Source organism: Pseudocercospora fijiensis (genome assembly GCF_000340215.1).
Source record: "Pseudocercospora fijiensis CIRAD86 unplaced genomic scaffold MYCFIscaffold_2, whole genome shotgun sequence".
In the NCBI taxonomy this organism is placed as follows: domain Eukaryota; kingdom Fungi; phylum Ascomycota; class Dothideomycetes; order Mycosphaerellales; family Mycosphaerellaceae; genus Pseudocercospora; species Pseudocercospora fijiensis.
The window spans coordinates 2,749,451-2,891,638 of NW_006921533.1; the positions used below are offsets into that span (position 1 = coordinate 2,749,451).

At 45.2% G+C, this 142,188-nt stretch overlaps 20 protein-coding genes across 20 annotated transcripts in view; 11 read left to right on the plus strand and 9 right to left on the minus strand.

Moving 5' to 3' along the window:
- Positions 1-455: 455 nt before the first annotated feature.
- Positions 456-2,290, minus strand: MYCFIDRAFT_186315 (uncharacterized protein; the record flags this gene model as incomplete). The annotated part of the gene is made up of 4 exons (XM_007925149.1): positions 456-1,285; positions 1,341-1,556; positions 1,854-2,214; positions 2,267-2,290. The coding sequence occupies 4 exons, from the start codon at positions 2,288-2,290 to the stop codon at positions 456-458; spliced, it is 1,431 nt and encodes a 476-aa protein (XP_007923340.1).
- A 34,711-nt stretch (positions 2,291-37,001) lies between these two features.
- MYCFIDRAFT_186316 (glycoside hydrolase family 5 protein) lies at positions 37,002-38,834 on the plus strand (the record flags this gene model as incomplete). The annotated part of the gene is made up of 8 exons (XM_007925150.1): positions 37,002-37,378; positions 37,429-37,495; positions 37,554-37,644; positions 37,799-38,093; positions 38,167-38,267; positions 38,322-38,470; positions 38,654-38,700; positions 38,759-38,834. The coding sequence occupies 8 exons, from the start codon at positions 37,002-37,004 to the stop codon at positions 38,832-38,834; spliced, it is 1,203 nt and encodes a 400-aa protein (XP_007923341.1).
- A 5,076-nt stretch (positions 38,835-43,910) lies between these two features.
- On the plus strand, positions 43,911-45,776 carry MYCFIDRAFT_81836 (uncharacterized protein; the record flags this gene model as incomplete). Its single annotated transcript, XM_007924606.1, has 6 exons — positions 43,911-44,067; positions 44,137-44,251; positions 44,304-44,349; positions 44,414-44,750; positions 44,804-45,095; positions 45,146-45,776. 6 exons carry the CDS (start codon positions 43,911-43,913, stop codon positions 45,774-45,776), a joined length of 1,578 nt encoding a protein of 525 aa, XP_007922797.1.
- A 2,112-nt stretch (positions 45,777-47,888) lies between these two features.
- MYCFIDRAFT_210346 (uncharacterized protein) lies at positions 47,889-49,811 on the minus strand. The gene has a single exon (XM_007925151.1). It carries the CDS (start codon positions 49,705-49,707, stop codon positions 48,139-48,141), a length of 1,569 nt encoding a protein of 522 aa, XP_007923342.1. The 5' UTR covers positions 49,708-49,811; the 3' UTR covers positions 47,889-48,138.
- Positions 49,812-54,733: 4,922 nt separating this feature from the next.
- On the minus strand, positions 54,734-59,449 carry MYCFIDRAFT_81838 (uncharacterized protein; the record flags this gene model as incomplete). The annotated part of the gene is made up of 7 exons (XM_007924607.1): positions 54,734-55,558; positions 56,117-57,147; positions 57,201-57,245; positions 57,642-57,860; positions 57,939-58,000; positions 58,122-58,257; positions 59,275-59,449. The coding sequence occupies 7 exons, from the start codon at positions 59,447-59,449 to the stop codon at positions 54,734-54,736; spliced, it is 2,493 nt and encodes an 830-aa protein (XP_007922798.1).
- Positions 59,450-59,596: 147 nt separating this feature from the next.
- Positions 59,597-61,327, minus strand: MYCFIDRAFT_88198 (uncharacterized protein). The gene is made up of 2 exons (XM_007925152.1): positions 59,910-61,327; positions 59,597-59,855 (listed from the first exon to the last, which is right to left on the minus strand). Exons 1-2 carry the CDS (start codon positions 61,190-61,192, stop codon positions 59,750-59,752), a joined length of 1,389 nt encoding a protein of 462 aa, XP_007923343.1. The 5' UTR covers positions 61,193-61,327; the 3' UTR covers positions 59,597-59,749.
- On the plus strand, positions 60,556-61,631 carry MYCFIDRAFT_206644 (uncharacterized protein; the record flags this gene model as incomplete). The annotated part of the gene is made up of 4 exons (XM_007925153.1): positions 60,556-61,340; positions 61,372-61,388; positions 61,420-61,572; positions 61,603-61,631. Exons 1-4 carry the CDS (start codon positions 61,267-61,269, stop codon positions 61,629-61,631), a joined length of 273 nt encoding a protein of 90 aa, XP_007923344.1. The 5' UTR covers positions 60,556-61,266.
- Positions 61,632-61,674: 43 nt separating this feature from the next.
- Positions 61,675-63,152, minus strand: MYCFIDRAFT_81840 (glycoside hydrolase family 61 protein; the record flags this gene model as incomplete). The annotated part of the gene is made up of 4 exons (XM_007924608.1): positions 61,675-61,782; positions 61,834-62,047; positions 62,252-62,977; positions 63,031-63,152. The coding sequence occupies 4 exons, from the start codon at positions 63,150-63,152 to the stop codon at positions 61,675-61,677; spliced, it is 1,170 nt and encodes a 389-aa protein (XP_007922799.1).
- Positions 63,153-63,930: 778 nt separating this feature from the next.
- Positions 63,931-66,567, minus strand: MYCFIDRAFT_88199 (uncharacterized protein; the record flags this gene model as incomplete). Its single annotated transcript, XM_007925154.1, has 2 exons — positions 63,931-64,190; positions 64,246-66,567. The coding sequence occupies 2 exons, from the start codon at positions 66,565-66,567 to the stop codon at positions 64,116-64,118; spliced, it is 2,397 nt and encodes a 798-aa protein (XP_007923345.1). The 3' UTR covers positions 63,931-64,115.
- Positions 66,568-71,964: 5,397 nt separating this feature from the next.
- Positions 71,965-75,807, minus strand: MYCFIDRAFT_81842 (uncharacterized protein; the record flags this gene model as incomplete). The annotated part of the gene is made up of 1 exon (XM_007924609.1): positions 71,965-75,807. The coding sequence occupies one exon, from the start codon at positions 75,805-75,807 to the stop codon at positions 71,965-71,967; it is 3,843 nt and encodes a 1,280-aa protein (XP_007922800.1).
- A 15,281-nt stretch (positions 75,808-91,088) lies between these two features.
- On the plus strand, positions 91,089-94,883 carry MYCFIDRAFT_81843 (Rap/ran-GTPase-activating protein; the record flags this gene model as incomplete). Its single annotated transcript, XM_007924610.1, has 2 exons — positions 91,089-91,110; positions 91,279-94,883. 2 exons carry the CDS (start codon positions 91,089-91,091, stop codon positions 94,881-94,883), a joined length of 3,627 nt encoding a protein of 1,208 aa, XP_007922801.1.
- Positions 94,884-124,689: 29,806 nt separating this feature from the next.
- MYCFIDRAFT_171731 (uncharacterized protein) lies at positions 124,690-126,337 on the minus strand (the record flags this gene model as incomplete). The annotated part of the gene is made up of 10 exons (XM_007925155.1): positions 124,690-124,722; positions 124,760-124,802; positions 124,834-124,857; positions 124,893-125,035; positions 125,066-125,311; positions 125,338-125,454; positions 125,494-125,753; positions 125,787-126,064; positions 126,110-126,115; positions 126,150-126,337. The coding sequence occupies 10 exons, from the start codon at positions 126,335-126,337 to the stop codon at positions 124,690-124,692; spliced, it is 1,338 nt and encodes a 445-aa protein (XP_007923346.1).
- A 237-nt stretch (positions 126,338-126,574) lies between these two features.
- On the plus strand, positions 126,575-129,992 carry MYCFIDRAFT_88201 (uncharacterized protein; the record flags this gene model as incomplete). Its single annotated transcript, XM_007925156.1, has 4 exons — positions 126,575-126,689; positions 127,180-127,424; positions 127,625-127,823; positions 127,875-129,992. 4 exons carry the CDS (start codon positions 126,575-126,577, stop codon positions 129,602-129,604), a joined length of 2,289 nt encoding a protein of 762 aa, XP_007923347.1. The 3' UTR covers positions 129,605-129,992.
- A 317-nt stretch (positions 129,993-130,309) lies between these two features.
- On the plus strand, positions 130,310-130,878 carry MYCFIDRAFT_194082 (uncharacterized protein; the record flags this gene model as incomplete). The annotated part of the gene is made up of 3 exons (XM_007925157.1): positions 130,310-130,482; positions 130,549-130,632; positions 130,776-130,878. The coding sequence occupies 3 exons, from the start codon at positions 130,310-130,312 to the stop codon at positions 130,876-130,878; spliced, it is 360 nt and encodes a 119-aa protein (XP_007923348.1).
- A 901-nt stretch (positions 130,879-131,779) lies between these two features.
- MYCFIDRAFT_206647 (uncharacterized protein) lies at positions 131,780-135,384 on the minus strand (the record flags this gene model as incomplete). Its single annotated transcript, XM_007925158.1, has 7 exons — positions 131,780-134,113; positions 134,137-134,880; positions 134,910-134,921; positions 134,948-135,107; positions 135,170-135,229; positions 135,256-135,328; positions 135,360-135,384. 7 exons carry the CDS (start codon positions 135,382-135,384, stop codon positions 132,113-132,115), a joined length of 3,075 nt encoding a protein of 1,024 aa, XP_007923349.1. The 3' UTR covers positions 131,780-132,112.
- A 185-nt stretch (positions 135,385-135,569) lies between these two features.
- Positions 135,570-136,464, plus strand: MYCFIDRAFT_210348 (uncharacterized protein). Its single transcript, XM_007925159.1, has one exon. It carries the CDS (start codon positions 135,836-135,838, stop codon positions 136,343-136,345), a length of 510 nt encoding a protein of 169 aa, XP_007923350.1. The 5' UTR covers positions 135,570-135,835; the 3' UTR covers positions 136,346-136,464.
- Positions 136,465-136,835: 371 nt separating this feature from the next.
- On the plus strand, positions 136,836-137,816 carry MYCFIDRAFT_210349 (uncharacterized protein). Its single transcript, XM_007925160.1, has one exon. It carries the CDS (start codon positions 136,983-136,985, stop codon positions 137,562-137,564), a length of 582 nt encoding a protein of 193 aa, XP_007923351.1. The 5' UTR covers positions 136,836-136,982; the 3' UTR covers positions 137,565-137,816.
- Positions 137,817-138,977: 1,161 nt separating this feature from the next.
- MYCFIDRAFT_194085 (uncharacterized protein) lies at positions 138,978-139,622 on the plus strand (the record flags this gene model as incomplete). The annotated part of the gene is made up of 2 exons (XM_007925161.1): positions 138,978-139,026; positions 139,081-139,622. The coding sequence occupies 2 exons, from the start codon at positions 138,978-138,980 to the stop codon at positions 139,620-139,622; spliced, it is 591 nt and encodes a 196-aa protein (XP_007923352.1).
- A 377-nt stretch (positions 139,623-139,999) lies between these two features.
- MYCFIDRAFT_194086 (uncharacterized protein) lies at positions 140,000-140,950 on the plus strand (the record flags this gene model as incomplete). The annotated part of the gene is made up of 1 exon (XM_007925162.1): positions 140,000-140,950. The coding sequence occupies one exon, from the start codon at positions 140,000-140,002 to the stop codon at positions 140,948-140,950; it is 951 nt and encodes a 316-aa protein (XP_007923353.1).
- Positions 140,951-141,468: 518 nt separating this feature from the next.
- The window catches only part of MYCFIDRAFT_52348 (uncharacterized protein), a 1,491-nt gene continuing 771 nt past the window's right edge, over positions 141,469-142,188 (plus strand). Inside the window, exon 1 of the mRNA XM_007924359.1 lies at positions 141,469-142,188. This exon is cut by the window's right edge and continues 553 nt beyond it. Within this exon, the coding sequence (XP_007922550.1) occupies positions 141,560-142,188 (629 nt within the window). The 5' untranslated portion in view covers positions 141,469-141,559.

Sequence of the window (142,188 nt, forward strand, 5' to 3'; positions counted from 1 at the left end):
CGACGAAACGGTTCGGACGTGATGTTTATCAGTGCTTCGGCGAGCACATCCTCGTCACGGGGCTTGCCACGGTGTCTCCCTTGAAAAGACAACACTGCCTGCCTTTGCATGAAAATGTGCACTGAGCAAAACATCCCGAAAGCCTCGTAGTATTACATTAGATGGCTTTGCACCGATCCAGCGAAACTCGACCTTGTAAGAAAAAGATGGCTTGGGTCGGAATTTTGGAAGCTACTAAAAAGTCGGACACTGCTACCTATGGCGAGGCAAGTGCCAGGATTTGTACGGCGAATGCCCTTTGAATGAAATTGTAGTCAGCGTTGATGAGAAGCTGCTGCCGAATCGGCAGCTGGTTCGGGCGCGGCGCTATAACGAGGTCTGGAGCCCTTCTTGGATCGTCCTTCGAAGGAGCCCTCGCAGCTAAAGCCATATGCGTACATAATTGTGCTGGCTCATCACAATTTCGAAAGCTCGCCAAAGCTAAACAGATTCCTCCCCTCTGGCCCTGCTTTCACTCTACCCCTTCTATTGATAGGCTCGACTTCCCAGCTACACAGCTGGCGTAGAGTCTCGTCGTCAGCATGATTCGCCAGAAATCTGTGGCCATTCTTTAATCTTCCAACAATATGTCCTCTCAATGGACTACCGTCTCTGTTGTACTCAACGGTATATGTCTCAACAACAGCATCTCCTTCGGGCTGCTCTGCGATTGGAGGTATCTGGACATCGGTGACCACTTTCGGCAATGGAGCTTCATCCGGGTATGGCAGACCGTCGCTCCTTGGGCTGCTGGAAAGAATGATCGCGTGCTCATAGGATACCCAGCCACCATTGGCAAGCACGAGGCCGGTCTTGCCCTTGCCTGCTCGCAATTGACGCACCATCTCCGAGATCGCGTGCATTGAGTAATTGTTGCCAGCTCCGCCAAAGCTGGTCAAGCCGCCGAGTAGTGTAATGGGCTTAGGCGAGCCGACTATTGGCAAATCCAGGTGCTCACATGCTAGCTTGGGCACTATCGGGAAACAGGAGTAGAAGTCGTAGAGGTCGATGTCGGATTTATCGATTGCAGAAACATCAAGAGCGGTGTCTAGAGAACGGGATATCGATGGACTCCACCAGTATGCTGGCCTTTTCCAAAAGTCGGAGCTGTCAGCAGTTCCTGCTCCGCCAAGTGGATACACCCATTTGTGAGATGGGATGCCAAGCTCCCTCGCGTAGTCAGTGCTAGTCACGATTGCAGCCGCAGATAGGTTCACAGTGTTGAAAGCATTCATGAGGAGAGGATCTAAAACATATCAGCTTTCGGTTAGATGTCCTCGAGGCGGCCATTCTGAACGCACATGGAAAGCATATCATCCGATTCTTCTTCGATACGGTCTTGATGTCTTCCTCGGTCGGAGCCGGAGCCGGGTAATTCCAGGCATATTCGGTTTTATCTGCGACTTTCGCAAACTCTGCGTACATTTTCGCTGACTCGACGTGGTTGTCACGTAAGGTCTGATTCCGGCGTGCACGGAAAGCGTTCTCGTACAACGGATAAATCTGAATCGGATTGCCTGCGCGAGGACATATTCAGTGAGTAGGATTGAAGGACGACTTCATGCGAGAGGAGCACGAACCGATCTTGTGTCTTGCACCATAAGCTAAATTATTGTCAATGATCACACAGTGAGAAATTGAAGTTGGTTGCCCACTTACTCTCCTTCAATTCCCTGGTTGTCGGGGAGAATACAGAGCGTACTTCTTTGCTCGGAGTGGTCCAACCAGGAGGGGGCATCTTATTCGCCGCAGCACACGCCGTTACTGATCGGAGACTTCAGCAATTCATCGACGATGACCTCGAGCGGACTCACATGATGCCAATGCCTCGCCACCGGTGACAACTGCTACTCTATTCTCGCCCATGGACACTCGGCGGGCGGCTTCATCTAGCAGATGTGCGGGCTCATTGCCGCCATGATCGCTAATGTGAGCATGCAAAGGTTTGACAGCAAGTCGCTCTGCAATCAGACGGGGATAGTCACAGGGCCACGTCCAGCATGCAACCACGTCTATACTATCGATGGCGGATTGCAGAGTTGCCAGGGATGATGCAGCCAACTCGGTGTCTTTGATGGCATTCTGAATGGCCATGATCATCAGCTGCAATGGCTCTATCGCACCTTCGATTCTTTTCGATCTGTTCACCACATCTCCGACGCCAATGATGACGGGCTGTAGGTCGTATCAGCCTCGAAGAAGATGCGGTCAGTTCAGCTTTCCATACAGTTTTCCGGGAGGATCGTGTCATGGCTGTTCCCTTTTGTGAGAGCTCAAGATCTCTCTGTCTACCAGGTCACACCAGTGTATCTTCGACTGCTGTCGTCGGTGGTGGTGGTGGACAGGTCACAAGTGGCTGTTCATGCTGCTGGCCTCGACCGATGCGGTCCGATGTGGAGTGATGCTTTCCCTCGGCTGTTGCTAGCCGAATCCTTGCCGAGCTGTTACGGAACAAGGAAGTAACGGTCTAGGGGTTGGCTGACTAATGGAGCAACGGCTCTACCTGTAATTAGCCTTCCTTAACTCTATATAACTATTATCAATCTCAACTTTATAACAATTAGTAGCTTCGCTTATACTAAACCCTTACGCTACTAGGAGTTATTTAAGATACTACTAGGACGAGGTAACTAGATCGGGCTAATCCGACTAAGAGCCTAACTACTTCCCCTTACCACTTTATTACGACCGTATATACGGGGTAACGCATGTCTATATAAACCCTATAGACAACGACTACGCTTTCGCTATATATATATAAACTAACTAGATTACTAATATAGAGGTTAGGTCTTATCTAGGACGCTTTCTATAGGACTTCTAGGCGATAGAGACCTATCCCCCTAAGTAGCTCGACTTACCGGTATACCGACAACCTATATAGAACTCGTTCCTATAGTTCTATAAAAGAAGATATAGGCTAAATTTACTATCTACGACTACTATAGCAAGCAGATCCGGAAGGCACTTACCCGTAAAGGGGAAGTTACTTTCTAAGTTAAGGGCAGCTGCTTCTAGATCGCTATAGCAGTTATAACAGCCTCTACGGCAATCGCCTAAGACTATAATAATAATAATAGCAACTTTTACTATAAGTATATAACCTTCGACTACGTCGACGGCTTAACCTATAATAGCTACTATATAGGTAACGAGCGTCTAGCCTCCTACTATAGCGGAACAAGGGGACGCTATCTCGGCGGAAATAATAGCCGCTATTTAGGCGGCAGTTGCCTAGGCACTAGTAGGCTAGGCCTAGGCTCCGGCGGTAGGTAATAGAAATAGGAATAGAACGCCTATCTTTAATAAGGCTAGCAACCTAGACTAAATGCGGGACTAGGAAATTAGTTTCTTCTAACTAGACCTACTAAAGAGAGAGGACGACCCGATAGTCGTAGGATCCGATATCTTCTTCTAAGATATTAATATCTTTATTAAACGACTAAAGAATGTTATAGCGTATTATAGCAACGATCGAGTTAAGTCTAGAATCCCTATACTACTACGAGGTACGGCCTTAACCTAGTATACTAATATGCTTAATAACCTAGCAAAATAAGGCCTTCGCTATATACTAGGTCTAGACTATTAGTTTATAACGCTACGAGAGAACTTCTAGACGCTACTATCTAAGCCGCTAAACGAGCTAACGCGGCTTAAATATACGTTATTAGACGTAGGCAACTATTATACGAGGGACGATTAGTAAGTTAGCTATAGTATAGTATTAGGGTAAGTATCTACGGTTCTACGGAAAGTATATACCGGGCTTAGCTAGCGTACTGTCCCTGCTGTAATAGCACCCCTGTCCGACAGAACGAAGGCTAGCGTACTATATTAGCTAAACCCCTTCTTATATACTCCTTCCGCTTTTGCTCGTTTTCCTTACCGCTTGTATTCGTATTATACGTTCGTATTATGCTTTCTTGTCGTCTCGAGTATATCCTCCTCTCCTTAGTCTAAGTCTACTAGTTTAGCGCGCGTCTTCTTAGTAGCGGACTTTAGCGTAGCCTTAGTATCGGAGCTAGTTATAAAGTTTGCGTATTAGCGTCGTCTCTTTTAGTTAGATGTCTCGCTAGTGCTAGTACTAGCTCGCTTATGCTTTGTTCCGCTATTCTTGTCTTATGTCTTATATACGCCGACGTACTAGACTTACTTTAGCGTTTTAGGTATAGGTATCGAGGCAGGTACCGAGGCTAGTAGGGATAAGGCGCGATCGAAGGGTTAGCGCTTCTAGATTTTCGGTAGCTTGTTTTTATCCTTGCCTTTTAGTAGGGGGAAGGCCTTGCCCTTGCTCTTAGAGGCTAGGGCGAGAGTACTAGCGTCGGCGGCGCCGTATCGCGACTTAGTCTTACGCTTCTCTAATAGTTGCAGCGTAGCTAGCGCTTCTTCGTTAGTAGCTACGGTGCTAACGAGAGTCTTAGACTTAATAGCTATAGCGAGCTCGTCCGGTAGGTAGAGGTATAGGTCGGCGCGTTGCTCGTCGGTAAGCGACTAGTATCGTCCTATAATACCTATATACCCTAGTCCGCGGTACAACTTTACTAGATCTGCGTCCTCTATAGCGTAATCGTACTTAATGTCTTTTAGTAGTAGGCCCTTCTTATTGCGAGTAGTAACCTAATCGCGGTCTACGCTCGGCGTATAGCCTAATTGCAGCTAGAGATGTGCTATACGTAGGAAATAGTCGAGCGCGACATCCGTTAGTATACTGTCTTCGTTAGTTGTATTATAGGCCTATATGTTCGTAAGGGCGTAGTCTAGGATTGCCTCGACATCGATCTCTATTAGCTACTCTACTATAGCGGCCTTAAAGGTAAGATAGGACAGGGAAATAATTTAGAGCTACTTCTTATATAGGTCGTAGTTTAGGTCCTTATAGTACTTCCGCTAGCGCGCCTACTATTAGCGTAAAGAGGTAACTAGCTTAGTTTCGCCCTCGATATCTAGCGATATTATAGTCGTAATTATCGCCTAGTTGCTTATATTATCGATATACGTCTAGGTAACCTAATCTAGGGCCTTATAGCGGAAGGTGCCGCTGCCTATAAGTATAGTATAATAGGCAATAGCGGCAATCTTATGTGTTTCGTTAGGATGCTACTTATAGTATAGGTACGGCGGGCTAATTAGCTTACGCTTAGAGCGTAGATATCCCTATGCCTCGACGGAGCACGTATACTACTTTCCGAGATCCTTTAAGCCGATAGTAGTGTCGTCGACCTTACGGTATATTATTCCTAATTTAAAGTCGGATAAGCAGGTGCCTATCGGTAGTATATAATCTATTGTCTTAAATCCTAGCGTATTATATATTAGTACTACTATATTAGCTTAATACTGCGACTCTAACTAGTCTTCTATACTAGTATACTGCATGCTAGAGCGCTAGAAGTTCTTATCCTTATCTATATTAACCGCTCTATAGCGTACCTTCTTCTTATCTATAATAGCCCGGCTGTCTTCCTAATCGTCGTCCTTATCCGCCTTACCCTTATTTATCTTAGCTACTTTAGCCGCTCTACGGCGCTACTTCTCCTCCTTTACGTCTATTAGGGCGTCCTCCTTATCGTCGTCCTCCTTTTATCTCTTAGGCGTATCTATTACGTCGTCGATAGCAGATACGTCGCTAGCGTTATCGGTATAGTCCTCGGCTTATATAAGGTCCTAAACGTTAGCGTCCTCGGCATCGGCTTACGTAGAGTCCTAATTGTCCTTAGTGTCGTTAGTAGGCTTATCGTAGGTAATAGGATCGGCGCTATCGGTAGGCTCGGCGTAATCGGTAGGCTCGTCCGATATCTCGTTTTTATAGTTAGCGGCTAGAGGGTTAGCGTCGTGCTCTACTGCCGTACGCGTCTATAGTAGCGTATAGAGTAATAGAGTCGGTCCTAAGACTAGCGGGCCTCTATAGTATCCCTAGACGCGGTCGAATATAGCTTAGAGCCTACTACGTAGGTTTATACTAGGTACCGGAGTAGGGTAAAAGTCGCTAATAAATTCTTTAAAGTACTCGTTTATGTAAGTAGTCTTATATACCGAGCTAAGGAATTAGTATTCGTATACTAGTTAGAGCGTAATTTGTCCTATATAGGCTAACTTGTCTATTATTATAACACGCTCGATAATATTATTGTCCTCTTTTATAGCGACCTTAACGGCGTTTACTGTTGTTATATAGAAGAGGGCGGCTATGCGCTAGCAGGCGCCTAATACCTTTATAGCGTCTTAAATATCTCTATTTATATTAACGCTGTCTAGGATTAGATATTACGGTCGCTTACCGTCGTTCTAATCGCCGTACTATAAGTCGTCGCTATTGTTAGCGTTTTAGCGTACTAGAGAGTCGCCGTCGTCGTAAGCGTCGTCGCGTACTAGAGAGTCGTCGCCGCCGTTAGGGTTCTTACGTACTAGAGAGTTATAGTCGATAGAGGCTAGGGTATCGTTATACTCGGTCTCCTCGTCGTATATTTATACGAGCGTTTCTACCTTAGGGTCGTTCGCTATAACGTACTATTCTAGATTATACTCGTTATTAAAGTAAGTAGTTTCTATTACGCGAATCCTCGCCCCTAACCTATCTTTCGAGGTTAGAATAAACGCGTCGCCTACTTCGGTAAGGCTTATGCCGACGTTAGCTTCTAGTAACTCCTACGCGAACTTAGCGTCTAGTATAGTCTTTATATTTAGGAACGCGATAGGGACGGCCTCGGTTAGCTATACTGCCGTTATAGGCTCTATTACGTAGACTAAAATTGCCTCTATTGCTACCTCCTAGAGCTCTTTATTGCGTTCTTACACCTCTATAGGGTCCTATATCTCGGTGTCCTATCCTAGAGCCTTACTTCCTACTACGGTCGATAATGTAGCGACTAGACCTATCTTCTTCTTATAGTCGGCGTCCTTAGGTATGTCCTTCGGCGACTTATTAGTAGCGGCGTCCTCTACGTTGCTAACGTCCTTTAGTAGTCGTAGCTACTTAGTAGCCTTTTGCGGTTATCGCTCGTTAATAGTCTTTAGCTAGTATAGGCGATCTCGTAATAGCTTAGCATCCGCCTAGGGAAGCTTACCTACCGCCTTTTTATATACTACTTAGCTATATAAGGTAAGCACCTATTCGCTGTCTACTATAATTACTATACTGTTCTCGTCTTCTATCTATCTACTAAGCTCCTTGTCGATAGAACGCGCTATTATCGTATATCTAAGGAGGGTCTAGACGTTCTTATAGATAGCGTTAAGCGTTATCTTTCGTAGGAAAACATTCGCAAGTACCGCCTAGATTAGCGTCGGCTAGTGCTTCCGTAGAGAGTCCTTAAGGTAACGGCCCTTAGGTAGCGGTAGATTAGCTTCGGTATTCGCTATAACGTCCTACTTCTTAGTATCTTTTATTAGGATCGTCGTACTAGACGTCGTAGGCTGTAGCTCGATAGTATCTTGCTTATCTTGCGTCGCGTTCGTGCCTAGCGCGTCTTGCTTGTTATTTGCTATAGTCTCGCTTAGCTCGGCGCCTTGCTTATATCGTAGGGCTTTCTTATTTAGATTTAAGCCTTTGTCGCCCTAGTAGCTATATAGCGTATTATAATAATCCTTCTACTCTCTAATCGTCTTACGCTTCTATACGATAGTATCTTAGTTATAGACGACTGTAAGCGTACGCTTAGGCTAGTACTAGCATTCGGTTTAAAAGTCTGCCGTTAACGCGATCTACGTAGGGTATTATAGTAGCGCGGTCGTTTCGCCGGTAATAGGGTCCGCTAGCTCTACGGCTAGAATCTTTTCTTGTGCCTTTACGTGCATCGCTACCGTTTGCTAGTTACGTATCCGCTCGGCCGTAAGTGTCTAGTCTAAGGGGTACTAACCTAGCAGGTCGTCGCGATTTAGGTACTACTCTATATCGTCGTAGCCCGCAATCTAAGCGATCTAGTCGCAGACTGCGACAAGGTTAACGTTAGTATTGTCCTATCTAGGCATGTCTTTAAGTACCTCGTATAGAGTGCTAATTGCGTTAGAATAGAAACCGTACTTTACTAGTATATAGAATAGCGGCGCCGCCGCCTAGACGTAGTTTCTATTATATAGCGCTCCTATCTCCTAGTAATTAGTTATACTAATATTAAGTCGTAATAGCGTTCGGATAGCGTAATAGATATTATAGTTCCGTATATATATAGGGATGTCGTCTAGGTCGTAGAAAAGCTTCGTATACTAGGGGTTAGGGAGCGTAACAACCGCGCCTTCGTCGCTAGCGTCGGATGCGTTAGGCGCCTAATCGAGGAACTAGCAGAATTCTAGTACGCTAAAGAAACGGGCCTACTCGGAGCGGTCGTCCTTATCGTACCTACAAAGGCTCGTATTTTCCTAGAGTATAATCTTAATGCGTCGTAATAAGTTGCAGTCCGTTACGCTAGGCTCTAGGTCGAGTAGTAGTAAGGCGAAGTCCGTAGCTTCTATATAGTCCTACGCGCGGATGCGCGTAATAAAGGCGCGATAGGAGCTGTGCTTATATAGGAAAAAATCCGCGATCGTAATTAGGTAGATCTTAGTAGCGCGTCTATAAAGGAGAACTCGTAGGATCGGCGTATTATAGATTCGCGTCTAGATCTTAGTACTTATAAACTCGCCGACGTAGTCGCGTAGCAGCTAGTCTAGTTCGCGGTATACTAGTGCTAGTACCTACTCTACTAGGATACTATAATTAAGTCTCTACGCTACTTCTGTCGGCGTAGTAGCGTAGTCGTCGTATAGCTCGAATTTAGGCTCTTAGGAGGCGAAGAATAGTAGGGACTTATAGCGGCGTTCCTTTAGCTAGATCTAGCTAGGGTCGGACAATTCGTCCTAGTAGTATATATATAAGGCGATAGGCGGCGGGCTGTAGTCGTTATTCTAAGGGCAGTAGCGCACTATTGCGGTAATATCGCTAGGCGTACCGGCGTCGCTCGATATAATAGGGTTGCCGACGGGGTAGCGGTATGTTACTAGAGGGCGTACGCAGTCGTAGGTTCGCTAGAGTAGGGGGAGGTTAATGTCGTATTAAGTTTAATATATGCGTAGCAGCTAAAAATTTTTAGGGCGTTACTAGAGCGTTCCGCTTTATTATAACGCAAACTTTACCTCGCCTACGCTACGCCGTTTATATATGCGGTACGGCCCGTCGGATTAGAGTAACAGTAGAGGAAAGACAATAAAGTAAACTATTTGCGTTTCAAAAATAAAGTAAAGTAAGGTGCGATTTAAAATAAGGTAAAGTAGAGTACGATTTAATTATAGACAATAATGCTATAACGTAGCATACCGCGATAGAGATGCCTATTGTTGCGTATAGTGCTGCTTAGTTAACCTTCTATATAGCCGTTCTTTAGGAGTTACGCAAGCTAGGCCTCCGAGAAGGCCGAGCCTATAGTTCTTCTACTATCGACTACGGCGCGCTTAGGGACGGCGCTATCGGTGCCTACTATTATAGCGCTTACTAACGTGCCGCCTACTAACGTAACGCTTATTATAGGTAGAGGCGATCGTATTCCTAGACAAGTTCCGCTAAGTCGCGGAGGTTATCGATATCGTACTAAACGTTATACGTGTAACTATAGCTACGCTACTTAACTAGGTACTATGTTTTGCCTCTTAAGATCCTACGTCCGAGGAGCTTTTCGACCTCGTAATATAGCGCTTTTAAGTATAGATAGTCGTCGTCGAAGGGTACTTCGTCTACTAGGCCTAGCTTTAGCATCTCTCGGTCGTATAGGTTATAGCCGTTAGGGTATAGTTCTAGCTACGAAACTGAGATTATAGGATAGATACGCATTACTAGGGGGAGGTCGAGCTTGTACGCGAGGTTACTAACTAGGCGTAGTACCTTAAATAGTCTAGTACGCTATACCGAGAGCTTACGATTAGGGTTCCCTAGCAGGCGGTATCCCTTATATAATTTAAGTAGTACCTTCTAGCCTATTTTAAAGGAAATAGGGCGATGCTTGCGGTCGTATCGGTCCTTTATTATCGCTGCCGCCTACGTAAGAGAGTCTACTGCCTAGTCGCGTGCCTCCTGTCTTAATGCTAAGTAGTCCTTAGTAGGGAGCTCGGTAAGGGGGTTTAGCGCGTCTAGGTTCGTCTTAAATCCTTAAATTAGAACATTAGGTACCTCTCTAGTCGAGGCATTTCTAGCGTTATTAAGCTCGGCCTAGATATACGGAAGTGCGTCCGTCTAATTAGCGTTCGGATAATTAGAGGTAAAGAATCGTAGTGCGATTTCTACGGTCTAATTAGTTCGCTTAGACTAGCCGTCCGACTAAGGGTAGTACGCCGTCGTTGCGAAGAACCTCGTACCTAACTTCTTAAAGGCTGCTTTTATAAAGTTACTAAGCTAAATAGGGTCCCGGTCGCCGATTATAATAGCCGGAAGGTTGCGCTCTATTTCGATATGTCCTTAGATCTAATCGCTGCCGTACTACTACGCCGTCTACGTTAATTTACACTTGCGTAGTATAACGCGCTTAGAGTACTTACACGTCTTAGTAAGGAAACTATTGTAGCTGTCTTTGTTAGGTAGCAGGCCGTAAACCTAGTCCGTAGTAACAGCATACTATAGAATAGGCTAGCATTTAATCGGTTGCAATTTACTATATAGAGGATAGCGTAGTATCTAGTTTAGGATGCACTCGGAGTAATAAGCGATATACTTAGAGACCTCGCGCCCGAGCCGGCGTATATAGAAGCTAGCGTATAGGCGAGCGTAAGTGCGGTAGTAACCTACGTAGTAATAGTAATTATAGGCTATTTAGAAGACTTCCTTATATAGGGAGCGGGGGATATATAGCCTCTCTCTGCCGTCGGTGTCGTCCTTAAAATAGATAAGGTCGTCGCGTAGGAAAAAACAAAGTCCTAATAGGCTCGACTCGGCCTCGCCTATAATGTCCGCTTCCTCTTAATCGGGGTTGTCGTTAGCGTCTAGGGTCCTCTTAGCGGCGGCTTATAGGCAGCGTTCTTTTATAGCGTTTAGCTAAGCTAGGATTGCGGACTAATACGGGTCCTTAGTATATCCTGCTTTTAAGTCGTCCTTGAATTCGGTAGCGAGTTCTACGAGTATAAAGTAGAAAACTATAGGCTCGTTAGAGGTGTACGTTCGGCCGGAGTGCTCGTCGATTAAGGTAGTATAAAAGTAAATCGCACCCTCGCTTTCGCATAGGTATATATAGTACGCGTCGATTATATTATTTGCAGGCGCCGGATTGTCGTACGCTAGGGGATCTAGTATATCGTATACTTAATCTACTACTCGGTCGAGATCCGCTACGAGTCTGCTTAAGGCGTCCGGTATTCTATAAAGGCGTCCTAGGCGGTAGTATACCTTAAGCTTAGGGTACTAAGAGAGGTACTAACTAGCTCGTACTAGACGGAGGTTAAGCTTGTCCGTAGACGTAGTCGTCGCTAGGCTCGCTGCTATAGTAATACCTAGGGCCGCAATATAGTCGGAAAAAACATATACCGGCTTACGTACCGCCTATAGGATTATTCGTGCCTTCCGCGCTGTCTAGACTAGTCCGCTAACCTTAAGCTCGGTAGCTAGGTACCGCTTTTCGACGTCCGTAAGGGCTTTGCTAAGGTATATAATAACTTGTACCTAATCTGCCGGGAAGCGTACGGCCTTGCTATTCTCGATAGTCGGCTCTAGATCTCCCTTAACGTAGTATACTACCGCTGCGAATCCTCCTATATAGGCATCTAGGTTAATATATATAGGGCGATTAGGGTCCGCGTAATAGGAGAACTTAACATTACGGTATATCTATCTAAGGATGTCGAAGGCCTTATACTCGGTTTCTAGCGATTTATCGGAGTCGAAAGCTAGGATCCTTATAGCGTAGCGTTTGCGCTTATTTCCTTTATTAGCTAGGCTAAAGCGTAAGAGCTCCTTCTTGCGATTCTCAAATAGTATCGTAATCGTAGAGTAGTATAGAATATGCTAGCGTTGCTAGCTAGTTAGTCCTAAATAAAATTCGATGTCCTTTAGCGTCGTAGGGAATTTTAAGTCTAGGATAGCCTAGACCTTTTCCTTATAAGTAGTGTATCCTAGTCCTAACACTCGTTAGCCTAAAAGCTTCGTAGATAGATACGCGAGGAATGACTTATACGGTGCGATACTAATGTTCTTGCCTACTAGGCACTCGAATACGGCGTTTAGATACTATAGGTGCTCGTCGAAGGTATAGGAGTAGATAACAATATCGTCGATATAAGTACGGTAGTAGGATTTATATCGCTTAAGGATCTTGTTAAGCTAGCGCTAGACATGTTGTACGCTATTCGAGAAACCTATAATAGCTATATGCATCTATTCCTAGCCGCGGTAGCTATTAATCGCGAATTTGCTACGGTCCTTTTCGGCTACTACCTATTAATAGAAAAACGCGACGGCGTCTACTGTTATAATGTAGGTAGAGCCGCGTAGTGCCTTAATAATGTTCTCTTGTCTAGGGAGCGGATAAGAATCCTTAACTGTGATTTTGTTTAGGCCTCTAATATCTACGACTATACGTCCTTTACGAACTAGCTTGCCGTCTACTATCGTTGTTTTCTAGACTACGAAGACTAGGAACCTAAATTAGGTAGGCTTAGTAGTAAAGGACATCTTTCCTTATGCGTATAGCGGGTCGAACGTCTTATTTACGACTTCTTTATCGGGGGTGTAGAGTAGGTACGCTACTATAGGAACTTTATCGTTCTTATAGCCTAGCTTTAGCGTAACTTCTAGGTAGTCAGACTTAGGAATGTCTACCGTAGTGCCCTTGTCCTTCTATAGGTCCTCGTGCTTCTTTACTACGGCCTCGATAAGTTGTACCTACTCTTTAGTACCGTAGGCCGTTACGCTATTAAAAAGCTAGGTCTCTTTTATAGGGTTCGGCAGGTCCGGTAGCAGAAGGCCGGCTGCGCCGTAATCTTTAGGCGCGATATAGTAGCAGCCGTAGTAGTTACACTCGCGTATATACCCTATCTTTGTATATCGTAGTAGAGTCTATAGCTAATCCGTATCGTTACGGACCTATACGAAATTTACTACGGCGTCTATAACGGCGGCATAGCATAGTTAGGGCTTTGTTCTTAAGTTCCTAGTTTTGCGGGTAGAAGGCTACGTCTCGATCTGTAGGAAGGTCTATACTAAACTAGACAGGTACCGAAGTTACTGTCTGCGGTACTAGAACGACGTTCTTATCGCCGGAGTATATAACCGTACGGAACTTAACGTAATCTTTGCGGCCTACTAGTAGGGGAATCTTCGCTTTTTTATAAGAATTAATCGTCGCGGTACGGTATAGTATATCGATTTTAATACCCTCCGGGCCGATAATGTCTATCGCTATAAGGAACTTAGCGCTAAGCTCCTTAACGACGTGTACCTTATAACGCATATAGGCGATAATCTTAGAGCCCTTAACGATTCCCGGTACCTAAAAATCGAGATCTACGTACTCGCTAATGTCCGTCGAACCTACGCCCTTAACTTTTAGTAGAGCTACTAAGCGCTTGCGCTCGATATCCGGGCGTATTTAGCGTAGGAAGGCCTTATCGATAAGTAATACTATCGCGCCTATATCTAGGTAGACCGCGTATTCGGTGCCGTCCTTCTATAGGCGCACGACCGTACGTAAATAATAATAGCCTCGGAACGCGTATCCTCCCTTAACCTTTAGCAATATAGCGGACTTAATAACCCTAGCGTCCTCCTCTACGCTATCCTTCTTAGGCGTTAGTTCCGTTGCGTACTTAGTACGCCTATAGTCTTATAAGAGATTGTTACTATCGAACTTCGCGCTACAATTTAAGTATAAGAACTTTAAAGGCCGTATCGTAGCGAAGGGTTCTATAGCTAGAGGAAGGTGCTTGCCGACGTATAGGGAAAAGGGGGATAGTAGCGGCACTTTGCTATAGTATACTAATACGGAGTCCTATAAAGAGGCGTTATTATCTACGTCGTCTAATCTATAGTAGATGTCTACCTAGTCGTTAAAGTACGCCGGTACGGAGTGCGGGCTTACTAGCCTCGCCGAGTAGCGTAAGCTAGATCGTAGGCGTAAGTATAAACGCGGCTATAGGATAGATATAGGCTCTTCGACTAGAGGCTCCGGTGCCTACTTATTAGCGTAATAGTTACGCAGGGCCTTATTGCCTTAGCGGCCGCGTTCCTACTAACCCTAGGTATCGCGTACGTCGTTTCGCGTACTCCTATCTTATCGTCGTCTACGATTAGCATTCTTGCTACCGCGTGCGTCGTAGTCCCGATTATTATTACGTAGCTCTACCCGATTGTTACGGTTAGAAACGTACTCTTTTTAGCGTCCCTCCTCCGCTAGGGCTTGCCTATCGTTTCCTTAATCCCGGCGCTAATACTAGTTTTAATTAGTATAGCTACTATTTCTAGGGCGCTTATTACCGTAGCCGCCGGCGTAACCGCGACCTAAATTGTCGCGATATCTACGTGCTACTACGGCGTACCGATCGTCGAATCTACTAGCGTAACTACGACTAGAAGTATTGCGATACGCGCCCGAAGAATCGGCGTACCGGTCGCTATTGCGAGCGTTTCGGTATTGTAACTTACTATTATATCTATTACGGCCTCGTACTATACTGTAGCTATCGGACTGTATATATCTGCGGTACTATGCTTTATACTTGTCTTTAACGGCTCGTATAAAAGTGTGAATCGTATCGCTTAGTAAAGGCTTGTTAAGCTTGTCCTATAAGCGGGGCTCGAATCGTAACTATACCTAGTAGAGAAGGGCGTATAGTCTGTTAGGGTCTGTCTCGAGACCTACCTTACGTACGTAGCGGATACAGTTTATAATAAATTGCTAGGGTACTCTACGGTTACGTACGTCCTATACCGTATAGGATTCGGCGTATAGCTTGTCCTAGGCCTCGACGATAGATCTGCTAAACTTGTCCCTTAGTGCCTTATACTAGCGCTTAATGCCCTCTCCTCCGCGGATAGTGTCGCGGTTATTGCTCGTTAGCTCGTAGATAAACTATTGCTATACGGCTCTACGTAGGCACTTCGTAAGCTAAGTACGCACTATACGGGCGTAATTGACCGCCGCGTAGTCGCAAGCTGCGTCTAAGAACAGGTATACTAAGGTAAATGTAACCTTGTTGCCGTACGTATAGATGTCCTAGCTATCTAAGTCTACGTATAGGGCGTCGGGGTAGAAGTACCCGATGTCTATCGGGTCGAACCTCTCTAAGCGCTAAGAACGCTATAGGCTGTAATAGGGTAAGCGGCTAAACTAAAAGTTGTCGACATAGTGCGGGTTAAAGCGGTAACCTCGAGGGCTAAAGTTCCCGCCTTAGGTACTAGAATTACCTAGGCTCGGGCTTAGAGGCCCTCCGCTAGCCGTACCGCCTTAGCTATAGCGGCGTTGTCTAGCCTCGGCGTTGCGTATTACGTTACGGCGTAACTAATAAGGCTAGGCCTCGACTAGGTTAGGTAGTAGGGCTAATAGAACTTGTTTATACGGAACCTATTTATTTAAACCTATACGCGCGAGGCGCTTAGCTCTTCTAGTATCTAGCCTATCTTGTGCTAAGCTCGAAGGGATGCTCTAGCGTAACTAGTCGATCTCGTCCCTAATTTTATCCCTAAGTTGCTATATTTAGATAACTTATTAATTTAACAGTTGTCTAAATAGCTAGCGTATCTTATTATATAGAACGGCTAGGTTAGCGGCGTTTAGGATTTCGCCGTTAGCGTCTTTAGCGGCCGCGTTAGCGCTAGCGGCGTTCTAGTTCTCGCGTGCTAGAACTTCGCGTAGCGCGCCTTCTCGTAGGCGTTAAGGCTAGGGATTGTCGTAAGCTAGCTGCTTGCCGTTTCGCTAGTTTTAGGAGGATAGTCCCGCGCTAGCATTGCGTATACGCTAGCAGTCCGCGACTAGACGCCTAGCCTCCGTGCCTAGGAAAGCGTCGACTAACCTATTATAGCGCTATGTCTACTATCGAGAAGGTAGGTCTCGCTCGATACTAGGTTCTATATATACTAAGTCCGTACGCTAGAATTCTAGGTCTATATTTTAGGATATGTCGGCTGTGTCTTTAGTAGAAGCGGGTAGGATTAACGGCTCTTATTATCGGGGTCCTTACTGCTATATCTCGGGACCTCGATACTAAAGCTTAGGACCTAATAGAGAGGACTCTTAGTAAGGCTTAGTACCTAATAAAAGGGACTCTAGACTGCTCGTAGCCGGAAGCTCCTACTGCTCGGGCTTAGGGCTCTATTGCTCCGGAGCTTACTAATTAGGACTCTGCTACTCCGTATCCTAGTGCTCGGGCTTAGGACTGTATTGCTTAGGACCCTACTATTTAGGACTCTGCTACTTAGGGCCGACTAAAACCGGCGAGGACAGATTAGGACTACTCGGGACCGACAGCTCTAAGGTACTAAGTTCTCGTAGGCCTAGGGGGAACACAATCGGTAAGAACCTATAACGTATATACGTAACTCGTCGTATACTAGCTGCTAAAATGGTCCGACGGCGACGTAGCTATAGGCTAGTATCCGGACTTAGACTTGTAGGCACTACTGTATCTAGTAAGGGTAGTACTAGTTCCGGAGTGGGAGCCGCTAAGTCGTTAGGTCCTATCGTATCTAAAACTGCAAGTTCGTTACGGAGAGCAAGCAGCGTCTTCGCTACTACCGTAACTAAAGAGCGGTTAACTGCCTAATCCTAAGGGAAACCGAGGGTAGTACCGCCTCTAGTATCCGAGAGTTTTCGTAGTATATATTCTTCTAGGGGCTAATAATACGTAGTAATTTTCGTAACGATTGCTATAAGCGGGTCTCTTTGCTTCTAGTGCACTAACTTAGCGTAACCGGCGTTAGCTAAGAACTCCTTAAAGCAAAAAGCGATGTTAACGAGTAGGCGTCTAAATCGGGGCGTGCGGAAGCTAGCGTATTTATAGAATAAGCGTAGGCTCGGTAATCTTGTAAAAATATAGGATAAGTATAGAGTTAAGGAACTAGACTAAAGTCGGGAAACTGTTAGGGTACTTATAGGCTCTTGCCTCGACCGGTGCCCGCTTCGGCAGGTGCTAGTATAGAGTAAACAAACCTAGATAAGGAAGGCGGGCCGCCTAGTCTAGCGATTAGAGGGCTATAGGGCGCCGTCGATTAGAGGGCTATCGGTATGTAGCTATATGTATACGGAAGATAATATACGGAATTTAGAGGACTGTCGTAATCGTATCTATATCGAGCGTAGGTAGTTGTTATAGTTAGGTAGGTAGGTCGGTGCCGCTAGTACGGGACCTCGTAGTCGCGTTTCTTAGTTTTTTAAGGTGCCCGTTCGTCTAGTACTCGGGTACTGTTTAAACAGATCTAGATCCAACTAAAGCGAAGCTACTAATTGTTACGCGAGGGACGATTAGTAGGTTAGCTATAGTATAGTATTAGGGTAAGTATCTACAGTTCTACGGAAAGTATATACCGGGCTTAGCTAGCGTACCGTCCCTACCGTAATAGCAACCGACGTAGTATAGATACCTACCTTAGCGAGGTAATACGCTATATACGTAACGCCGGCCTAGTTAATAAGAGCTAGTAGCTAACGTATATATAGAATAGCATCGACGTAGAGCTACGACGTAGTATTCGGCTACCGAGAGAAGAGGATACGATCGTATTATTTAGATAGAGGCTTAAGAAGGAGCAACTAGCGTAGGTTAAACTAGTACGACGACTAAACCGCTGCAATATAACTACTATTACCGGTTCTTTATTAAGACTATTCTCTACCCGCTTAGTAGGTAAGTAACTATAGCGTAATCGAGACTAGGACTTCCGACCGAGCCGTTAATAGACAGATCGATAGGAAGGCTCTAGGAAGCCTTAGACTAATACTATACGTTTCTTATAGCCGCTGCCTCGCCGCGACTAAGGTCGAAGCAACTAACGTTATCGGAAGCCTTAAGACCGTTACGAATTAGCAAGCGATAAGTCGTAGTTAAAGGGCGCTAAGAAGACCTTCGATAAGGCTAAGCCGTAGCCTATAAAGCCCTTCGCTTAGCGTAAGAAGCAAGACTCTTACTAGGTAGACGACGAGCTAGAATAATCGGAGGGCGAGGAATAGAATACTAACTACGTCGACTCTAACGAGTACTTATCTAATAAAGAAGGCGACGACGATACTAATATAGACGCTAACGTAGTAGATATCTTCGATATAGGACACCTAAGTCTAGAACCTAAGTATACCTATACTATGTACTATTAGGAGTTTAAGACGTCTAACCGGCTCTATTCGCATTTACGGACAGAATACTATAAAGGATAGAGACAAAAATCCTAGCGGCTACTAGATCCGATAAGCAAACGGGCACAACTACTAGACACGTAACTGTATTAGCTTAGATAAACAATATAGCAATAGAAATATGCCTAGATAGTAGTAACCTAATTACTCTTATAGATCGAATATTAGCCTAGTAGCGGTACCCTAATAGAGTTCCTTTAAAGGTAACGCGCCTACGACGGATCCGAGGAGTAGGCAATAAGATTACAAGCCTATCTAATAAGATGCCTATTAATATAGTTTTTAATAATAGGGTTACGATATCGATAAGAGTATACTTAATTAATAGCCTACCGGCTAGCGTGCTATTAGGAACGCGCTTAATAGAAAAGGAGAAGTTAGTCTTGTCTTTTACTAATAAGGAAATGTAATTCCTAAATAGTACCGTAGTAACGATAAATATCGCTTAGAAAGGACGAGCTCGAGTATTACTATGCTTTATAGTAATAACCGAACGAGAAGAAGACGACGAGTCGCTACCGCTAGCGCAACTAGGAGCAAAAGAAAAGCTAGGCCTAATAGGCGCTATACTATATAGCGATAACGAAACGAGGGCTAAATACAACGCCTTACTAGAAAAATACAAGCAACTATTTGTTAATAACGGCTGTTTTACGAAGGTTCCTAAAGAGGACTAGATAACTATTCCTTTAGTTAGCGACTAGAAGGCTACTAGCGCTAAATTAGCGCATAAGGTGTATCTTATAGGCCTAAAGGAACGAGAGATTATCGACGGCGTTTACGATAAGCTATACAACTAAGGATAGATATCCTAGACGAAGGAACTAATATCCTTTAGGTTCCCTACGTTCGTAGTCTAGAAGGAATTAAAGAACGGCCGTAAAGGTAGAGCGGTTGTCGATATCCGTAGACTTAACCGTATTACGATAACAGACGCCTACCTAATACCGCTATAGGGCGACGTTTTAGCCGCTATCTAAGGCGCTAAATTTATCTCGACGATCGATATAAAGTCGTTTTTCTACTAATAGTTAGTAAAAGCAGAAGACCGATATAAGCTCTTAGTAGTCTCCTATAGAGGCTAGGAAATGTATAATATCGCCGTAATAGGCTATAAGAACGCGCCGCCCTACGTATAGCGACAGATCGATAGGATCCTATAAATAGAAGGACTTAATAGGTTCGCTAAGGCTTTTATTAACAATATCGTTATCTATAGCAAGATACTAGAGGAACATCTATACTATCTCGATAAGGTATTCGATGCCTTAAACCGATACTAGCTAACTATAGTACCTAAGAAGGCTTTTATTAGGTACCTATCGATCTAGCTATTAGGGTAACGAGTCGACGCCTTAGGTATAGCGACACTAGCCGACAAATTAGCGGCTATTGCTAAGCTTAAGTTCCTACGAACGCTAAAGGACCTAGAGCACTATCTTAGGCTAACTAGGTAGCTAAGAACGTATATTAAGTACTATACTTAACTAGCGGAACCGCTCTAGAAGATAAAGACAAAGAGGCTTAAGGGAGCGCCTACTACTAGCTAGGTACGTCGACATTATATAGCAACGATACTAATCGAGGAAATAGAGGAACAACTAGCTACGTTTTAAGCCCTATAAGAGGCCTTTACTAATATTGGCTAGTAACCGGCCCTATATACCTAGGCTAAGTCCCTATATACCTAGGCTAAGTTTTAAGCCTATATAAGAGGCCTCCTTCTGCATTGTAGATAGAGCACTAACCTCGTATAGCATATTATTTATATTATACTTCTATAATGCCTATATTGTAGGGCTCTAGTTATTAGCCTAAGCAACCGTCTTATTATCCTATTATGCTAAACATAGCTGCCTATATTGCTATAGGTTATGTTACCCTCGGTAGCCTATACTATTACTATAGGTAGTAGTAGTAGTATTAGTTTCCGTCCTTTATTAGAGCCGAAGGTAGGGCTATCTCTTTATATCTAATAGGTTCGGGTATATTAAAGGTAGTCTCTAGGTACGAATAGCTATAACCGAAGCGAGGGCACGATAAGAGCCTATAATACGGACGATACTAAAGTATCTTAAGGGGCTATTACGACAAGCAGAGAAACCTCTTAATAAGGGCATCGCTTTAACCCCGAAAAGCTGCAAACCCTTAGGACTGTTATAGCTTAGGGCCTAGTCTATAGCTATAGCTAGCTTCTAAGGACTCGGCTCCGGGTCGAAGACCTATTTAGTACCGCTTACTCGAGATAAGCCCCGCCTAAGGGGGAGATAGACTAATTACCTATCGGCCTTGCTTAGTTTACTAAAACTATCAAATTAATAGCAAATACGGCTTGCAGGTCGGATAGCCGGGGAGTCCCCTATTAATCGGGTAGGGCGTTCCTAGATTCGCAGCCTCGCTTAGATAGTACTTAGCCTTCTACTAGAAAAAGAAGGCTACCGCCCCCCCGCCTAGCTAAAGGAGATACAAGCTAGTTTCTAGGATCTAGGTGTAAATAGAGATTGTAGTCTCTCCCTCCGAGCGGCTTTCGTCTAATACTAAACTTAGCTCCTAGAGGTAGTTAGGCGACCCCTAGGAGGCTAAATCCTAATGCTACCCTAGGGGTAATACTAGGAGAAACAGCCTAATATACTATTCTCTCGCATAGCAACATTATAACAAACTAAACAAACTAAAGACACTAAAAACACGTTTATATAGCATTTCATTACGACTTTCCTATAGCGTTTTATTTCAATTATTTTATAACAATCGAATAAGCTCTAATAGAAGCGAACATTACGAATTAGTAGAATCTTCGGAATCCGAAAACGCCCCTAATCCTATTAACGAAGAAATTAGGCAGCGACTAGTTAATATAAGTAAGCCTCCTACGCCTTCTACGCTAGAGGCGCTCTACAATGTTATTATAAAGATAATCGAGAAGCAAACTGAACTTCTCCGTTAAAACAAGCGTCGCCCGCTAGAACTAGGGAGCACTACAAACCCCTTATTCGAAGGGTAGAACGCTATAGCATATATTAAGCGCTTTAAGGAAGGCTTAGTTAATTACGAGCTCGATAGAGAATCCGACTAGTACAAGATTCGGTCCTTTACGAGGACTACCTCCTCTAAGCTTTACTAAACCCTTAAAACCCTAGTTAGCTACCTAGAAAAGGACGACAAGTCTAATGCTAACTAGGAGACCTTTAAGGTAGCCTTTATAAGGGAATATCGGGAGCGCGATAGCCGTCGTATTAAAGGCAGTCGTACGTAGCTCGAGTCCCTCTGCTTAGTAAGGCGCACTAAGGATAACGACCTAAAGGGGTATATTCGCGAGTTTGTCGAGTTAGCGGACGGCATCGAACAGAGTGACCTCGAAAACTCTTAGAGAACGAGGCTACTCCTCTAGGGATTGCCGTAGCCTATAGCTTAGCGTATCTTCCGTCGCTATAAGCTTAGCGAGTCCGATCCTAAGAGTTTTAGGAAATACAAAGAGGTCCTAGTATATATTAAGGCCGATATTAATAGTATAGCCAATACGAGGAAGTTTATCTACGGCGAAGACCGGAATAACCTAGCGCAGGTTAGGAAAGAAGCCTTAGGAAATAAGGGACCTAAGTTCCTTCCTAAATCGCAAAGTAGTCCTAAGACCGTAACTCCTACTATTACTAAGCACTCTTAAGACGTCGCGGATTTGGCTAAATCCCTAGCCTAGCTAAACCTAAATACGAAAGCATTATAGCGAGTTAGGGAGGTTATTAATGCTACTATACTAGGCGATATACTACTAGTCTACTAGGTTTCAGATCCTAACTACCCTAAAGCCCCTTTAGTAGATGTTTACGCTATACGGAAGATCCATTCTAACTTAGATAGCAAGTGCTAGATGTATAGCGGGTTTAAACATATCTAATCGTCCTACCCTGTCTAGAAAGAGCTTCTTAAAAGGAAGCTTATTATGCAAGTAAATAGCCGATTCTACTATATAGACACCGGTAACAAGATTAATTTCGAATAGGATCGGAGAGCCCCGAAGCTGCCCTAGCTAAAGACCCTTCTAGAAAAGAAGTATAGCGGCAAGATCGAGTTTAAGGACACTAGGAATAGTACCCTCGCCGCTATTACTAAACGTAAAACTTAGAAGGTTAGGGCAAAGCAGGTTAAGGAGCGGAGTAGTAATAGTACTACTAAGCCTATTAAGGTTAACTTTGTTTCTTAGGACCCGGACGTAGTTACTAATATTTACGCGGTTACTAAGAACAGTATAGATGTCTACGCTGCTATACGGTCTTAGACCTAGTCCTAAAGTAAGGGCAAGAGCCCTTAGAACCCTACTCGCCCTAGTACGGCAGCCCCTACTAGGGTACTAAAGAACAAGGCGGCCGACAAGGCTAAGCAATAGCGAGAGTTAACCGCTAAAACTAAGACTCTCTAGATAGCTATAGACCGTGCTGCCCGATCTAGCACCGCACCTAGCACCGTACCTAGTACCCTACCTATAGAGAGCCTAGTCGTCCTAGAGACTCTAGAGGTCGATATAGAGGATGTTACTACCGACATTAGTAGTACCCTAGGCCTAGCTAACCTACCTGCCTATAAACGGAAGTTATCCGACCTAAAGAGCTTTCGCTTTAATAGGTATATAAAAAAGTATAGTACTAGCCTAGCTAACTCCTTAGACACAAAGGCAAACGCTCTCTTCTAGGCTTTATAGTTCCTAGACCTTAAGTCTAATATATCTATAGGAGAGCTACTAGTATACGGTTTGCCTACTAACCTATTCTAGAGCTAAATCCCTAACGATGCTACCTTTATAAAAGACCTCGCTACCCTTCGAAGGAAATAGGGACGAGAAGACTATATCGACGTCTCTTCCCTATAGTTCCTTCCTAAATTTTTAGGTGCCTAAGAGTTAGTAGAAGGCGAATCGGTAACCTACGAGAACTAAGATACTATCGATAATACTAACGAAGAGGGGGTTAAGGAGATAGGCCGAAGAGATAGTAATAATCCCGACCCTACTCTAGTTTTAGTCTCTATTAAGGCTGTCCGGTTTACTAGCTAACAAATCGGTCGAGTAGGACCTCCTCGACCTAAGGAACTTTATTCTATCCCTAATAATATAGACCTTTCCGTAGTTACCCGTTCCTTCGCTGTCGTTCCCGCTATCTATATTTAAGTTACTATCGGGAGCTATAGTTAATAGATGCTAGTAATGCTTAATAATAGTTCGGAGTTACTTATTACTAGTAAGCGTTAGGCTAAACAACTTAGGCTACTAATAAACAGAGACATTTCCCTCGGTATATAGGGAGTAAATAGGGAGGTTGCGCTAGTAGGTACTTGCTATAATGTTATAGTAGACGCCTTCGGCATATGCTTTTCCTTTACCTTCTAGATTGCCGCCGACCTAAATACGCTAATTATCCTAGGTCGACTATAGTCTCGCATAACTCGAGGTATCTAGCGCAACTACGACGATAGTTCCTAGGAGGGAACTATCGCTAACTAGAAGGGCAACCGAGTCGTATTTACTAGTTATGTCGGCAACACTAGCTACAAGTCCTACGAGGATATCCTTGCTACTTCTAGACGGTCTTCGGGAAACGCTATAGCGCGGTTATAAGACCGGCAATCTGCGCTATAAGTTAGTATAGCTTAAATAGGTTATTTCTAGAAGTACGCCGATCCGTACGTTAAGGCAAGTTTCTAGGTTCTATACTAAGAAGACGAGTGCTCGAAGCGATAGCGAGTATAATACAACGACTACCTATACCTACTATACAAGTTAAGGTAATAATGCTATCTTATACGTCGTCGCCGGAGGCATTACTACCGGACGCGGGTCTACCCGAACTAACTAATTAGAGCGCGAGTCTAATGCTACCCCGGGGATATTATTACGAATCTAACGTTTTCGCCGGCGTTATAAATTAGGACTACTAGCTGTATACCTATCGACTTAAGGAAACTTCTAAAGAAGTTTACGCGCTGTTTTGTTACGCTAATCTCTAAGCCTAGCGACAAAGAGAGCGAGCTCGGGTTCGATAATCGATTAGTATATATACCCTATATAAGAGGGTAGCTAATAAGATTAAGCTCGTAAAGGGTAGCGTATACATTACCGATAGGTCTAATCCTAGCGGAAATCCTAACTAGCGACAAAAGTGCCTTAATTAGGAGGCGATACTACTACCTAGGGATAGTCCGTACGATTAGAAGTACATTACTAAAAAGTTTTCTACTATCCCTAGGGGGTTAAGGCTAATAGAGGAGAGGCTTGCGAAAATCAAACCTAGTATCGAGCTTTCGGATCGTAAACTAGATTTACTATACGAGCTTCTATATAATCGCGAGGCCGTGTTAGTATATAACTTTATTTACCTAGGTAGGATAAATCCGGAGGTTGCCCCTCCGTAGAGGATCCGAACGATCGAATATAAGCCTTAGGCCTACCTAGGTTTTAAGTTAAACCTAAGCCTACGAGGTATAGTTAAGGATATAATACGACAGCGTATAAAGGCTAGCACACTTAAGCCTTCCTATGCCTCGTATCGTAATCTATACTTCCTAGTTTAAAAGAAAACAGCTCCTAGGGAACTAAAGAAGTACCGTCTAATTAACGCTATATAAAAGTTTAACGTAGTTACGATTAGAGATGCTAACCTCCCTCCGGAGACTAATAGGTTCTCGGAAGCTTTTGCTAACTATATTATAGCCTTACTAGTTAATGTTTTCTCGGGCTACGACTAGATCCCTCTCTATCCTAATAGCCGCGACCTTACTAGTTTCGAGACACCTCTTAGGCTATATAGACAAACAACCCTTCCCTAAGGGGCAACTAACTCCGTAGCCTAGTTCGTTCGTATTATAAACTAAGTCCTCGCGGCCTATATCTCCTATATAGCGATGCCTTTCCTCGACGACATCGGTATTAAGGGCCCTAAAACTAGATACGATAATAAGGAAGTAGAGCCTAGTATCCGTAGGTTCTTTCTCGAACACATTTAGAACCTCGATAGTGTCCTCTACGACCTAGAGCGAGCTAACCTAACGGTATATAGGGAGAAGCTTTAGCTCCTATGCAAACGAATAAACATTATCGGGTTTGTAACTAATAAGAACGGCCGCTATCCTAATAATATACGGGTCCTAAAGATAGTGTCCTAGCCGGATCCTACCTATTAGAAGGATGTCCGAACCTAGCTTAGAGTAGTCTCCTACTTCCGCATCTAGGTCGAGAACTTTATATTAGTATATAAGCCCTTATACGCCTTACTTAAGAAGGATGCTAAATTCGAATAGACCTCCGTTTACTAAGCGGCTAAGGACACGGTAACTAAGGCGCTCGTTAGCGCACCTATACTAACATCTATTAACTGCTTAGAGGGTGCGGGTTTAATAATTGTTACTATCGACTCAAGCGGGGAAGGCTATAGCGAGATACTAATGCAGTATAACTATAAGGAGCTATCCTTACGTTATCCTATTAGGTACGACTCTAGACTATAGAAACCGATCGAGGCCCGATACGATGCTAGTAAGCGAGAATGCCTTAGAGTCTGCAAGGCTCTAAAGAAGTTCCGATTATAGCTCTTTAGTATATTCTTTTACTTAGAAATCGATGCTTAGACGCTAGTCTATTAGCTTAACCGTACAGCCTCCGACCTACTAAACTCTATAATAGCTCGGTAGGTTGCCTAGATCTATTTGTTTAATTTCGACGTCTTCTACGTTCCTAGCAAGAAGCATACTAGACTAGATAGCCTTTCTAGAAGGCCCGCTATAGAAGAGGACATCGCCGAGATAATAGAAGAAGAGGATATCGATATAGTAATTAACCGCACTTTCTTCGCTACCTTCTATATTAATGCTATACTAGCGATTACTAGGCCTACTACCGATAACTAACCTAGCGACTAACCTAGTAACTAGCCCGACAAGAGCCCTACTACTAACGATAACGACTAGGCTAAAGATAAGGCGGATAAACTAGAGAGGGATAATATCCTTAATAGGGTCTACTCCGACGACTCCTATTATATCGCCTACTTCCTAACCTATACGAAGAAAGCGCCTAGCCTATTAAAGAGTTAATACTGTCGGGTTATTCGCTATTCTCGCCGATTCCTAGTTAAAGATCGAATCCTTTAGCGATAAGCGATAGTTAATACACCTCTCTAGCGTATTATTAACGACCTAGCGGCCCGATAAGAGATCCTTCGTTCCGTTTACGATAAGCTCGGCTACCGGGCGGCGGAGGGCACTTTCGATATCCTTCGTCGGCAGTACTAGTAGGATAGCGTATAGGCTAATATCTCTCGCTACTATAAGAGCTGTCCTAAGTGCAATTTTAGGAATAGCTACCGTCGGCTAGGCGAGCTGCGTATCCCCGCTACCTAATTAGTTAGTAAGCGATAGTATAGTAATAGGGTTTATCTAAGCCGGAATAATAGCCTCTATATTATTCGGGAAGGTCTTTCTCGATAGCCTAAAGCCTATTATTTCTATAAGGGCTACGGCGCTATTAATGCTCGTAATATAGCCACCTTCCTGTTTAAAGATCTGTTTTGCTACTAGGGAACACCCTACGAGATTATCTTAGACAACGCTACGAACAATATAGCTAAAGAAGTTTAAGTACTACTTGTTTCGTACGGGGCGAAGAACGTTCGTATCTCCCCGTACTATCCCTAGTCGAATACTATTATTAAGCGTAGCTATCGGTCTTTAATTGATGCCCTATCTAAGATAACTAATAGAGGGGACAGGTCCGTTCCTATCTCTACCCGCGTTCCGGTCCTTCTCTAGGCGGATCGAACTACTATTGTCGATACGACTAGACTTACGCTAGCAGAGCTTATAATTAGGAGGGACGCTGTTCTTCCTATTAAGTTGTCCTATCGTACGTATAGCGTTTACGACTAAGGGTCTATTCGTACGAGGGCAGATCTTCTTACCCTATAGGCTTAGGCTCTTAAGGATATAACTACGACTTCTTAAGAGGGTCTTGCTCGACAACGGCGCCTTCGTAAAGAGGCCAAGCAGTATTTTAATAACTATAATGCTATTAATTAGGAGCCTCTAAAGGTTAGCGATATAGTTCTCCTATACCGGTCGGAGCTAGAATATAGTTACTCCTATAAGCTAGCCTTTAAATAGAAAGGGCCTTATAGAGTGTAGGAAGTCCTTTACGATAGTTCTACGTACCGTCTTTAGGAGCTTAATAGTACTACCTTGAAGTACTCGCACCCCCGGGCTAACCTAAAAAAGATCGTCGAATTAAGGGAGCCTACCCGCCCTCCCCTAACCGAGGAGGAAGTTAATGCCTCTATAGACCCTCTACCGACCTTAGATGCCTATCGAGAGGAGGATCCTACCGCGATTATAGATCCTATTCTACCTAACAACTATGCGTATCCCTAGATCCGTCTTAGTAAGCTATTAGGAATAACTTATAAATAAAGGGAGGGTTATATACGTATTAATTACGCGTAGAGCATTTCCGATATTAATTCCGATAGTGAACTAGACTTCTAGCTATCTAACTCTAACTCCGAGGAGGAACTCGACTAGTCTAGCGACGAAGACCGCCTAGAATTATAGGTATTAAACGACCCCGACCCCGAGACTAAATAATTACTTGCTCTTCCTTACCTCTATCTGCCTCTACTACGTTGCTTCCTCGCTCTTATTAATTGTTTTCCGCGCTATTAATGCAGTGCCGCCCTATACCTTTAGTCCTTACCTATTAACTGTTCCTACTAATGTTTATGCTCTCGTTTGTTACTTTTAGTTTATCTTATTGTTGTCCTTTACTTTGCCTTTACTTCGATTAATGTTGCTATAACTTCATTCCTTTGCTCTTGTTTTTCCTTAGATAGAACTATACGAGGCGTATTTTTCCTAATAATACCCCGGGGATAGTATTAGGAAGATAGCCGAACCTAACCCTCTACCCTCTAGGACTACTTCCCTCTAGCTTCCTAGACTCTAGCGACTACCCTTAAGATATTAACTATAATAAGATACTCTACTAGAGGATGTTCCTACCCTAATTAGCACTAGTTACGTAGGATACTAAGAAAGGGAGGATCCCTCTCCCTTCCTAGCTCTTAGATAGATATAGTAACCTAGGCCGATAGCCTCTAAGAATAGGGACCTTAGGCTATTAAGCTTAGCGTTTAGAAGAAGGAAGAAGGTAAACGCACAGACTACCTTTACGTACTTACTAATATAAAAGGTAATGCTATATCTATAACGGTAGTGCTATAGGCTAACGTACTAACGAATTAGCTACGCTAGGCCTAGGCGACTTGCTCCTCGTTACCGAGCATCTCTAGAGAAAAGCTAATACTACCCCGGGGATATTATTAGTCCCGCTAGCTTCACTACTATAGATTTCTACTAAGGACTCGAACTAACTAGTTACATTTCGAGTACGCGAGAATCTACGATAGCTAAAGGTTAATAAAGGCGTATAGTCGCTACTAGCAATTAGCTAGATCGATTGTTAAACTTTAGCCTACCCTAACAATAAAGAGGTCTCGTATATAGCTTTACTTTTATATGCAGCCGTTATCCGTTTGCTTTACTAGCGCGGAATATATAGACTACGTTACCTTCGTACTATATTTAAAGCGAGCCTCCTAAGCTCCTTCTTCTACTCGATTACTAACTAACTCGCTACCGTCTAACTATCCCCCTTCTATTTAAAACCCTTTAATTATTATTATTAAGCAACGAATACACTTGCGAACTCGTTTACAATCTACCTCCGCTTCGGTCGACTATGTCTTCCGGCGCCCTAAATCCGCTAGGCGCTAGTAGTAGCACTATTAACCTAAGCCTAGCCGCTCTAGTTCCGATCGAAGCCCTATCCGACAGCGCCTTAGCTGCTATAACTAGCCTCGAGTACTGCTTCTAGATCGTTACCGCCCTTAAAGACCCTTAAGAGAAGATCTAGAACGCTCGTACCCTACTACGCGTTATCGATAGGAATATTAAGAAGGCCGCTATCTTAGTTGCGTACGGTATAAATAACTTGCGTTAGTCTATCGGTAAGCGTATCTTTAAGCGCGAGGTTCTTAACGATATAGATATCGAACAAGCCTTTCCTATCGTCTATAGCCTCGAGACGGCTAGTACCTAGATTCGTTTACGCTTTAAGATCCTCGACTAGGCCTTCGAACATTAGGGAGGACTAAGCAGTCTTCCTAAGAGCCTTATTAACTTCGCCTACGGTAGATAAGAGCGTACTAAGTAGGTCTCTTCGTTCGTTAATAAGTATAAGGTCTGTCGTTAAGGCGCCGAGTATCTTTCCTATACTATAATCTATCGTATGTCTACCGCTAGCAAGAAGGTAGGCAAGCAGTTACTTAACTTATCCTTTACGCTTAACGACTTTACGACAGCCTACTAGAAGAAGCACTACAATGCGATTGTCTAGGTCGATCTTAACGTATAGATAACTAAGGATCTACTAAAAGAGAAGGGCTATCGTATTAATAGTATAGGCTTTATTATTAAGGGTTAAGAGGCTCCTATCGTTAATGTCCTTAAACGTAAGGCTCTTTGCCTAGAAACCGAGGCCGATACGGCTGCTAGTCTTACGCTCGCTATAGAAATATAGGCTAAAGATCGTCGCTCGACCCGTAACCGTAAGGTCCCTTAAGAAGTTTAAGACGAGCGCGCTAAGGCCGAAGTAGCGCGCAAGAAGGTATTATATGCTCGCTAGGCCCTCCGTAAGGCTACTAAGAAATACAGCACTCCTTCTAGTACCGACTATAGTACTAACTATAGTACTAACTATAGTAACTCGGATATTAATATACTAGATACACTACTAGAAGATGTCTCCTCCGAAGGCTCCTTTAGCGAGCGTAGAGATAGAGGCCTCTCGCCGATCCTATTAACTAAGAATATCTGTAGTTCTTATAAGGGCGACTCTATTACGTACCTTATTACTAACATCGATATAGTTCCTAAAGCCGATATAGGCAAAGCTCCTACTACCCTGTCTATCTATTAATAGCTCGACGACCTTAGTAAGCTAGGTAAAGAGCGGTTTACTATATATACTAACTATGTTAAGAAGGCCGCTAAGGTCTATAGTCTCTATACTAGTGCTAAGGCGAGTGTCCTCGTCGGTCGCCTATTAAAGATTAGTCGCGAGGTTACTAATTAGGATGCCTTTACTACCCTTAAGACTAGTTATACTAACTAGTTTCCTAGACGTCCTGCTACCGCCCCGACCTCCCTAGGACTCTACGCATTTAACCCTACTAGTACTATTACTCGCGATCTTACGCTAACTAAGCGTCGCTATAAGTTAATTACTAGTATTCTCGGACAAGGCACCTCCTTCGACCGCTTTCGTTAGACTAGCAATGCTATCTTCCCTCGAGTCTTCGGTTAGATATAGTCGCCTCGTAGAGCGTACCTTCCTCTTATCGTCGACCTAATATAGGAGGAGTTTCGCATATTCTTTTAGCATATACGTAAACTGCCTAAGTCTAAGTAGGAAGGCCGTAATGCCCTTTAAACCTATAGAGTAAGCAACTAAATCGTCCGTTAGCATCCCGCCTTATAGCTCTTAGCTATTGCCCTTCGACCTAATTACGTATACGAGCTTATCTCCGTCCCTAAGCCTACTAAGTACTTTAAGGTAGGTAATAGCGGTTATAAGAACTGCCCTACTAAGGAGACTTCTCGTCTCGGATAGGATATAGTTAAGCTCGTAGCTAGTAAGGGTGCTAGCTATCTACGTATTAAGGTTTCTCTTATATCTAAAAACGAGACCGCCTGTTTAACTATTATCGAGGGTATATACGAACTAGAGGTCTTCGAGAACTAGGTTAAGAAGCTTAATACCCGTAGCCTAGTTCTACTAAACAAGATTAGCAAGCTTACTAACAAGCACCTTACTAACGACGACCTCGGCTATATATTCGATAGTTAGCCTAACGAAGGCGAGGCAGCTTAGTAGATCCTTAACCCTCTAAAGGAATGCGAAGTCTCTATTTAGATACTATACCTTCCGTATAGTAACCTAAAGCCTAAGAGCGACTATATATTAATCGACCTAGGCTACTCTCGTATTATCGATAGTACTAAGATTAAGGGCTACGATAACTTAACCGTCGCTAAGGTTGCTAAGGCGCACTGTAATCTAACCGCCCTTCTAGGTTCTAACACCTTCGTACCGTTCGCCTTCCCTACCGCTATCTTAGTCGAAGGCCTTAGTTACATTTCCGATGCCCTAGTCGGTAGAATTCCTTAGTTAAGTTACGTTGTTTAGAACGAAGTTAAACAAGTCCTCTAGTTTAGTAAGGAGGAGCTTAAGGACTATCTACGCGAGTAGGAGAAGGCTATATAGGACAAGGCTACTAACCTCCTCGTTAATTAAGCTTACTTCGAGGTAGAGTACTTTAGCGCTAATAGCTTTAATACCTACGGAAGAGTTTAGGAGAATCGACTAGCTAATAAGGTTATTACTAGTAAGGATTACGGTACATTAAAGCAGCAGTAAGTTAGCGTAGTAGATTAGATGCTTAGGAAGTTGTTTTTGTATATTAATAGAATCTAGGAACAATGCTACCCCGGGGGTGTTATTACGGAGTTCTAAAAATGGCCTTAGCTAAGATGCCTAAGGTTACTATATAACTGTTTGTTTTAAGCGTACAATGTAAAGCGTGTCTAGTTAGATACGAAGAAAGGGAGGGATATTAGCTAGTAACCGGCCCTATATACCTAGGCTAAGTCCCTATATACCTAGGCTAAGTTTTGAGCCTATATAAGAGGCCTCTTTCTATATTATAGATAGAGCACTAACCTCGTATAGTACATTGTTTATGTTACACTTCTATAATGCCTATATTGCAGGGCTCTAGTTATTAGCCTAAGTAACCGTCTTGTTATCCTATTATGCTAAATATAGCTGCCTATATTGCTATAGGTTATATTACCCTCGGTAGCCTATACTATTACTATAGGTAGTAGTAGTAGTATTAGTTTCCGTCCTTTACTAAGCTAACGATACTATATTATTTCGCGAGATACCGGCCGCTATATATCTATATCGACGCGTCTAAGAAACGAGGCTTTAGCGTAATAGTAGCCTACGTCGAGGGCGACGCTATTACTAAAAATCCTAGTAGGACAAAGACGTAACTAATTTTGTTTTTGTTAAAAACTCTTTCTAGTACGGAGCGACAGTACTAGCCGACCGAATTAGAGGTCGCCTACCTAGTATAGACGATTAAACGCGTACGACAGATAGTCGAGGCATGCGAGTTAGTAGTAATAGTACTTACAGATTACGCGGTAACGCTAGGGATCGTAAGCTAGACTGCCTTAACTTCGTTATTAGTTAATAAGCTTAATAACCGACTAACGAGATTGTTGCAATATCTTTCCCTTTTCCTACTAAAGGTAGTCTATAAGCTAGGGCGAGAACATATCGTACTAGACGCCTTATCGCGCCTAGAAACAATAGACGATTATCTTTTAGAGAGCGACGTATTCGACGAACTAGTTTGCGGAGTAATAATGCTAGAAATAGACGACGTATTTAAGTAATAGCTTATCGAAGCATACGAAGAAGATAAATACTAGAGTAATATTAAAGTAATAGTATAGAACGCGGAACTAGGCTCTACTAGCTTCTTAGTCGACGACGAAGGCCTAGTATAGCTCGATAAGCCCTATTTAGGCGACTAACGATTATGCATCCTAAAGGCATTAGAGGGTAACATTTTTAGTAGTATATACGATAACTAATACTATATCGGCTTTTATCGTGCCTATATCTATATAAATAACTAGTACTACATCCGGAAACTAGCTAAGAGACTAAAAAAGTATCTAAGTTACTATTAGGACTGCTTAGAGTTGTAGACTAAGCGACACAAGCCGTATAGGTCCTTAAATCCTATACTATCCCTACTAGTACCCTTCTATACAATTACGATTAACTTTATAGTATCCCTTTCCGCTTAGGAAACTAACGCTATACTTATAGTAACGGATAAGTATACGAAATAGGTACTCCTAATTACTAGTAACGATGCGTACTTAGCGGAGGCTTAGGCTAACCGCTTACTCGACGAGCTATTCTAATACAATTAGGGCCTACCGACCGTAATTATCTCCGATAGAGACCCGAAGTTTACGTCCGAGATATAGAAGGCTATTTTTAAGCGGATAAACGTTAAGCTTCTAATAACGACTGCCTATTACCTATAGGCTAATAGCTAGTCTAAGAGAACGAACTAGACCGTCGAGATTGCCCTACGATACTTCCTTACCTAACATCCTAATAGAGATCTAGAATTAGAATACATAACGCCGCATATGCAGCTAGTTCTTAATAATTTAGTTAACGCCTTAACTAGTATGTTACCGAACTAGGTGTTAATAGGTTTCAACCCTAGGGAACTAGCCTAAATAGTAACGACGGGCGAGACGGATTTAGTAAAGGAACGGGATATCTACTAAGCTAAGGCAGAGAACAATATCGCCTATATATAGGCCGCTATAAAGCAACGGTACGACTCTTAGCATGTTGCCTAGAAGCTAGTAGTAGGCGATATAGTCTATTTATAGCTTAAGAATTACGCTATCCTAGGAGTTAGTAACCGAAAGCTTACGCCTCTAAGGATCGGACTATATAAGGTAACGAAGGTTATAAGCACCGGACTAGCCTACTAGATTAACCTGCCGAAAACATAGAAGATATACCTAGTAGTCTCTATTACGGAACTCGAGCCTTATTCTAATACTAAAGACCCGTATAAGCGAGCAACGAGGCAACTCTTAAGGATACGTATCGAATAGGGAGACGCCCTACTAGAAATAGAAGCGCTAAGAGACCGACGAGTCCGACGAGTCGGTCGGTATAGGAAAGAGGTAGTAGAATATCTAGTTAGATAGAAGAACGCAGAAGCTAGAGCGGACGAATAGATACGAGTAGAAGGCATTCTACTAACGATAGTAAAGGCCTACGATCGTCGCTACCGATAGAATAGCAACGGAGCATTACATAATAGACTTACCGTACGTACATTTCCTCTAATAACGGGTCGCGTAGCTTCTACGTAGTTTACTTTACTTCTATAATAGGTAGGAGCGTATATACTAGGCGCGTGCGTATACTAAGTTTACTTTATTTTAATAACAACTTCGCTATAGCAACTTTACTATAATAATAACTTTCGCGAACATATTACTATCGCTAATACGAGAGCTTGCTTATAACATTCGATACTGTTTCTAGTAGCGCAAAGCAATAGAATACGATAGGAAATAGGAAACGCTACCGCTACCGCGCGATACGTCTAATATACGCGATATAGCTCTACCTAACGACCTCCTTACGCATACCGCCGAGGCTAATAGCGAAATAGCCGCTACTAACGATACTACCTTAGGCAACGTCGCTAACGCTAACTTCGGTAACGCTAGCGACTATACCTTCGACAACCTTTTAGATATAAGCTTCGACGCCTATCGATATAGCGAAAACAATAATAGCGATATTACTAACTATCTTAACGAGCCTAACAACGACAGCGATACGAGGGACCTAGTTACTAGATTCCGAAGTATAGTAGCAGTATTAATAGAGCCTGTCCTAGATAACGAGCCTGTCGCCGATATAGAACCTATCTTAATCTTAGATAACAAGAATAAGGGAAATAACGAGACTATCTCCGACCTAGAACCTATCTTATAGAATAAGGTACCGGTTCTATCGTTTATACTAGTTAACGCCTATCTATCGTTTACGCTATTTAACGCTAACGAGGAGACGCTATCGAAATCTAGTACTAAGAAGAGAAAGAATAAGGGTAAGGGCTAACTTGTCGATAAAGACGAGGTAACTCTAACTCCTCGGCTAACGAAGAAGGCTAAGAAGGCGATACCCGTTACTCTAAAGGAATCGCCTATAATAGAGACGACGTCGTTAGATAAGAAGAGAGCCCTAGCTAGAGCCCTAACGGCTTAGCCTACTAAGGATCGGACTTCGAGGGTAGAGCTAGCTAAACTATCGCCTAAGAAAAAGAATAAACGTAATAAGATACTTAGAGAGTAGAGAGATATAATACGAGACATTAAGGTTAATATACTCTATCTAGCGCCGAATAAGACACTTAATATCGACCTAGTTATATAGAGAAACATAGCTAACGACGGCACCGAGCGAGCACCTAAGAAGGTTAAGAACTTAACGAAGAAGCTATAGTCTAAGTATAACTAGCTATTATAGGAACTTATCTAGCGACAGTTTATAGTACGTTACGACCCTAAGGCCGTACGAGTTGCGTTCGTTAGGCGATAGTACGAGGTAAGGTAAATAGTCGCTAACGACGAACACTCCGTAGACCCTATAGACTCTAGAGTATTATTAGCTAACTTCGAGGCACTCGAAAATAGAGATAACGGCCGCGCGAGGGCTGCTACCGATAATAGAGATAATACAAGCCCGCCTAAATAGAAGTCTAGAGAGGGAGGTTTGTTAGTAGTAACGACTAAGGCTACCTAGCTTACGGACGACCTTAGCGCTAAATTCGGAAGTAACTAAGGATAGGTACTCTACCGCTATATAGGAGTATAGACCGATATAACCGACCTGTCCGTAGAACGATATACTAACCGATAGATAGTAGCTAAGAAGGAAACGCAATAAGCGTAAGTCTAGGCCTAGTTAGAATGTAAGGAGGCGGCAATAGAGGCTAAGGCTAATAAGAAGCAAGCGGAGTTCGCGGAAAGGAAGGCTAAGGCGTTAGTATGCCTTTAAACGAGTAGATATATAATATACCTAAGTAGTAGATAGCCTACTAGATAACGAGTATCTAGGTAAGGAAAATTTCTAATAATAGTATAAGGGCGTGCCTTTTCTTTTGTTTAGGGCAGACTATTACGAAATAAGGAAGTGACAGTCTAGGGGTTAGCTAACTAATAGAGCAACGGCTCTACCTATAATTAGCCTTCCTTAACTCTATATAACTATTATTAATCTTAACTTTATAACACGAGCTAGTGTCGCCCTCACCGCGGCTGCACTACTTTCTTTTACTAGAAAGTTATGTCATGTTTATTATTATTCCGTGGTGGAAGGTGGGGCTGAAAGCTCTTGAGCCTCTCTCGAAGGTACGCGTATGCGGCTGCCACGCTGAGGCAATAATGCTTGGAAACTCGCCATGCCGCCCTGAATCCAGCTCCCAGTCGGCAACTTCGGTTTCGGGATCACCAGATTTCCTGACGCGGATCATGCAGAACGCTAGCTGTAAATTTCAGAATGTCTGTGCATTGTAATTGGTATCCACTGTAGTAATAACGACGGCGTCATTGCTCAGCCATCAATATCGACTCGGTCTCATTCAGTCTTCCACGTCGGCAGACACACTGCCCTTCGCACATCTCTGCCATTCAGGCTGAACACAACAACTACCTTGCTGATGACCAGGTTGTGCTTGTCCATGGCGAAGTATACCGTTCACGGCGCGGACGAGAGCCTCCACTGTACAAAAGAGGGCGAGATCGTGAGAATGCCTTGGGGCTCTTCGCAGTACCTAATCTTTGCGAGCCCACTGGACTGAGATTCCATACTTGCCACTAGCCATGGCCTCATGGACTCTCTTCTCGCTCATCGCGTCAGCTATGGCGGCAATTGCTGCGACTATGCCGCCAAAGCCTCACACTTTTGTCTGCACCAAGGGCACCAAATTTCAGCTCAATGGCGAAGACTTTTATTTCGCTGGCAGCAATGCTTATTACTTTTCGTTCAGCCAGAATCGGAGCGACATAGAAGTCGGCTTTCGAGCAGCAAAGGAGGCAGGTCTCAAGGTCATCCGTACATGGGGCTTCAACGACAAGAACAGCACTTACCAGCCAAATGGCTTTCCGAAGTATGGCGGAGAGGGCGCAGGAGAAACCGAAATCGTGTTCCAACGGTGGCAAGGCGGCAAGAGCGTGATCGATCTCCAGCCGTTTGACGACGTCGTGAGCGCAGCTCTTGCGAACGACATCAAGCTAATTGTCGCCCTGACGAACAACTGGTACGCGAATCGGCTTTTGACTTGTGCCATTAAGGCTGACTTGGCTCCAGGGCTGACTATGGCGGCATGGACGTGTACACTGTGAATCTGGGAGGACCAGATCCGTATCATGACGATGTAGGCTTTGTGTCGGATACGCATATTGTTCGTTTGTCGAAACGCTCACTATGACCAGTTCTACCGCGTGCCAGCGATCAAAGACGCCTTCAAGCGATACATCAAAGCTATGGTCTCTCGATACAAGAACTCGCCTGCGATTATGGCGTGTAAGTATACCTTTGTGTACAAGGCACGACTCCAGCGGAGTGTGTGCGACTGAGGCAGTCGTGTCAGAAATGATGATGCCAGCACTGTCTCACCACTGTGCTTCAGAGCAAGCATTGTCAGAAACATTGCTAACCATTATACCCGTTGTTTTAGGGGAGCTTGCAAATGAGCCCAGATGTGGCGGAGATCCCACTCGCAATCTACCACGCAGTCCTGCAAATGATACCAACACAGGTGGTTGCACACCAGGTTTGCTAACTGCGTGGAAGGATGAAATGAGCACTTACATCAAGTCTCTTGACCCCAATCATCTTGTTACGACCGGCTCTGAAGGGCAGTATACCAGATTCGACCCTGACGATGTCTTCTATAACGGCACAGACGGCGGCGACTTCTTGGCTGAGCTCTCATTACCCAATGTCGACTTTGGTACTTTCCACTCGTATCCGTACGTCCATCCACCGTCGTAGGCTGTTCGTTTAGAACCACGTTTGCTGACGAGTTGCGTTGCTTGCTTGAAGAGACTGGTGGAGTAAGTCCGTTGAGTGGACCGTGCAATGGATCAAAAATCATGCAGAGACTGGCGAAACAGCACAGAAACCTGTTGTCCACGAAGAATATGGTAATGTATCCAGAAGGAGATATGCAACGCGACATGGATCTGACCTATAGATAGGGTGGCTCAACGCTGCCGATCGTCTTAAAATCTTCAAGAAGACTACTGCGGCGAACGAGACTCGCTTGGCAGTGATGAAGCTGTGGCAGGCAACGACGCTTGAACTGAAGGTGTCGGACATGTATTGGCAATTCGGCTACTCGAATTATGTGAGTTCCATCTACAGATCGCATACCCCATCTTCCTCACATGGTGGGCACCGTTTATATGCTTTCATTGGCGCCGGAGCTCGTCGATCGACAATCGGGTGATTGCAAGCCCTGCACAAATTGCAATCGGCACTGGGATCTCTTTCGTTCCGTGAGAATATCGCTGACTCAAGAGATTGGTAGTCATATGGCCGCAATCACGACGATGGCTTCACGATATACTTGGATGAGTACGCCACATCCGCCACATCTACTCCATGGGATCGGGAAATGCTGATTGAGGTATAGTGCCGAAGCTCAGGATTTGGTTTTCCAGCATGCAGCCCAGGTCAATGCTTTGAATGCCGGCTATAATAAGCAGTGAGAATTGCATCGGTAGTACATAGAAGAAGGTGGATGCTGTCAATCAGAATACAGTCGCATTTGCGCTTCTGCTTCGCTCCTACTTAGATGCGCAACAAACTCTTTTGTGGCCCCAATAGAAACAAAATCATTTCCTTACTGATTAACAGCTGACTGCGGAATGCGAGTCGCAGATGTCGACACCTGGTCCTCTGGATTTGTGGCTTTTGGCTTGCGAACGCCTCAATTCTGATGATAGGCATGACTGACATTCACCTACATGTATCGCTGGCGGCCCATATGTAGAAGAAAAGTCAAAAAGCCTCGAACTCTGGGGACCCCGCACACGTTGCCAGCACGTGGTTGTCGCCAGATCCTCGGATATCGGAGGCGAATATAATACCGCATGCGTATGTAGTCCGTGCGCACGGTGTCGGTGAATAGTTGAAGGTCCGCCCGACTTCCGCCTAGCTTCTCCTACGCGCGACGCGTACTATTGTTTTATTAACACTCTTCCGTATTTATAGACCTAGCTCTTTTATCGTTTCTATTACTAAGATTGCTAGTATTTATCGATATTGCCCCCTTTTCGTACGATATAGCTTCTATTCGATCGAATTTACTAGCGCCGGCGGCGGAGGTTATAGCGGAGACTATCTAAAGCGATTTCGCGCTCGAAAGCGACGAGGATATAGCGGACGCGCCTAGAAAGGAAGAAAGCGACGATTTTAGTAAGGAAACTAGTAATAACTCCTCTAATAAACGCCCTCGGCGTAGTACGAAGTCCTAGATATTAAAACCGCTCGAGGGTACTATATTCGTATATCTCCCTTACGTCGACGACCTTAAATACTAGCGCTAGCGGTATATCCTATGCGACGCGTTAGACTCGTTCGTTCTATTAGCAAAAGATTAGTATACGCTTAAACTATACGTCGATAATATCTAGGTCGTCGATAAGGCGTAGTATTTTAAACGCGATAGTATCGAGATAACGCGCTATACTTATCGCTTCTGCAAAAAGCAGGGTTAGAAGGCTAATAAGTCGAAGAGTCGGCACTTTAATAAGAATAAGAAGAAGATAGAGCCGGCGCGTAGTTGTCTTATAATAATAAAAGTTATTAGTATCTATAGTTAGAATAAGAAGACGGGCGAGGAAGAGGTAGTATTATATCGCATTTAACGCGTTAGTCGCAAAGAACACTACTAAGATTACTAACTAGATAACTTTAATAATTTCCGATAGTGCGGCGCGCTCTTAAGTATAGCTAGATATAAGATCTGCTATAGATACCGCCCTTCGTAGGTATACTATTATTTAAAGGCATAATACGACCTAATCGCGTACTAGCGCTTTAAGGACGCCGGTAGCTTATTCTTACGGAAATACGATATACTTAATTCCGGAAGGAACTTCCTTACTACGTATAAGTCTAGCAAACTCGGCGGCGCGTTACTCGTATAACAAACTTAGCAAAGAGACGTATTATAGTAGTATAAATAGTGTAAGTTAAATTTATATTATTATCTCGACTATAGAGTAAGGTTAGAATTCTGCTTAGCGGACCGTCGCGCCTACGTATCCGGACTCCGATTAACTAATAGATCGATACGTAATCGCGTCTAACTTATTAAATCGATAGCAATCGATAGAGGAAGATATTAGACTTAGTTGCCTACGAATTCTTTACGAAAAGCTAGAATCTTAGGACTTTAAAGTTCTTCGCTTAAAGCGGCAGCGCCGTAGAGCCTTAGCTTCGAGCTAATAAGATAATTTAGAAGCTCCGGTAACAGCTCGGTCCGGCTTCTAGCGCGTCTTAGTAGGCCGAATACTAAACTTTAGATTCTTTTGTTTTGATTTTAGTTTTCTATTATAACAATTACTAATTTAACGCGATAGTTAGTTACAAATGCGAGATAGCATTAGTTAAAAGACAGATCGATAGCGAGATTACGTATAGCATCGTGTTTGCGTCTAAAACTAGCCTAGAACTGCTCCGATAGCACTAAGTTATCGCTTTTATAGATGCTATATATAAGACTAATTCCCTAGGTTAGTATCTTTATACTATCTATATTAAGGACAAATATAGCATAATACGCGCAGTAGCTTATATGCTATCTCCTACTAATAATAGCGATATTGTCGCTACCTTCCTTCGTATAATAAGGTACTAGTATAGGTAGTCTCTAATCTATATACTAATAGACGACTCGGCTACTAAGCGACGAGCTATTCGAATAGCGTTTCCTACTACTAAACACCTCCTTTGCTACGTCTACGTCTAGCGCACTATTAACCGTTACTTTAGTAGTAAAATCTACGCTAAGACGCGTCGCTATATCAAAGCCGCGGTTATCTATCGTCGGTCGCTCGAAGGCGCGAAAGAGTTACTATAAGCCGCTATTTCGAGCCTTCCTCGAAACGCCGACTACGAGAAGAACAAGCTGTATTTAGAAGTAGAAATAGGCAAGGATATCGCGTTATAAGCAAACTACTTTCGTATATTTAATATACTACCGATTGTCGAGTAAAACAAAAACACTAATATAAACGAGAGCTTCTACGCGTGCCTTAAATTAGAAGAGAAGTCGCCTATAGCGGCGGACTATTTACTAGTTAGCGTTATAATATACGTATTCTAAGAAGTCGCTAACAAAGACCTCCGCTCTTTCCTTATCGAGCGCCGCTAGACTATTAATATATATCCTTTTACTCGCGAAGACGACGACGAGCTTAGAGAATACCTTCTACGCCTACTATAGCCTATATAGCGTAAGGTTAGCGCTAAGATTAATCGCGCTAACGATTCTACGGTATTCTACGATCCTATCGCCCTTGCCGAGTGCGACGCGTCTAGTCTACTAACCTGCGACTATCGCTTCTTTAGGCAATAGCGTATCTTTTGCTCCTACCTTTAGTTTTATTATATTTAGCTCTACCGTATCCTTATTAAAGAGCGTTACTAGCATTACTAGATTAGTATGTTTAAAGGGCGTAGACTCGAGATCTACGAGACTCTAATAAAGGCCGACAACCTTACTTTATAAGCCGATATAACCGCGACAGCGACGGCGACAGCGGCTATTATTAACGATAGCTATTATCTCGAGATCCGTAAAACAATAAACGACTATTACGAGATAATCTTTAAATTAGAGCGTAAGTGCGACGAAGAAGGCCTTAATAACGACGACATTAAGCGCGCTACTATAATACGAGACGCCGTCTGCATCTTCTATAAAGTAGGTAATAATATAAGGCGCTAGTTTACTAAGTTATTTATACGCGCTTTTAATAAACAACGACCTAACCGCGAGGTTGCGCTATTTTCTACGAAGCTAGCGCTATTACAAGCGCTATTACCTAACAATATAATATCGCAATATTATTACCCTCTTAATCTACTGCCGGTAGACGCGATATAGAGTAAGAGCTAGAAGCGTAAGAGGTCCGAGAAAGAGGTAGAACTGTTATAGGTACTATTAGGAACACTATAAGCGACAAATACGCGTATTTTTAGTCCTAAGCCGCGGCCGGCGGTTCTAGTTAGTACTAACGCGTGTTCCGCGCCGCTTACTACTACTAGCGCGGTAGTAAGTGGTACGGATACTACCGCGGTAGTAACTTATAGTCCTTATATACCTCTACCGATACTACCGGCGACAAATAGGTAGCAATACGCGCCTCCGAGCGCGATAATAGTCTATAGCGGCATGCCTTATATACCGCCGCCCTCTAATATATATTAACGCTATTAAAATAGCTATAATCGCTAACTATACCTCGAATTTTGCTATACCGCTATTTTGCTAATAAACTTTAGCTTTATTTTTAGTAATATAATTAGTATCTATTAGTAGAGATAGCGGGGTCGTTAAATTCCATTAAAATAGTGCGAAATCTATTAAATTGCGACTATACTACCTCTCGCTATCGATAGTTAGTATGCTAGCGGAAATCGCACTACTACTATCCCTCTTATACCGTCGACCTAGTAATAGCGACGCGCGCCGACGACGAGATCACGTTTTCTATAGTCACGTATACTACGGCGCGGACTTCTATATCTCACCGAGTCCGTTGCAGAAGGCCCGCGCTATATAGGCCTATACCGTGCATGCGGTATTATATCCGGGGTTGCGTTAGCCTACTTTACCCCTCGCTCTAGCTCGGGGATTTAAGCTATACGTAAAATCGCACTTTCCTAGTAGGCTATACGTAAAACTCGACGACAGCAATGTTATAGAGTATATATAATAGGAAACTAAACATAAGCACTATAAGAGGTAGGAATAGTAGATTTCCGGCATATTAGTAACTAAATTGCGACCGTAGGACCTTAATCTAGCCTCAATTCGTAGTATCTCGAAACGACGCGATCTACTACCCTCTCTGCCCTCTCTGCCTCGGTTAACCGCTCGGCTCGTACCCTCTTTACGTTTTTGCCCTTATTATACGCTATACCGAGTTTTGTATACGATCCGTATAGTAGAACATAAGAAATAGGAGGAGCACGAGGAATATACGCTTTAGAATAAGGTAGACGCGCCTGCTAAGGATTACATAAGAAATAGCGATAGTAAGGTCCTATAGCTACTATATACTCGGATAAACTAGCTAATATAATATTTGGACTCGCGGTTCAATACTATATGCACCTATATATCTATATAGGACTGGAACCTACCACCATATCGAGTTTTACGTGTAGCCTACTAGGAAAAGGCGATTTTACGTATGGCCGGAAACCCCGCGAACAGCGGGGAGGAGTGTGTGACGGAACCCCGGATATTCGGTCCCCGGATATCACTGCTCGAAACCTGGGGAGAGCTGTATGGCTTGGGTGAAGTTCCAGATCTTTTGTACAGAATCCTACGAGGCGTCGCGGCTCTTCGTCTCATGGAGCACATTGCATGGGAATAAGCAGCTAGGGTCGCGGCAATGGATATCCTTGACCATGCTTGCCCGTGATTCGAATGAAGGAATATCGAGCGGAGTAGGAGTATAAAATTGACACCCTCTTGCCAGGTTCCACAGAGCCCTTGTAGGTCTTCTTTAGCTCCTCTTCATTGCCATCCATTCAGCTCGCAAGCGATGGGTGTCCTTACAGATCTTTTGTTTGCAGGTGGCGACGGCACCCAAGGTCATGGAAAAAAGCGACTCAATGGGTATAACTTGTGGATGATCCTATTCGTCTCGATCGGTTCGCTGTGCTATGGCTATGCTGCCAACGTCATTAGTGCAACGCTGGGTGAGTGGTCAAAGTTCGGAAACATACATGTATATACAGGAGCAAGACGACACTGATAGTTTTGAACAGCCCAGCCAACGTTCATCACTTATTTTGAGCTTGACACTCGATCAAATGCGACTGCTCTGCTTTCCGCGACGAACGGCATCTTCCAGACCGGTGGTGTGATTGGAACACTTACTTTGTTAGTCCTTGAGTGTCTTGCGACCAATTCCTAGATGCTGATGATACGTTAGGGCATACTGGAGCGACAAGTTTGGCAGAAGAGGAGGCCTTGCAATCGTAAGTTGCATGCTGCAAATTCCTCTATTTGATTCGATTCGATGATCACGCTAACTTCGACCAGAGCGCGCTCCTAATCCTTCTCTCGGGAGCTATCCTCGCAGGCAGTGTTCACATCGGCATGTTTCTCGCCTTCCGATTCTTCGCCGGTGCTGGTACCTTCATGATTCTGGCCGCCGTGCCAATCTGGATGCCAGAAGTATGCCCACCGTATCTTCGAGGAGCGCTCGTCCAGCTCCACGCAGTAGTTCTCGTGCTTGGATATATGGCTGCCTCATATCTAGGCTACGGTTTGTTCCACTGGAAGGCTGGCGGAAACATGGTCTGGCGAATCCCATTCATCGTTCAATGCTTTTGGCCATTGTGCCTGCTGCTGGGGTTGTATTGGTGTCCTGAGAGTCGTAAGTCATACATTCCAAACGAATCGCTTTCCTACTAACATCATTGCTTTCAGCTCGATGGCTTATCCTCCAGGGCCGACTCGATGAAGCCAGGCAGATTCTCCTACGTCTCCATGATGATCCTAGTGATCCAACCCACAACTTCGCTCAGACTGAGTTTCTCCAAATCAAGAGGCAACTTGAGGTCGACAAAAGCTTGCCTACTAGCTGGCTCCACATCTTGCAGAAGCCTTCGCACAGGACGCGTGCTCTCGTCACGATTGGTACGACTGGCTTCATCCAGTGCTCGGGAATTCTTGTCATCAACAATTACGGCCCTCTGCTCTACAAGCAGCTTGGATTTGAGTAAGCTTTGTATCAAAATCCGATGTAGTCCGTTCGCTAACGCACAACAGTACGGCCACTCAACTCCTCTATGGTGCCGCATGGTTGACTTTGGCCTTGGGTCTCGATCTCGTCGCTTGCTTCCTCAACGACCACTACCCGCGGAACAAATTCATGGCCATCGGTGTCTTTGGCTGCATGGTCGTCCTCGCAACTGAAGCTGGCATTGTGGCAACATACCTCGGAGGCACAAACAAGGCTGCTTTGCGCGCCGGAGTTGCTGTCCTCTTCACTATAGAGCTACCCTATGATTTTTTCCTTAATGGAATGCAATTCATCTACATCAGTGAGGTGTGGCCGATGCACCTTAGAGCGAAGGGGATGTCTTTGGGCGTTGCCATGATCTCGTTGATGAACATCGTCTGGCTGCAGTCTGCACCTACCGCGCTGGCCAACATCGGCTGGTACTACTACCTTGCATTTATCATTCCTGGGACCATTGGCTCGGTCATCATGTGGTTCTACTTTCCAGATACTCTTGGCAAGCCGCTTGAGGAGACAGCTGCACTATTCGGCGACAAAGATGAGGTTGTCGCGTACATGCGAGATATCGCAATTGATGAGGACGATGCGAGTGGCTCGCATAGCCCGGGAAGAGATGAAAAGGAGAATACTGCTATCGAAGTCGAGAAGGTAGCTTGAGCAGCGTGATATGATATTGTGCGTGTCAAAACACTGTGTAGTCTGAACTCCGGCCGCCCCGGATTTTCCTATCTCCACTTAGACTAGTAACAAAGGGTTGTTAGTATATCTGTATAACAACTCAGCTTAGCCACTATAAGCCACTATAGAAATAAACTCCCGCACAGACTATACAACACCCTTTGTTACTAGTCTAATCCGCTTCTATCGGGATTTAGTACGCGTATATAGATAAAGCGACCTAAATTTTTTTCGGAGAAAGAATACGTAATACCTAGACCGAAATTCGAAAATCTGCTATAGTAGCGACCTAGATAAATACTTTATATATACTAATTACTATTTTTTATTTCTTAGATAATAGCCCTAGTTTAGGAAAATCGAATATAATTAAAAAACCGAATACGCTCGGCTATATAGAAGGCTACTCTGTACTACGACGACTGCGACGATAACTTTTACTATCGACGACCTCGAATATATATTCGATAGTTAGCCTAACGAAGGCGAGGTAGCTTAGTAGATCCTTAACCCTCTAAAGGAATACGAAGTCTCTATTTAGATACTATACCTTCTATATAGTAATCTAAAGGCTAAGAGCGACCGTATATTAATCGACCTAGGCTACTCTCGCGTTATTAATAGCACTAAGATTAAGAGCTCCGAGAACTTAACCGTCTCTAAGGTTGCTAAGGCGTACCGTAATCTAACCGCTCTTCTAGGTTTAAATACCTTCGTGCTATTCGCTTTCCCTACGGCTATCTTAGTCGAAGGCCTTAGCTATATTTCCGAAGCCCTAGTTAGTAGAATTCCTTAGTTAAGTTACGTTATTTAGAATAAAGTTAAACAAATCCTCTAGTTTAGTAAGGAGGAGCTTAAGGAATATCTACGCGATTAGGAGAAAGCTATATAGGAGAAGGCTACTAACCTCCTTATTAATTAAGCTTACTACGAGGAGTAGTACTTTAGTACTAATAGCTTTAATAGATTTCGAGAACCGACTACTAGCTAATATAGTTATTACTAGTAAGGATTATAGTATATTAAAGCAATAGTAAGTTAGGCTATTTAGGAAATTGTTTTTGTATATTAATAGAATCTAGGAACAATTCTACCCTAGGGGTATTATTACGGAGTTTCTAAAAATAGCCTTAGCTAAGAACGCTAAGGTAACGCATAATATATTACTGTTTGTTTGTTTTAAGCGCGCGATATAAAACGTGTCTAGTTAGATACGAAGAAAGGGAGGGATATTAGCTAGTACTAACTAGCCCTATACCTATAGGCTAGGGTTTGAGCCTATAAAAGAGGCCTCCTTCTATATAGTAGATAGATTATTAACGTCGTATAGTATACTATTTATATTACACTTCTATAGTGCCTATATTATAGGGCTCTAGTTACTAGCCTAAGCGACTTGTTTGTTATCCTATCTTACTAAATATAGCTGCCTATATTATTATAGGTTATATTACCCTCGGTTGCCTATACTATTACTACTAGTAATAGTAGTAGTATTAGTTTCTGTCCTTTACTAGTATACTATATAGCTCTTACTATCGGATTACGCTCCTTCGCGACTTAAAGGGCTACTTTACCGTCTTTACGACTCTACTTAAGACGATTAGTAAGGGCTCGCTATACGCTCGAAGGGTATAGTTCTAAACTGAACTTATAGTATAATTTACTATATATCTCTTCTAAATATATCTCTAGCTAGTCTTAGAGGTATTCTAGTAGCTACTCGTCTATAATCTTTATTATCTTCTTTATTCGACGTTTAACCTTTTTCTTCCTTTTCTTACCTAGTTCTAGCTCTTCTAGCGGGTCCGAATCTAGTATATATATCTTACTACTAAATAGCTCGTAGTACTTCTACTATCGATATATTATCGTAGTAATTATACCGGTCTTCGAGATAATAGTTAGAACGTCTAGGTTATTATTAAAATATAATACTACGAGTCTAGTAGTCTTAGAAGGTAGGTAACCTAGTATAGTAGCGTAGTATATAAGGAACGTAAGGAAAGCGTATAATAATGCCGCGGACTATATATTTAATAGCTATACTATTAATATATTATATAATTTAGTATTAGGACAAGAATGCGTAGAAAGAGGACGATTTAGCTAATTTGCTAGTAAAATCTTAGTAGAGCTTCTCGGCCTTGGCATTCTCAACCCAAACGCAAAGAACAGTATCGTTTCCCTCGTTAAAATATTCTAAATGAGAGACGCAATACGAATGTCTTCAAGTCCTTAGCTCCGAGGCCTCTTCCTCATACAACATCCCAACTCAATGCTCATAATTCCCACGATATGCTAATATGGTTCTTGTAGGTAACGCAGACTTACTGTCCGCTCATGGCGCATGCGTAGAACCTGCTCCAACAACGCCATTATGCACGCCAGCAGTAAGATCTGGCTCTGCGATATTGAGACGCTGGACCACATCGTCTGCAGCTCGTGTAGCGCTAAACTCGGATTCCGCTGCTGACGGTACTGCAGAGGGCTGCAACTCTCCAGAGCCATGGCCAATCACTCCATTGTGCACACCGCCCGCTGGAATGCTACCATGTCCATGCACACTCTGTGGTTGTTGTGATGTGCCGACGTCAGGATATGTAGATCCAGGAGTCACATCAGCATTGATTGTTGCAGACGCACCATCAGCACCCCAATTTCCGACCATATTGGTTCTAGCTCCGGAAGCAGGGACAGTGGATTTGATGCCGTCACCAGCAGCAATACCCTCCGCACTCGCTGGTGCCGGAGCGACGTTCTGGAGCAATTCTTTCTCAACTTCACTCTTTTCATGAACAGCTTCTGCATTGCCAGCGGCTTGAAGGCCTGATTGAGCTGTCTGGTGACTGGCAATGACCCGTTCCGGTGCGCCAACGTCGCTGTCTAATGTTCCTCGATCCTTCTCGCGCTGCAAAATCTCGGCCTGGGGAAGAGTCTTCGGAAGATTCTCGCGGCTAGATTCTCCCAGCATGACCTCGTCAGCCACGGCCTGCATAGTCTCTGTACGGTTGTCTGTCGGCAGAGCCGGAACAGTCCCAAGCTGTTCTGAGGCCCGTCGACTGCCACTCTGTAATGTCTCTGATGCATACTGAGCCGCATTCTGGGCAGCCTCTTTTGTGTATTGTGCTCCGGACTGAGTGTTCTCCTTGACAGCCTGGGCCGAAGGCAGCTGGTTGTATGCGTTTTCCGTCGATTTCTGGACAGTCTCCTGGCTTGGCATCTGCTCTGACGCATATTGAGCTCCACTCTGTACAGTTTCTTTTACCGCTTGTGTGGACGGCAGCTGGTCATACGCTGTCCGACCAGCACTTATTGCTGTATCCTGGACCTGTGCTTGGCTTGGCAGCTGATTTGCCACGTACTGAGCATTGTCCTGGACCGTCTCTTTGACGGTTTGAGCAGAAGGAAGCTGGTCGTATGCCGCCTGACCGGCATTTTGTGCAGCTTCTTTGACGTATTCCGCACCTCCTGCAAGCTGCTCCCCGACTGTCAGGTTACCATTTCCTAGACCTGTTGCTCCTGGCATTGAGGCTCCTGCGGACGAGCTACCAACACCTACAGGAGCATCCCTTGCCATCTCACTTTCCAAATCTGCGCCCGGGCGAGCAGCTGCGGTCTCTTCCAAGTTGACGTCTTGTTCGCTTTTTGGCAAAGACTGCAATTCGTCTCCAGAAACACGGCCTAGGGCAGACCCTGCAACTGTTGATGGCTGCATATCGTCGTCGAGGTTATACTTCTTCTCTTGTCGTTCTCCAATCACCGATTCATCGATACCTGCTTGGGCCGAGACAGGTAGACTGCCAGAAACAGCCGAGGTAGAGCCAGATGGTCCCGGTCGTGCTATTTGAGTCCCTTCAAGATTCGCGTCCTGTACCCGCTGCGGTTCGGCTTGAGACTCTGACTGCATGTTTCTCTGCTGCAGGCTTGACTGAGTTGCTTCTGCCGGAGTTGATGCTGGGACAGGGCCCTCAGTGTCGTCGAAACCGCCTGGGACATGGAGATCTTCTGGATCTTGTGGCTTCTCTCCAGTGCTCGTCTCTGGCGCAGTGGCATTGGTGGCCATATTAATAAGATTTCCTAGACCAGTGGCCAGGGAACTGACGCCTTGCTTCACAGTCTCTGTGACATCATGGGCCGAAGGTAGCTGCTGTGCCACTGACTCGGCAGCGTCTGGCTTGTTTGCTTGCACGAACGGTGCAGTTTGCTCCTTCTGGTTGCCAGAAGACATTATGATTATGCTTGAGAGCTGGTCGACACGGTACTGTAGTCTGTACGCCTTACCTGCAAGATGTTGAGCAAGAGAGGTGTGGAATGTAGAAAAGCAGATGAGGCAATGAGACTCTTTTCTTCTGAGGTTTCGTCACATTGGCGGTGGGGAATATTATGCTATGCAATAAGTCGCGCCATGCTGTCGGAGGGATGGAAATTAGCGCGTATCAGTGTCTTTGCCGAGTATCTACCGCACTATACAAATTAGGTGTAGAATGCGATCCGGTGCGAAAGCCTTTCTTACTTCTATCCATTTACGACCTCTTAGTAAGCCTTAAGGTTAGGAGCTAGGCATTTTAGCACTCTCTCGTCTATTCTATTGCTACGCTAGTATACTAAGAGCCTCGAAGCGACTATATAAGCTTACTACGAAGAAGAAGGAAGTCCTCGAAGCCGCCGCTACTAAGAAACAACGACGTAAAGAGCTACTACTATTAAGTAATAGTCCGGAAGAGCTAAATACTAACAACGAGTTGCTAGATTTAGAGACTTCTTAGCGCTAAGACTCTATAGAAGTAGATATCGATAAAGACTACGGCTTAGAAGAAGATAAAGACGACGAGAACGAGCGAGAGGTATTCGAATATACTATATAGTAGAACCTATATACGGACAAGTAGAAGGAAGCCTTACTAAGTAAGTACTATCCGAGTAAGCTAAGCTACGAGTCGCCTTATAAGGCCGTAGACTACTAGTTTAACGACTAGCGCAACAAGGCTAATAACCGACTTATATTTAGTCTTAAGAGCGCTACTATTATAGCCTCTACGGACAAGGTAAAGGCTAAACACTTCTACCGTAGCTCTAGCATAACAGACCTCAATTTTAAGCGCGTATATACTATGCTAGCTGTCTAGAATAGTTAAGGCAAGAAGGGCCTACGACTTGAGTTTAAACTCGCTATTATAGCTAAGCTAACCGCTATTGCTAAAGAGCCTATAACTTAACAACTACGGCGGACTTAATAGGCTTCTTAGAGGCTACGGAATATAGCGACTTAGCAACAGTTAGCTGCCCTACTAGCTAAAGGGCGCTCGGAAGATAATAAAGCGACTCCTAACGATAATAATAGCGACCTAACTAGCTCTCTAACGGACCTGCGACACGCCCTTGCTTAGCGCTAGCCCTATAAGAATAGATACTGTCTAAACAAGGGTAGATTGTGCTAGTTCAGTAGTCCGGATAGGGCAGAAGACTACTGCAAGATCTATCCGGAAATAGCCGCTAGATAGGTTAAGGGGACTCGAGAGGCTAATCCGGCTAGAAGGCTAACAATCGACGACCCTAGAGCGGCACTAGTATTAAAGATATAGAAGCAACGAGACAAGCAGTTGTCTAATCTATTTAGACAGCAAGGTAGTAGTAGTAGTAGTAGACGTGCTATCGCACTAATAACGCTAACTCTAGTAGTAATCTACAACTATTATAGCTAGTCTAATAGTAGGGGTCGTAGAGGCGCCATTTCTAGTCTACCGGCTTCTAGTCTACTAGTTAGACTGCAATCAAGTCTAGTTAGCGGCTTAATCGCTTCCTATTAATCTTATACCGCCGATATAGAATTAATAGGCTTCTTTAGCTAGTTGCGTAAAGAGTTAACTAGCAGCTAGAGTAAGCGACACGCCGATATAGCTAATATTAAGCGTATCTACGAGGAAGGCGACTTCTTACTTAAACAGCTTAGAAGGGTCAAATTGAGCGATTAGGTCCGCTATAGACTTAAGGAAGGCTAACACGCTCGATTTATCGCCGTAGTAGGGCGATATATTAATAAGGAAGTCCGTAAGCAGCGACTTAGTCGTATTAATAAGTCGGACGATAGCCTATTCGTTAGTTAGCTACAGAAGCGCTGTTTTAGTATAGAAGCGAGCTAGAAGCGAGGATTTCCGGGTATAGGTCGGCGGCTTAATAGCTAATATTTAGTTTAACTAATGTCGCTTCTTATTCCACTAATACTACGTATTTCTATATAGTATAAATTAGAGGAGCATTAGATAGATATAGTCTCGGCTCTCTATACTTATAGTAATAAAAAACAATGCGTTATAGTGTTGCGCTAGTGCCTAGTTAGAGTAGTTAAAATTAGCTTCTTAAGCGTAGACCCGCTAAGCTTAACCGCCGAGCAAAGCCGAGTACTATAGAAGCCGAAATTTCGGTAGTCTCGGCGCAGAGAAAGCGGTAGAAGGTCGCAAATTCCCTAATATATTGCTAACACTATATCTTTACTATATCTGTATATTTTTTAAAACGGACAACGGGAGGTTATTTAGTATAGCTAATAGTATTATTTCCTACCGAGGAGGGCATATAGACGTGTTGTTGTAGTAGTGTAGTGATGCCCTATTAGTCGTTATAGATTCCGGCTTTCTAAGCGGGTTCTCTCCGGACCGCTACTCGATTGCGATACGAATAGCGACCTACTAGCGGCACTAGTTTAAATAATCTCGAGGTAACACTAGCGATAGAAACGGCTTAGAATCTACCGGATTCTAGGCTCTTTGATCGCAATAGCTATCGGTAGCGTATTAGAAGTATGTCGATTAGGTATCGCTATAGGTTTAACTAATTCTTTATAGGTTGCCGATAGTTAAGAAGAAGAGGACCTTATACGAGACGCTACTACTGTATTACCGACTACTGTATTACCGTTAGCTATTAATTTAAGAGGCTCGTTACTATAGCTAACATTGCTAGATCTATAGTATATAGAAGCAATAATAAAAGAGCAAGCTACTAATACTGCGCGTGCTATTATAGATAAAATAAGGAAGGAGATAGACGAGTTAAGAAGCCGTATTGCTAAGCTAGAGATAATAGTTAGTATAAGTAAGACTATAAGGGAGTAACTACAAGGTCGATATTAGCGATAACCTACTCGCTAGAACTACGATCTTGCTATTGTTTGAGTATCTAGTTAGTTAATAGCATACCGTATAAATTTGCCGAAGTCTACGAAGCAATTAGCCTCGTTAACATGCTTCTTAACCTATGCCTTAAGTACGTTAAATAACAACTTAATAGGGTTGAAGTCTAGCGAATACGGAGGCAGGTATCGAAGGTAGATACCTACCGCCGCTACGATATCCTTTATACGCTAAGTGCGGTAGATTAACGCATTATCTATAACAATAAATATACTAGGCTCTATTTAAGGTAGTACTATATGCTATAACTATGCCTCGAAGATCTCCGCGGTAATAGAACCTTAGTAGATAATAGTGCTATTAAGATAACTATTAACTAATATAGCCGGTAGGACACTCTATCGCTTTAACCTTACCGCCGACCCTTCTTTAAAGATAGGGCGGTTAACTGGACCGTATCTGTATTTCCGCTATCTAGTGCGCTCGTTAGAGGCGCTCTTATCGATATATACTACCTTATACGCTAGCATAGCTATTTGCCTTATCTTAAAGTCGTCTCGAAGGTCCTAGTTCTATTCCGCCGCAAACCGTATCGCTTTCTTCCTCGTCTAGCTACGCCTCTTTAGTACTCGCGATACCGTCGACTAGCTAATAATAATATCGTATTCGTCGTATAAATACTATACTACCTCGTCTTAGTAGGCATACGGTCGGTCGTTAAGGAATTCGAAGATACGCTATAGAAACAGGTAGATTAGTTAAACTGCGACTATATACGCTAGGCAATACGATACTACTTATATCCTTAAAGATTAGTAATAGCGACTATAGACGACCTAACCTCGCAAGGTCTTTAATATAGAATATACTAAATAGGCGATAATTGTTATAGATCTTGTCGATACTGCGCCTAGCGACATTTAGTAGGTTAGAGATAGCGATATTAGACAACTCGCCCTCGTCGAATAGGCGTTTAATCTTATTAAGCTAATAGTCTAGTAACCGCGCTATTAACAATACCTTCGAGGGGTGTATACTATAGAAATAGCGACGACGAGGTGTAGTATCATTTTGGAAGAGAAGTGGGAAACCGCTAAGAAGCTAATTCTATGCTAATTATAGTGCAGCCACACTACAGTAAATTCCATGGTCCTCCGAGCGCATGGCGCGACATATTGCATAGCGTAATACACAAACGGCATGCAGCCAATGACGACCACTTGGCGCATGCACAAGATGAAGATGTGGCGAGTCGCGACCAGGTGGACAGCACATCGTCGTCGTCATGCTGCTTTTGTGGGAGCGTCAGGCCCAAGAATGGCAGAGAAGCTGAAATGCAGAGCAGCGACAGGCATTAATTACGTCAGTGTGGCTCCTCGAGCGGACTGCTCTCCGCGCCAATCAAATGTCGATCATCACGTGAGGACGACCTCAGTGCGAGAACACAACTGGAACGGGAGATGCACAGAGAAAGAATGCCCAGAAATGTCATTGGTATATGCCTATATGCAGGAAAGATATACTCGATACGATAGACATTTCTGTATGGTGGCATGTGTCGGCCACATCACCTTGTCGCTTTCCGATGGCTGCTGGGACCTCAGGAGGCTGTCGAACCACCCTATTTTCTTGGGGGAAGCCTGTCCTGTTTATGTGTGGCAAAATGAGAAGGCCATCAAGGCTGTGAGCAACTCACTTCCTCGATGTGCCGACAAAGGAGGTGTTTCGTCTCAGCATGGGCTTTTGCTTGTCGTTTGAGCTTCTTCATTCTCTGCAAGCAGCTCTGTTCTCATGCACGCTTGTCTACTGAGCCGGTGCAAGGCCAGTTCTGGGCTTCGACTGTCGGCCCTTGGCATTGGCGCTCATCTTCTGCGGGTTTCGGGGGTTGATCGCGTTGCCAGTGATGCCGATTCCGGCCATCTTCCGAATGCGAAGCTCCCGCCAATCCTCCATGAACTTGTTCGCCTCTGCCGCGGACACAAAGCCTTCCTTCGCGGTCCAGTCCTTGAGAGAGTTCGAGATACGCTTCGTGATCATGTTGAGCCCGTTCGTACGCTCCTTCGGCTCGAACCCTTCCTGGCATAGGAGGCGATTGACGTAAGCATAGATTTGCTCGTTGGAGAGCTCAAGGGCCACCTTGATGATAGCAGGACCATCAATCTCATGAGATCGTACCCTGACTCTCCTATTTCCACCATTAAGAATCTCAGTGGCGGTGAGCTGATCGAACGCCTCCACCTTGTAGTCGTCCGTGTCTCTGAGATGCCGGGGGTAGCGCTTGGACCCATTCGCTCTGACTCTGCTTGCCTTTTTGCTATGAGACGAGGCGTTTGAGGTGGACCGTCGCGTCGGCTCACCGCGCTCTGTCAGCCGCGTGAGATTGGATGGCTGAGGTGCCAGTGGAGACGATGTGCTCAGTAAGCCAGCCGGAAAGGAGTTAGAACCAGTCAGACTTGCCGGCTGAGGATACAGCGTCGATGGGTGGGTGAATTGCTCTGAGGTAAGTTGGTCGAATGGCAGATCTTGGCCGAATGGTAGTTGTGGGTCGAATGGTAGTTGTGGATTGAATGGCACTTGTGAGAAGAATGCCGCCCATGGATCGACAGGTGCTGGTGCGTTGAAAAACAACTGTACATCGAACGGTGATTGCGCATTGAATGTAGAGCAGCGATAGGCATTAATTACGTCAGTGTGGTTCCTCGAACGGACTGCTCTCCGCGCTAATCAAATATCGAGCATTACGAAAGGAAGAGCTCGGTATGAGAACTTTGTGAACGCCTATATGCGTGAGAGATTTGGTAGTAGAGAATCCATGAAACGTGCCAGGCCCACTCGCTCAGCTTGATGCGATCTCCTAGATATCATCAGGCTGCTGCACCGATGGTCCCTCAGAAGTTAGCTCGGCCTCACGCGCGGGCCCCAGCTCATAGGCCTGACTCTTGAAAGCTATTGGCGCCGACAAGTCAGAGGTGGTAGCCGATTGACTGCCATCAGATCCTGGAGCTGAAGTGTAGGAACTGCACCCATGGCTTGGAGCGACCATGCTCGTGGTATGAAGCTCGAGAGGCTGCAATTGGAGTTCGAAGAAGCCTGCCCGGCATCTGCATCTGCTCATTCATCGGCCAATGCAGCTTTTCCCTTGCCCTTCGCCTGACGAGCCTTTGCATGAGCACTCATCTTTGGTACATTTCTGGGAATCACAGCGTTCCCAGTCTTGCCAATTTTGGCAAACTCCTCGACGCGTAGGTCACGCCAAACCTGGACGAACTCATCCAAGTCTGCCTTCGAAGTGTAACCATCACCCCGCGCGCAGGCCTTGAGCGAGTTGGTAATGCGCTTAGTGGTCGAGCCGTAGGACTGCGCCTCTAATCGTTCTTGGTCTCGTAGACGGTTGATAAAGTAATGTATCTCTTCGTTCGTGAAGCACTCAGCCACTTTGAGGATCACTGGTCCATCAATGTCGTGAGATTGGATCCTAATCCCATCCTTGCCGCCGAGCAGGATCTCAGCCGCGGTGAGCCCACGGAAGGCCTCCACTGAGTAGTCATCCTTGGCCCTACTGTGGCGAGGACCGCTGATCTTGCGCACGCTTACTTGGCTGTTCTGAATGGAAGCTGCCGATGTGGATTGTTGCATTGGCTCACCTTTTCCTCCTCGTCGAGCTTTCCTTGAGGACAGGGCTGGTAGCGAAGGCAGTGAGCGTGGCAAGTTGGCCGAAGGTGAGCTGGTAAGTGAAGAACCTGCGAGAGAGGGATCGAATGGCGGCAAAGGGAGTTGCGCGTTTACATTATATGGAAGGAGAGGCATCGAGGAATTGGTCCACGTTTGGGTGATGGCTTCCGGCCGGAGGGAGTGCTGGCCAAGTTGGGTGCCGAATGGGAAGTTCATGGCAGGTCCCTGAATAGCAGCAGGCTGATCTTGTGTATATGTGATTTCTGACGGCTCTTCGAAATCTTGCTGTGCTTCGAAATGTTGCTGTGCTTCGTAAGTCTTGCTTTCTGCTGCAAATTCCCAGCCAAAGTCGGCCTGAGGCGTTGCTTGTGCCTGCAGCGAGTTGAAAGCTCCAGAGCTCCCCGAAGTGGAGTTCTGCATCGATGCTGATTGCTCTTGCATGGCGCGTGCGAGTTCCGCCCATGGCGACCTTGCTTCTAGGACCGCAAGTTCTGTACGAGTATTGCTGGCATTCTCATCGTCGCTTCGCCAAAGTCCTTGCCGCTCTGCCGTTCACAATTGGCAATTTTTTACAACTACAGATGTGGTGAGCACTAACCTGGATTGGATTGATATTGATCAAGCTCGGCCCAAGATTGGGCAGCTAGATCATCGGTCTGAGTGTGTTGATATTCTCGTGTGTGGCTATTGCGTTGGCTGTAGTCGTCTTGGGTATAATGATAGTCTTGTGGAACCTCAAAGAGAGGTTGCGAGTACGAGTGATGGCCAGCATCGTTAGTGTATTGGACGAAATCTTGCGGCAAGGCCATCGGGAAAGGGCAATTCCTGCGCTCCATATTGAAGAGCGCAAGGCCCTTTGGTATTCGGGGGTTGAGGACAATGATCGTCTTAAGTTGTGGAAGTTGAGCAAGTAAAGAAGAATGCAAACGCTGAACTGGTGTTGACATATCAAAGGTGGGATTACAAAGAGACCAAGGAGTTCGGAATAAATACAGAGCAGGAAGGAGGCTGGAAACGCATGGGCCATGACCGCTCTCACAAGCGTCGGAAGCGCCTCTGCTACTGGTGAACGAGCAGCACTTCCTTCCTAAATAGGCCAGATTCATGCGTTTGCTCCACATGCGACAATGAAGAGCGGTCTTGTGCTTCCTATTGTTGAGAACCGAACAGAAATCAAGAGCATCGGGCGTGAGTGAAAGAGGGAGATTTCGAGTCGCGCGGGGGCAGTTGCGCCGTGTGAGTTCTGATGCCGTCGAGTCTGTGAAAATAGTAGCTAGAGCTGCTCTTCGGGATGTGTAACACATCTCCACCGGAGGCCGATTTGCGAAGCGCTGACATTCTATGGAAGTAGTTTTCGACAGCATTGCATACGATACCCGACAGCGTGTGTAGTGTCCACTGCAGGCCAGAATTCATTCATGCCTCTGTTATATAACTCTTGGCCCACTCGATCCGGGCTCGACGCGCGCTCTGCATATTTCTGTGGCTTATGCAGTACCTCGCCTCGCCTCTCACTCACCGTATGGCGCGCGTCTCATATCTCGTTGCAGCACGCTCGTACTTGATCCCACTTATGTCGAAGAAGTGGGCTTCAAACCAGATGCTGGCTCCTGATCCCATCTCTTGACAGCTCATGAATTGCCGACCAGCATTCGCTACAGCAAACGTGAATTACGGCTGTTTGCGGTCCATTCTTATGATCGGTCGTTGTATATCAAGCCAAAGGAGCTCTTGCAAGCAGGAGTCGCGTCGACCATCGGCAATATCAGTCGCGCGTCCGCTCCTAGTCTGTAGTGTCTCCATGCCTTGACATTACGAGCCGACGGATTTTCGGTTACTAGAAAGAGCGTCATCAAGCAGTAGTGTTGCGCGATGAACGAGAAAATGCGAGTGTGCGAGTTCTTCAATAAGATGCCTGCTTGAAGCACGAGAGGAGGTGCGGTCGGGGCAATCAGCAGTGGCCTACATCTCATCTACGTCCATTGCTTTCTACTCACCTCCATCCTCTCTCGATCATGAATCAACCACCAAACATAACGGAATCGATCCCATGAGCTCGCATTCCATTCCGCACGCTGAAAGCAAGCAATCAGTAGTGTGAACCACCCCCAACTCACTCCAATCTAGAAGCAAGACCAGACTAAACACGAAAAGCACAGTCTAGACACTGCCATCGGAAGGACACAAACGAATGCGTGAGAAAAGGAGACTTCTCGCCTCTGTGCCTTCTCCCCCATGGCACACATTCAAAATATGCAAGAACGAACTGTGGGAGCATTGTAAGCTTGCTTGATGCGGAAGTATAACAAGTCTGAGAACTCCTTGAGGCATCTCACGCTCTCTTCTCTGTTTGGCAGCAGCCATCGTGTGCAACTTAGATTGTACTCTGCAAGCTCAGTAAGAAAAAGGATATTGAAAGAACTGGTGGGTGTGTGTGACCAAGGGCGACTGCTCGCTTCCTCGTCTCCCGAGAGTTAGTATACCATCGTCAGATCCTAGCTTCGATACCAATAGCTCGATGATCAAGTCACGCACGGAGAGAAAGTGTCTTCGGTGAGCTGTGGAAGTGCGTTCTCGCGTTCATATCTTCCATATCAGCTGACATCAGCCTTTCCAACGAGCTTCCAGGACTTCGACTTGCTTCTTCAAGCCTTCAATCGTCGACTGCATACCCTGCTGGATTTCGAGAGCGGTCGTGTGGTCCTGTTCGATATCTGATTTCGTGCCGCTGAGATTCTGGTATTCCGAACGTAGAGATGCGATCAAAGAATCCTGCTCTGCGATTCTCTCGCCGTCTTCCGAGAATGACACAATACCATGAGATGTCAATTTCGACGCCAGTAGCATGGTGATCAAGTCAACTATGGAGGGAAGATCTCCAAGGTGAACTCACCCAATAGCTTCAACTCCGCTAATTGTTGATGGGCACAATCCACCAAACCCGACGTGGAGGGTACAGTATAATATATTCTGGGTGAGGCGATGGCGACATTTGTATAATTTATGCATTCGTATTTGTGGGATCATTCTCTTCTAATATGCAGGCAGTTCTCCGTCGCTATGCCAGTAGGCGCACACGCAAAGACCCGACCCCCTCATGCGCATATCTCCAGTAACCAACGCCGAAACCCCTTGCCCAGATCTGCTCTAATTCTCCCAATACTTCTTGTACAGCAGTACTCCCAGACCCACAGCGACACCGGCACGACCAGCCAACGAAACAGCGACAGCGCGACGGACGATGTCGTAGTACCTACCCCGGTTAGTGATCTTGGGAAGCAAAAGCTGCGCAAGAGATTCAACTAACCCTTCAAGCATAGTCGCAACTGCAGACTTCTTGCTTGCGACCTTTCCTGCTCCCATGCCAGTGCCGAGCCCATGCAGACCAGTCTCATCAACGCGCTCGTTCTCCCCTGGTCCCTCCACGAAGACAGTCGACTCGGAAACGTCGGAAATAGGCACCACTTTTCTCATGATACCGCTCTCTGATGCGCCTCCGAAAGATGGCCTCATACCACGGAAGCTGAACTCGGTACCGGACTGCAGCTCAATACGCTTGCGCTCCTTGAAGTTGTAGGTCATCAGCCAGATTGCGAAACGGACGTCGAGCGGTGTGAAGGTCGGATAGGTCCAGAGAGTAAGGGCGTTGTGCGGCGGGAAGAGGTCGAGGAAGTCGCTGACAACGCCGAGAGTGAGGCCCCAGAGCAGCAGTGCGCAGTACTTGCGAGGTAATTGAAGCTGGTTGAAGACGTCCGATTTTGCGATCTTGGTCGCGGTGGAGCAGACTTTGTCGCACATAGTCAGTGATTCGTGGGCATAGTCGACTGGAGTCTCGATGCTGTACAGTGAATCTGTCGGCTCGAGACTGATAGCGGCAAATGACATCTTGCCCAGAATGACGCTGAGCATCCATTTCTTGACTCCGGTCTCTTCATTTGCCATGCGACTCGAGACATCTTCGAAGGCGACAGTACGGTTTGCAGGATCTAGCAGACTGCGTAGTGGCACCCAATGGGTCTCGGCGACTTCGGTGGGCTGCAGTCTGAGTTTGGGGTGACCATGCGTAGTGACGAGAAAGACGTAGGGGCAGAGTACCATCAGAGGCTTCTTTCCCCAGTGCGTAGTGACCATTCGCTGAGGAAGGTTGCCGCACGGGATAGCATACTCGGCTAGATCCAGACCAACTTCTTCCAATGCCTCTCGAACGGCAGTCGCTTGATCATCTGCATCCTCTGGATCTCTCTTTCCGCCAGGGAGCGCGATGTGCGAAGTCCACCGATCGCCTTTTCGTGAAGCGCGCTTGATGAAGAGCACTTCTGGCTCACCATGCTGAACCCAATCGTGACTGAAGAATGAGTCGATGCTGTCTGCTTTCTGAGCTGGGGACTGAGGTGCAGCTGACTCGGGCCAATGCGCATATGACGGCTGAACTCGAATAACCAGTGCGACTGAAGCGCGCTTCTGGGACTCGGGTGATAGCAAGACGGGATATGGCGAATCGGTAAGGTCTTTCAGGATGCGGTGAAGCTGCGGGATAACACTGGTAGACGGAATTGCACTCGCATCGCCAGCATCGCCGAAGCCCGTCATACTGTAGTCCTGAGGGGTGATCGGTGAGGGCGAGAGAGTAAGACGGACTCAGTAGTAACTCGAGGCGCGATAAGATGCGGTTACTGCTGATCAGTCCAACGCGTGCCACACGTCTAATCCTACAGCTCAAGAGAGAGTATGGAAACGAGTGTGTTATTACCTTGGAATGTCTAGTAGAGCGACAGCATAGCCACTAGTTGTCGCATGTGCTTCTGATGTCGATGTAGCGATGTCGATGTTTAGTTTCAATTTGAAAGCTCATGACGACCGAGGCCGAGTCGGCACAGCACGGCACGGCAATTCATCGGCAATTCATCGGCAATTGACCGAGTCCTTCACATGCGCTCAAGCGCTGTGCATTGCCTATATCATACAAGATCGTCATCTATACATCATCAGAAGAAGTGAAGTTCTGCAGAATGTCAAATCCCGCGTATAAGCAGTACACCGGCCACCAACGAGCCTCGTCAATGCTGTGCCATCTATGGGATGTATGGCAGAGCTGGTGGCTCGTATTCGCCATAGATGGCAGCAGTTTCCTCGTCCACAGAGAAGTCTCGGGCGTGATGTCTCTTGCCAGACCAGCTCTGCTTCATCAAGTATGCCACCCACTCCAGCAAGTCTTTCAAGGTCCAGCCAACAGGCAATGGCTTCGATGGCTTTGAGCCCCACTCAGTCTCACCACTGGAGTATCCGGTCGGTGAAGCGCCGCTAGCGGTCCCAGTTGGCACTATCGTGGTTGGGATGGTCGATGTAAGAGCCTCAGAGGGCACTGCGGAGACGAGCCAGGCAATAGCAGATTCGGGAGCTGCTGTGGCGGATGGAGCAATGGAGTTGGCGGCCGCAGATGTCTCACTATCATAGGCAGTAACAGTGGCAATAATGGTTGTCGTGCACTCCGAAGTCACCGTAACAGCAGCACCGGCGGACTCGACGTAAGTGGAAGACGCCTCAGTGGCCTTGGCATCAGCAGCAGAGCTGGCTGGGACAGATGTCTGCTCGGCGTAGGAGCTGCTCGATGCAGAAGCTCGTGCGGCAGAAGTGGTTGCAGCCGCCGACGATGCTGGAGCAGTGGTGCTGGCTATGAGATAAGAAGTTGCAGTGCCTGTCTCTGCAGGAGCATCGCTGGTGATTGAGACTGGAGTCTGACTTTGGGCCGATGCAGCGCCGCTATAGAGGGATGGCCCAGGAATGGTGTAAGTGGCAAGCGAGGTGTAGATGTTGATAAGGATACCGGGGTCGTCCTCCTTGTAGAGCGCTGTTCCGAATGTACCAGCAGGCGAGTCAGTCCCATCAGAAGTGATTTCGAGATTGATGCACTGAGGATAGTTCTGAGCACCATTGGCGTCACCGGCGGAGTGGAGAGCGATGATTTCGTGTCGAAGGACGTAGTTTCCGGCTGCAATTCCAGTAGGGATGGTGACGGCCCAGGAATTGTTGTTTGAGATGATCTGGTCTGATGCCCACTTTCCAGGAGAAGCGCTGCCGTCGATGAGTCCACCGTGGCTGATCTTGAAGAACTCCAGCGTGGTCTTGTCGACTTCGGAACAGCTTCCAGAGCATTTAGCCAGATAGTCGATCACTGGACCGTGGTGGCTCTCTGGCCAGTTGGTCCACTGCAACTCGACTGTGTCGCCAGCGGCAACCTTCGCAGAGATGGCGCCTGGAGTTGCGTCGAGATGGCAGATGATGTCTGGATCAGCGAAAGCAGAAGGAGCCACATATCCATTGCTCAAGTTCTCGGGATCGCTCCAACCGATTACATCAGTTGGAGCACTCTGATATCTGTGCAGAGTGTCAGAACCTCGGAATTACATTTTCAGAACTGATCGACTCACTGGAAAGATGGCGAGTAGCCCTCATAGTATGTACCAGCAACAACCACGCCTTGCACATAGCCGTGGGCAGAGACCAATGCAGCCAGCGATCCCAGGGCCGAGACTATCTTGACGAAAGACATGTTGAATTTTGATCGAACTATTGCTATCGATTCTATCGATTTTTTTCCGTACTCCTGTTGCAACGGGGATGAACGAATGGATCAAAGTATCACCAGGATACCTCTCATCGAAAGAGTGTAAGTTGGCAACTAGACTAACGAAAATGCTGCACAGCAAGCAAGGTAAGAGTATTGAACAAGAAACCACGGGCTTGTAGGAGAAAAGGTCAGCTGGTGGAGGTACAAGAAAGTCTTTTAGCAGCAGAAACGAGGCGCTTACAACAATCGGCAGCACACCCACATCTGGACCTCCAACACGCGATAGATGCACGCACACAAACGCTCCCGTCATCACCACATGGCTGATATTGCGAAGATCAAGACTCCTAAACGCAGCACCCGTTCGTCCCCCGCCAAGCCTTGCTAGGATGTTTCAGCAGCCCTCAAGCGAAGCGGCAGACAAGAATCTCCAATGGATTCAAATTGATGCGTTGCACAGAGCGCCAGACCGCAGAACAAACAAGAATTAGCCAAGTCGTCGGAGGTAGATGTCGCAACTTTGGAAGATCTCCCTCGCGGTATGCATGAGCGTGTACCTGCATGAAATGACACCGGAGCTTTTGGTAGATATGGCGGCGGCGCCAGTTTGCGAGCTGAAACACCTCCTTTCACGCCTCTTTCGCATGCTGTGCGAGTGAGACTGCGGAGGAGACGTAGTCGTACCTGCGGTTGATCGTGTCAGGTCCGGAAGTTCTCGGTGAGCTCCTAGAAATTCTGAGAAATCCAAGTGTTTGAACGTGGCCCACATCACTCTTGACAGCCAATTTATCTGGGACTGCAAACGAGCGACTGCGAAGCGCTCCGACACACGCACGAATCTGGCTGCTGCAGTTCATCTGGATGTACCAAGCCGCTGCCAATGCCGCTTGTCATCCATTATACAAATCCTGCTCAGTGTATATCTAAGATGTACAAATAAACATTTCACTGCAAGTAGCCGCTCTGTATTAAGAGTGACTGGGGACCTTGCTTCTCGCGCTCTTGCATAACGGCTCGATACTATCAAGATATTAGCGCAATTCCTTAGAACTGATTTGACGCAGTCTGGACTCACCTTGAAGCCAAAGTTCAGACACAGTGCCATGATGAGACCAACGCAGACGACGACAGGACCAGCAACAGCGTCAAAGTCCTTACCGCTCCTCTTTAGTATCAGGTTGTGTCGCCACATGTAAATGTAATAGCCCCATGCAGCAGCAAAAACGGCGATAAGAGTATAGACGATGCCAAGAGCTTTGCCGACCGTGTTATCTGGGCCGGCAGCATTAAAAAGACCGAGAGAAAGCGAGGCCAGGAGGATGGAAACATGTTGCCATTTGATAAATGTTCGCTGGTTCGCAAGCCATACCTTGGCCTCGACTTTGACTGGGCCTTGGTCCTTTATCCACTCCTTGGGCTCAGAAACTCCTGGTGGAAGCTGGGTCCTCGCCCTTCTGGCTTGAGCATACTTGCTCGTGCTAAAACCGGGGAAAAGATTCTTCAGACCGCCTGGCAAGGTTTCTCGGCCTGTGGGCTGCGTGTGAGTTCCGGTCTCATCATCGTCTGGTTCTTCCACAACATCGTCCATTTGAGTCGGCGCGACATGTGCAGTGTTGCCCTTGGAGGTTGAAAGTTTTGCAGTGTCGGTGTCGCTTGGCGTGCGCTTGAACGAGCTGTCTGCAGGCGTTCCGACCGGACTAAGGACGGCGGTGCCGCGACGCTCACCTCGCTGTGCCGGACTGCCAATACTTGCTTTGGATTTGAGAAGTGAACCCACGGCGAACTCATCGTCCATCTCCTTCTGCTTCTTGGCCTGTTCTTCTTCGAAAGCCTGCTGGGGATCACGGCGAATGTCTGTCTCCATGTCGCTCAACCAGAAGGGGAATGTGTTGACATAATCCTCGAAGAGTGTACTGACACCGTGCACGAACTTGCTGAAGCGAGGCGCTGCTTTGACCAGATGACTGTTCACAAAGTCCTCAATCCATTCTGCGCTCCTTTTGGCCTGCGAATTACGCAGCTTCACCTCGAGAACGGCAAATGGAAAGCGGGTGATCTCGCCTTTCCTGATCGAGGAGAACGGGAACTCCATCTCGTTGCTATCGATGTCGGAGCGGTGCCAAGTATCGGGGTCTCTGCACGGGCGATCCTGATCAATGGCATCCTCGCGAATAAAAGCTAGATCGGTGTCGAGACTGATGCGGACACGATCATCGCCTGGAATCTGGAAAGCTGTACGGGTGTAATTGGCACGAAGAACAGGTTGCAGGTCGTATGTCTTGATGAAGTCCTGGATCTCTTCCACTGCATCCTTCATACCCTTCAGCTCGTTGCTCTCCGGACCTGCACGATCCTCCAGCTTCTTGATTTGCTTTTCCATGTGGTATTCGCCGTTGATGAAACGCTGAACGTATTTGTCTTTGGTGGTGAACCTAGCCTCGTGGCTTCTTTCGTCCTCAGTGACGGTCTTCTTCTCGACCCAAATCTCCGGTCTGTTATTGAGCTGCCCATACCAGCGAAGTCTCAAGGACGAGCCTGCGCTGCGGTCGACCTTGTGAGTGTAGAGCTCAAAGGCGGGATTGTCGAAGTAAATGCTGGTGATGGACGGATCCGGTTGGTGGCCCTCGGCGACCTTGGAAGTTTGTGGGTTGTATACAAGCACGGGTAGATGTCGCAAGATCATGGTCTTGACCTCCAGCAGGTTGTCCATGTGCACCCAAAACTTCTGGCTCGTATATTCTTCCTTGCCCTCCTCATTCTCGCTGGCCTTGTTGGCCTGGTCGCCGCCTTCGAGCGAGTTGCGCACGAAGCTGTACATGGCGCTGAGACGGAAGAGCAGCGGGCCATAGTCCTCCTTGTTGAATGGTAGCGCAGCCAGTCGCACCTGCAGCAATGGGCGCACGCGGTATGAAGCACCGCGCTTGCGGTCATGCTTCTTGACAGCCTTGAGAAAGCCGGTGTAGTTGATGCGACTGTACTTCTCGAGCTCATTGGTCTCTTTGGTGATATGGTCAAGCTCGGAAAGCACGTCGTTCAAGATTTTGGTCTTCTCCTCCTCGCTGGGCACAGGCTTCTTACTGCCATTGCCGTTGCCATTGGCGCCGTGCTCCGGTGCAGCAATGCTGTCGAGCTTGGCCTCGCATTTGGCGGTGCGGTCGCGTAATTTCTCGTAGGTCTCCTTGTGGAAATTATGCACCTTCTCCAGCTGCACGTTCACCAGCTCGTCGACGAACTTGCTCTCGTCCTCGTCGGTCCAGCGGTTGGAGCGGGATTCGGTGCTGGGGCTAGACGGCACCGAATCGTCGTCACGCAGTAGCTTCTTGAGCTTGGCATAGTCAATGTAGTTGTCCTTCCACGGAGCATACACTGCTCGCTCCAGTGTTGTGCCGAACCTCATATTGAGGCTGCTGTGTGTGCCGTCACCAATGTCCGATGAGGGACGGAAGACGAAGAGGTCACACTACTCCGGACGGACAAGCTTTGGTGGTCTTCCAAAGCATATTCTCCCATGCAAATTGGTCGGGATTGCCGCCGATACCCCGCTACTAAAATCCCTAGTAAATCCATCTATAGACATCTTAATATATTTCCACCTCTTTGAAGCCTCAAATCTCATAGTATAGACGTATCTAAGGTATTGTTTAATAGCTACAATCGAGCGCTATATAGCGTAACTAACCTCCTCGAAATCGACCGTATATCGTACTAGCGCTACCCTTCGAAGCCAATCCGACTATATAGCGCCTCTTACTACCTAAGATTGCAATACTATCGAATATCTCTTAAAGAAGGGTTAGGCTAGCCTAAAAGTAGTAGAGTTATTACTCGGATAGTATAAAGGGTCGCGTACCTTAATTTAGAAGATTATAAAGCGCTTCTATAACCGTAGTACTATAAGGCCGAGGAAGGTAGGCAGACTACGCGTAGTCCTGCTATATATACGCGACTTCGTAGTAGATAAGTTGCTATCGCGGACGTCGTATTAGTACGAGGAGGTTTAGTTATTATTACTATATCGCTATAGCGAGTAGTTCTCGACCTCTACTATCTCGCGCCTTCTAAAGAGCGAGGATTTTACTTATAAGATGCTATCGCGCTACGCTAAGCAACGCGACCTAGTCGCTAGGTTAATATATAAGTCGAGGATATAGAAGTTATAGCCGTAGTAGCTAGTATATTGCGACGAGACGTATATAAGCGATAGAACGGCGTTAAGGACTCGAGGATAGGTACTAAGAGGTAGGAAGGCGCGAGATATTAAGCACCTATATTATAGTTAGCGATATAGTCTCTTACCGGCGTACGACGTTAATAGATAGCTTCTAGAGCCGCTTATTAAATAGGGCAGTATAAAGACCGCTAACTTCGTATTATAGATAAAGAGTCGCGTCTTGCCTCGAATAGCGATACACCTAGCGCTACGATCGGTATTAATAATAGATAACTATAGTACTTATAGCAGGAAGCACTTAGAAGAGATATATAAGTAGAAGGGCGTCCTTCTACTATACCTACCGCTATATTCGCCTAATTATAACCCTATTAAGAAGACCTTCTACTTGTTTAAACACTAGGTTCGATTATACGCTAATATAATACCGAAGTATAGTAAGAAGGACTAGTAATAGAAGTTCGAAGGGTTCCTACGGTTTATAGTACGGAAATAGGATAAAGGCTATAATTATATAGCAATATTCCGCAGCTGTTATATATTAGATAAGCTATACTAGCATTTATAAGCTATATAACACACTTCTATATATACTTTTTATATTATCGGAAAGCCCTTATTCTATACTATAATCTAATATAAAAAGTATGTCGATACGACTATTATATAGTCGTTACCTGCTCGCTGTTGTTATAGCTAATATATTAGAGCTAGCGCTAAGCTATATCTATAGGCTAGCTCGGAAGTTCGGCAACCGCCGAGCTTAGTTTAGCGTTCCGCCTAATTCGGTTACGCTACTTAGCGTATCTGCTTCTACTAACTATTACTAATTAATTATTTTCCTATTATATAAACTAGCGCATTTAGTGCATTATAAAAAAAAGATAACGTTAATCGGATATGTAGTTATTATATTATAAAGCTAACTATAGAATTTCCTCGAATTCGTAAAGTCGCTCGACCCTTAAGCTAGCGTTAGAGGTCCGATATCTAGTCTATAAGCCGACCCTAGCTAACCTATTTACATTACTAAACAACTACGCATCCGATTAACTTCATTTTTTTTTATAATATACCGACGGCATTATCCCGAAAGATGCCGCCCTTATTTATATAGAGAGAACAGTGTTATATAGTGTTCCTAGTATATAAAGCTAGTAGAGTTTTGCCGCAGGTATAGCCGAGAGTTTCGCCGACACTGCGAAGCGAGTCCGAGCGACTTCCGACATTAGTCTCTAGCATTACTAACATCGATAGTATAGTTAGAATGTACTACTTTCGAAGGATATTAATTAATCTATATAACCTGTGCTTATCTATACTATCTAAAGATGCGCCGCCTATATAGCCAGATTTTTTTTAACGGTTGTAGGTGTTAGAATACTATATTAAAGTGTTAAAGCTAGCTTAGCTATAATAACCTACAACTCGTTATTATTAGTCGTTGCATTACTACTACCTACTTCCTCCTCTTTAGCATTAGTATTACTTAATTCGCCGACTATATTATGCTCTATAGCACGTAGATATTGCTTCAAGTCCGCCTTTATCTAATCTCTTAATCTATACTATAGAACAGCAGTTTTAAACTTACTATTGTTAAGCTTAGCGCGTTTAATATTAGCTAGTGTCTAATAGCCTAAAGTAAGTCTAATCTCGGCTTAATAGATAACGTCCGCTATGTCCGTATTCGTACGCCTTAACTACTTGCAATACTCCTTTACTCTTAAGCGCTCTTTTAGTACTGCGGCAATACTAACTAGCGGTAGTAAACTGCGCAAATTAGCTAGTTCTCGAGCAGGTAGAGCATACGCAAATAGCGACTAGATATGCGGTAGCATTAGATAGCTATAAGGACTAAGAAACGGGTAGTAAGCTATTGCCGGCGGTTGTTGTATTAGCGGAGCCGCTAGTGTTAGAGTTAATACTAGATTACTATTAATAACTACTATCTTCTTCGCCGCCTTATTGTCCTTCTTCTAGAAGCGTGTAACCTCCTTATATACTGTCTTAATATCTCGTACGAGTCTAGTAGGCAAGTTATGCTTTATAGCCTTCTTTACCTTAATTAATCGGCCCTATTCTTCTATATATAAGCTAAGCATAATGTAGTAGAAGCCGTCGTCGTCTATATAGTAACAAATAGCGTCGTATTTAGCGGCATTAGAATACTGTTTATCCGTGCAATTAAATATCTCTAGGGCCTTATCGTAGATAGTAGAAACCTCGGCAATATAGGCCTCCTTTGTCTTATTATTAGCATTCTTGCGCTTCTTCTTATTCTTCTATCGCTTTGCCTTACGCTTACGGTAACTAGAAGGTAGAAGGTCTTTATTAGAAGAAGTTATAGTAGTTATAGAAGAGTCGCTATCCGAGTCGCTTAATTTGTCGTCCTTCGAGGACTTCTTATTCTTCTACTATACCTTAGCCGCTTCTACTACTTCTATAGGCGACAATACAGGTCTAATAAAGGACTCTTTAACCTTTATATTAAGTGAGCGTCTATCCTAAATATAGGAAAGGATTAATAGCGCAATACTATCTCTCTAGTCGTCGGCGGTACTAAAGTCTAGCGCTAATTCTTACTTAGTTATAGTATGCTTTAAAGCGGTCAAACTAACTAAACAGCTACTCTAGTAAGTATCGTGTATTATAGGGTCTTATAGTGCACCCTAATAGCTTAGTTTGTTACTAGAGCTTTGTAAAGCCTTCTCGATAGTAGACAAGTCGCCTATATAAATAACGATAGTATTATAGAAGATATAGCTACGATAATCGCTTTGCTAGGTTATAACAATATTCGGAGTAGGCGTCGGCTTCGAAGGTCGACCCGCGGCTTTGCGTATAGTACTAGCTATAGCCTGCGATTGCTTAGTATCCTACTAAGTATTTTCAACCTAAATACTTAGAGGCTATAGAGCATTATTAACAGATACTTCCTAGTCGTCGGTCTATATATTAGACTTATTGCGTTATATTGTAGTAGCCTTCCTTAGTTTGCGCCTTTATAACGGCTTAGGCTATAAAGCCGGCTTCGTACTAGTCGTAGTATCCTTAGCGGTATGCTTCCTCTTTACTAGAGCCTCGGCGCTCTTAATAGGTGCCTTCCGCCCTGCTATTCTTACTATATTTATATATAGCGTATAGGAGTTAGAGGGTTCTATAGCAGCTTAGTTACTCGCTAGCGGAGTAGCGGTCTATACGGTGTCTACCTGCGATTTCCGTGCCCTTAACTCTATCTCTTCCTCGTCTGTCTCTTAGGGACTAAATATTATACTAAGTAGGTTACTAAGATACTACTCTTCTATACTATATCGTCGCCGCTGCTATTATAGGAAGGCTAGTTATGTCTCTAGAAAGGCTGGATTCTAGAAATAGTCCCTACTACGGTATATATCTATAGATAGGGCCTATTATACTAGATCTTGTATCTCTATATTAAATAGACCTGTATTAAGCGTCTCCGGTTGTGCCTATGTCTATAGAGGTCGTAGTATTTGCGAGGAATCTAGTGTTCTAGCTATACAGTCGGCTGTTCGCGGTAGTAAGCTTCTTATAGCTAGCGGCGAGGTAAACGGTAACGGAATTAGACGATCTAGAGTGCGCTATATTACCTATAACGAGGACTCTTTAATAGGTATAGTATTATCTATAAAGGTATTGTTATTGTATTGTTATGCTAGAAACAGTGTATTTCGAGAAACTATAGAATTTACTAAAGATTAGTTAGGGTCCCTCGGAAGCCGTCCCGACTAATTTATATCCTAGAATAAAGCTTAGAACTGCTCGAGCTCCTCTAATGTCTTATTAACGGGTTAGACCGGTATTCCGCTACGACCGACTTTCCGCTATCCTACTTAAGGTACGATCTTAGTAAGAACGTTACTTTATAAATACTAGTATATATAATACGGTAAAAACAAATCGATTTAATTCTATATATTATACTTCTATATCTATAAATAGTAAAAATAGTCCGAAAACTACGAAATATAACGTTCTTTTATAGCGCTCCGCGTATTACTACCTATTTACGTATATAACTTATATACGTTTGTCTTATAAGTAGGAAAGTAAGTAAAGTATATAAAGCAAACTACGACTTTTCTAAAGCATCTAATATTATAAAAGATAGTAAACTTATATATATATATATAGTACGTTGCTTTACTAGCTAATTTAAAGCTACGAATGTAATAGAAGTAATAGGAAAGTTTACTTATAACTAAAGCGTAAAATACGAAATAGTAGAGTCGTAATTAGCGGATATATAACGTATAGACTACGAGTATATAATAGTATAACTATATAGAGTTAAGCGAATCTTAGTAGCGCTATACCTAATTTGTGTCTTAGCAAGTTGCTAAGATCGTAACTTAGGCAGGCTAGCGGAATGCTAGTCGTAGCGGAATGCCGGTCTAAAACATTATTCTAGGAATCTGGGAGCCCTACGCTGCAGAGTGACGAGTGCTGCCGAATCGGCAGAGAAAGCGCAGGCACGGGTGGGCAAGGGTAAGAGCGCCCTATCAACATTTCATGACATGAATTGACACAAGCCGTGCTTCAATGTCTTCAGTATTGCGATTACTAGTAGGTAGGTACGAGGTGTGCACTGCGCCGTGACTACCTCACTTCTATTGACAATGTCCTCCTGCTTGTCCATCCCTCATTGACAACATGTCGCCCGATCTGCGCCGGGCGAGCAACTCCGTCAACCTCCAGATTGCCTGCCAACAGAGGGCAGAGCACAAATTCCACTGTTGCCTCCTCGCCTTCTGCCATCGGCGAGAGCATCCTACGCAGCGTACCCGCTGTAGCCAGGCGCCTCTCCTCTCGCGCACTGTCTGTACCTCTGGGTATGAGCTGGACTGACAATGGTCCTGTAGCCTTCCCACGATTCAACAACTTCGCCGTGATCGTCACAAAACTGCCAACACCCGCACTCGACACGCCGCCGGATATATCCAGCATCAGCTTGACTGGCGGACCACGTAACAAGTCGAGTGATTCTGCACTAAGCACTTGGCTGAGAAGGTCAACATACCCGCTGTGCTCCTCTACTCGCCACGACACATGCAACTGATCTAAGAACTTCCTCCGAACGCTATCCATGTCGTCTTCGTAATCAGTGTCCTTCGAGCTGTGACGCACATCAAGCTGCATACGCCGTATCTCACCAGGAGATAGCTGACCTTCCTGCGCATTGGCCATGTCTTGTGGTCTAGGTGCCATCTTATTGAAACACTCATAGAAGACAGACTTGGGCCATGCATTGCGAATGTCAAAGGTGACGAGTACCGAATCAGTATCGTGCTCTCTGCTTGGTGTGATGTCGACATTGTGAACTTGGAGCGCTGCGTTGACAGTCATGACTACTGGCGCAGAAACAACACGCACGTGCTTGCTATCGCCTGCATCTGCTGCGCTGTAGTAGAAGTTTGCTTGCGTCTTCGACAGTCCAGCTCTTCCTTCCACGCGAAAGCGGAAGGTGATGCAGTCTCCTGGTTTGACAGTCGTTGTTGGTAGGAACGACTTTGATCTCTTATGCTTTAGACCTCTCACCTTCAGCTTGTGTTCATCGTCGCGGCGTAACACATCACCAGTGTCTGTAGCTTCGAAAACGGTTGCTGTGATCTTGCCAGTGTTTCGTAGCACAAGCTCCAGCGATCGACTTTCCCCTTCGAGGAGCATCAGGCCCGATTGCAATTGCGCTGTGTTCTCAAGGGTCAGCGTGGGCAACTCGTCGATTACCGTCGCCGAGATCACGTCAGGTTCAATCCCAAGCTCTTTGAGATCTTGCGTGACTCCATTCTCTGGGAGCCGCGCCGCAAGTCCAAGGTCCTTCAATGTCAGCGGCTCCGTTGCTGACCATGCGCTGGCTACAATGGGAAAGATTTGAGGGTAGCAACCCTGCATCTTGACGCGACAGCCAATAATCTTTGTTGTACCTGCAGACCTTGGACAGATCATCAGCACTACTTGTTGAAATCGCAGTGGACCTAGCGTCGTGGGCATGTGGTGAGAATATAGATCCATGCCCTCGGTAACGAGCTCCAGACTCTCGATGTCGACAGGAATGTCGAAGGGGTTCTGGAGCGTGATGATGCATTCTGATTCCTCGTTTTGGACGAGAAGAAAGGTTTGCTCTGCCGCCGTTCCAGGTCGACTGGCACTTGGGTCGTAAAGGAATGGGTTGCCAGGTTCAAGAGGTCGGTCAGCGACCTTTTCAGCCATGTGAATTTTGCTTCTGTCGATTACTGCTCTCTGGCCCGCAGGTTGCAGAATTTCTATCCTTCGCACGAGGAACGGATCCCAATACACAGCTTGGACATCGGTGAGCCCAAGATGTCTCGAGACAGCCACAGTCCGATGGATCACCGTTCCTAGGTCCATCTGATCTTCACGGGTGAATAGGTTAGTGGTGCCATCCATTGCTGCTCCAATAGCAGCAGAAGGGCCAGCGATTCGAAGCAAAGAAGTCGTTAGCGATAGCACACCGTATGGGTCAGGTGAAGCTTCGCAGAAACCCGAGAGGTCTCGAAGAAGGTCGCGTTTCAAAGCAGGACTGCCAAAAGCTTTGCTTGTGATGTATGAAGGAGGGCTAGATCGACTGACGGGCACCAGTGCTGCGCCGTAGATATTCGAAGCATCTTTCATTAAATCGTTGATACCGCCGCTCTCTTCGGCAATTGATAGCAGCGTCTCCGCGCCTGACTCGACGGAAAGACTTGCAGCAGGATGAATGCCCATTTCTGCTGCTCCAAGCTTCCTGGCCTGAACCAGTGCTTGAGTGAGCCGAATCACTAGATCCTTGATGACGACAGCCTTTTTACGTGCAAACCCAAGCACAGCATACGACGAGGCGATCCCTGCGAGGATACGGATGTGGTCGATGGTACTTAATCCTTCCTCATTCGATGGCATTGCTTGGGCTAATATGTCCGCGACTACTGCCCTGGAAGGCAATTTCACTCTACCGATTCCGGAAGATTGGCGTGTGAGTGTTGTGTCTTCATGATCGGAGTTCTGTGATCTGCTCGAGTTCAAAATGAGAGGCCAGAGCTTGGCTGGTGTAAGCTCGCCACCAGCAGATATCAAGATGGTCAGGAGTCTTGATGCTCGGACTGCTGCTTCGGAATGAACGACAAAGGGAAGCTCCAGAGCTCCTTCGCCGGATCGATACAGACTGAGAATCAGTCGTACAAGGTCTGGAATTACGACGGAAAGACGAACAATTTGCCTTTGCATGCCTTCAGCTGCCAGTCTGGCATCAGCTGCTGAGCGAGCCAGTGTAGAAGATCCGGTGCGTTCTGCCACTGGATCGCAGAGTGAAGGCACCTGAAACTCGGTGCCGGACCATGCCAAAAGTATCATACATACCAGGAGATGCTCCAGACCTTTCGCGTGCCATAAATGATCGCCAAGCGATCGAGCTTTGTTTGTGTGCTCGACGAGAATGGTCAGAGCTTCACTCCAATGGCCTGCCATCATGTATATTGACCCGAGCACGATGCCGACACGTGCTTTGCCTCTCACACGAGCCTTTCCTTGTGAGGTGCTCGAACCAAAGCCCTGGACGGATACGCGATCTTGACTGGCAGTTCTCTTGCTCCTGCCCGTCGTGCTGCTGCTTTGATTGCTTGATCTGCTATCAGGTCTTGGCGAATTGCTGGTAGCTCCAGCTCCGGGAATCTGATCAAACGAAGTGGCAGGATGCGGCGGTGCTTTAGAGGGAAATCGCGAAGGACTTCCGTGCTCCGTGGGACTCGACACGGTAGCACTGACAGGCGTGCCAGCTCCAGAGCCGGTTCTTGCGCTGCGCTCATCGTCCCGCAGCGAACTTGTTCTTTGCAGATTGCGAGCTGTCTGGCCGGGTGTTTGAATGGTAGGAGAGGCCTGCACGGCTTTCGCATAAGTAGAGAACTCGACAAGGAAGCGCGCAGATACCAACGACATTGCTTCTCGCAGCGACGGATCATTGTGGGTTTCAATGTTTGTTATAGCAATTGCATTGGATATTTCTGATACACCTTGCTTGTCGTCTCGTGCAAGCACTAACAATTGACGATGTACCACACGTGGGTGGCGCTCTTTCAGATAGGCCGAGGCGCCCTCAAGCTCTTTCTTCGCGCTGTCCTTGATGGCATTACTGCGTGCGTCGACTACTCCCAGAACCAGCAGTGGCTCTCGGTAGAGCTCATATGGCGGAAGCTGCGCTTGCTGCGCTGAGGGTAGCGAGGGAGAGTAGCTGTAGATGAGCGAGCCTGGCGAAGGGTTGCTGGGCAAGAGAAAGGCGTGGTCAGCGTCGATGGCGGTGTGGGCCAAGTCGGCCAAAGGCAAAGGCAGCACGCTGGCCTCTTGCTGGAGCCTTCGAAGGCATTGTATGAAAGTGTCGCGCGTGATTTGGCCCACGCCCAGCACGAGCACGCTGATCTGCGCCGGCCTCAGTGTCGAAAAGCTGTCCATGCGAGCAGCAGCAGCAGCACATGACGGAGACTGAGGGTATACAGTATGCAGTAAGCGAGCTGGGGGATCGTGCCGTGCCGCGGGATCTGGCTTCCGACAAGGAAGACAGATTTTCGCCTTAGCGGTTAGCTATATATCAGCAACTGCAGGGGTGGCACGGGGCAGCCGGAGTTGCTAGCAACGCCAGCCCTACTAAGCCCCGCTAAACCTTATACAGATCGTAGTCTTAGTACACCTACATCCTCCGCTTAGCCTAAATTTTCTATATAACCTCTTCTATTAACCTCTATATTCTATAATAAAAAAAATAGTAGCGAACAATTAGAGACGAAGGGAAGACAGTTAAGAAGAGAGGGAGGACGAATAGAAAGCACTATATATTAGGGCAGAGGAGGTACTAAAGGTAGAAGATAGAAGAACCCCTAAGAGGGCATATAGAATAATAATCTTAGAACTCCTTAGAGGACTAAAAGTAATCTATAACTAGGTAAGCTATATAATTATAAAGGTAGCTAACATAGTCGTAGCAAAGATTACGAAGAAATAATAGGAGACAAGCCTAAACTACCGCACCTAGGCAGTAGTAGCTAGTTAGGAGGCGCTAAAACCCCCGAGGATAGTAGTTAGAGTCTATATTACGGACCTATAGGAGCAAAAGGAAATCTAAGGACTTATAGGGAAAGAGATTATAGAAAGAATTACAGTTAAAGAGGTAATTAGGGCTAGGAACGAAGGTAAAGGGGTAATTAAGCTATTTATAGTATAAGAGTAGGACAAAAAGAAGCTAGAAACACAAAAAGAATAGACAACTAAGATAGGGAAAACAGTAAAGGTCTCCTAATAGCAATTTATAATTATAGCCTATAGTATAATAAGAAGCTTTAAGGAAGAACAGGATATTAAGAGCCTATAGAGACAAAACTAAGCTATATACCTAGGCCTAAAGATTACAAAAGTAGTATAGATTAAAAGGAAAATCGAAGAGACTAAGAAGTAGTCTTCCCTAATTATCTAGGTAGGGAGTATAGAGCAAGCTAACATAGTGCTAGACTAGGGGTTGTTCTAGGACTTTAAAAGATTAGAAATAGAGATATACAGAAGCAACTATAGGATAATATAGTGCTTCAAATGTTAACACTATAGATACTTAGCAGCTAAGTATATAAAGATAACTAATACCTACTCCTACTATATAGGGGATTACTAGGTTAAGGAATACAAAGCATACAAGGGAGAAGCAAGATATATATACTATACTAAAAGACACCCCTCTTAGGCGAAGGAATACTTAGTAAGAATATAGGTAGCTAGGAAGGCAAAGGAAGCTAGAATCAATACACTAAAAAGATATATAACAAGCTAGGGTAGCTAGGTATAGAAGCAACCTAGCTAAGTGCTACAAAAGAGGTCCAAACAAGATAATAGGTTTATATTTAGGGCCTTACTAGCACAAGAGAGTCACTAGCTACTAGGAAGACTAAGATACCTTAATATTGCAGGAAAGGAAGCAGGGTAGACAAAGCTTAGTCAAATATTAGTCTAAAGTAAGGGAAGACTAAAGGAAAACTTATAGGGAAATAATATAGATAAAACCTAATAAACATTGTAACATTACTAAACATTATATAGTATAATGTTAACAAAAGTAAAGACAAGGTATAGAGGAGCTTCCTTTAAGCACTAAACTTAAAAGAACATTATATTATTGCAATCTAAGAGCCCTAGCTCAACCTATATATAAAGAGACTAGCAACAGTTAAAGACCTAAGATACTACCTAATTATCTACAACTAGGGAGCCCTAAGGATATACATCTATATTAGCAAGGAGATAGATACAGAAACCTAGCAGGCTATACTATAGGAGGATAGGGACCTAATATTAGTTCAAGTAGAGACATCCTAAGGTATACTCTAAGTCTACTATATATACAACCTACTACTAGAATCAAGAAGCAGTACCTAACTAAAAACCCTAGAGAGACTCCCTAGAGTTATCTAGGGGAGTACCTACTAAATCCTACTTAGGGATTTTAACCTCTACTACCCCCTCTAGGGCTTAGACTTTACCCTAGCTTACTACTTCCTAGTAGGAAGACTAATTGATATATTAGAGAGGGAAGGAATAGAAATTGTTACCCTAAAGGGACTAATTACCTAGGAGGCAAGAGGAAGCAGTAGTATACTAGACCTATACTTTATATTATATTAGATTAGGAATAGGATTATAAGATATAGGGTCAACTAGGAACTAGAGGAATTATTAGACCACTTCCCGGTATAGATTGAGATAAATATCTAAGCTAATTAGGAAAAGGAACTAGAGGAGAAGCTTAATTAGAAAGGTACCTAATAGGGCAGGATTAGGGAGGAACTAGAAAGGGACCTAAAACTAGAGGAACTCTTAATAAAACACCTACTAAGGCTAGAGGATATTAATAAGGCAGTAGAAGAACTAATAGGAATCCTAAAACAGATAGCTAGAAAGTATACCCTAGTAAAGAAACATTTACTATACTAGCAAACATACTAGACTAGTAAGTATATAAGGAAGGTTAAAGTAGTAAGGAAGGCTAGGAGGCAGTAGACATAAACCTATACCTAGGAAGTATAGGACAACTACAATAAAGCCTACTAGGAAAAGAAGATCTAAATTAAGAAGGACAAGATACAAGAATAGAGATCTATAATAGGAATAATTATAAAGAAACTAGAGGAGATATAGAGGATAGCTAAATAGGCAAGGAGACCTAAATAGGATAAGGATATACTACTACAATTCCCGGATATTATAGACTAATAAGGACAAATGTAGACTACAATAGAAGGGAAAGCAAGAGCCCTAGGCTAATACTTCTTCTATAGAAAAGTATAAGTAGACCTATTAGATATAAAGGAGGAAGAATAAGAGACTCTACTACTAGGTATACTAGGAGATACCTAGGTTAAACCCGAAACTATTAAAAGGATCCTAAAGAAAATTCTAGGCAACAAGGCACTAGGAGAAGACAAGATCTACAACAAACTTCTAAAAGCATATAGGAAGGGGCTAGCCCTAGCACTAGCTAATATCTTTTTATAAAGCCTAGCACTAGGACACTACCTAAGACTATTTAGGAAGTCCCTAATAGTAGTGCTAAGGAAGCCCTAGAAGGAAGACTATATATAGCTTAAGGCCTATAGACTAATAGCCCTACTTAATATAATAGGCAAGGTGCTAGAAAAAATTATCGCTAAAAGGCTAATAACCTTTATCGAGGAAAGGAACATCCTTCCTAAAGGCTAGATAGGAGGAAGAAAGAAGAGGTTAATACTAACAGCTATAGAACTAATTATAGAACAGATTAAGTATATCTAGCACTATAGTTAAAACTAGGTAGCAACCCTCCTCTCCCTTAATATCTTAGGAGCCTTTAACAATGTCTCCTATAAAAGGCTCCTATATATACTTAAATAGAAAGCTATACTAAACTAGATAATCCAATTTATCTAGTCCTTCCTATAGGAAAGATTAATATAGCTTATTCTAGGCAAATTTAAATTAGACCTAATACTAACTGAAAAGGGAATCCCCTAAGGATTAATACTCTCCCTAATCCTCTTCCTTATCTTTATAGTAGACCTACTCCCACTCCTAGAATCAAAAAACACATTAGCATTAGGATTTGTAGATAATACAAACATCCTAGCCTAGTCTAAGACAACAGAAACCAACTGCAAGATCCTAGAAGAGAAGCACTAGGAGTATAAGAAATAGGTAAGGAGGCATAGAGCAAAATTCGCCCTAGAAAAGTACTAGCTTATCTACTTTAGCAAGGCTAAATTAACCTATAATATAAAGCAATCAATTACTATCTAGGGCTTTAAAACCTAACTATTAGCAGAACTTAGGGTACTAGGGATCTAGCTAGATCCAAAACTGAATTAGGGACTATAAGTAAAGAAGGCAAAGCAGAGGGCAGATGCTAATATACAATCTATTAATAGGCTTACAGCCTCTATATAGGGGGCTACATTCGAGAAAGCCAAAGTTATATATAAAGCAATTGTTAAGCTAGCAATACTATATAGAGTACAGATATAGATAGCCTAGGAGAAAACACTAAAGAGGATTAAGCAACTAGTTAGCAGGTCCTAAACCTAAAGCCTAAAGAAAATCCTAGGAGTATACAAAACTATACTAATAAGGGTAGTAGAAATAGAATTAGGGATCCCACTAGTTAAACAATACTTTAAGGGACTAAGACACTAATATATAGCAAAGACAATAGAATACCTAGCCTAACAGACTATCTAAAAGGCACTAGACAAGATAAAAGCCTAGTATATTAGGACTAGGAGGCGAGACAGACTATAAATAACTCCCTAGAAAGTCAAAGACCTAGAGCAATATAGAGTCTTAATAAGAGAAATGCTAGAGAAAGAGCTTTAGGGACTAAATATAAGGCTAAAGGAAGACAAGCCAAAGGGAGAGAAACAAAGCCTAGTAGAATTAATTGCTAGATACCTATAGGAGCAGGAATAGAACAAAATACAAGTTAGACTAGGAACCCCAAAGGCACTAATCAAATTTAGTTAATACAACTACTAGCTCTATAAGGACCTAAATAGGGCCGAGGCAAGCCTAGCTATCTAAATTAGATCTAAACATATTAGACTTAGATCTTACCTATTTAGAAGAAACGTCCTAGGAATTAAAAGCAGAGCTTGCCAATATAGCTACTAATCTTAGAACCCTAAGTATATACTGCTAGTCTACCCTTAATAGTTAGAAGGTAGAAGTGATTAGAGACTAAAAGCAATAGAAAGGGAATACGACAAGCTAATCTAGAGCAAAGAAGACCTAAAGAGGATAGTAAAGTAGATTATTAAATAGGGATTTGTATAACAATTCGCCCTAGTAAGGGAAACTAAGGAGTAGATAAGAAGGAGGGAAGAAGAGGGGGAAAGAAGGGCAGGGTAGCAGGCAAGGTAGTCAGAGGGTAACAACTATAACACTAGTACACCCTAGAGGAAGGAAAACAAGGAAACGAGGAAGATTAACACTTATAAATAGGACAGGAGGGAGGTTTTTACTAACTAAGTTGGTTTCCTACCTAAAACAATATATAGAAACAGACCTGCATAGGCCGAAAGGCACTACAACAGGCAAATGAAATATCTATCTATCTATATTCTATAATAGACCTATCTACGCCTAACGACGTCGCTACCCTTTAGCGGCTTCGATAACGAGTATTTAACCTTATAGAAGACATTAAAATAGATACTAATAGGTAGACTTTAATCTAGAAACTATATAGTAATTAATATATCCGGAAATCTACTAAAAAGCTGTCTATAATAATACCCTATATAGAGATAGGGCTATACTATAAGAAGTCCTACTTCTATTATATAGAAAAGCAGCGTATTAACAAGCTAAACAAGGAAGTAGTAGGTATTAAGGATAGGCGTATATTTAAGCCGCTTAAGAAGGAGTATAGAATAGGCTTTATTACTAAGGTTAAATACCGTAATAATAAGGCTACTAGAAGAGTTAGTATTCGTCGCTATACTACTATAACTAAACATATATATACGCTTAACTATCTTAATAGCCGGAAGGTTTGCTAATATATTAAAGATAAGGTTAAAAAGCAAATCGATTACTCGCTATAAGCTAGAAGAACCTTCGACGCCTTATAGGGGCAATATAGTAACAATCTCGGTATCTCTTATCTCGATATTAGTACTATATACAATGCCGCTAAACAATCGCCTTATTATAACTATAATAAGCGCTTTATAACTCTAGAAGAGAGAGGCAATACGGACCTTTAATTATAGGCTATTATACGGACTATAAAGGAGTATAACCTATACTTCTAATAGTTTAGTATTAATACTAAAGATAGTATTAGGAGAGGCTTTATATAGGTAATAGAAGAAGGTATTTAGTTATTAATAAAGTATAGCAAATTAATACTACTAAACGATATATACGAAGTTAATTAACTAGATTAGAAGCTATTTAACGTCCTTATAAGCGACGACAACCTTAAATAGCGGCCTATAGTATACGCACTACTAGAAAGCAAATATAGTATTATCTATACGTAAGCACTATTAAGATATTAATTAAGAGGCTATCTAAATTAATAACGAGTTAAAGAAGAAAGAGAGAGAGGTTCTCTCGCAGGAGAGGCTTTTATCTACTCGGCGGATGCCTTAGGCATTAGGTTACGTAACCCGAAGCTACGTAACCTTGAATTGTATATATAAGTCGCTAAGATTGTAATAGTACCCCCCTCTTTCGTAAGCGACGTCTACGGCGCTTTATCTACTCGTTATATATATAGTATTACGATTATAGCGACTAATAATAGTACGCTCGGTCGTATTAATATCGCTAAGTTAATAATACGTAGTTGCGGCTTACGCGGGTAGCGCTTATAATAGTCCTTTACTACTTCTCGTATATTAGTAACGTTCTCGGCGGCTTCCTATATCGGCTTATTATATCTAATCTACTTTACTTTATACTATACCTTATCTCCTTTACCTTTTATATCTAGTATTCTTTCTATCTCCTACTCTTCTTTACTATCGATAACTAGCGGCGGCGGTAGTTCGTATCGTTAACTAGGTATATCTATTTTAGGTACTAGTATAAGTAACGAAGTATAAAAGACGTTATAGATATATATTAAATTAGGTAGCTTTAGTTAATATACGTAGGGCGATATTACCCTAGTAATCTTATATAGTCCTAAGTTCTTAACGTCGAGTTTAACGTTAGGTCGATCCGTACTTATATCTTTAAGCGATAGAAAGACTTTATTACCGATATAATAGGTAGGAGCGGGTCGGTAGTATTAGTTAGTTAAGTCTTCTATACGAGATTGCTAATACTATATCTATTCGATAAGATATATTTTAAGGCTCTATAGGTAATCGATTTAGGCCTAAGTATCGTTATCTAACGGTAGATCTTCTTCTAGTAGGGTTAATAGTTTACTTCCGAGATAAGGATTATAAGTATAGCTAGCTTAGAATAGTAACAATCCGGTAGTTTCGGAGGGTATATTATTTATTATAAACTCGGCGACGGGGAGCTAGAGGCTCTAGTCGTCTTACTCGTAGTTTATATATAATTAGAAATATCCTTCGATAACTTTATTTAAGCGTTTAGTTTATCTATTAGTCTATAGGTAATAAGCGGTCGATAGATTACGCTTAATATATAGGCGCTTATATAAATAGTTCTAGAATTTAGAGATAAACTACGCGCTACGGTTAGAAGTAGTAGTATCTTAAAGACCGTAAAGCTTCTAAATATAGATAAGGTAGGTATCTACTACTACTTAAGCGTTCGAGTATCCTTCCTTATATACGAATAGAATAAGGTATTATATCTTAGTTAGTCGATCGATAACGATAAGGATCGAGTTATAACTAGAACTATTAGGAAGACTAGTAATAAAGTCTATTATTACGCTTTTCTATTAAGTAGTTAGTATAGATAGAGGCCGAAGAAGTCCTCGTTTAGCTTATTTTAAGGATTTAGTCCGGAGGTAGATATAGTAGGTACCGATATATCGTTCGACGTCCTCGTATATTCGTAGCTAGTAATAGCTATAGCTAATAAAATAGAACGTTTTTATAATACTAGGATAGCTAGCGGCGGAATAGTTATAGTATATATAGATAATATTAGTATAGAGCGACTTATCCGTTTCCTTAGCTTCTAGTATATAAAGGTAGTCGCGGTAGAATAGAAGGTTATTATTTTTAACTTCGTAGTCTAAGGGAGATAATAGGAGATTATTAGGAGGGTCTATTCTACTATAAAGGTATCCTTTTACTTACTAGAAGAGAGTATCCTTAATCGAGGTATTACGAATTCGCTTAGTAATATTCTCGGCGTCGATAAAGGTCTTAGCGCCGAGAGTTCCTATAGTAAATATAACTATACCGTTACTCGTAGTATTAATGCGGGCTTTCGTAAATTAAGGTTTATTATAACCCTCGCCCTAACCCTAACCCTAACCCTAAGGGTTATTATCGTAAAAAACGTAAAGATCGTAAAATTATCCGTTTCTTTAAGAATCGCAATTATTTACCCTAACCCTACGCAACCCTAACCCTAACCCTAACCCTAACCCTAACCCTAACCCTAAGGAGAAGATTTTATATATAGCGGATCGGAGGTCTACGGCTAGGTTATATAGCTTTAATATAAGCTAGTAGTTATATTTAATACGCGGGTCCTTAGCTAATAAAGGTAGGTCGGTAGAGCGACGTATAAGCGAGTTCGGCTTAGCTCCTTATCTACTAGGACGGTATATAATCTCGAAATTAAACCTACTAAGGAATTTACTCTAGCGAGCTTAGCGGCAATTAAGTTACTTAGTAGATATATAGAACTATAGATTACGGTAATCGGTAATAACTTAGATAGGCTCTTCGTTAGAGCAGTAACCCTCTAATTTAGGTCTCTATAATTTAAAGGCTTTAATAATAGCGAGAAGCTCTTTATCGTAGATCTCGTAGTTATATTTAGCGGGCGTTATCTTCTTCGAGAAGTAAGTAACGGGTTTCTATATACTATCGGTATATAGTTAAGATATAATACTAGTAGTAATATAATCGGAAGTATCGGTCTTAATTATTACGGATAGGTTTAGATTATAATAAGCTAATACCGGTATAGAGATAAATATAGTTTTAAGCCGTTCGAAGGAGTCTCGATAGGCTATTATCTATACAAAGGGCGTATCTTTATACGTTAGTAGGACTATAGGCTTAACGATATATACGAAGTTACGGATAAAGCGTCGATAGAAGTTTACGAAGCCGAGGAAGGACTATATATCTTTAATATTAGTAGGAATAGGCTAGTCGCGTACGGCTTCGATCTTCTTATCGTCTATATAGATACTATTAGTACTAATAACGAGGCCTAGGTACTTAACTATTATTACTTTAAATTCTAACTTTAATATATTAGCTCGTAGACCGGCTTTAAGGAGTACGTCTATTACTTAGCGAACGTAATAGCGATATTCTTCGATTAAATTAGAGTAGATAAGTATATTATCTAGATATATAGTATAGAATATATCGAGGAAGAGTCGGAGAGCGTTATTAATATATTACTAAAAGGTTAATAGTACGTTATAGAGCCCGAATAGTATAACCTTATATTCGAAGAGACTATAACGTATACGGAAGGCTATTTTCTACTCGTAACCTAGTTCGATACGAAGTTAATTAAAGGCCGAGATAATATCGAGTTTAGTATATATAACCGCTTTACTTAACCGATCGAGTATCTCCTAAATAAGAGGGATAGGGTATCTATTCTTTACTATAATCTCGTTTAGCTTACGATAGTCTACGTAGAACCGTAAACCTCTACCGGGTTTCTTAACGAATAGTACTAGCGAAGAGTACTATAAGGTTAATACTTAAATAAAGCCCTTATCGAGGTTATCCTTTAAATAGTTATATAAGACCTCTAATTCCTCGTACGATATACCGTAGAGCGGGCTATACGTTGTTTCCTTATCTATAATAATATCGATATAGTAATTCTATCTAAGTCGGTACGGTAGTAACTTCTTCGTATCTTTCTATAAGAATAATATTAGCCTACCGTAATAGTACTAAGGGACTTTATCGGCCGGGTTAATATACTTCTTCTTAGCTATCTCTTTCTCTATATCCCGTAATAATACGGCGAATACGAATAACTCCTTCTTTTTTATTTACTAGTCGAAGACCTATACGCTTACTAGAGCTATAGTTACGCCGCTAATATAGATAAGCGGTAGTAATAAGCGTTTCCGTACTAGTCGAGGTAACGGAATTAGCGGAGATAAGGGTAGAGATAGGAACTAAGTTAATACCGATCGGCGCGAAGGACAATCGCGCTACGCGTAGTACTTTCGTATCGAGTCGATAAGCTTTACTATATCGGTATCGTCCGATAGGTTATAAGCTAGTTATTATTAATAGTGCTACGTTACTACGGGCTCGGCGTAAGCTAGCGTATCGTTATCTTCGCGATCGGATAAGCTATAGGCGCGAACGATAGTATATAAGTTATTATAATATTCCTTATAGTAATCGGAGTTAAACTATACTTAGTTAAGCTTCTAGTCGATACGAGGGTTATATTTATTAAGCTACGGACGGCCGAGGATAATAGGATAATATCCTAATATAGTAAGGTAGAAGGCCCTATATTCGATATAGCTATTAATATTAATAGTCGCCCTAGCGTACTAAGTAACGTCTACTACGAAACTACCGTTAAAAGTAGTTAATCTACGAGGCTCCTTTAGGTTATAGATAGGGAGCTAGTATTAGTACGCGTAATATAAGTTAATAAAAGATAAACCGGTATAACCGTAATTAACTATTACTAATAATTAGTATTCGATATCCTACCCTATATCTAGCAAGCTAGACTAAGGCTTATTATAAGCCGTTAGAGTATAATATAAGACGAGATATTAATTATCGCCCTCGGGTATAATACTTCCTAATAATACTAATAAACTAATCTTTAAATCTTTCTACTATCGATATTTCTTTCTATAATAGTAGTATAGGTTCTTCGGAAATAACGGTATAAGTAACTCTATCGGTATAGGCTCTTAAACGCGACTTTGTTTAAGAGCTATACTTTTCCCTCCTTATCGCTACTATTATTAGCGTCCTTATCGTTTATAGGAGGTAGATCGGTCGGAGCGGTAGTACTAAAGGTAGAGATATTAGTATTTAGACGATTGCTATAGCCTTAGGCGCGGCAGATAAGCTCTAGATAAGTAGTATCGGAGTAGACGTAGTTACTACTATAGAAGCGGTATAAACCCTCGTAGCGGCGGCGATCTCTCTCTTCGATCGTTATACGGTAGCGATTATCCTAACCCTAACCCTAACCCTAACCTTAACTTTAAGTAGTAGAGAGGTCTATAGTATCTAGGTCGCGGACCGTCGTAGTCGTAGTCGTAGTAGTACTAGGGTTGTTATTATTATTCGCCGAGGTAAATTGTTCTTAGTTATTACGCGGAGCGATATATCCTTATAGAGCGTACTAATTATTAGAGCCGCTAGTATTATTACTACTACGGTTGTTATTCGACCCTTAGTTAGTAGTATTACTTAATCCTAGCTTAGTATTATCGCGGCTACTTTCTACGCGATACTAGCAAAGTCGATTATCGATAATAGTTAGTCGTCGATATAATACTAAGAAGTCGGTAGGTTTATTATATATATTACTAAGCGCTACTTTTAATTCGGAAGACAAGCTACGCTTAAAAGCGTTAACCTAAGCTCGGCCTTTATAACTAAGTAAGGCGTTAAGTCGATTAAACTCTATAAAGTAGTAAGTAAACTCCTTATTCTTCTACTTTAAGTTGTCTAGCTTATAACTAGCGGTAGCGACCTCGTTAGGATCGCCGAAGGTATTAACTAATAGATTGCGGAAGTTATCGAGATCGTCGAAATCTATAATTACGCTCTATTCGTCGTAACAGACGTATAGCTAGACTATCGAGCGGGCTTTACTAGTAGTATAACTATACGTATATATTAACTAGTCTTATAGTATTAGAAAGCAATTATTATTAATTGTTAACTTAATCGTAAGCTTAGTAAGAAAGGGCTTTAGCTTCTTACGGTCTCTATCGTATTTCTCTAGATCTAGATACTTCTCGCTCTTACTATATCTAGTATAGTTATTATCGTCGTCGAAGCTACGGTTAAATCGAAGGTAGCGGAGAGGGTCTAGTCGGTCGCGAGATCGTAGTACTAGGTTGTAACTAAAGTTAGCGTTAGTATTAAAGGAATTATCCTAACCCTTAGAGTTAGCGTTTAGACGACCGAAGCGTAAGCGGCTAAGGTAGTCGAAGGTACTAAGAGGTCGACGAGAACTACTACTACCTAGTATAGTATCTTTAGGTACTAGATATATATTAAACGGGCGACGGAATAGGGTCGGCTATTATCTAATATAGGTTCTTAGCCGACCGGATTGCGTAATAAGGACGCCTTAGCGTTACGACGAGTATAAGTAGCTTCTTTACTAGCTCGGCGGGCGATATCTTCTATAGAAGACTATTATTATTATAGACGTACGGCTTACTAAGCTAGGTTATTACGTTATTAGTACGCGATATTTAGTATATTACGTACTACTTCGGCGGCCTAGTATTAGTGTTCTACTTTAGCGCGAGCCTACGCTAACTCGTTATTAAGGTAGATATTAGTCTTATAATAAGCTTATTATACCTACTTAAGTATTTCTACCTCTTACTAGTATTGCTAACGAAGAGTAGCTACTAACTAATATAGTATAGTTATACGCTAAAAGATGTATTCGGCGGCCTCTTACTTATTTACTCTACTAAAGAGTTACTAGAAGTCTTAGAGATTACTAGGTAGAGGCTAATATAGTACGCTATCGATATCTATAAGGCTAGGTCGTATACCCTACGGTAGTTATAGCTCTAGTATACCGTTTAACTAGGCACTAGCTATTCCTACTCGGTTAGGCGTATTTATATATTCCGAGCCGCTACTATAATTAGTAGGCGGTCGTAAAGGATCTATAACAAATCGGCGGTATTACTACGGTCGAGTAGCTTACTATACCTAATATAGATTAGTATATAGGTCTTAATACGATACAAGGTTTGTTAGCGCTATCGTATAACGAGAAGCGTAAAAGGGCGATAGCGATCGCCGGCGATATAATTCTTCGTATAGATAAACGATAGTACCTACGACGTTATCGTAGGTAATAAAGGAACTCGTTATTCTATTAAGATATTAATTAAGAGGCTATCTAAATTAATAACGAGTTAAAGAAGAAAGAGAGAGAGGTTCTCTCGTAGGAGAGGCTTTTATCTACTCGGCGGATGCCTTAGGCATTAGGTTACGTAACCCGAAGCTACGTAACCTCGAATTGTATATACAAGTCGCTAAGATCGTAACAAGCACTTAGCTATATAGCTTCTTAGGGTCGTTATAGTAAGCCTAGCGGCTAGTAGTTATAATAGTTAGATAGTCTATTCCTAATAACTCGGTATCTAAATAATAGGCTATTCGAGATATATTTCTATAGGTTTATACCTACCTATACTAACGACACTCGTTATAGACTATCTACCGCAAATTTCCGCTTAAGAGTGCCTATAAGAAGGTCTATAAGAAGCTCGTATAGGTTATACTATACGTAGAGTCTAAGGAAGAGGTAGAGGTTAGAATATAGGCTACTTTTAATACCCTACCTAGCGGCAAGAACGACGAGAAGTATAGCTATATAGAACGAGAATAGTTAGTCGAGTACGCTTAGATATAGACTACCTACTAGCGGAGGAACAACCTACTACTTATACGTATAAGTACTATATAATAGTACCTTCTATCCTTTTCTAACGGGTATTTACTAACTGCTATTACTTAGGTATATATAACGTCGCTAGTTAAGGGTTACTACTCGGATTTTAAGAGCGATATTAGTACTATTAAGAGCAACTTCTTACTCTCCGGCACTCTTATATACTCGCTAAAGGTAGATAGGAAGTAGTATAATAATACTAATAAGGCTTCTACGAAGGATAATATACTTTATCTATTTAGTCGACTATAAGGCGATTGCGAGCAGTTTAACGAGCTTCTATATTGCCTTTAAAGCCTTATTGCTAAGCAGTATCGACTCGCTTAGAAGCGCGCTAATAGCGGCCTTCTAAATTAGTTACAATATTAACTATAGATCGATAACTATATCCCTAATATATACTAGTATTACTTCTAGAAGCAGTATTACTAACTGTATCGCTATATCTAGTACGATTAAGAGATTAAAGGCAGTAGAATAACTACTTAATAGGTAGATTACTATATAGACTATTTCTTCGACCCTAAAGGCTTTAATAGCGATATTAACTTAACTAAGATATACTTAGAATAGCTTATTAACGAGAATCTACTAGAAGAAGATAAGGAAGGTAAGGTAGAGCTTCTTCGTACTATTACGAAGGACCGTTATCTTCTATTACGTAGTATACTCGAGAATATTATATACGACTATTATTAGAAGGCAAAGTAGGTAGAGGCCGTTATTCTAGCTAACTTGTTATATGCCTATCGGACTAATATTGCTATATAGTATTAGTCTAAATATATACGACTATCGGCGGTAGTAGAGCTATTATAATAGCTCTAGTAGTATCGATAGCGATATAATAATAGCACGTTATTTGCTATCTAATAAGCGTAGGTCGATATAGGCGTAGGCGCCTCGCTATTAGTCTACGCCTTACTATTAGTCTACTAGTAATAACAATCTCGCTAAATATAATAACTACGATAGGCGAGGGACCTATTCTCGCTAGAAAAGGGCACTTAGCGCGCGCTAGAGTATATAGCGACTACTTTCTATACTAATTAGTATAGAAACAGTTACTACTATCCTCCGCTATCGTTCTAGCCCTCTCCGCTATCGCAATTTAAGCCTACGTAGGTAACTAACTTAGTACTATAGAATATATATACTATAGGCGATAGTACCTTCTAATATAGCATATCTTCTTTAAACGACGGTAGTTTAATAGACGTAATACGCTAGGTCCTTTACTAATAGCGCCTTCTATATATACCTACTATACTAAGCGGTCTTCGTTACTCTATAGCAGCTACTAATATACCGACGCTATAGCTATTAAATCTATTAAATTATATACTATAATAATAGTCGCTAATAGATATATTATAACTTAGTAATTAGTAGGTAGGGGTATTTATTAACGACGGACGATACTTATTAGAAGAATAGCGGCGGCTATTTAATAGTAGGACCTTTAGTAGTAATCTATACTATAGTAGTAGTAGTAGTAGCGGTAGCGGTAGCGGTAGCGGCAGCGGTAGCGGCAATAGACAATAAAGTAAGAGCAAGTAGATATATCTCGAATTTAGCGTAATAGCTATACTATACATTAACTTTAGCTTTATTAAGTTATCGCTAGCGACCTTAGTAGAAATTACTATATTCCTAAAGCCCTTTTGAATTTAAAGCACATTTCAACCAAATTCATTAGGGGAGTTGCTAGCAACTCGAGGTAAGGGGTGGGACTGGGGTAAAAGTGGGTCGAGCCAATCAGCGCGAGTTGCTGATATATAGGCCACTGCCTCAGCCTGTCTGTCTGTCTGTGCGACAAGGCCTTCCGGGTTGCCGCCGCCCTGCCGAGCCGAGCCGAGCCGACCCAAGCCTGCTTGTCCGCTTCTATGCTTGCTCGCTCCTACACCAGTGCGTGACTGATGGGAGAATGAAGGATTGATGCACGAAAGCAGCACCGCTTCGGAGGCAGAAATTCGCAATGTCCCTCCCACTCCGGAATGGAGGCCATCGTCCGCCCGTTCTGCTGTGCTGTCCAGTCCGTCTTCCGTCACAAGGTATGTGCCTTCCGACTTCCAGGTGGTTACGCGCACGCCAGCGACCAGCGTGGTGTCGCCTTTGACGGCATATGGACTCTGATGCCGAGCGGCCTCAGCAAGGCTGCCATGCCACTTGCACCACCCAGCCTGGAGCCTCACGCCGCACAATGTTTGGAACATTCTGACACATGCTGCAGTTCCCTTACTTCTCCTCACTCACTAGCGTTCCGCCTTTCCAATCGTCTCTCACATGGCATGGACTCGTCTGCTGCTCCCGAGATAGCCCCTCACGAGGCATCAATCTGCGAACAGCTCACCCGCAAAATCATCCTCTGTAATGCAGCGGGGAGTATAGCTGTGCAGTCGCCCGCATCATCAGCAGCATCGTCGACCAACCCTCCACTAGCTGTTGTCCTACAGGAAGCATCAACCACCATCCGCTATCATGCCAAATGGTTTGCTCCCCCTGCTCTCGACACCCTTCTCCAGCATGCCTTGGATGGCGCAAGCAGGTCTTCTTCCACCACCGACCTATACGCCGCCTTGACCCTCATCGACACCATTGGCATCTACTCCCTGATCCCCACGCTCCTTCCGCCAGTGCGATTCATTGCCTATGCATACTATCAAGGAAGCCGCTCCAACCGACACCGGAAGCTGACCCAGCATGCGTGGATGGTCGCACAGCATATCATCGACTCGCACCTGGGAGGCCAATTCGCCGACGCACTTCTTGATGTTATCAGTGACCATCGAAGTGTGCTCTCCAAGTACAAATTTGCCGCAACTATAGGCGCCCTCATGATCACCACACAGAAGTTGCTGCCGGACCGAAATATCGGCGCGCACGCCTTACAGCCTATTCAGCTTTTGCTTGGACTACAACAGGCGTCGGTCGGAGATCACGCCATCCTTCGGGAACAAGTGACTATCCTTGTAGGAACCCTGTTGCGAAATGAAGCCATCACCCACGATATTGCTAGCGACGCCGGATTGGGACTGTGCCTGGAGCTTGTCAGCAGCTGCGTGGTCCATGCCTTGGATAGAGAGACCCTTGACTTTCTATTTGTTGCGTTGGAGCCTAGAATTGGCAAATTCGAATTGCGCCATCAGCCAGATTTAGCACGTCTATTTGTGGATGCACGTCGACCACTACCCTCATCACTCTCGAAGGAACTACTTGTGCCATGGCAGAGATATCTCATGCTGGACGAGCTTGAGACGTGGGAAAGTGGCTATCGAGAGTTGCTGGCAAAGCTCAGCGACTCAAGCCTTTACCTCGAAGAGCTGGAAGAGTTCATCAATATCAGCGTCTCGGCCTACTTTCAGAGTGACAATACTGTAGCACGGCGGGACTTTGTCTACACCCTGCAAACCTTGATCCAAGACAAAGGCACCGCTGTCCCCGCGGTCGAGGTTCTATCAAGAGGCTTGGTCAGAATATTCACCTACAAAACGCAGAAGGAGAAATGGGAGGCGCAACGAAACTGGCTTTTTCCATTGCTTTGCAATGTCGCAAAGTCCAGCGTCGAAGTGACGAGAATGCTGCTGAGTGTGCGAGCAGATGCTGCGGGAGAGGGATATCTGAGCCGTGCCTGGACATGTGAACCGAACAACCACGATCTCGTCCGATCGACAAACATTCATGGCCTATCGTCGCTCTCCCTCAGCGCCTTGGTTGATTCCATCCACGGTATGATCGTTCGTGCGCCCGAGAGATGGGAGGTATACAACACTTTTCTGAGGTCACTGCCTGCACTTGTACGCAATCATGCACTATGGCATGGCAATCACCACCAGATCAACTCTCTCCGGACCGCAATCTGTGAGCACCTTATGGCAGACTCATTTGTGGATCCACCGAATGAGACCGGCTTGACCAAATCCTACATCGTGGCTCAATTGGTCCAGATTCTGACCGCGACCATCAGCTATCACCAACGCCTACCGAGGAACGACATCAAGACAGCCATTGTGACCATTATCAACGTGGCTGGATCCAGAGACCACACTGTCAGTGTCCACTGCATACACGCGCTGACGATATCATGCTACGAGCTACCTGAAGTGATGGCTGGTTACATGGACGCGATCATTAATAAGATGGCTCGGATGGTTACGCAGAGGAACCTGGCTTTATACGTCCTCGAATTCTTCGCCGGCCTTTCTAGATTTCCGGATCTACAAGATCGTCTGCGCAGAGAAGATTTCAAGCGTATTTTCGGCGTGTGCCACAGCTACCTTCAATCCGTGCGAAGCACATCAATGCTGGAGCGCAAGCGGACTCCAAGCTCTGAGCAAAGTGCAGGCTTGAGCAGCACCAATTCAATCGATGACATGGCTCAATACGTGTATGCCCTTGCGCACCATGTCATAACATTTTGGTATATGGCGCTTCGGAAGGAGGACCGGCATGGACTGAAAGAGTACATCACAAGCTGCCTGAAATATACCGATATCGATGGAACGGAGCATATAGAAGATCAGGGTCTGGTGACCATTGACCTCATGGACCGAGTTGACGCAGATGAGATCAATAGCACTCCTCTCGGTACCGTCTTCGATACGAGTGATGGACGCATCATCACCCGACATCGTGTTACAGGAATTCTCGTCATCACAACTGAAACAGCGCTGCGGACCGGAAAGACCATTGTCACAATTCGGCGACCTTCAGGTTCCGCACAGCGACTCTTATCATCTCACATGGAGCACGATCTTGAGAGCGCTGGAGACCTCGAAGCGCGATTCACTGCTTCGGTGACTGTGGAAAATGACACTCAGGACTACATCAGTGTATTTCCAGATGATATCACCGGTCGAACTTATGGCAAAGTCGCCATACCTAGACCTTCTTCTGCCCTGGGCTCATTCGAGATCATAACATTACCGGAAGATGAAGCAGTCATGCGAGCGATCCAAATGCTGGACCGGACACCAGCCTTGGACTCTCACAAAGCAGGAGTTATCTTCGTTGGAGAAGAGCAGACGTCGGAAGATCAGATTCTGCTGAACACGTCAGGAACACCTGACTACCGAGAATTTCTCGAAGATTTGGGCTCCTTAAGGAAATTGAAAGATGCCAAGTTCAACACGCAGGGCCTGGACCGAGCCATGGATGCCGATGGCGCATACACCATTGTCTACAACAACGACGTTACCGAGTTGGTCTACCACATCACCACATTCATGCCAAACGATGCTCATGACCAGAAGATGACCATCATCAACAAGAAGCGTCACATCGGCAACGACTTTGTCAACATTGTCTTCAACACGTCCGGCCACGAATTCGATTTCAACACCTTCCCGTCTGCATTCAATTATGTCTATATTGTTATCACGCCATCCGAGCGCACGAGCTTCCTCCAAGCACGAGAGTTCACGTGTACCAAGGACAAGAAAGAGCGGTTCTACAACGTGCGCGTACTGAACCGGCCTGGCTTTCCGAGTCTTTCATCTGCCGGCGAAAGGAAGGTCATTTCAGGCGCATCATTGGGTGGTTATGTCCGGAATTTGGCATTGAATGCGTGTGTCTTCTCGCTCATGTGGCAGCAAGGGGACACGGGCGAATATCCATCCAGCTGGCGTCAGAGATTACAGATGATCCGGCGTCTGCAGTACAAGGCCAAGGCGGCCTCTTGAGATACCCCCCAAAAGTTGTTGTGTAGGATAGATATGATGTAGGAAGCGTGCGACTGCTTTGGCGGCACGACCAAAAAGTTTTTTGCTTTTTGATCACGACACCAAGGCTGGCTTTTGGCATCACGTGCGTCTCCTTGTGGAATTCTGAAATTCTGAGGCGACCTCCGATGCTGGCAATGTTGCGCTCCAGACCGTGACCACTCACACTAATGAGGTATTCTACTCGAGAAAGCTGCAAAGAGACGGGCAAACGTGTGAAAAAGCAAGCGGTGACCGAAGGCATAAGTATCTTGCTCACGGCATTTCCCTGAAGGTGCGTGGTGCTCTTCGGCTTTCGACCGCGACGTTCGAGGCTGCTGGAATGCTTGCTTGACAACGAGTGGCTACCCCAGACGGGCACTAGCGGTGACAGCACACGGCCTTGGCTCGGTGTAGTTCTCGAATTGACGTAATCAATGCTTTGCGGAGCCACGCCTCATCATCCCTCATGTGAACGGATGCAGGGTTTTTCCTGATGTCCATCTCAGCCTCGATCAGCAATGGGAGCGGGAGCGGGAGCCACTGGGAGAGAGATGTGGAGCTCGGTGATGGTATGTATGGTTTGTGTTGATGCTCACCATTGATGGGGATGATTACTGAGAATCCGGCTGTGAATCATAAACATGTCGTTGCTCGCAATCATTCGTACCGCGGCGCACTACTTGACCGTGAACGATGCTGCTTCGGGTTGCCGAGATCCCCTGCGGGTTCTGCAACAGTTCGTTACCGGCGTCCTCCAACCGCCAAGGGGGGGGGGGGGGGGGGGGGGCCATCGGCTCGGCCGGGCCGACCGCTTGTCAAGTGGACTGAGCGGTGGAGCGCAGACTGCAGCGCGCGTAGGAGTGCGCTCAGTTCAGTGCAGCCTCGCCTGTCTGTGTATTCATGTTGCCAATCATCTGCGATGGGGTGCTGCCGTGCTGCGATGACTTGCAGGCACTCCTTTCACTCGCGTGCGCACGTTCGTGCGTTGAAGACGGCGCGGGGAGAAGAAAGCGGAGACGGATGAGACAGTTCCAGAGATAGCGCGAGTGCGGAATGCTGCTGGCTGGTAGACATCAGGCGGCATAGCAGAGCAGAGCAGAGCACATGCTGAGGCTGAGGCTGATGATTGCCGGCGCGAGCAGTTGCCATTGTGTCCACACAGATAGATGTACTCCGTACCAGACTGGATCATCATAATCACATGTAGCACCAAAGCGCATCAGGGTCGGTCATTCAGGCCCATGCATCCTACAGCAGAATGCAGCAGGTAGCAATAAAGGTGGGGAGGCGAGTGCATGCTCAGGCGGGCAATCTGGCCCAGGCTCGAGGGCGTGGATGATTCGGCACCGGCACGGGCACTACTCGCTGCCTTCTCACAGTACAGTACGTACAGCGTGCAGTACTGCTCGTCCTTCTTGTTGTCGCTGTCCGCGTCGGAAGACACATTCGTTTCGACGCTGTTGCTTCTGCTGCAAACTAAGTTTGACCAGGTCGTGGTCGCGTTCGGCTTACGTGCTTGAACGTGCGTCTATCTCCCTCCCTTTCCACCACCACCACCAACGCACAGCACGAGCGACTGTTGCTAGCAGGAAACACTATACAGTGCGTCCGGGAAGGCTGGCAGCCAGCGGTGCCTCACACATCTGCCGTTGCAGACACCCACCGTCCCAGGCAGGCAGGCACCCGGCTGTCTCTCGCGCGCCGCCCCGGAAGAGTTATGCGCCGTTAAGGATCCAAAAAAAAGAGCGTCGCCGTGGGATTGCGTTGCTCCGCGCAGTCACGGTGACAGTGGGCGGAGCTGCTCTCGCACTCCTCCAGCAGCTCCACTCCGCGCCGACGGCCGCCGCCGTCAGTACACGTCGAGGCAGCGTGGGAAAAGCAGTGAGCAGGGAGTGTGCGGCCCCTCGGGCCTCTAGACCGCAGGCACTGCTGCCAAGATGGACTCGAGGTCGGGCATGGGCGAATGGGGTGATATGGAAATGTTCAACAACTCCAACTTCGAGGACTCGATGCCGGCCGAGTCGCCCTTCGGCATCTTCACGAACCTCGACGGCTATACCGACGACCCGCGACGAACACCCTCCAAGTCCGAAGCAACCGCGAATGCGCAGGCTGGCCAAGGTCAAGGGCCTATGTCGATACCGATGTCGATGGCGATGCCTATGCCGCCTATGCCTATGCCTATGGTGGCTTCTGCCTCCGCTGAGAGCTCAAGCCAAGACTCCGCCTCCGACACATCGAGCCGGCGCAAGCGGAAAACAGAGTCAGAGTCGCCCATCTCAAATCCGGTGACAGAGTCAGGGAAGGCGCAGGTGAAGATGGAGGATGCCAAGATGAGTATGGGAGACATGCAGCCAGGCCCGACTTACGACCACTTCTCACAGCCCATGCACAATCTATCCCTAGAGCAGAGGAAGAGCTATGGCGACAGCAACATGAGCCAGTTTGACTTCAACAGCGCCGCATCCAGTCCAATTCAGGCCGGGGACTTCAATACCGCCATGTCTCTGGATGCTCACGTCCATATGCCCGCTGCTACCATGGCCAATGCTGCACAGTTTTCGCAGGACTCGCCTGTCCAGACCATCAATCCTGGTATGTTTGCCATGGCTGGGTCACGCGATCAGTCTCCTGCAACCAACCTCATGTTCAACCAACCCTCTCCCAATGCCATATTTTCTACCCCTTCATCGGATAGTCCGGAGACCTTCAGCAGCGCTCAGTGGAATACATCACTCGCTCAGAACCCGCAATGGCCCGGCGATTTCGCAGGTCAACTGACTTCTCCAGGTGGCATTACTTTCACCCCATCTCCGGTACCGAATGGTGGCACTCCTTCTGGACCTTCTCGAGCAATTACTCGACGTGGCCGTTCTCCCTTGCACATTGCTCCAATTTCGACCAAGTCCCGAGTGGAGACACAGATCAATGTTGTAATGACTCTTGAGAAGCCACCTGCTGGTATAGAATACCTCCATTTGCCACTCCACACGATAGCGAAGTCGAAACTTCTGGCGAAGGAGGAATTTGACAAGTCAAAGGTCCTAGAGCTGCATACCATGCTTGTCTGTACGAGTGCAATGCACAACCCACAATTCAAGGAAAAGGCTCTTCAGAGAGCCGCTGCCCAGAACAACGAAGAAGTACAAAGGCGAGCTGAGCTTATGCGAGACGCAAACGACGAGGATAAGAACGACTCCAAGAACGTAGATGACGCAGACAAGACGGCAAATGGAGGCGAAGTCAGAATCTGCAGCAATTGCATACAACGCGAGAGAAAACGCGCAGGCAGGAAGAAAACGAAACGAGAAGAAGAACAGCAGCATTGGGAGCGATTCGAGACGGAACGGGTTGTTGTCTTCAATTCGAATGAGTACTTGCCATTTAAGCCGTGTGATCCTGGAACTTATTCGCAGCGAGATACTGGCGTTGATGGGGAACAGTACATTCCGCCAGACGGAGCCCTGCATGTTACGGCCGCGATGCGCATTGCATGCTATTGCAGACACCAGAGCGAGAAGGAAGGTTTCCAGGTCATCTTCACCATGAAAGATCAGCAGGGAAATGTGGTGGCACAACAAATGTCGGATTCCATTCTCATCACGGACGACCACAAAACACATCCTCAGAGCTTCTCGGCTACAGTGCCGAGCGAAGGCTTTTACCAGAACCCAGGCTTCCTACCACATGGATTAGCGATGTCACATTCCATGGTTGACATGTCAGCACACGTCCAGCCTTTCACCTCATCCCGATCTGCTGGAAATCTACCCGCGCTCGCATACGGCGCTCAGTTCAATCCTAATAGCCATGTTCATCAGCTTCCAGGATCTGGTTATGCCTCCCAAACAACATCTGCCACGATGACGCCAACAAGTCTCTCGAGACCTGGATCGCCTACCAGCGCAGGACAAACAGGACCTAACAAGAAACGGAAATCATCAACATTCCACAGAAAGGTGCCGAGTGGACTCACCATGACTCCACGAGTAGACACGAGTCAGCCACCGTCATCGAACGTGCCGTCCGCAATATCAATGACTTCACAATTTTCGCCAACCGGACAGGGCTTTCCAAATCAGATGAATCAGTCCTACATGACCATACCAAACAACAATGGACCAGCACAGTACTTTGGCAGTGGACCTCCTACGCCCAACGAGAGCGGGCCCTTCAACTTCAGTCAACCGCAGGTAGACGTTTCTCGGATGCAAGGTAACCAAGCATACTTTTCACATCCATCGTCTGCGGTACCCAGTAGAGCATCGTCGCCCGTGCTGCAGACACGAGGCGCAAACATGGCGGCTTATGCTCGGCAACATCCTATACAGACGCCCACAAACACAGTTGGATCGAGGCCGCAGCAGGTGTTCCAAGCACCGCCTGGTTCTGCTGGCGGCGATGCCAACCAGGTGCAATACCCTTCCATCACCAGAATCACACCGAATGAAGGCCCAGTCAGTGGAGGAACTGAAGTTGCCATCTTTGGCGACAACTTCGTCACAGGAATTCAGGTGCAGTTCGGCGACCAAATTTCACCCACCCAAGTGCTGTCTCCCAATTCCATGCTCACGATATCGCCGCCCGGAAGAGTAGGATCGGTGCATCTTACCCTTCTACAACCGCCCGGGACGCCGCCGTACCCGGCGCCAGCCAGCAGGCCGATTTATCGATACACGCAGTACAACGAGGAAATGATGGTTATGGCACTAAAATTCTTGTCGGAGCAGCAGTATGGCAATACCGACACTTGGCAGAACTTTGCACAGCAAAGCGCAACGAACTTTGTGCAATCTCGTGTGAGTCGCGCAGGCCTGGGTCAAACACAGGGCTATCCCATAGGCCATTGAATGATGCTGAATGCTTGACAGTGGAGATCATGAACCCAAAGTCCGGTGCACGTGTCAATGACTGATCGCTCACCGCTTGAGACTCAAAGCTGTATCGAGCTCCTAATCCGGTCAACTGTCCCTTTCTTGGTGCGAATATTTGATCCGTTGGCAGCGTATGATTCCAGCCGCCATTGGCTGTCGGACAGAATCGCGGCCTTCCTGGCTCTTTTCTGCACGGTGCGGATTTCTCGTGGAGTCTGGAGTATGTCGGTGATGCAGATTGCGCGGCGCAGGATGTTCGAGCAGCAGCCATGTGCGCGTATCAGTTCGATGGTCATGCAGCATCGTTCTGCGAACCGATCGAAGTTACCGGCGCTATGATGTTCTCAGCTTGCCGTGATTTTGCAGTCATTGACGCAGGCCGGACGTCGTGCACATCAGTCAGCTCCTTTTCGCAGCGCAGCCAGGTGTGAAGACTTTTAGTCTCTGATTTGTGCACGGTGGGAGGGCGGGCTCATGAACAGTGAATAGCATGTCCTTGATGCTCATGTCGCTTTGTTCTCTCGCGCTTTACACCTGCCATGCAATCTAGAATTTTGGCTCTGTTTGCGCTGGAATAATTAACTCCTGACGTGATCAGTCTCAGGGGGCTTACTGGAGTTGCGCTCAACTCAGTAGTCTGCAATTACCGCTTGTAGGCATCGCCCACCTACCTAGGGACTCGACGAAGCATCTTTCAGGCAGAATTCGTTCGAATTGTGAGGCTGCAGAAAGCACGGAAGTTGGGAAAGAGTTGTCACTCAGGATTAGGGAATACGTCTCACTCGCCGGGGAGAAGAGTGCAACGCTGGACCAGTTGAGTGTTAGGTACCTGGACGGCTCAGCAGCCACGAGGCAGTTGGCCCGGAATTTGCCGCCATCGGGACTCCGAACAAGACCGGTATTGCCAAGAATTAACGCTCTTGGTCCATGACCCGGGAAAGGTGTCTATGGCGAAGAATACACCAGTTCTGGGGCTCTCCTTACCTGTCTCTATCTGCCGGAGCACGGATCCGGTAAACTGGCTCTCTGCTTGGTCTATCGTTGCAACTCATGCATCAGTCACAGATGACTTGACAGGCACGAGCATGTCTGCTTATTACGACTTGGTGAAATAGCACGGAAAGCGAGGAAGGCATTGTGAAAATAGATATTGATACGCATAATCAGGAGTTTATGCTAGGGGCAAAGTTGAGGGAGACGTCGGGCGCGACGACTGCTCAACTTCACAATATAGGTCTATTCTAGTAGCTACGAAGCAAGCTTTCACGGGTGCTTCTGGAGCCATGCGAAAGCTAATTATGAATACGATAAATGAAATAAGTAAACAAATATATATATCTATATATATGCAACTAGAACCAAAATGTCTAGTTATTAGGAAACATATACGATACGACAATCTTCAATTTCACTTTAATTGCTTCGTATCGATCGTATTATTATTTAAGTTATATATCTAATATAGTACGCGTAGGATCTATTATTCGGGAGATAGACTACCTACCGTATTACTCTTAACCGACTATAGTTAAAGGAGAGCGAGCGAGCGGTTCGTCTTAAATCTACTAACGCATTACTTACTCTTATTATTAATAAATGTTTGCGGCTATATTACAGGTCTTATAGAAGGCGCTAAATTTTGCTCTTTGCGGCGATATATATATATATATATATTTAAAGATTTCTCTTTTTTGTTTTTTTTATTAAATTTTTTTTCGTTCTAATAAGAAAGATAGACCTCTCTTTATTAAGAATATAAGTTTCGTATAACGGTATAAGGCTACGTGTCTACTTAGTATAGTAGTAGTCGTACTACTATACCTAGAGTAATAAAAGTTCTAGATATTCTATTAGGTAGCTAGAATTTGTTAGGGCTAAAGAGGCTATATGTAATTAGTATATAACTAGGCCGAGTAAAGCTAGGGTCTTAATACCTTAGGCAGGGCTTAGCGCTTAGCGTTAGGCTAACTCTCCTACCTTCCTCCCTCTCCTCCTAGATCCTTATCGAATACTACTCGTACCTACCTCTACTCTATCTATCTACTAATATACCCTTCTTATATAGTATTCGATCTACCCTTTAAGGGTAGTAGCTAGATAGTCCTTATTTCAAGCTTTTAGCGGTATAGCTACGAACAAGACTAGTCTAACTGTATTACGCCCGAAGAACGGGACCTATACGTACTATTCTATCGAAGCAACCGTACTAATTATTAAGCAAGGCCTTCTATACGGCCTATTACACTAAGTTAATCGTACTAGACTAATATCTACTAATTCCGCTATATCCGTATCTTAGAGGCTAATAATACATTATTAGTATTACCCCCTATTATAATAGCCGGCTTATTACGAAGCAATAACAACCGTGCTACCGCTAGCAGCGCTAGTAATAATAACGCTAGTAGTATAGTGCCTACTAAAGTGCCTACTAAAGCACCTACTAAAGCGCCTTCTGCTAAAGAGCCTACTACTAGGCCTACCGAAGAACCTATAGTCCTAGGTAATAATCTAGAATTGCCTATTAACGACATTCTTAATAACATTGTTAATCGACGATATAGCTAACTAGCCTTTAGCCCCTAGCTAGTAGCGAGACTCTAAGAAGCTACCTAGAATAGGCTCGCTACTCTACGCTAAGAACAATAGCTAAAGGATAATCTCCTCGAGATCCGCCGCCTATAGGAGTCCCTAGTAACTAATGCTAAGCCGATAGTAGGGCCTTCCTTACTAGCTATTTAAAAGAAGGATATAAAACTTAAGGATTACACTATGTTTAATAGCTCTAGTCGAAAGCAATACAATAACTATATTCGTAACTATAAGCTTAACTAGCGTAATACACCGAGAGCGCTACTAGATAACTATTCCTTAGTTGTCTATACTATATAGTATATTAATAGTAACCCTAAGCGTACGTAGGATAACTATTTTGATTCCCTTTACGACTAGACCGCTATTTAATAGCAAGATTATAAGACTATTATATTAAACACTCTTAGCAACCCTATATTACGCTAGTAGTACGCCTAAGACTAATACCTACGTACTAAACAAAAGGCCGACTAAACCTCTCGATCCTTCGAGGCCTATCTAAAGACCCTTAAGGACGATTTACTACCTAAGACCGACTCTATCTAGATATCTAAGATACGACCTAAACTAAGATAGGAACTAGTCCTTAAATTGGACTGCCGCCGTATATTCGAATAGGCTAATCTTATACGTATTTAATTTATAATTAAAGTAGAGACTATAGAGCGTATAGTATAGCTATAGCAACGGTTAGAATCTAAGATACGACTATCTACTAACCGTAGCCGCGGTAGAAACTAAGGAGGTACTCCCTAAACTAACACTACTAATAATAGAAACAGTAACGACTAACGCAGAAGAGGTAGGGGCCGATACCGCGGTAGAAACCTCTAGCGAGGAAGAGGACAAGGAAGGGGCTTATTTCTATATACCCCTAATCGTTCCTCTAATTCTAGCGCTAATCCGAGTAGATATAGCAACCTCCTAACCGGATTGAAGTGCTTTAACTACGATAGTACTAGCTACCTACTAGGCTAATACGACAAACCTAAGGATTAGGCCCGAATCGACCGTACTACCGCCGAGTACCGTAAGCACCTTTTAGCTGCTAATGCTACCTCTATCGGTCCTTCGAAAAAAGAATAAGCGCCGTACTAACTATTAGCCTTATACGGCGTAAGACTATCGACATTGTGCTAGCTATTATACGCACCTGTCTCGTATCGGACACGTATAGAACTAATTATAAAACCAAGGTTACGCTAGACCTAGGAAATTTAGTTAGTACCCTTATTAACTATCGCCTAGCTAAGTAATTAGACCTTCGACAATTGCCTAGGACTAACCTACTAACCCTTACTTAGTTTAATAACGCTCGGTACTTAACCTATAGAGCCTACTATATTTATATAGTCCTAAAGGACGACCTCGGAAATAAACGCCTACTAGACTTTACTGCCTATATAGTAGATATAGACAGCCTCCCCTCCGACCTTATTATTAGCAACCCTATTCTTAAGTATTACGCTATAGTTATAGACCTAGGCCTTTAATAGTAGCGATTTGGAATCGCTAGGAAGGAGGACATTAAATATATTAATATTAGCGAGTACCCTAATAATATTAGGGTCCTATTTATTAGCAACCTAACCCTAGCTAATCCGACTGCCAATCTGCTCGGTAGTAATAACGAAGAACCTATGCCCCCTAACGGTATAGGCCCTAACTAGCTTGCTCGTATACTAGAGCCTATTCGAGAGACCTATATTAATATATTTAAATACTACCTAGCGTCGACATTGCCTATATTTATAGAGACAGATTATAAGATTAATATTATAGAGGGCAAGGAGGTTCCTTTTAGTCCCCTCTACAACCTTAGTAAACGAGAGCTTGCTATATTGCGTAAGTACCTAGAGGAAAACCTAGCTAATAGTCGAATTCGGTATAGTAATAGCCCTACTAGTGCACCTATCCTGTTCGTACTAAAGAAGGATAGTAGCCTACGCCTATATATCGACTATCGTAGGCTTAATGCTATTACTATTAAAGACCGCTATCTACTCTCTCTTATTAATAAGACCCTCGATCGCCTTTCTAGGGCTTACTACTATACTATACTAGATATTAAGGATGCGTACTATCGTATCCGCATTCGTAAGGGTAACGAATAGAAAACAGCCTTCCGTACTCGCTATAGCTATTTCGAGTACTTAGTTATGCTATTTAGCCTAGCTAATGCCCCTATAACATTCTAGTCCTATATTAATCGGGCCCTTTCGGGCCTATTAGACTACCTCTATATAGTTTACCTAGATAATATCCTAGTTTATATACACTCCCCTAATATTGCGGAGTACTAGGCTATAGTCCGTAAGGTACTCGATCGCCTACGAGCCTATAGCTTGTATTGCAAGCCTTCTAAATGCACCTTTGCTACTAAAGAGGTATTATTCCTCGGCTTCCTCGTATTAACTAAGGGTATTAAGGCTAATCCTAATCGGATTAAAACTATTACTAAATAGCCTATTTCTACGTTAATTAAGGAGCTGTAGTCGTTCCTCGGCTTCGCTAATTTCTATCGTCGCTTTATTAAGAGCTATTTACGGTATATAATGCCCCTAACTAAGCTTACTAAAACTAAGGCTAACCTAACTAGAGAGTTCAAATAGACTAATAGAGCATAAGCCGCTTTTAACGGTTTAAAGAAGCGCTTTACTAAAGTCCCCTTGTTATACTATTTCGTACTAAGCAAACAGATCCGTATTAAGACTAACGCTTTACAGTTCGCTATATCAGCTATTATATTATAACAGGCTAATAATAATTACTAGCACCTAATCGCCTTCTTTTTACGGAAGATAATCGATATAGAACGTCGATATAAGACCTACGAGTAAGAGCTCCTAGCAATCGTAGAAGCCTTTAAGTACTAGCGCTACTATCTTAATAGTGCATAGTATACTATTTAGGTCTATACGGACTATAACAACCTACGTAGGATTACGAAGGTTACTAGGGTTATAGGTCGATAGGCTAGATAGGCCGTCTACCTCGCCGGGTTTAATTTTAATATATTATATCGGCTAGGCGTAAGCTACCCTACTAATAGCCTATCGAGGCGACCTAATTATAATAGCGAGACTTAGCAATCTATTAATTTATTGTTTCTAACCCTATAGTATAAGATTGCTATAGCCCGTATTGTTAATAAGTAAGCGTAGGATAAGCGGCTTACCGGACTCCGCGACGGCTTAAAGCATATTAATACTCTCGCTATATTAATAGTACGTATTAAGGCAAGGGCTAAGGATATAGATAGGAGAAGTTATAATAACTCCCTAGTCGATATCGCTATATATAGTAATAGCGATTAAAGCACTAATATAGTTAATCCGGCTACTAGTACTACTAGATGCATATAGTGCATACTACGTAAGACAGCGAGGGTACTATTAAGCGAACTTGCAGACGGTAATAGCCGAGCGTTTATAGATAAGCTGTTACGTACTTAGTAGAGGGACGCCTTTGCTACGGCTTGTATAGATTAGCTTAGAAGTAGCCGCAAGACTAGATCTAGCAAGAATTGGTCGATTAATGTTAATAGCTATTTGCGCTATAAGGGTAGGCTCTATATCCCTACCGAGCATTCGATCCGATAAGAGCTTCTTAAGCGACACTATAATAGTAAGCTTGCCGGTTACTATAGTATAGAGAGGTCGTACGAGCTACTATCGCGTATACACTACTAGCTAAATAGTAAGCGGGATATAAAGGACTATATAAACACGTATACCGTATATTAACGAGTTAAAGCACTAAAGCACTTACTATTTAGCGAGTTGTCTTTACTCCCTATTCTAAAGAAGCTATTTACTAAGCTTATAATAGATTTTATTATAGGCCTCCCGCCTACTAAGCGTAGGGGCAGCAAGGATGTATATAATGCTATCCTAGTTGTCGTAGACCGGTTTACTAAGGGCGCTCGTTATATTCCTATTCGAAAGGATTAGACGGCTATTAACCTAGCTAAGTCGCTATAGAACAATATCTTCTATAGCTATTAGGGGACCCCTAAGGGGATAGTCTCCGATCGAGGCTCGATATTTATATCTTACTATTAGAGTGAGATTTGCCTATAGCTAAGACTCAAGCATCGCCTATCTATAGCATTCTATTCGCAAACAGATAGTTAGACCGAAAGGCAGAATGCTACGCTATAGTAATACTTATAAAGCTATATTAATAAGGACTCTAATAGATAGGTCGACCTCCTATAACCGGCCGAATTTGTATATAATAATAGCGTACATTTATTAACTAAGGTTTTACTATATATAGCTATAATAGGCCAAAACGCTGCCTTACTACAAGATCCGTTTACCTCGCTCGAGGCCGAGCGTAAGGAAAGGGAAGCGCGTTAAGTACTAACCCCTAAGACACTAGTAGCTATTAAGAGGGTTCAAAAGATACGAGAGATTTACGCTAAGATAGCTAACAAACTAGCAAAGGCCTAGGCCTATTAGAAGGCCTATTATAACAAACACTATATACCGATAACCTTTAAGCAAGGCGACATAGTTATACTTAGTATAAAGAACCTCCGCATCCGCAAACACCTATTACCTAATAGCAAAACACGCCCTAAACTAGCGCTACGGTTTATTAGCCTATTCCGTATCTAAGAACCGAAGGGCAATAGCTAGGCCTATTAGTTATAGCTCCTACTATACTACACTATCTATAACACCTTCTATATCTCTCTTCTTAAACTATACTACTACCGCGGAGACTCTAATAAAGAAGCCCCTACTAAACATAAAGAGATACTAGCTAACGGTAAAGAGCTATAGTCTATAGAACGTATCCTAAAGCACCGAACTAGGTAGGGCAAAAAGGAATACCTATTAAGGTAGCAAGGCTATTTACCTAAATAGGACTCGTAGGAAGCCGAAGCCTCTTTTAAAGATATAACTAAGTTGTTAGATAAGTATTAGACCGGTATAAAGAACAAGAAGAAGGCTAAGGGCCTATAATGTTACTAGAAGGCCTAGGAACAATGCTACCCCCGGGGTACTATTAGCTAACTAATTAGAGGCAAGCAATTATTAGTAACGAAGGATAATAAGACTATACTACTATAGTAAACGCGCACCGAGTGTTAACAAACGCGCTACAACTACTAATCAATCGCCTACTCTTTTAAGGAATCTATCCCTTTACTAGTATATATAATAAGGCCCTCTTCTTAGTATTTAGGTCCCCCTCTTATTCCTTTATTCTATTAAGGCCTAAGGCCTAGGCGATCGGCGGGGATAGCGCGCGCGTACGAATAACGGTAATAAAGGTAATATTGTCGCGCTACGAGCTAGTAGTATGCCGGCGGCCGGCGCGGCTATATTAGTAACGGTATTATAGAGTATATTGCTAGTTAAAGCGTTACCGGCTAAAGAAGGAAATAGGGAGCAAGGTAAAGTTAGCGCTAAGACGACTAGTGTAAGAAGGGTATGTTAGCAGGTAGATAGGGTAGTGGTAGGTACGAGTAGTATTCGATAAGGAGCTAGAAGGAGAGGGAGGAAGGCAGGCAAGTTAGCCTACTGCTAAGCGCCAAGCCCTGCCTAAGGCATCGAGACCCTAGCTTTACTCGAGCCCGGTTACATGCCAATCACGTATAACCTCTTTAGTCCTAACATACGCTTCCCTTCTAAAGGCCGCGCCCTCGTAGCCGGTCTTTGTTCTAGCCTTAACCTCTATTGCTACTAACTTAGCAGGTCTAATAAGTCGCTTAGTCCGCGCTAAATCGAACGTACAACTACCGATTATATAACTATGTCAAACTTCACCTCTAAACAATATAATGTACAACTCTAACTGCGCTATCTCTATATATAATAAACTATAAAGTAATATATATCTATAAGAATTGAGGGCTATCGACCAATTACAATACGAGCGCGTCTTCCCTACTATAATAGGTAGACGTACGAGGTATTGCAGCACTGCCTCCGTTCTAAGTAATGTCGTACGAGTTCTTTGCGTCTACTCTAACAGACCTAGCAATGTCCGCTTCCGAGGGTTGTCCGTTCCGAGGGATTGTTCTTATTGTTACGAGGTTTCGCTAGCCTAAATTAGTTAGGTTTAGCAGCCTTTAAGTGTTAACTAATTATATCTTTTTAAAAACTCAGTTCTTCTAGTTTCTATAGGTAAAGGCTATTATAAGTGCAGTAGTAGAGGTTCGCCTCGCTTAAAGGGTTAGATAGATCGAGGAGTAACCTATTATCCGCAAGATCGACCCCGGCTAGCTTAGCTCTATAGTTTTGCCCTTAGTTAGTTAGTCTATTAGTCGCTCAATCTTTTAAGCGGCTTAAAGTTTTAATCAAAGTTTTAATTAAAGGCGCCTTAAAGCTTTAATATAGGTAAGGTTAATAATAGCAGCGACTAGGTAATATTAATAATAGCGGCGCTAGTCGTCTTAGCGCTAACTTTACCTCGCTTCTAATCTTCTTCTTTAACTAATAGTACACTCCGCAACACCGTTACTAACATAGCCGCGCCGGCCGCGCCGTCTTCGCCGATTGTCTAGGCCTCGAGGCCTCGATAGAATAAGGGAATAAGAGGGGGACCTAAAGGGCACGTTAGTAAAGAGGTAGAGTCCTTAAAAGAGTAGGCAATTAGTTAACGCGTCGTAGCGCGCCTAGTGTAGTCTTGTTATCCTTTGTTACTAACAATTGATTGCCTCTAATTAGTTAGCTAATAGCACCCCGGGGGTAGCATTGTTCCTAGGCGACATTATAGGCCCTTAGCCTTCTTCTTGTTCTTTACACTAGTCTAATACTTATCTAACAACTTAGTTATATCTTCAAAAGAACCTTTAGCTTCCTACGAGTCCTATTTAGGCGAATAGCCTTGCTACCTTAATAGGTACTCCTTCTTGCCTTGTCTAGTCCGGTGCTTTAGGATACGTTCTATAGACTATAGTTCTTTACTATTAGCTAGTATGTCCTCGGATTTAGTAGGTGCTTCATCCTCTTCGCGTAGGTAGTACGGCTTAAGGAGGGATATATAGAAGGTGTTATAGATAGTATAATAAGGTGGAAGCTATAACTAATAGGCCTAGGTGCCCCTAGGTTCTCGGATACGGAAAGGGCTAATGTACCTTAGTGCGAGTTTGGGCCTTGTTTTGCTATTAGGCGAGGGGTGTTTACGGATACGGAGGTTCTTCGTACTAAGCATAACTAGGTCGCCTTGCTTAAAGGTTATTAGAAGGTAGTGTTTGTTATAGTAGGCCTTCTAATAGGCCTAGGCCTTTGCTAGTTTGTTAGCCATCTTAGCGTGAATTTCTCGCATCTTTTAAACCCTCTTAATAGCCGCTAGTGTTTTAGGTTGACCTTGACCCGCTTCCCTTTCCTTACGCTCGGCCTCGAGCGACAAGGGGTCTTATAGCATAGCAGCGTTTTGGCCTATTATAGCGAAATAAGGTAACACCTTAGTAGATAAGTGGACACTGTTATTGTACACGAATTCGGCTAGTTATAGGAGGTTGACCTAGTCGTTAGGGTTCTTATTAATGTAGCTACGTAGGTACTGCTATAGGGTAGCATTCTGTCTCTCTGTTTAACCGTTAGTCTATAGATAGAAGGCTGTTAATAGCCGATGCTTTAGTCTCAGCTATAGGCATATTTCGCTCTAATAGTGCGATATAAATGTCGAGCCCCTATCGGAGACTATCCCCTTAGGGGTTCCCTAATAGGTATAGAAGATGTTAGTCTATAGCGCCTTAGCTAGGTTAATAGCCGTCCAATCCTTTCGGGCAGGAATGTAACGAGCGCCCTTAGTGAACCGGTCTACGACAACTAGGATAGCATTATATACATCCTTGCTTCCCCTACGCTTAGTAGGCGGAAGGCCTATAATAAAATCTATTGTAAGCTTAGCAAATAGCTTCTTTAGAACAGGGAGTGAAGACAACTCGCTAAATGGTAAGTGCTTTAGGGCTTTGACTCGTTAATACACGGTATACGTGTTTACGTAGTCCTTTATATCCCGCTTACTATTTAGCTAGTAGTATATGCGCGATAGTAACTCGTACGACCTCTCTATACTATAGTAACCGGCAAGCTTACTATTATAGTATCGCTTAAGAAGTTCTTATCTAATCGATTGTTTAGCGGGGACATAGTATCTACCCTTAAACCTTAAGTAACCTTTGTCGTCGATCGACTAATTACTCTTACTAGATCGAGTCTTTCGCCTACTTACAAGCTTGTCTATACGTTTAGTAGCAAAGGCGTCCCTCTACTAAGCCCGTAACAGCTCATCTATAAACGATTAACTATCCCTATTTACAAGGTTATTTAATAGCACCCTCGCTATTAAACGAGGTACGCATTATATACATCTAATAGTACTAGTAGCCGGATTAACTATAGCAGTGCTATCGCTATTACTATATATAGCGATGTCGACTAGGGAGTTATTATAACTTCTCCTGTCTATATCCTTAATACGCACTGTTAATATAGCAAGAGTATTAATATACTTTAAGCCGTCGCGGAGTCCGGTAAGCCGCTTATCCTACGCTTGCTTATTAATAATACGGGCTATAGCAATCTTATACTACAGGGTTGGAAACAATAAATTGATAGATTGCTAAGTCCCGCTATCGTAATTAGGTCGCCTCGATAGGCTATTAGTAGGGTTGCTTACGCCTAGCCGATATAACACATTAAAATCAAACCTAGCGAGGTAGACGGCCTATCTTGCCTATCGACCTATAACCCTAGTAACCTTCGTAATTCTACGGAGGTTGTTATAGTCCGTATAGACCTAAATAGTATGCTAGGTACTATCGAGATAGTAGCGCTAGTGCTTAAAGGCTTTAACAATAGCTAAGAGCTCTTACTCGTAGGTCTCGTAGCGACGCTTAGCATTAATCATCTTCCTCGAGAAGAAGGCAATTAGGTGCTAGTAGTGGTTACTGTCTAACTGCTAGGACATTATAGCTAATATAGCGAACTATAAAGCGTTAGTCTCAATTCGGATCTACTTATTTAGTACAAAATAGTATAATAGAGGGACTTTAGTAAATCGCTTCTTTAAACCGTTAAAAGCGGCTTGTGCTCTATCAGTCTATTTAAACTCTCTAGTTAGGTTAGCCTTGGTTTTAGTAAGCTTAGTTAGGGGCATTATATGCCGTAAATAGCCCTTAATAAACCGGCGGTAGAAATTAGCGAAGCCGAGGAACGATTGAAGCTCCTTAATAGACGTAGGAACAGGCTATTTAGTAATTGTTTTAATCCGATTAGGATTAGCCTTAACACTATTAGTTGATACGATAAAACTAAGGAAGGCTACCTCCTTAGCAGCAAAGGTGCATTTAGAAGGCTTGCAATATAGTCTATAGGCTCGTAGGCGATCGAGCACCTTACGGACTATAGCCTAGTACTCCGCAATGTTAGGTAAGTGTATATAAACTAGGATGTTATCTAGGTAAACTATATAGAGATAGTCTAATAGGCCCGAAAGGGCCCGATTGATGTAGGACTAGAACGTTATAGGGGCATTAGCTAAGCCGAATAGCATAACTAAGTACTCGAAATGCCTATAACGAGTACGAAAGGCTGTCTTCTATTTATCGCCCTTACGGATACGGATGCGGTAATAGGCGTCCTTAATGTCTAATATAGTGTAGTAGTAAGCACTAGAAAGGCGATCGAGGGTCTTATTAATAAGAGGAAGTAGGTAGCGGTCTTTAATAGTGACAGCGTTAAGCCTACGATAATTAATATATAGACGTAGGCTACTATCCTTCTTTAGTACGAATAGGATAGGGGCGCTAGCAGGGCTGTTACTATACCGAATGCGACCGTTAGCTAGGTTTTCCTCTAGGTACTTACGCAATATAGCAAGCTCTCGTTTACTAAGGTTATAGAGGGGGCTAAAAGGGACCTCCTTGCCCGCTATAATATCAATCTTATAATCCGTCTCTTTGAATATAGGCAATGTCGATACTAAGTGGTGTTTAAACACATTAATGTAGGTTTCTCGAATAGGCTCCGGTATACGAGCAAGCTAATTAGGATCTATACTATTAGGGGGCACAGGCTTATCGTTATCGCCTAATAGGTCGACTGTTAGGTTAGCTACGGCAGGTATTAGGTTGCCGATAAATAGAACCCTAATATCGTTAGGGCACTCGCTAACATCGATGTGTTTAATATCCTCTTTCTTAGCGATTCCAAATCGCTACTATTAACTGCCTAAGTCTATAACTATAGTATAGTACTTAAGAACAGGGTTACTAATAACAATCTTAGATAGGAGGCTGTCTATATCTACCGCGTAGGCAGTAAAGTTCAGCAGGCGCTTATTGCCGAGGTCGTCCTTTAGGGCTATATAGACATAGTAGGCCCTATAGGTCAAGTGCCGAGCGTTATTAAACTAAGCAAGGGTTGGCAGGTTAGTCCTAGGCAGTTGTCGAAGGTCTAATTGCTTAGCTAGGCGATAGCTAATAAGGGCGCTAACTGAATTTCCTAGATCTAGTATAACCTTAGTCTTATAGTTAGTGTCGGGCCCGGATATAAGACAGGTACGTATAATAGCTAGTATAATGTCGATAGTCTTACGCCGCACGAGGCTAACAGTTAGTGCGGCGCTTACTCTTTTTTCGAAGGTTGGCCTACAGGGGTAGCGTTAGCTGCTAAGAGGTGCTTTCGGTGCTTAGCGGCAGTACAGTCGATTCGGGCCTAGTCCTTAGGTTTGTCGCATTAGCCTAGTAGATAGCTAGTGCTATTACAATTGAAGCACTTCAACCCGGTTAGTAGACTGCCGTAGCTATTATTACTGCTATTGTTAGTCGAGCGGTTAGTATTATAGGGATACGAGCCCCTTCTACGGCCCCTATCGCGGCCTCCTCTATATAGCCGCCGGCTACGGCCTCTTCCACGATCGTTACTGTTCCTATTGTTAGTATTATTGTCCTAGTAGGAACCTTAGTTTCCTCCCCGGCTACTACAGTTGCTACGGTTAGTACTAGCTAGTCGGATCCTTAATTCTAGTCGCTATTAGAGCTGAATAGCCCGTTCGGCTATTTCTACTTCGACTATGAATTAAATGCGCGTTAGATTAGTCTGTTCGAATACACGGCGACGGTCTAATTTAAGGACCAATTCCTATCGCAATTTAGGGCGTATTTCGGAAATCTAGATAGAGTCGGTCTTAGCTAGCAAATCGTCTTCGAGGGTCTTTAAATAGGCCTTAAATAAGCGAGCCGATTAATTAGTCTTTTGTTTAGCTCGAAGGTATTGGTCCTAAGCGTGTTGTTGCCTTAGTATAGGGTTTCTAAGGGTGTCTAGTATAATAGTCTTGTAGTTTTGCTACTGAATAGCGGTCTGATTAGTAAGGGAGTTAAAGTAGTTATCCTAGGTACGCTTTAGGTCTCTATTAATATATTGCATAGTATAGACGACTAGCGAATAGTCGTCTAGCAGGGCCCTTAGTACATTTCGTTGGTTAAGCTTACAGTCACGAATGTAGTCGTTATATTGCTTTCGACTAGAGCTATTAAACACGGTATAGTCCTTGAGTTTAGCATCCTTCTTCTAGACTAGGACTAATAGTGAGGAAGGCCCTACTATCGGCTTAGTGTTAGTTGTTAGGGCCTCCTAAAGGCGGCGAATTTCGAGGAGGTTATCCTTTAGCTGTTGTTCTTAACGTAGGGCAGTAAGCCTGTTTTAGGTAGCTTCTTAGAGTCTCCCTACTAGTTAGGGGCTAAAGGCTAGTTAGCTATATCGACGGTTAACAATATTATTAAGAATGTCGTCGACAGGCAATTCTAGATTATTACCTAGAACTATAGGTTCTTCTTTAATAGGCTCTCCGGTAGGCTCTTTAGTAGGAGGCACTTTAGTAGGAGGCGCTTTAGCAGGCACTGTACTACTAGCGTTGTCGTTGCTAGCGCTGCTAGCGGCAGCGCGATTGTTGTTTCGTAATAAACTAGCTATTATAAGGGGCGACACTAATAATGTATTGTTAGCCCCTAAGATACGGATGTAGCGGAATTAGTAGATATCGGCTTAGTATGCTTAACTTAGTGTAATAGGCCGTATAGAAGGCCTTGCTTAATAATTGGTACGGTTGTTTCGATAGAATAGTACGTATAGGTCCCGTTCTTTGGGCGCAATATAGTTAGATTAGTCTTGTTCGTAGCTATACCGCTAAAAGCTTGAAATAAGGACTATCTAGCTACTACCCTTAAAGGGTGGATCGAATACTATATAAGAAGGGTATGTTAGCAGGTAGATAGGGTAGTAGTAGGTACGAGTAGTATTCGATAAGGAGCTAGAAGAAGAGGGAGGAAGGCAGGCAAGTTGGCCTACTGCCAAGCGCTAAGCCCTACCTAAGGCATCGAGACCCTAGCTTCACTCGAGCCCGGTTATATACTAATTACGTGTAACCTCTTTGGTCCTAACAACTAGCGCTACTATTATTAACATTACTTGCTATTATTACTACGCCTATAGAATACAACCTTACCTATACTACGAGCCTAAAGTACTAAGAGTTAATCAAAACTTTAATTAAAACTTTAAGCCGCTTAAAAGATTAAGTAGCTTAATAGACTAACCGACTAAAGGCAAAACTATAGAGCTAAGCTAGCCGGTGTTACAGGCTTACTGTCGTTGCCTTAGGCATCTATCTTTGTACTTAGTCGGCGTGCTTTTACGCTTCCTTCTTCCTTTATAGACAGTTCGACAATCTAATTACGTGTCTACTGCCTCTCGCCCGTGTTATAACTGTCTGTCTACCCTATAGCTGCCCCGGCATTATAGTAGTGTCGCCGCCGCCGGCCTATACGATACCTACGACATTGTCGCGCTTTTACGCGACTTAGAGGCCCTCTAAGCGAGCAAGTAGTACCGATTTCGAATACCTAGCGCTTAGCGAAGACCGCATAGCGCACACCGATAAAACACATATATATACGAAGTTAGGAAGTTAGGAAGTTAGGAAGTTACTAAGGAAGTTAGGAAGTTAGAAAGTTATTAAGGAAGTTAGGAAGTCGGGAAGTTACTAAGGAGGTTAGGAAGTTAGGAAGTCTATATCTATATATCTATATTCATATCCTTCTATTATAGAGTAAGAGCCTAGTACGGTTAGAGCATTAGATGCCCCCGACTAATTGCGAGCCGATCTTGCGGACGTAATTTACTATACTTTCTATCGGGGAAGTCCTAGAGACCTTAGGACACTTATTACGCTACTTAGAAGTACAGTAGTAGAGTATCTAAAGTGCGTAGGCTACGTACTAAGCGACTTTCACTATCGCTATCGCAACGACGGAAGACTACCGGCCGACGAAACATTAGTATCCGCTTAGGAGAGAGCGCTATTAGACAATATATCGGATGCCTTTATCTAGGTACGTCTAGATACGGGATTAGATCCTGTCGCAAACATCCTTAATCTTGCGCCCGCTCTAGTTAGACGCGTATACGGAGATTCCTTAGTTAACGAATATAAGCGAGACTTAAGCGGTACGGAAACTTGCTCTTCGGATATAGGTAGTAATAAGCACGCAAACGCCTCTATAACGAAGCCCGAGCGGAACAATTACTAACCTCCTAGTATACAGATAGTATTAGCGAAGTCTAGGAGCAGCTCCCTTCCTTTACGACCTTTGCGATTAGAACCTTTATACTTCCGTCCTTTATTATATACGGACCTTAATGTCCTCCCTCTTCTTACCCGAAGAAGATAAATCTCGCGTTTAACGATCTCTAATATCTTATTCCGAATATTAACAACGTCTATAAGTTATTAACGATCTCCCCGGAGCTTAGTTCTCTAAAGAATAGAAGGCTACCCTTCGTAGCTAAGTTAAGATGCCTCTAGGAACCGACGGAACCGGTCCTCCTTTCGAGACCTAACGATCTACTTAGACCTACGGTCGACCTAGTTAAGAAGAGGATAGCAACTAGCAATAGTAGAAGCTACCTTCTAAGGAATTATAGGAAGACGCAGCTGCCGACGAACCTAATCTAGAGGGTGAAAATACAACCTATACTAGCAACTTAGACTATTCCGGCTATATCCCTGTCGAGAAGGGCGTTAAGCGATACCCTAAGCCGTACTTTAAAGCTACCGACGCCGCTAATCTTGCTACTAAAGTTATAGCATATCCCGCTACGTAGCTCGATACCCTTATCTACGTAGATAAGTAGTACGACTTAATCTACGCTAACTGTACCGACCTTAAGAAGCAGCTCGACGACGCTAAGGTCGCTAATAACTAAATACTAGCTAATCGTACGAGAGCTACTATAGTAATTAAGAATTTGAAGGCAGACGTTACCCGCCTTAACGCGGATCTAGGTGCTACGCAAACTAACTACTCCGCTCTCTAAGGCTACTTCGACAAGTATAAGGCCGACTAGGAGGAAGAATAAGAGGCACTCGAAGTAGAGATCGCCCTACTCGAGAACTAGCTCGATAAGTACGCCCTATAGCTTAAGTAAGAAGTGTTAGCTAATATACCGCATATTAAAGCTAAGATGTCCGTAAGGCCTGCAACGAAGAAGGGCTCTATACCTACGACCCCTCGCACTCCTATACTAAGGCGCAATATCCCCGGAAGTAGCATACGCTACAATCTTATTAATAACGAGCTGTCTAATATCTTATCCGAGGAGTAGCTATCGAACTTCTAACTAATCTAGGGTTCACTAGCGGATCTAGACAATTAGCGGGAGTACTAGAACGAGAGGGCTAAAGCTAAAGTAAAGAGAGCCTTAATACTAGCTCCGCTTCTAACGCTACGCCGTTTATACGGTCCGAGCCCGTCCCTTAACGCCTTTTCCTTCCCTCCTCCTAAGTACGAGCGTAACCGTAATCGGCGTCTATACCTACCTTACCTAGAATCGCCGTAGCGATCGAACTTTCCTCCTCCTCCTCTATTCGGACATTAGGATACCCGCTTCCCTTAGCAGCCCTAACAACACCGACCGCTTCCGTAACAGCCTCGACCACTTCTAACCCTACGACCTACTACTTAACAGCCGTTCGGAACGACTAGGCAGCGTAATCCTTCCTACCCTAGCCGTATCCTACTATAAGAGTCCGTTCCTATACCCGCAGCCGACCCTTAACGAGGCCTACGAGCGTAGACTAATAAGCTTATAACGATAGGCGGTAGCAAGGCTATAAAAGTTATGTTTACTAAGCTAGAAGCTTAGATAGGTAAGAAGGATAAGGACGGCAAATCCTTAGATAAGATAACCTTCGATAAGTAGAAGCGTAAGATAGAAGCATACTTCAAGTATAAGAGACACTACTACCGCAGCGAGGAGCATGCTACTAAAGTCGCCCTATATAATACTACGAGGACCGCTTAGAACAAGATCAAGACTAAAGCCGAAGTAGGTATATTTAAGACTCCTAAAGATATTATCGAAGCCCTTAACAAGACCTATAGTTCTCACTACGAGCGATAGAAGCACTAAACCAAATTCCTCGCACTGTAGATACGTAACGACTAGAAGGTTAACGACTTCTAGTAGGAGTTTAAAGAATACGTTACTTAGATAAACCTCTCTCTAGAGAATAAGGCTTATTATTTACGCATTAAGACTAATAGCACAGACTGGTTTGATTACCTACTTAGAAAGGAGTTTAACTTAGCTAAGGCAATAGTCGAATAGATACGCAATCGAGAAGTGCAAATAGAATGTAGCACCTATAAGAGAACTCCTACCTATAAGTTATAGTAGACATCCTTCCGTCCTATATACTAATAGCGATCCTATACTACTCTAGCTACTAAGCCTACTAGGGCCTCTAACACCCGAGCCGACAAGCCCGACTATCCGTTCCTAGAGAAGATGAACTACGGTCTTCTACTAGACTACGACTAGGCTAAGATGCCCTTTAGCTTTAAGCTACTTACGTAGAAAGACCTCGATCGACTTAGTAAGGGATTATGCTATATCTACAAGGACTCTAGCTACTAGCGTAATAGTCTAAAGTGCCTATACTTCTAGTACCGCACTAGCAAGGTCCGCTAGAACGCAGTCGAGATTTCTACCGAGGAAGATCTTATAGAGCTAGAGGTAGAGCCGCTACCGGACTTTAAGCCCGACGATATAGAAGGCATAGCCGCTTTCGTTATTAATAACGATGCTAAGGAGCACCTAAAAGAGACATCTCTAGTATAGAGCGCATACCCTAGAGTACTTTTATACCCGACCCTACGCTACTAGCTTTCCTTTAATATATATATAATATCGGACTTTTATCTACCTATATTAAGGGTACTCCTATTAAGATCGCCGACTATATTATATTTAACGCAATAGTTAAAGGCTATCGTACTAGAATACACCTCGATTGCGGAGCTACGGCAGAATATACTAACCCGAAATTCGTCGACAAGGTCCGAAACAAACACCGCACCCTTAGCAAAGCACTCCTAGTAACTTACGCTAATAGAGGCGCCGGCAACGCAATTACGACTTGGACTTCGTTACCTATAGATCTCGGCGGACACAAAGAAGACCTCCCGTACCTAATTACCGACATCGAATACGACATCGTTCTTAGGATACCTTAGCTATAACGACATTGCCCGAGTATAAACTAGTAGGCTCGCGAGCTGCACTTCGACTTAGCCTACTATCGCGGTTACTATAACTCTACGCTAGTCGCTAGAGGCTATTGTCGAATACTAGTAGAAAACGACCCTCCTACGATCTATTACGGCTATTCTAGCACCGAGCAAGTCTAAATATCGGAGATCTCTATCGGCGAGGCCTAGCAAAGTATACTCGATAGCGAAGAGGGTTTCTTCGTATTCGAATTAAACGATAACGATAAGTTTAAGCTATACGAGTATATCGACAACGCTATAAAGCTAGCTTTACTAAGCCTAAGTAACTTTGAAAAGTTTATGAAAGATAAACTACTAGACTAGGACATTAGAAGCAAGTTACCGGAATAGCTCTACGACTTTGTCGATATATTCGATCGCCGGCGCGCTAAGACCTTACCTAGCTTACTGCTAAAACACGACCTAGATAGAGATATAGCTATCGACTTCGTACCTAGCTTAAAGATTCCCTAGAAGCGACCGTACGCAATAGGACATAAAGAGCTTATAGTTGTTTAAAAATATACTCGAGATCTTAAGAACAAAGGCATTATTAGAGAGTTAAACTTACTCTATACGTCGCCGGTGCTCCTCGTCCGCAAACCGGAAGGTAGTATACGCGTATACGTCGATTATAGAGCAGTTAATACTATTACTATCAAAAATAGCTATCTACTACCTCCGATCTGCGAGACTCTCGCTCGGATAAGTCGCGCTAAGGTCTTCTTAGTACTAGACATTGTCGCCGCCTTTAACAGATTAAGGATTAAAGAAGGCGACGAATAGAAAACTGCCTTTACGACTAGGTATAGCACCTTCGAATACCTAGTTGTACTATTCGGCCTTTTAAACGCCCCGAGTGCTTTCTAGTCCTATATTAACAAAACCCTTAGCGACTATATAGACTAGTTCGTATCCTCGTAGATCGATAACCTTATTATTTATAGCGATAATAAATAAGAGTATATCGAACACCTACGCAAGCTACTTACGCGCCTTCGGGATACGGACTTACTACTTAATATTGACAAGTATAAGTTCTTCGTTAAGGAAGTATACTATCTTAGCATTACGATTACTATAGAAGGCCTCCGTATAACAAAAGACAAGGTTAATGCTATACTAGGCTAGCAGACTCCGAAGTGTCTTCGAAATATATAGGCCTTCCTTAGGTTAGCTAATTTCTACCGGAGGTTTATTAAAGACTACTCTAAGATCGCTCTACCTTTAACGTCTCTTTCTCGCGGCTAGAAGAACGACTAAGGCTAAAGGGTGTCGAAACTATTCGAGTAGACAACGGCCTACTAGGAAGCCTTCGAAACCCTTAAGCAGGCCTTTACGACCGCACCTGTCTTAGCCTACTACGACCCTAATAAACTATATATCGTCGAGACCGACTCCTCGGACCGAGTTAGTGCTAGCATTCTGTCTTAGTATTACGGCAATATCCTTTACCCCGTAGCTTTCTACTCGAAGAAGATAGACCCGGCCGAATACAACTACGAGATCTACGATAAGGAACTAATAGCTATAGTTAAGGCGTTTAAGGAATAGAGGCCTAAGCTAATCTGCCCTCTCGAGGCGATAAAGGTTATTACCGACTATAAGAGCTTAGAGTACTTTATAACTATAAAGCAGCTTAATCGCCGCTAAGCTAGATAGGCAGAGTTCCTATCCGAGTTTAACTTTGTTATATAGTATCGACCGGGCAAGTAAGGCGCTAAGCCAAATGCCCTTACTAGGCGTACTTAAGACATAGATCCTACGGAAGACGAGAACAACCGTTACTAGGCCCTTCTTAAGGCTTACAACCTATTACTAGAGCTATAAGCTCGAGCTTAAAGGCTCGTAGCTATTCGGATCCTTAGAGAAGACGAGTCCTTAGACGACTCTATCGAAAGGGCCCTCTACGAGGATAGTCTTACTAACGTTATTAAATGCGGCCTTCGCGATAAAGTCTAGCGCTTTACATTTCCTACCGAGATCGGCAATATTAAGCTCTCGCTAACTAGCTATAGTATTATAGACGGCCTAGTTCGAGTAGACGGTCGTACCTATATACTAGACGACGCTAATCTACGCCGGAAGGTAATTAAACACTACTACGATGTACCGCTAGCGGGGCACCTAGGAAGAGAGCGGACTTTCAACCTCCTCTAACGATACTACTACTAGCCTACGATATATAACGATGTCCGTAGACAGGTTAAGGAATGCCGAACCTACGTTCGTATACGAGTAAGTTACGAGGCCTACTAAGGCCTGCTCTAGCAACTCCCGGTGCCGTCTAGCGCCTACCGCGACATTGCTATAGACTATATTGTCGAGCTCCCCGAAAGCGATTAGCTTAGTATTAAATATAAGCATATCCTTACTGTTATAGACCGCCTTACGAAGCGCAAACATTTCATTCCTATACCCGACCTAGAACTACAAACAGCCGCTAAGGTAGTATACCGCTAGGTAATTAAGGATTAGGGTGTCTTCGATAGCGCTACCTCTAATAGGGGGTCTTAATTCGTCGATACGTTCTATCGCGAAGTATAACGTCTCCTCGGTATTAAATAGCACTTCTTAATAGTATACTATCTACGGACCGACGGCTAGTCCGAGCGAACTAACTAAGAACTAGAAGTCTACCTCCGAGCCTACGTTAATTACGTCTAAGATAATTAGGTCCGGTAGCTATAGTCCGTAGAGTTCGCCGCTAACAACGCGAAGAGCGAAACTACTAGAGTCTTACCCTTCTACGCAACTCTTAGCAGAAATCTACGCCTAGAGGTTATATATAAAAGTAGGTCCGATGCTGCTAAGAAGAAGCTTCTAGTACGCGAGCGCGTCGTACTATAAGAAGCTAAATTGTTTGCTTCGGAACTTAAACGTATATAACAATACTGCATCGACTCTATAACCTACGTATAAGCGCGCTATACGAAATACGACAAAGGCGCTCCGCCTCGACTATATTAGCCTAGTAACCTAGTCTAGCTCGATGCCCGCAATATCCGTACGAAGAGACTATCGAAGAAACTAGATTATAAACAGCTTAGCCCCTTTAAGGTTATCCGCGCGATTCCTAATACTACTAACGTCTATTAGCTTAATCTCGGTACCTCTTCTTAGCGCTGCCGCATCTACGACGTCTTCTATACTAACCTCCTCCGACCCGCCTCCGCTAATCTAACCGATAAGACACCTCCGCCTAAGCTAATCGACGGTAATAAGTTCTAGGAAATAGAAGAAGTAGTAGATAGCTATCGCAAAGGCAGATAGAAGAAATTGAAGTATATAGTACAATAGAAAGGAGACGACGAGTTATAGGAATTTAACGAGGAAGAGTTAATTAAGCAAGCTGCCGATACTATCGCAGACTTCTACTATAGGAACCCTAGTAAGCTAAAGCCTACTAGGTACAAACTACTAGAGGGATAGATACCTAAAGAGGGTACTACCGGCCTTATCGACCGCTAGATATTGCCGCGTAGGTAAGAGTACACCGTTCTAGATACAACGGGTAGCCTTTCTCGAGCAGCTCTACTTTATACGTAATAGGGATAAGCCGATACTTTCGCGCCTTATTCGGTACTAACAAACAATAGGCCGATGCTTTTGCGTCCTTATCGTTTAATTAACTACCTAGCCGATGCTTTCGCGCTAGGGCTTGCGCACCGCATTATTAACCTCCTTAAGTAGTTACTACCGCCGGTTAGCTTTCTACTCGATGCGATTACGGCCCCTAGTAATATCGCCGCATACACCGACCTTGCTAATCGCTCTAGATAATAGATATAGATAATAGATATTAGCATAAACATTAGTATAGATAATAGGCATTAGTATACGGTCTTATAGGAGCAAGATACAGTTTAGACGAGGGGATGTATTATAGGCTTACTATCGTTGCCTTAGGTATCTATCTTTGTACTTAGTCGGCGTGCTTTTACGCTTCCTTCTTCCTTTATAGACAGTTCGACAATCTAATTACGTATCTGCTACCTCTCGCCTATATTAGCCGGGGTCGATCTTGCGGATAATAGATTACTTCTCGATCTTTCCGACCCTTTAAGCGAGGCGAACCTCTACTACTATACTTATAATAGCCTTTACCTATAGAAACTAGAAGAACTAAGTTTTTTGAAAAGATATAATTAGTTAATACTTAAAGGCTACTAAACCTAACTAATTAGGGCTAGTAAAACTACGATAGTAAATAATAGTCCTTATAATAATAAGAACAATCCCTCGGAACGAACAACCCTCGGAAGCGGACATTTCTAGGTCTTTTAGAGTAGACGTAAAGAACTCGGAACGATATTACTTAGAGCGGAGGTAGGGCTATAATACCTCGTACGTCTACCTATTATAGTAGGGAAGACGCGCTCGTATTATAATTAGTCGAAGGCCCTTAAATCTTATAGATATATATTACTCTATAGTTTATTATATATAAGGATAGCGCAGTCGGAATTAGACATTATATTAGAAGGTAAGGTTTGATATAGTTATATAATTAGGTAGTTAAGTATTTAATTTAGCGCGGGCTAAGCAGCTTATTAGATTTGCTAAGTTAGTAGCAATAGAGGTCGAGATTAGAATATAGGTAGGCTACGAGGGCGCGGCCTTTAGAAGGGAAGCGTATATTAGGGCTAAAGAGGCTATACGTAATTAGTATATAACTAGGCCGAGTGAAGCTAGGGTCTTAATGCCTTAGGTAGGGCTTAGCGCTTAGCGTTAGGCTAACTCTCCTACCTTCCTCCCTCTCCTCCTAGATCCTTATCGAATACTACTCGTACCTACCTCTACCCTATCTACCTACTAATATACCCTTCTTATAGAATTAAAAATAACGCTTCTATATTATACCCTCTATTAAGGTTTCGGTTATATTCTAATTCCTAAGGATTAATAAGGTCGACGAGTAGAAGTAGTTAGCTTACTAAGAAGTACTAACTCTAGCTAGTAACTATTATAGTTAACTATAGGCTATTTTATAGCCTATAGTTATAAAAGGAGTAGATTAAGGCGTATAGAAGCTATATATATTATAGTATAGGAGACTAGTAAGTAGACTATCGAAGTAGAGAAAGTATTTTATTAGTATATAGAAGTAGTTAAATTACGATATAGTATAGCTATACTACTATATATTATATATAGTATCCTTCTATTAGGGCTAAAGAGGCTATACGTAATTGGTATATAATTAGGCCGAGTGAAGCTAGGGTCTTAGTGCCTTAGGCAGGGCTTAGCGCTTAGTAATAGGCTAACTTGCCCGCCTTCCTCCCTCTCCTCCTAGCTCCTTATCGAATACTACCTATACCTACTACTATCCTATCTACCTGCTAATATAACCCTTCTTGCACCTTCCTTCTAAATAGCCTTCTCTTACTAGCTTATATATCCTTTGCCTCCTTTTCTCTAAATTTACGCTTCTACTATCTTATTTTATATCCCTACTTTTATAATAGACTAAATAAGGTGTATATAGTCCTAATAGGTATATAAATAGGGCCGTAGCCGATATAGGAAGCCGGATATAGAAGGCAAATAACGTAACTGTGCGCGAGGCTAATAGGCTATTATCTAGTCGGATAAGAGCCTCTAAATGCCTTATTATAGACCTAGATACTATGTTATAACCCCTATATAATTAAACTTAGTACAGCGCTACAACTCGGTTCTTAACAGAGGATATAGTTTTTTTTCTTTCTTAAGGTTTCTTTTCTTTTCTTTCCTAGTCCAGTCTACCAGTCCAGGCGCGCAATAACTAAGGAATCCATCCTTGTCCGGTGGCGCAACGCAACAACAACGCAACCCCAAACCATCGCTGCTGTGCGACTGCAACTACTGCAGCAGGCAGCAGAAAACAAGCCGGCACATCCCTGCCTGGACTTTCTTCCCGCTTTCCGCCACACACACACACACACACAATCTCACAGTCTCACAGCTCTCTGTCTTTCTTGACGAATGTCGTCGTCTGCCGTTTTAGCGCAGCCGCACTCGGGTGACCCAGCCAGACGGAGACTTGGAGGTGTGTCCCGTTTCCGGATCACTGTCGAACGCGTGCTGCTACGTACGTACTTTGAAACTTGTGGCTAACGAGGAATGACGAGTGGTGGCAAGGTAGGTGAGAGGGACTGGAGCTTATGGCGTGGTTGGAGGTGAAGTTTTTGCTTGGTCGTCGTGCAGTTATGGTGGTGGAGGACAAGGCAGCGTTGCAACTGAGCTGCTGGTCGTGCTTGTACATGTGGATCGTCGGTTCCCAGCATGGTTACGATGAGTGTTTTGACAGGTCCAAGTCCAAGGCAAGTGGATGCTCTGCTACTACGGGTGGAGCCTGGAGTGTGGATGGCGGGCTTGTTGCCGCTGAATGTGGTTGCACGCGGCTACTGCTACAGGCTCCTTTTGAAGCATGGATGGGGGTGAATGAAGGCGTCAAGCCAGCGGACGCGTTTGTGAGGTACAGCATGGATTCACACGGATGGAGACACCACGTTGTCTAGATGAGCTCTCGTCTGCATGGACGTTTTCGGACGACATGCCTCAAGCTTTTGTACATATATAGATTGGACTTGGAGAGATGAGAAGGAGATGGTGGAGAGGCAGAGGCAGAGGCAGAGGCAGGGGTGTGAGTATCTAGAAGGGTTGTGGCAGGGTAGCTGCGTTCGGGTTGTCTGCTGCTGCTTGTTGTGTCGTGGTACCAGTCCAGTGTGGACAGCGGAGGACGGTTCGCTTTTTGACAGTCCGACTGTGCGTGAGACAGTTGAGCACTGTGGCTCACAAGGCGTTCCGCGACCACTGTTTTCATCACAGGAAGGATATCACTCGCACGTGTACAGTACTCGGTGCATGGGTCGCTTAAGACTGCTTGGCTGCTTGGCAGCTGATGCACAGAGCCACGACTTTCACGGGCCAGAGTGGAGAGTGGAGCAGGGGGTGGAAAGTCAATATTCTCCGAGGGCAACGGAGCTGTAGCCAAACCCAAGGGTAAATGCCGCGCTGACCTCTGAGCTGGGTGGGTGTTCCGGGAGTGCCTTGCGCCGTACTGTACTGTATGCACATAATGTGGTTCGGGATGGACGAAGCTCATTATTGTTGAAGAGGCTGGCCTACTACGGGACTGCTACTACTGCCGAGTCCTCCGAGTCGTCCACGCAGCACTGCTAGCATCTACAGTACACTTCTACAGTACACTTCCGAGAAGCATCAGCATCCGCAGTGAGAGACTGCGTGTGTGTGTGTGTGTGTGTGGGTCCTGTGTGTGTGTGTGTGTGTGTGTGTGTGTGTGTGTGTGCGTGTGGTGGGTGGTCCCTGGACCCAGCTGCCCGGCGCCTTCTCCAGGCTCGCCAGTCGCGTCTTGGAGTCTTGGATGTAGCAGGCATGGAACATGCAATATGTGCAGACGGGATGGCTGTCATGCATGGCGGCGCGCAGGAGTCGTTTCATCGCGGGCTTCCAGCTAATTGCAGACGTGCAGTGGGCCTGGCCTGGCCTGGCAGACGGGGCAGACGCTGCCTTGCCTGCTCGACGTCACCGTTTGTGCCCATTAATTGGGCGTGTCGGCGCTGCGCTGCTCTGCGCCCGTCCACGTTCAGCCGTGCAGTCGCTCTGGTGCGAACATGTGGCTTTGGAGCGACGCGACGATGCGTGCCGTGCCGTGCCGTGCGACGCCGTTGGCGCTGGCGAGCTGCGGTGGCGGTAGTTCTAGCGGCGGAGATCACAGCCGCCAGGACAGTACGTACCAGTGGGAGTGAGTTCGCAGGCGTCGCGCGCGCAGAGTTCGGCGATGGCGGCGACTGGATGCAGCCCTCGCCATCAGATTCAGGCTTCGCGCGATGCAGTCGTGCGTGCTTGCTACCTGGCCGACTTTCATCGCGCCAAGACAATGCAAGTGCCAAGTGGGGATGAAGAAGGCCAGGCTAAGCGAGCTCAATCGACAACCTTGAAGCGGTCCAACTCCAAATGCACTACTAGGCTGATCCTTGCGCCGTGCACGTCGCAGCCAATTATGACCTGCCGCCGTGCCTACTCTTTTGCCCTCTCAGGATCATCCTCTCTCTCTTCGCCGTGCACTCTGCTTCAGCCAGCGTGTCGGAGAGCGCCAGCGCCAGAGAGACAGACGTGTGAGCTCGTGGAGCACAGAGTCAATTGCGCCCGCCCGCGCCCGCGCCCGCGCCCTCGACGTTCCGACAATACAGATACCGCCTGACTCTCCTCTGGACAGCGAACGCGCGCTTTCATCGCCTCACCTTCGCCGGGACCGCTGGAAATCTGGTCGGCTGCACCTCGTTTGACTCACTCCTACCACCACCCGCTGCCCGCCCAGCGCTCCTGCCCTGCCCTGCCACTGCTCCTGCTGCTGCTGCTGCTGCTCCTGCTCCAACGCAGCAGGTGCGACCGCTCGCTGTTGCCGCGCTCGACGTCCGACGTCGACGGCAATCTCCTGCTGGCGCGCAGGCCTCTCCCTTCGTGAGTCCCCTTGCTTACTCGCGCTACCGCAGCCCAATCCAGCGCCGACTGTTTGGAACCCGCATTGCCCAATCACCACTACAGCGGACTCGAATGCTTCGTTTCCATCTTCACTGCACCCACTCCGAACCACTCCTCTCCATCGCCACCTCACCTCACTGTCCGTCGCTCGGGCAGCACGCATTGCTAACCTCTGCCAGCCCGCATACCTTATCGCCGTCCGGACGGTGTCGCCACCTCAAACTGTAGACAGGATGGATCGTTCCGTCGTCATCCCCGTCGACAATGAGACTGAGAGCTCTACCTCGCGCCTCACCATCGATGGTCGCACCATTACTTACAACATGACCGTGCTGCAGCAGCCGGTGCGCGCTCGAGCCTGTAGTCAAGGTGCCAAATGTAAGCACCCGAGCCAATCCCACAATTACTATGACTGACCTGGTGCGGTAGCATCTGCCGACCGTCGCCCTGTAGATCCACCGCCCATTGTTGAGCTGAAGATCTACGAAGGCGAAAACAAGGAACAGGACATTACCTTTACCATGCACGCTAACTACTTCCTGTTCGCCAGTCTGGAGCATGCACGCCCCATGGCACATGGACGCGTCTCCCAAGAGCGAAACACTCCTCCGGTACTGACGGGCACGCCTGTTGCCGGAATGGTTTACTTGGATCGGCCCAGTCCCGCGGGTTATTTCATCTTCCCCGATCTCTCGGTCAGGCACGAGGGCAAGTACCGATTGAGCTTCAGCTTGTTCGAAGAGCTCAAAAACCCAAAGGACGAGGACAAGATGACTGGAGAGGTCCAGCCAAACGCCACTGGAGATGCCCACGTAAGCAACCGCTTGGAAGTGAAGTCGGAGCCATTCCAGGTCTACAGCGCAAAGAAGTTCCCCGGCCTCACCGAAAGCACAAACCTCAGCCGTGTCGTTGCTGAGCAAGGTTGTCGTGTTCGCATCAGACGCGATGTACGCATGCGCAGACGTGACACCAAGGCCAATGGCAAGGAGTGGGATAACTATGAGGATGAGACGGCAAACGCACGCGCGAGGATGTCTTCCACCCCGGAATCTTCTTGCTACACCTCCATGCATACTCCTTATGCCTTCATGGATCCTATTGCGCGCCCGCGATCATCAAGCAATGCCAGTCACCAGTCCCTTGGCGGCTCATTATCACGTAGGACATCGCTCCAGGATATGAACCAAGCATACCAGCAGCCTCACTACAGCTCTGCGCCGCACACTCCTCAGAGCGCAATGTCTACATCCTCGCAGTATGGTCCATCTCCTACCCAGCCTTATGCGCCGGCTCCCTTCGTGCAGGCTCCAGCCATGCCTCCGCCCCCTCAATTTGCACAACAGTACCCACCGCCGCCTCCTCAAGCGCCGTCGCCAATGCATCAACAAAACTATTATCAGTACCCGCCGCAGCCAGGATCTCAAGTCCAGCAACCGCAGCCGCACTTCAATGCACCCCCTCCGCCACCAAGTTATGACTCCATGCACCAGCAACACCGGCAAAGCATTGAATACTCACCTCAGCCACAGCACGACTTTCGTCGCAACTCGATGCAACACAACATAACTACACCTCCAAACGGATACGCGCAGCAGTCTCTACAACAACCTGCATATCCTTCCCAAACTGCCTCCAACCAGCAGACATGTCAACAAATCCCTCCCCCACCACCTCCGCCTACGCAACCAAGCCATGGCTATTCCTCATCAGTAGAAATGTACCCAACACGGCCCGCTCCACTTGAGCCTGTGCTTCCGAGCAGTCGCAGCGCTGGTGCAACCACCCCGATCAACTTAAAGCCCACCATGGAATTGCCACCGTTACAGGCAGCAATGACTTCCAGCACTAAGCTCGAAGCTGCTTCTCCCATCTCGTCTACCCCCCAGAGCTCGTACTTCCCAAGCCAAGTCCCCATTCCGGACAGCCACAAGCGGAGTTATGGTAACGTCTTCAGCGACCGGCACCAAAGCCAGCCATTACGGCAAGGCGCTCGACCAAACTTGAGCAACGATTATGGCCACATGGGACCTGGCTCTTCAATAACTGCTGGCGAAGACGATGAGAACGCTGGCGGAGAACTTGACCCGACCGCTCTCAGCATGGCATACCGTAGAGCCGATGGGAGACAGATTATGCGAGCTCTCCCGGGGAATGCATGATCGTGTACGCTTTTGAGTGATGAGACCAGTAAAGAAGGGTCACACCGGACCTTTGTTTCTTGCAGCACATGAAAATTTGCGGGCGGTGACAGGACCTATAAGGGACGAAATATGAGAGCATGGCGCTGTCGGCGAATGGTGAAGCGGATTTTACCTGGAACGATCAGGAAGGAGCATTGATACCTCTCTTGTGTTGGGAATTTGGGAATCATGTTATGGCGAGGCCACGCCAGGCTTTCTTCGAACGATCTAAGCCTAGTTTGTGTTGCATTTGTTGTATTCTTTTGTCCGACTACGCTTTGATTCGGTATACTCTACGACCTTTACGATACCTGTCGCAACTTACAGAAGATACGAACTTCCAGTATCAAATACCTTTTAGATGACGTTCGAGCGGATTATACCAGTTCTGTTCCGCTCTGAATGAGTCGCGAACTGAAGCTTCAAGCAGGTTCGCGATGCTAGCGTGAGAGAAGGACGCTAATAATTCTGAAGTGAGGAAAAGCGTCATAGCCTTTAGAAGAAGAACCGGTTTTGTGCCTACAAGCACTTGAACCATTTACGTCACAGCAGGATCCCATCTGCCATGTGGCTACTCCCTCAAGGCTGGCATGTATAACTTATAAATAAAAGGGAGCCACACGTGTCTGTTGCAGTACCTGTACTGAAAACAACCCTTGAAGTGGAATTACCATTATCATCATTATGTCCACTGAGAACCCAAATTACAACGTTGGCGGCACAGCCAAAGATGGTGGCTTGTCTACCGCTGACACTGTTGCCGATGGAGATATCGATGGCGGAAACCGACCAAGTGATGGTGCATATCAGCCTGATGTTGAAGACAGAGCGGCTCCCAAGGAGACCAGGAGCAAAACGTATGTTCGTTCGTTGTTCTCACATCGCTCGACAATGCAATCAATGCTAATTTTACAACTTTTTAGTGCGCAAAATGTAGCAGATGATTCGAAGCAGGAGAAGACGGGGGGTGAAGCACATGTTGGGAATGAGAATTATGGGGTTGGAGGGTGAGTTTGATCGATGGAAGAAGAAGTAAAAGGTTATGTGAGAGTCGATCGTTTGCTCATACATCCTCTCGATTATTAGGACTGCTGAAGATGGCGGCCTTAGTACAGCAGGTGAGTAATAATAATAAGAAGCAATGTTCCAGTGTTCGCATGGAAGGTTCGCTGACGTCTCGTCTCATCTCATCAGACACAGTCGCGGACGGAGGTCCCGATGCCCCGGAAGAAGATGAAGATTTCAAGCCTTGATGATGATGATGAAGGAAACTTCAAAAAAAAAACCTTCCGGTCCAGAGTAACTATGTAGTGTTGCATCGGCAAGAGGCGAAATAATCACACAGCAGCATTCATTCATTCATTCGTTCATTCATCGGCAGTTCCATTCCAGTACGTTGAAAGTCAGTATCACATACAATAGTTCTTGTCTTGACTCGTTACCCGTCACCCGTGCCCCGGTCCGGACTTTCGCAAAATTCAATCCCCCCCTCCCCTCCCCTCCCCTCCCCCAAACTTCCGATCTCATCTCATCATCACACGAATCAATTCATCTGACGATGATGATGATGATGATTGAGTACCCAGGTTTCCGGGACCCGGAAATTTTTTTTACAGTTAAGGGTGAACGATACATACGTACATGGGGCCATGCCATGCCGCAGCCCATGTCAAAAACAAAAAAGAAAAGTCAAATTCCAAGGAAAAACGGAAAATACCCTGGACCCACCCACCCTGGGGATTGGGATTGGGATCATGGGGGACAGAATTTGTCAATATGCTGGTCGACAATGACCGGTTTGGGGCTGGCGTCGATCATTTTGCATCGTTCTTTATCTTTCTTGCCCTGGTCTTGTCACTGTCTTTTGCGAGTAAGTAGTGCGAGCCTGCGAGGCATGGGATGGCGTGAAATGTCTTCATCATCACCGAGCTTGCTTTGATGAGGAGGTACTTTTCCTGCTCCTCCTCCTCCTCCTTTTTCTTCCCGTGCACCGGCAGACGAGGTCCGGCAATGGGGAGTTCATTTCTTCTGAATCATGCTTTTGCAAGGCTGTGGAAAGGCTGGTCAATGGCAGCTTTCTCATTAATCGTGTGACTCCAAAGCACGGACGACCGGCATGGCTGTTCGAGTCAGACATTGGAAAGGGAGAAGCATGTCCGAATACACTTTGCATTGAGAGAGTACCGGAGTCCCTGCGTCTTCGCTGCCGAGCAGAAAAGAGACCATGCTTCGCCAAGACAATCAACGCCCATGCGAAAAGAACTCCATCGCGTGATGCCGCTTGTAGCATGCCAATAGAGAAGTCCAAATGCATCCATTCAATGCCATAAACTCAAATAAACCATTGAAACCGTTCGTGTCCCATCATCCACATCATGAACGTATCCATCATTTCATCATAATTCAGTGGCTATGCATGTGCCACACGCTGTACTCATATGTACCGGGAGCCTAGAGTAAGGTAGCCGACGATGTGAATGTTAGAGTTTAGAACACATCGTCGGGCCACTCAAACTTCTCCTGGCTCACGTTCTTTCTCTTCCCGCCCTTCTTGACCACGGCATCTACCTCCTGTTCGAGGCTGCTATTGACACCTTTTGGCAGATTGGGCACGCCATCTTGACCAGGTATGATGCTAATTGTCTCCTCAATGACCTCCGCTTTCTTGCTATGTGCTGTGGGCGGCGGACTCGCCGATCGACTTGGTCGCGACTGCACCACGGCCTTTGCAGCAAGGACCATCATCTTCTCTTCTGCTCCACGTTCGGCGCGTTTGAGAGGACTGCGTGGGCGAGAGCGAACAGCATTTCGCTCGTACTTAGCGGGCGTAGCGGTCGCCGTCGGCTCTGAAGGCTCGTCCTTGAGCTGCTGAGTAGTAAACTCTTCCTCTTCTTCGTAGAGTGGGTCCAGTGACTGGGTCTCTGCATCAATGCTGTTACGAGCGTTGGTATTTGCCAGCTCATCCTCACTCTGCAACGTGTCGTCCATCTCAACATCTTCGATAATCTGGGAAGCGGAAGCTTTCTCTTTGGCTTTGCCTCCAGTCGCTTTCTTCGTGCTCTTCACTGTAGTAGCAGTTGCTTTCTTGACGAGCTTGGTCTGTGGTGATTTCTGCTTTCCAGAAGCGCTGGCTCGCTTGGTTTGGGGGCTGTTCTTCGCCTCGCCTGTGGACTTTCGCTTCTTCTTTGTGTTCTTCTCGGCCTTCTCGGCCTCCTCCCATTCTGCATCGTCATCGGCCTCGTCGTTTCGTCCAGGCCTGAAAGTACCGCTATCGTCCTTGATGAGATAGGGCCGCTTCTTAAGTCTGGCTGACCTCTTGCTCGCCTTCACTGATGCATCCAAAGCCTTGAGCTTGGCATCAAGGGCGTCATTTGTAGATTTGTTGGTTGGCTCAGGACCGTCATTGTCCTGAATGTCGTCCGTCACGTTTGGCGCAAATTCGTCGCTGACGTCCTCTCCCTCTTCCACATTGGTCTGCTCGCCTGAGTGCTGCTCGCTCTCGATTGCCTGTGAACTGTTTTCTTGGAAGATCTTCTCCGCAAGTGCGGGATAAGTCTTGCTTCGAGGCCGCTTCACAGTCTCATCATCATCAATGTCATCAAATGCTGTCTCCAGATCAATTGCGTTGCGAGGTCGTCGATCGTTTGCTGCTTCACTGGCATTCGTGGGGCCGATCGCTTCCGACTTCATATCCTGGAATAGCAGCCGCTCACTAGGCAATGTTGGTAGCATACCAGGAACGAATTTCGATCTCTTAATCGTGCCGACCGGTGTGAACCGCTCATACTTGTTTCCCAACTTTGGCATCGGCGAGGCCTCTGCGAGTGCTGTATCAAGCTCAGCTCGAGCTTTGTTTAGCTTCGTCTCGAGATCGCTAACGCGCTTTGACAAGCGATTCTGCTTCTTCATGTCATACTTCGAGTGAGATCTCCTTAGCAATGAGCCTCCTTCATCAAAAGTGGCTTTGGTGGGCGAGACCGAGGACGAAGACTCGCGATCTGCGGCACCTCCAAGATTGAGGTCGGATTTCGTGCGCTTAACAGTGCCTGTCAGAGATGACATCGAAGGCTTCCTAAGATGAAGACGGGACAGACGACCTCGAATCGTCTTGGGTGGCTCAGGCGCCTCGCTGCCATCACGGCTGGTCTCGTTGGAAGGTCGAAGCTGAGCGCCAGCTGGAAAGTTCCGACGATGTTCTCCAGTGCCATTGTCGAGCGCAACTGCCGAATCATAAGGTGTTGCGAGCAAATCACGACTTGCAGCAGCCGAGACTGGCTGTAAACCAAGCTGTCCCGCGTTCTTCAATTGTGCATATCTAGCTTCAGCTTCGGCCTTCATTCGCGCCTTCTTCTCGGCGTCCAGCATGTTCTGGCGCGTAAGTTCATCCTTCGTGTCATTCCACAACCTGTTCCACAGCGCAACTGGGCGGAAGCTAGATGCCCATGACTTGCCGAAGCGGAACATCCCAAGATTCCGATTCTCCTTATCCTTATGGGCATGATCTCTGCCACACGCTGAGGCATGGTAGCTTTCTCGTGCTCAAGGACACGCTCCACCGAGCCACTGGGTGTTGGAAGACCATCGTGGTAGTCTGCCATCAGCTCCTCGACATATTCCAAGTTGCCGCTATCGGTTGTTGGAAGACGCGTGAACACAGAAGGTGGCTTCTCGGACGGCTTGTCATTGAGACTGCCTTCTTGAAACTTGGATTCGCGAAGAGGCGAAGATTGCGGACGGGGCGGTGTCTGAGTGGAGGCGGCATGGCGAAGATTGAGGTTCGACAGGTTGCGGATACCATTCTTTCTACGAAGGTTGCGCTGCTGTGCAGGAGTCTCGTCTGATGGGTCATAGTCGCCATCGCTACGAACATTGGAGCGAGAACGTTTGGATGGAGTGTGACCCTCGTCGTCAGCGTCGGTCACGTCGAGTCGGGCGCTGCTATGGTGCGACTCTCGCTTCCTCTTCGAGCCGCTTGCAGGAGCAGAAGAGCGGGCGGTCGGCGGACGATCGATATCCATACTGCTGCTGAAGTGGTTCTGGTTCTGGTACTGGTACTCAGGGTCCTTGGGAGGAACCGGTGGGGCTGGAGACTCTTCCATCAGTGTAAACAGATGCGAAGGGCGATGGTTCTGCAGAGCGGTCAGCACATCCTGTTGCCGACGCTTTGTACTACCAGCGCCAGCACAAGCGCAGCTACTCATGTCTCCTCCTCCTCGTCGTCGCCCCGGCAGAGAGCAGAGAGTTTGATCTGACTTCTGTCGCGGTTTGGAATTGTGCGAACCACGCGCCACACGTGCTTTGGCTACTGTCTCACTGTCTCACCTTGTCTGCGGATCGTATGGCGTCCGAGCGTGTGCTACCGGGCCCGGCGGTTCTGAGTGCGCGGTGATACCCAACCAGAGAGCACACGGTGGACCAGATTATTAGAGGACCTGGCGTTAACGGCCCTGCATTAAGCCCTCCGTCGCGGCAGTTCCTGCAGCTCGTGCCGTGCGTGTCGAGGTCGTGCAAGAGTCGATATGTGCGGGTATGTGGTATATGTACAATCGCCAATCAACCAAAAACAATAAGAAAAACACAAGATGCACTCGTGGCGCCCAGATCCTGGATGTTGTCGTGTGGCAGAAAACAAGTCAATGCAGACGAGATTTAGTGACACGCGAATGTTGGCCATTCGCCGCCCCGCACTAATGAGAAAGCTACCTTTAACCCCTGCTGCAACTCTCGCTAGCACGTGAGATGCAGCGGAGCGCGTACATTCACACGATAGGATCTTATCACATGAAGGAAGCAATAATAATACGATCGACGAATGAATGAGTTTACGATATGTCGACAGAGACAAATCCCTTGGCACGAGACTATGGAATCACATCGGGTGCCCTGTCCAAGGCCGAGTGAAGCAGGCAAGATCACAATGCCACTGAAAGCCTTCGTTGTTGCTGTGCCTCCTGAAACAAATGTTCTTTGATCTATCTATTCACAGCCGGCCTTGTTCCATTCACTGGCTGGCGCTGTCAAAGACTGCCTGAGACAATGGGTTTGTGAATATTAGTAGACGGCGGTCCAACCACTGTTTTCGAGAAGTCGTGTCGCATCAATATCTGCTCCAACATAGCTTTGACAGCGCAGGGCGTAGTCAACGATTCGAAATTTCAAGAAGAACAGAGCAATCGAGAAGGTCCCGAGCAAACCATACCGCTAACAGACATGCATCTCCGCACGGTCCACCGTAGCAATTATTACTCAGCTCCGGCACAGTCGACGCTGGCTCGTCGAGACTCTAGCGGCGGCGACAACCTCTGGCAGGTTGTTGTTGCTCCTGTAGCGATCGTCGTCTCGATCATGCTTCTAGTATGTCTTGTCGTTGGCTTTGTAAAGTCGCGAATCTCTCGCAAGCGCAAGTTCCGCGGTCAGTTGCAACATCTGCAAAGCGGGAGCTTGAGGCAGAAGAAGCGCAAGACGAAGGCCCAAGCCCACACTCATCATGATGGGAATGACCAGATCGAGATTGGCTATCCAGACGCTCCCGCTCCTACGCATGCGAGAGTATGGAGTCGGGCCGGTTACAGCGAATACCAGTCCACGTTCCGAGCTACTCCAGAAAATCGATCTTCGAGTGGGTGGTCTACTTACAGTGGCCAGCTTACCACTGGGCACCAGTCGCGAGGATCTGACGGGTTTGAGCCTGCACCCACACGCTCAACGTATCGACCCTAGAAATGGCGGCGAAGGTGGTTGGTCTTTGGATCGTGGAGGAATTCTGGTCGGCGGCGGTGGTGTTGTAGCATGAGATATAGCATCAAATTGAAAGCGAGCGGCGTGCGATACCCAATGTGTTCCAATGTGCTGTGAGAGACGTGAGTATCATAATAAATGCATGCAGCACAGACGTAAGCAGGCCGTCAGCTTCATGCAGGTGACGCATCTTGATCGCTGCAGCACCGCAAGCCCGTCATCACTGCAATCGTTCGCGCTCGGCACCAGTCCCAGCTACGGCGAGTAGAGAGCAGATGGAGGGTGGCCACTGGGTAAGCGGGGTCGATGGTCGATGGTCGATGGTCGGTAGGATGGCGGCAGGAAGAATAATGGCTCACACAGGCCGCGATCACTCCGGAGCTCATTATTCGAGCAAGGTCAGCAAGCCCGAGCCGTGGTGACACTCTGGACCAGGGCAGCGAAGATTCTGCACGGCCTGCAAGAATACACTGACCACCACACACTTGACGAAGGCTGCTGGACAGTCATAATCTCCTCTTTCGTGAATGACCCTCGCCGGTCCGCGCCGCCATAACACACTCAGCAGGACTGCGTAGTCTACTGTACTCTTACAACACCACTTGCTGTCGGCCCAGCCATGCCGACGCAACGGCCTTTCCTAGGGAACTTCCTCGCTGCTTTCCGTGCACACTCGCAACCGCTCCCGAAACCCTCTACCTCACTATCATCCTCGGCTGCGGTGGCTGCTTCTGCTTCAATATGGACTGCAGCGCCGCAAGGGACAGGGACAGCCAAGTCGGCATCGCCTGCACCCGAGAGTAACATGTCAAGTCCCAAAGCAATATACCCAGCAAAGACAAGTCCGTACGGCGCACAGTCCACGACAGCACAGCCTGAAAGGCAGCTTGTGTCTTCCTATACGCCGCTGGAGCACAACGTGAGTCCGCTCACGCACCTTCCGAGGTCACCGACCTCGCCAGGAATGCCCGTGCATGGACCGCAGAACAAGCCACCGAGCTATCCTACAGTGCAAGACGTGCGGCGCTCGCGTAGAGGCAGTGATAGCAGTGCTGAGGGCTACAGAGAAGTGAGGACAGGGGGCGAAAAGTGGTTCATCGGTGGCCTGACAGCGACTGGCGAGGAGAGGTACTACAAGCTCAGTATGGTGAAGCGAGACAAGAGCTCAGATCGGATATCGACCGACCAGATGAGCTTATGAATTGACGATTGAATCATTTGGCAAGGCGTTACGAACAGGTCCTTTATGGGACCATGGACGCGAATTCACTAGAGCATCGCATCGGATTGCCTTGCGGCGACAAGGACTGTTAGAGCAAGACCTGGTTTGGTCTTCGCACACGAAAAGCATACATGTGAGTGAGCAACTCGGGAGCAAGTACCACGAGAGACAGATGGACTGCACATAGGCTCAATGAGAGACTAACGCTCTGTAAGAGCGAGACTTCTTACCAGACCTCGGCTTCTTTCCTATCTGCAATGTTCGCCGATTGGCACCGATGCATACATACTGTGATACTAGCCGTCTTCGTGAAGCAGAGTGTACCACGAATGATTTCGGGCAGGAGTCCAGTGCAGCGTCTCGTTGCCGGACAGGTGCATGGAGTTTGCTCAGAGCCCAAGGTATCCTTCGGTCAACGCCGAACTCCACGCGAGCACAAAGACCTCTCGATCTCGATGGCATACAGTGTCCTGAGAATACGACAAAGGCTGCCATTGGCGGCCACGTGGGAGATCCTGGTGGGAAATTTTAGGGCCATTCCAGGCAGGCCCAAGCAGGGAAAGTTGTTGGTCTCGGATACACATTGCATGGCTCGCGTGTCTCTGAGACATGAGCGTCTGGCTGCCACGAGATGGCGACCACGCGAGCAACGAGGTACTGTCATGCTCGTCCCAATAGCACTTCTCGCGGAGCGCCTCCGTGCAATCCCACGATGGAGTTACGCTTTTCGGAGCAGAGCACCAAAGCAAAGGCGTCAAACATTGTGCATTCTGGCCCACGTGCGAGCCTTGAGCAAGGCATTGCAAGATGTGCGCCTCTTCGCTTCAGAGTCCAAAACAGGAAGTCACGCATAGACTGAGGCTTGCCTTAAGGTGGCTTCTAGAAGGCTTGTGGAATATGCGAGTTCTCGACATCTCCATAGGCTCGGATCACAGAGCAGAGACGGAGGCAAGTGCTACTGATCTGTCGTCTGACTGACAACAGCGATTGTCGTTCAAGGAGGACTGTCTCGAGCGTGGGTTGGCTCAGTTTCGAGCTGGTGCAATGCAGAAAATGTGGAGGACAAAGAGAGCCTTTGGCTGCAGCTTGTTACGCCTCGCAATGCCCAAAAGCCACAGGGTATCTTGTGGTAGCAGGCTAGTTACGAGCTTCAAAGAAGCTGTAACATCGCAGCTTTTTGATCGTCTTGACGACCCTGTGCCTCGATCGAGAGTGCAAGGTATAAAGCAAGAGGAGTCTGTCGAGATCGAAGAGAGATCACGAAGTACCTAACAATCAACACTTCGGTAAAGCTACTACCGACATATCGACAACGCACACGTTAAGCCTCTTGCGATCATCACACCCAAAGTTACCCACACCTCGGACCAGACATTCCTCACGACCACCTCTATGGCCATGGAGTCACCACTTCTCAGCCTACCTCGAGAGATCCGTGACAGTAAGACCCACATAGATATCTCGTCGATCATGCCACATCTAACTGACGCCTCAGTACCTGCAGTAATCTCCGAAATCGTCATTGTCAATGATCAACCCTTCCGCGTCAAGCCACGGAGCAGGACGGGTATTGTGTCCAAATCAAACAATGGTCTAGCATCAACTTGCAAGCAAATGAACGCCGAGTACAGCCACTTGCTCCGAAAAGCCGCTTTTACTCCCGGAAGCAGGACCGTGGCACCAATCTACAACTTTGACTTCACCGAGATGATTGCTTTTGTCAGGACTCTGAAGAAGCACGAAATTCAGTCCGCAAATTGTAACAAGAATCTCGCTGTCAATCTCTTCATCTCCACCATTACTACGGTTGAAGCCCAGAGACTCATGGAATGGTTGAAAGTGGCAGAGACTTTTGGTATCGAGCTTCAATACGTTGTGCGGTGGACGAGCTTCGATATGAAAAGCTTGAAATCTATGGAAGCTGTGGTAGGACAGACACGAGAGGGTCGAAAAATCATGAAAGCTCTCGGGGCTGGAAGTGTTGGGGCTTGGAGTTGGGAAAGCTATCAGTGGAGTCTGAAGAACAGAAGCTGCTAGGTACACACCGCTTTATCACAGATTCTGTCATTGCATTCACAGATTTTATTTAGTGCAGGACCCTTGACGATCTTGAAGTCATTAGATTGCTTCTGTGTCACCACGCATGGACCCGGCGTCCTGGTCACCACAGAGAGCCTCTCACTTCAAAGGGGATGTGCGTGGTTGCTGTGGTACTCAGCGGCTTCAGTAGGCGGCAAATCAGGGTTGGCCCTCGATTTAAAAACCAATACAAGTGCCACATGTGAGGTTTGCTCTCGTCACTTCGACATCGCCGGCCTCGCATGACCTATAAACAAACTCGCTAGCATGATCTGAGGCCTCTACCTCAACAAGACATGCATCTGTCGTGAAGTTGGGCTTTCTGCATATCGAACATGCTGCGCCTTACTGAAAAGCTCCGCATTCTTCGCCAGTGGTCATGCCTCGACCCGCCGCCGCAAACTGAGAGCAGCTATCGCGAGATCACACCTACTGTGATCATCAGAGCAAAAGCCAAGACGCAAAGCATTAACCGAAGTCAAGCCTCAAATACCGCAACTCCGGTAGAGCCTGTACAGAGCGAGGGCGTTAGCGACACATCGAAATCGGTACAGCAGATCTCGGCCTTGCTGCGACTACCAAGGGAGCTACGCGATATCATTCTCGGTTATGTCGTCGAAGATGAATCAAAACCTTACTTGCTCAATAACGGGAGTAATGGTCCTCCAGATCATTTTATCGTCTTCAAGTCCGGATGCGCGCTGGTCTGTCGCCAACTTTACTTCGAGTATCGCGACCTTCTGGACAATTCTGCAGCACTTCCAGTGGTATTTGAGTTCCAGAGCTTTCGAGAGCCAATCAATGCTGTTACCGCCATTATATACAACGTCAGATTCGAAAAGCTTATGGCATACATCCTAAGCTTACCGGAAGAGACACGCAAGGCCTTCTCTTGCCCCAAGAAACTTCGAATATCCTTCGTCTTCACATCCCTTTACGAGACAAGGCGTGTAAACCTCATCAAATGGCTTCAATTCTGCCAGAACTACACCATCACAGCTAGTTATCGCGCGCCAGTTGGTACATGGCCAGACTATAGTCCGGTACTCTTTATCAACATCTATGATCTCTTCGGCCTACAGGGCAGCGATGAGGAGGAAAGAATCTTCACTGCTCTACAGCAATGGTATGCCACGCGGTACGAGATTGGGGGTCGACGTATTGTGTGTGGCCATGGCGGATGGAACCCATATGCGAGAGAGGTGCAAAGAGAGCAGGAACTAGGACTGAGGAAGGCGAAGACAGTCGAGCAGGATCATCAGCCGGTCAGGCTCGCAGAGGACTAGCATTTCAAGGCTCATGGGAAGTGGTCATGGACCAGAACATCGGCGCTCGGCATCAGCAGCATTTGCAGGCGAGCGATAATTTTGAGGCACAGGCATCGGGGTCACCGAGATGTGGACAGTGCTCCAAGGGTGTGCATGTCTCGACCTCATTGAGAGCAGCCGGCCCAATATTCCAGATGATGAGCTTTGACTTCCAGCAGCATTGTAACATGTAGCTCAAGGCTCTCAAGCATCGGCGAGAATCAGTAGACAATGCGAGGTGCGAATTTTCCATATCCATAGGCTCGGTTGAAGAGATGACCATAGCACTCGGGACGCGATTGTGTTCGCTGTGGTAGTGTCAAGCTCGATAGCCGGAGAGAATGTCAGGATATGCACCGTGTGATCGGATGAGGTGAAGTTCATTTGACTCTCAAGGTTCGAGTCGATACAGTTTGCGCACGGCCCAACCTGCGTTTCCAACCATTCCCCGCAAGTGCAACCGATGCTCATCAACTAAACCTCGGGTCTATCATCATGGAGATTAATGAAGATAAAATGAACTTAGAGTCTGTGGTATGCGAAGCAATATACTGATCTACTTTTACGTGTGCTTCACTTTAGATCAAAATGAATTTCGAAGTGCCCAAGGATCTGCAAGAGTACATTGCGCGTATTGACGAATTCATCGAACGCGAGATCAAGCCTCTGCAGGCCGAGAACGACAACGAACGCTTCTTCGATCATCGTAGAGAACACTCCAGAACAGACTGGGACAAAGGTGGCCTGCCTCGCAAAGACTGGGAAGCATTACTTGTCGAGGCAAGGAGAAGAGCAGACAAGGCTGGTTTCTACAGATTCAGTTTGCCAAAAGAGTATGGAGGACAGAACACGGCATCAGGACGAGGATCAAACCTCTGGATGGCTGTCATAAGGGAACATCTTGCCAGCAAAGGCCTCGGTCTATTCAATGACCTGCAGAATGAACACTCCGTCGTTGGAAATTTCCCGGACGTGATCATGGTCCAACACTTTGGCAATGAACAGCAAAAGAAGGAGCTCATCGGTGGCAGACTTGCTGGTAAAGTTCGGATCACTTTTGGCTTGACAGAACCACATCACGGCAGCGATGCCACTTTTATGGCGACTAAAGCGGAGAAGCAAGCCGATGGCAGCTACATAATCAATGGAGGTAAGATGTGGCAGACTGGTATGCACGTGGCTACCAATTGCTTCATCTTCGCTCGCACGAGTGGCAA

What these genes read in the sequence shown, in the direction of transcription:
- MYCFIDRAFT_88198 (XM_007925152.1), bottom strand. Translation starts at nt 61,192, where the DNA reads ATGACGGGCTTCGGCGATGCTGGCGATGCGAGTGCAATTCCGTCTACC. An exon ending in GTTGCGACTATGCTTGAAGG is followed by an intron (nt 59,856 to 59,909) that starts GTTAGTTGAATC and finishes TAACCGGGGTAG; the next exon opens with GTACTACGACATCGTCCGTC.
- MYCFIDRAFT_210349 (XM_007925160.1), top strand. Translation starts at nt 136,983, where the DNA reads ATGCCGACGCAACGGCCTTTCCTAGGGAACTTCCTCGCTGCTTTCCGT.
- MYCFIDRAFT_210346 (XM_007925151.1), bottom strand. Translation starts at nt 49,707, where the DNA reads ATGCAGTCAGAGTCTCAAGCCGAACCGCAGCGGGTACAGGACGCGAAT.
- MYCFIDRAFT_210348 (XM_007925159.1), top strand. Translation starts at nt 135,836, where the DNA reads ATGCATCTCCGCACGGTCCACCGTAGCAATTATTACTCAGCTCCGGCA.